At 44.8% G+C, this 143,070-nt stretch overlaps 3 protein-coding genes across 4 annotated transcripts; 1 reads left to right on the top strand and 2 right to left on the bottom strand.

Annotated features, from left to right (window-relative positions):
- Window positions 1–32,271: 32,271 nt before the first annotated feature.
- ERGIC3 (ERGIC and golgi 3) lies at window positions 32,272–57,704 on the top strand. 2 transcript variants are annotated; one of them, XR_009278894.1, is made up of 14 exons: window positions 32,272–32,427; window positions 32,544–32,614; window positions 33,071–33,158; window positions 33,277–33,396; window positions 34,649–34,742; window positions 35,900–36,065; window positions 37,733–37,790; window positions 49,885–49,916; window positions 50,580–50,676; window positions 52,355–52,419; window positions 53,221–53,357; window positions 54,207–54,262; window positions 56,645–56,758; window positions 56,836–57,704. XR_009278894.1 is itself a non-coding variant. In XM_058850984.1 (13 exons), the coding sequence occupies exons 1-13, from the start codon at window positions 32,340–32,342 to the stop codon at window positions 56,913–56,915; spliced, it is 1,152 nt and encodes a 383-aa protein (XP_058706967.1). In that variant the 5' UTR covers window positions 32,273–32,339; the 3' UTR covers window positions 56,916–57,704. The 2 variants fall into 2 exon arrangements, 1 of the variants encoding a protein (XP_058706967.1); XM_058850984.1 differs by lacking the exon at window positions 56,645–56,758 and having other exon boundaries at window positions 32,273–32,427.
- A 23,020-nt stretch (window positions 57,705–80,724) lies between these two features.
- On the bottom strand, window positions 80,725–89,198 carry LOC131584842 (CMP-N-acetylneuraminate-beta-galactosamide-alpha-2,3-sialyltransferase 1-like). The gene is given in 10 exon segments (XM_058850348.1): window positions 80,725–80,826; window positions 80,828–80,893; window positions 80,999–81,123; window positions 81,239–81,290; window positions 81,712–81,777; window positions 81,975–81,978; window positions 82,876–82,941; window positions 83,230–83,420; window positions 83,705–83,989; window positions 89,103–89,198. Coding segments are annotated over 10 exon segments (1,053 nt in total).
- A 3,174-nt stretch (window positions 89,199–92,372) lies between these two features.
- LOC131584841 (fer-1-like protein 4) lies at window positions 92,373–133,730 on the bottom strand. Its single transcript, XM_058850347.1, has 44 exons — window positions 133,503–133,730; window positions 132,182–132,270; window positions 129,630–129,729; window positions 127,364–127,455; window positions 126,724–126,765; window positions 126,453–126,626; window positions 126,119–126,179; window positions 124,875–125,006; window positions 124,694–124,756; window positions 123,590–123,674; window positions 123,157–123,316; window positions 122,740–122,923; window positions 121,776–121,962; window positions 121,204–121,568; window positions 120,771–120,879; window positions 119,805–120,003; window positions 118,575–118,695; window positions 117,846–117,946; window positions 117,210–117,297; window positions 115,795–115,911; window positions 114,512–114,664; window positions 114,096–114,273; window positions 113,263–113,387; window positions 112,745–112,879; window positions 111,468–111,641; window positions 111,111–111,227; window positions 110,651–110,812; window positions 110,171–110,330; window positions 108,499–108,602; window positions 107,979–108,110; window positions 107,334–107,382; window positions 105,764–105,870; window positions 105,290–105,421; window positions 104,469–104,579; window positions 103,923–104,050; window positions 103,281–103,451; window positions 102,241–102,395; window positions 100,137–100,315; window positions 99,047–99,132; window positions 96,820–96,918; window positions 96,300–96,541; window positions 94,101–94,378; window positions 93,255–93,355; window positions 92,373–92,736 (listed from the first exon to the last, which is right to left on the bottom strand). The coding sequence occupies exons 1-44, from the start codon at window positions 133,728–133,730 to the stop codon at window positions 92,556–92,558; spliced, it is 6,156 nt and encodes a 2,051-aa protein (XP_058706330.1). The 3' UTR covers window positions 92,373–92,555.
- Window positions 133,731–143,070: the final 9,340 nt, after the last annotated feature.

The following is a 143,070-nucleotide window of genomic DNA, read 5'->3' as shown; positions in this document are numbered from 1 at the left end:
TCCATTGCAATATCTAATAAAAGAAACCACTTGTGCCGTGTTTGTTTTCCCTCCTGCAGGGCCCAGCAGGATGTTACAAACACTGTACATTTTTTATTATTTTTTTCCTAAACCAAAAGGGTGAATTATGGAGGCTAGCTTTGGAGCAGGCTGTAGGCCCATGGCCTGCCAGCCCTGCCTGAGAAGCTAGCCTGGGAATTTCATGGGAGGATTCAAAACAATCCTCAAAGACAGAAAACAGCCTGCAGGTGCTGTTTGTCTGTTCCCGTGTTTTCCTTGCAGGAGAAAGTCAGGGGGTGGTGAACCCCACTGACCAATGATGGTAATGTAGCCCTTTACTAACCAATAAGAGTTTCCTTTCTGTACTTTCGACGAACTAGTCTATATAACATAGCTGTAACAATAAACTAGAGATTCTCTCCTGTTCTGACTCCCTTGAGAGTCCGTGTCGTTCTTCCTGCCGTTCCCAATTAGAACAACAATGGGGATAACAGGAAGATGCTGCAAGGGCTGGAGTACCTGTGTCAAGGGAAAAGGAGGCAAGAGTTGGGGTTGTCCAGGTGGGAGAAGGTTCCAGGGTGATCTTAGAGCCCCTATCAATGCATGAAGGAGGGCTCTGCAAGAGAGCTGGACAGCGACTTAAGCCAGGGGCCTGCAAGTACAGGATGAGGGACAACGGTTTCCCACTGAGACAGGGCAGGGATGGATAGGATATTTGCAGGGAATTCTGCCCTGTCAGGGTGCTGGGGCCCTGGCATAGGTTGCCCAGAGAAGCTGTGGCTGCCACTGGATCCCTGAGAGTGTTCAAGGCCAAGTTGGATGGGTCTCTGGGCAACACCCATTTTGGTGTCCTTAGAAATTATGAGACACATTCCAGCATGTTTGTTTGTGCTGCTGTCAAACTAGTGGGCTGAAAATTTCCCAAGGAGGGGAGGAAGAGCTCAGCTGGAATTGCTGTGCTCTGGGACAGGCTGGGAAGCATTTAGAGGCGACTGCCTTGGGGGCAGGCATGCAGTCTGAGTGTGCTCTTCCCTGTGCTCTTCCAGGGAACCCGAGGTCTTTCTCACCAGGGACATTCCTCCAGAGCCCCTGAGGTGAGTAAACTGTGCTGAGCTGGCTGGGATTTTGAAACTGAATGGACACTGGTTCTTGTGGGATGAGAAGAGGCATCTCAGTGGTACTTTGGAATAGGAAGAGAATGCCTGACTACCAGCTGGATGTGGGCTTTCAGGGGCTGATAGACAATGGTGACAGCATGGCCAATTCCATCATCTGCACTGACAGCCCTGGCAGCAGCCTCTCAACTCTGACATCTATTGACAAACAGCATCCCTCTGAATTGCTTCAGGAAGTCTCAGGGAATTGTGGGTGCATGCAGCAACATATTGATCAAATGGACGAGAAATGCCAGACAGTCAGAAGCCGCTATCAGCAGATGGAGAATCTGATAGACGAAATCATAGGGTGAGCATTTTCTCCTCCTCCTCCTCCTGCATTCCAGAGGCAATCTGCTTCTAGGTCTGGGAGTTCAGAGGTTCCTGGGTAAAGAAATCACCTGCCCTACCATGTGTGGCTCTTGAGCATTGTCCTGCCAGGGTTTTTCATGCTCTACTGTGACTCCTAAGGCTGTGTGGGAGATGCACAGCCATGTTGGAATAGAAGACTCCTTCTTCTCACCATACCACTTCCCTGAATTCTGTTCTTTGTGTGCCCCTGCCCAGCCACTGCTTCTCACTGAAGGAAGGCAAAGTCCTGTCTTCCTTTCCCTTTGCCTCTGGAGGATTTCCTTGGGAGGGAAAGAGCAAGGTCTTCCTTAGCCCACTGCCCCCTACTCCAGTCTGGAGTGCTGAAAATGGGATCAGTGACTCTTGAGGCCTTTTCGTTCTTCTGACTGAGCCTTGTCTCTGCAGATGGTGCAAAAACTTTGAGAAATCCAGGGAAATGCTGCAGCAATGCACTGGAATCCCAGAGCCAGGAGCCTTGTGGCTGCATCAGAAGAACACGGAGCAGCAGAAGGAAACGTCAGCCCAGGTGGAAAAGGCACAGCAGCAGGACAGGATGGAGGTTGGTTTAGGAAATGAGACTGGTTTTCCCTTGAAAACTTGTCTTGTCCCTTCTTGTACAGTGGAGGTCTTGGCTGCACTGGAGGGAGAAGACCCCTCATTGCAGAGCGAGCTGGAAGTCAAGAGGCAGATACTGGAGGAATTGCAGCTTCAGAGGAATCTGCTACAGCAAAGGAGGGATGATGTTACCATGGCTGTGGACACCTCATTGCTAGGCAGCACCTGTGGGAGTGGGAGTAGTGCCAGCCATATCAGTACAGTTGCTGTTTCTGGCAGAAGAAGACAGGGACACTGCTGTGCACACCTGCCTCAAGATGGCACACACGATGATTGAGGAAGGGCTCAAGCTGTACCTTGTCCTGTTTCCAGGTTTCCCAGGAGCAGGAGTCATCGAGCAGGGCTCTGGAGCAGCTGCACCAGCAATCCTCTGGCCAAGGGCATGCACTGGCCCAGGTGTGCAGAGAGAAGGAGCTGCTGGGCCAGGAGAAAGCTGCCCTTGAGGGACGACTGGCAGCTATGGAGCAGCAGGGACAAGAGCTTTGCAAGCAGCTGGCAGAGACCAGGTAAAGGCAGGGAGCAGACCCTTTCAGATGTTCTTGCATTCCATGGACATAAAATGGAAGTATCTCAAAAAAAAAAAAAATGTCACGATATGAAGATTATTTTTCTGACATCTAAAACCAGCAAAGCTCTCATCAGCCTTGGGCTCCTGTTTGTGCTGCCAAGCACACTCCTGGGGGAAGTCAAAAGCAAGCCACCCAGCTCTGAAATGAGTAGTAGTTAAAGCATGCAGATGTTGAGTGAAACCTCAAGTTTCTCCTAGGTTTGGTTCCTTATTCTGGGCATTGAACATCCCTCATTCCTTATCAAGTAGCTTGACATGATCCTGATCTTCAGAACTGAAGCTCCATCTTGAGCATTCAGGCTCTTACCTGGAGACGTTGGGAGTGTTTTGTTCGAGAAGGGGAAGTCCTGTATGTTTTCCCTTGTTGCTTGCTGCCATTCTGGGTGAAGCCAGAGGCTCCTGCAGAAAGTCTTGAGGCTTTCTGCTTCCCAGCCCACTCTTGAGAAATGTGGGCCAGGTGCTAGAGCTGGTTAGAGAGCAGCAGGGAAAGCTCTTTGGAATCCTCAACGACCTCTGGGGATTCTTGCTAATTGTTGAGGAACACCCACCTGCCAAACCCACCAAGGTCCCTTTGCATGGTCCCTCTCACTCTGTAAGGGACGAGTCACTTAGGCTACTGCCTGCTTAGCCAACAACACTAAAATAAAGGTGGCAGGTCTAGTTGTTGACCTTGCAAGAGTTTAAACTGCAGCCTCTGCGTTCAGGGTGTTGGGATTTTTTACAAGTGCTGCCATGACCTTGAGATTTTTCTGCATCATGCCAAGTAGTTCTGAAGTCTCTTAAATACATGGTGTCTGGAAGATGATGTACCTTTATGTCCATTTTCAAGTGCATTAAAAAGTCAGGAGTCAGACAGAACAAGAGTCTGTTCTGTCCCCCTGCAGCTTGCAAGTGCTGACGAGAGAAGGGCTGTGAGCAGAGTCTGAGCCTTTGCTCGTCAGCCCATCCTGTTTGGGCACAGCTCCCCAGTGTCATAGGTCAGGAACAGCAAGTGAAGCTTTGGCTGTTGAGGTCAAGTTGGGCTGGGCTGTGTGTGCTGTGCCAGGCCATAAGGAAGGCCTGGGCACTCCCTCAGAGGATCCTGCTTTGATATGAAAATGGCACAAATGTGCCTTCTCTGGATGAGTTTCCATGTGACCCATTTTCCCTACTCACATGTAGAGATCTTGAGCCTTGTTGTCGTGGAATAACCACCTGTGGCTGTCAGGAGCAAGCAACTCACGTCTCTCTGTATTTGCAACTTGTAGGTCAGCAAAGGAGAGCCTGGAATCCAGCCTGTCTGCTGCTCAGCAGCAGATATCTCAGCTGGAGATGAGCAGGAACCATCTGGAGGCTCAAGTGCTCACAGTCACACAGGCCAAGGCAGTGGTAGAAGGTGAGGACCTCATATGCTTTGTTTGAGGTGCCGCCCCTGCTGAGAAAAGCTAAACACCCTGAAAAGCCACCTCTGTCCACAGGGCTTCTGAGGAGTGGTGGGGCTGGAGGCACTGAAAGGGCCTGAGGTCAGTAAAGTCAGTAAAGACTCTGACTCCTTCTGTTGGTGATGTTTGCAGGACAAGTGAAATTCCTGCAATGTGAGCTGGAAGCAGTGAGAGCGCTCAGGAGGAAGGAAAAGGAAAACACAGCTCAGCAGCTCTTGCAGGCAGAGCAGCAGCATAAGGAAAACCTCAGGCTTCAGGGAACAGCAAAGCAACTGGAAATAAACAAGCTCCTGCAAGACCTGGTAGGGGACAATATGCTTCTGAATTGTCCAAGCCGGCCCTGTGGGAAGGTTTAGCACAAGCAGAACCTGAGGGTGAGAAAGGGCGGAAATCCTCTGCCAGAGGCCTCTTGCTGCTGGGCTGGGCAGCAGAGCCAGCAGCTCAGACTTGGATGTGTGTGAAGTCCCCCAGGATGGTGCTGGGACAGTAAATGCAGCCACAGCTTCAGTGAGGGCGTAAGACGAGTTCCAGAGCAGGTTGGGCACCCAAAGCGTGTCAGCCCAAGGCAGGATCATCCTTGAGTCCCTCATGCCACAGAGCAGATGCCAATGTGGAGCAGATGTCACTGTGTAGCAGATGCCAACATGGAGCAGTTGCCATCAGTGCTCCTGCCTGCAGGAGCGGGAAAACAGGTCCTTTCTTGCTGTGCTTCCATGATTGACACAGGGATTAGGTTTGGGCTGGAAGCAAATGGAACAGGCCCCTTGTCCTTCAGTCCTTGTGGCTGGGGCATCAGCAGGGGAAGATGACACCTCCTTTTGCGAGTGCTTGGGCCCAATGCTTGTGAAGGTTTTTCCCAACAGAAATGATTCCATGAGGCTGTGATTTTTGCACCTGCTGAGCCTCCTTTTGAATTCCTTGTCAGGACATGGTTTCTGGAGTGCAGAAAGCCAGTGCTGTTGTCTTTTCAGGTTGGGGTTTGTGGAATGGATGAAGCTTCACATTTTTCAGCAAGGAGCTTGCCTGCGACTTCATCTTGAAAATTTTTCTCCCCTCTTCAGAAAAATGAGCAAGAAAGACACTGTGTAGAGTTGCAGGAGATGCTGGAGGAATGGAGAGAAGAGAAGAGAAGGCAAAGAGAGAGAAGGAGCAAAAGAAGGTGCTGTTTAAGATGAGGCGGAAATTTTCTACCCTGCAGGCCCAACAAGAAGACAAACAAATTAGATTTGAAAGTGCCAAGCGACAGGTAATGGTTCTGAAGGGAGAACTGGTGTGATTTTTTTGCAAGGCTGGAGCTGTGGAGATGGCAGGCTATGGGCGCTGTGTGGAGCATATCCTCCATGTCTTCTCCATTGAATTTGGGCAGATGAAAGGTGAACGGGTCTGTATTTGGGACCAGGAATGAGCCCTCTCATTGGAAGCCATGCAGAAACATCAGCTTTAAGCTGAGATTTTTGTGCTGCTCTTGTGTTCTGTTTGTCTAAGACATACCTCATAGTTTCTTCACTGTCCTCTTACCACTCCCCTTTTGATGTGTGCAGGTAGGTGTTCTGTGCCAAAGTGAGTTTTTAGGATTTTTCTTTTGTGGGCAGAGGGAGGGTGTAGCAGAATCATTGACAAAGATGAGAAAAATCTGTTTAACGACTTGTTTGGAGTATTTCTGAAGAGTAACCCAGAGATGTCTTCTGGGCTGTTTTAAGTTACTTCCTGGTCAGCTGTGGCCCAGGGAAGCAGCAGCCAAGTGCTCTGAGGGTGCATGAGCCCATCCGTCTTTGCCTCTTGCCACACAGATGTTGCAGGGAAGTGTGAAACCCTCTGCTCTTTGCTTCTGTGCAGGTGCTGCAGGAAGAGCAGAATGAGAAGAGGGCTTTATCAGAGGCATTGGTCCAAACTCGGGAAGAGCTTAGCCAAGCGTGCCAGCAGGTCCAGCAGCTCAGGCAGGAGGTGAAAGAGCAGCAAGAGAAGGGACAGGTAAGTCTGAGTAGGCAGGGAACGGAGTGCAGGGCAGGGACAAGGGCACAAAAGGCAGCTCCTGGGACTGAGGGGGAAAGGGCTGCTTCAGGCTCTGGGAGCACAGAGCCTGGTAAGCTCCAGAGCTCAGCCCCAGGAAGGAGGGCTTGCAGTGCAAACCGAGCTGGGTAGAGATGCCACAAAAAGTAGCTGAAGGAATGGGATTTTGAGACAGCAAGTGCAAAAATCTGAGCCTGAGGGCAGGTCCCAGGAAGTTGTTCCGCATTTTGTTGCCAGACCATCGAGGCAAAGCTGCAAGCTGAGCTGCAGGAAGCTGCCACTGAAATCCAGGCAGCGCAGAGGAGGCACAAGGAAGAACTTCAAGGTATCAGAGAAGAGATGAATGTCCTCCTTGAGCAGAGGGATGCTCTACAAAAACAGGTGAGTGAAACAGCAGTGGCACTGCAGTCACCCAGGGAGGACTCTGTGGCCTTCTTGCTTTTCCATGGCAGAGCAGCAGCTGATGGGGTGATCCCTGGGGCTGCCTCATGCTGTGGGGGCTCCATGACAGCTGCCCTGAAGGACACTCAGTGCTCTGCTGAATCTCAGCTGCTGCTGCCCTGGACAGCTGGGCCAGTCCTCTGGGCTGTTGGCCAGCAACCATCAGCATGGACTCCTGCTGGACTCTTCTTGCTAGCCTTGGTTTGGGAGGTGCTTTTTCAGGTGCCCTTGCGGGGCCAATTAGAGACTTAACCAAGATGTCCATATCCATTGTGAATCTGGTGCTTTCAGGACAGGGAGAAATGGAAAGTTGTCCTTTCCCTTTCCTCACGGCCTCTGCTGTGGCTGACAGTGGCAGGCTGTGGCTGTCGCCTCTGACTGCTTTGTTCTGTTTGACTGGAGGTGGAAGACTTGACATCTCAGCTGGCAGCCTCCCGAGAGTTCCAGGAAAGCACAGTCCAGAAAGCCCAGCAAGTTATGGGTGAGGCCCAGGAACAGTTACAGCAGAAGATGCTGGAGGCTGAAAACATCCAGAAGAGGCTGGAGGAGGCAGAACATCAGAAGAAGGAGCTCCAAGTACAGCTACAGATAATGGAGAGGGAATCGAAACAATGGGAAGAAGTGGCAAGGCAGAATTTTGAATTGCAAGCTATAGTGAATCTCCTAGATGGGGAAAATTACAGGTAAATTAAAGCCTGTGGGACTCTGCATTGTGGTGAATGCATTCCCTCTTTGCCATCTTTGCACCTACCTGGGGCTCTGGCAGCATTTCCTGAGTGGAAGATTCTGAACTCTCCATGAAGACACGTCTCATTATCTGTATGTTGTGTTCATTGTCTTTTCTTTTAAGGCTTCAGTTAGAGTTTTTCTGAAGACAAAGGCTTTTGGGGTAGCTCTTTCCCTCTAGGGAGTGTTGTGCTCTTAGGTTAGGTTAGGTGGGTGTGTTAACAGTGCTGGAGCTGCAGTGTAAGGAGCTGGATACATCCATCAGCTCCACCTTGGCTGCTGTAACTTGAAGCCTTTGGGATCTGATCAGCCTGGCATCTGATGCCTCTGCTGGGCAGAACCTTCTTAAGGCCCTGAGTGCTGATCAAGCCCAGATTGCCCTGGGAGGCACCCGAGAAACAAGAATGTCTCTGGTGCATTGTTCCTGATAAAATGCCCCCCGGTGCCTGGAGGGGGTCAAGCAGGGTCCCTGCCACCCTCCACACTCACAGGTGTTACTGACTGTGCAAAGAATGCAAGAAACCAGAGCAAGGTTAGGGGGGGCTCCTCCAGCTGATCAAGTCAAGCCAGTCTTCAGTGCCACAGGATTCTTCTTCCAAGAAGAAGACAAAGGAAAGGCAGAGCACTCTTGCTTGCCTGGAGGTTTCTGCATCTTCCATCAGGTTGAGCTCCAAGCCTCTGTTGCCACTTCTGCCTTGGGCCTTTGTTCCTCCAGCTGCAAGTAGGATGGGTGCTGGTAAATCTTCGGGAACTTTCCAGACATCCCCTGGCTGTAGGGCGCTGCTCCTCCTACCTGGACATACAAGATGGGGGAAGGAAATGTCTCTTCCATGTTGACCAAACCTCTTTCCCTTGGAGCCTGGTTAGTCAGAAGAACATTCTTCCTCTCCCCTAATGTCTTCATTGCAGGATTTTGTTAGGTTTGTGTTCACATTCCCATCTCAAATAGAAGGTAGGCCATGTAGGCAGGAACTCCCTGTTCTTTCAGGAATAAGAGCAGAGTGAGCACATGCTGGGCTGTGACTGCAGGGGGAACAAACAGTTAAGTTGTTTGGACAAACCTCATCGGACAGAGTAGTTTTCTCTGATGTGGTGCAAATCCTAAGAGTTTATAAAATGTGATAGCATGTGGTAATGAGTTGCATGCTTCCCTTCTAGGCTGATTCTGTCTCTGGAGGAAAGGAACGTGGACCTCAGAATGATGGAAGAAAAGAACCTGGCACTGAAGGATCAGGTGTCTCAGTTTCATTCTGCTCTTCAGCAGGCCAAACACCTCTCTTCAAGCCAAGCAGGACAACTGAAAGAGCTCAACACCCAGGTAAGATGTGCACTCCATCCTCTTCTCCAGGGACACACAACACCACCTTTGGCATGGTAGTCCCAACCTCTTTCCCCTCCCAGCAGCATCCACTGCTGCCATGTTCTGCCCAGGGCTGCTGCTGCACCCTCAGGCCAAGGTGTCTGCCACCGATGTTTTCCCCCATTCTCTCCTGGGTCCCAGCAGGAAATCTGGGAGGAGAAGCAGCAGCACACTCCTCTGGTGCTTCTCTGTCCCTCTGTTAGCAGAGCTGTCCCTGACAGGATTGGTGCCTGTGCCAGGCACTGAGCAATGTGGGGACACAGACATGGCTACGGCAGGTTGGGCAGGGCACTTCCACCACAGCCAGTTCAGCTCATGTTCGGAGCTGCAGCCTCAAGGTTGCCCCTTGCCTCCCTTTCCCTGTTTTCTCTACCTTTGTCTCCACTGGAATCCTTGGTTCTGCACCTTCTGTTTCTGGTGTATTTCTGTCTGAAGTCATTTCTCCTTCAATGCTCTCCCTACTGCCTGCTCTGCTGCCTCAGGAGCAGCCCTGTCCCTGAGGCTCTCTGCATCCATCTTCCAGATCCAGGCCCTGCAGGACGCAGTGACAGAGAAGGCAGCTGAGCAGGACACTCGAGAGAAGGAGCTGCTGCAGGAGCTGGAAAAGTCCCGAGCAGGAGAACAGAGCTTGAGGGACACTGTGCATGTGCTGGAGGCTGAGGTGTCTGAGCTGCGTCTGAGGCTCCAGAGCTAGGAGGAAAGAGCAGAGGCCATGGCCAAACACTGTGAGGCCATGGAGATGGAGCTGAGGATGGCTCAGGCTGACAACAACCAAATCAAGGCCTGCAATCAGGAGCTGCAGACACTGTTGGAGGAAACTCAGCAAGGTACAACTTCTCTCCCATCCATTGTCCCATCCTGTTCCACCAGCGGGGATCGCTGATCCCATGCAGAGGTAAAGGCCTGTGGCCTGAGATGGCAGACAGGAAAAACAACCAGCATGAGATTTATCCATCCAAGTGCCTGTGAAAGCTTTTTCTTGAGAACGATGCTGTGGCTGGCAGTGCCATCTGGCTCTGCTGTGGCTGACCCCATACACAGCTGGTGCCTTTCAGGTGCTGTGTCTGTGCTAAGGAGCTGGAGCTGGATGCCTGAGGCAAATTCTCCCAAGCTCCAGGCCCTGCCAGAGCCTCCAGGCTATTGGCCCCTCTGGAGCAGGGCTGCACAGGCATCCCAGCTGCTTTGTCTCTCTTGGATTGCTCACTCTGCACAAGGCCAAGAGCAAACACACTTTCTTGTTCCTCTGGATCTTGCCCCTGCCATTCCTGCTTTTTTTTTCTCTGCCTGGAAGTTTCCTTCACTTCTGTCAGCTTTGGAAGTTTTTGTGGGCTTAAACCATTCATGCAGAGAAGACAGTGCTGTTGTCTCTGCTGGATGCATATCAGTTTACTTTACTTTGCTTTCCCCCTTCTCTTTCCCTTTCCCTCTTGCAGCAATATGGAGGGCAGAACACCAGAAAATCTTTCTAAGAACGGGCCTGAAGGAAGAGGCCACTGCCCTGAAGAAAGAGGCTGTGACTATTCGTCAGGAGATGGAATATCTGCGGAGGAAATTGGAGAGCCAGCAGAAGGAAAGGGAGGATCTATTGGTGAGAATGGCAGATGCCACAAAGGGCCATTTCCTAGCTATGTTTGCACCTTGTGTTACCAGTTCTAAGGAGCACCTTTTTCCCAGTTTAACTTTCCTAATTGCATTCTTCTGAATAAGGAGGAAAAGATATTGTAGTCATGTCAAAGCCAGTTAGCACTGAGGCTGCTGATTTTCTTCTATGCTGGAATTCTGTGCCCTAGAAGCTTTAGTTCTCAATGTCCACACTGTCTCTATTGACATTGCATGGCTTGGGCAATTCCTTGCGTCCAAATCCATGTTCAGATTTCTAAATATCTGGAGCTGACTGGAGGGGTGAGAAGACCAAGTTTGCTGTCATTTGAAAGATGCTTGGCCTTGGCCATGTGAGAGCAGGCAGTGGGGAGAGAAGAGAGGAAAGCCAAGTGCTGATGCAGATAAGGACGTGTGCCTGCAAGGGGACAACTCGTCCTGAGTGGCAGCAGGGAATGACAGACTGATCTGGCCATTGGTGCTGCAAGAGAGGGCAGTGGGGCTCTCGGGGATGCTGCCATGGAAACTCTACACAGGAGTGTTGGAAAACGACTCCTGTTGCCCCAACCCCAGGGAATGAAATGCAGAGGGTGTTTGCTCTTCCCTTCCTCCCTGATGGAGAGCACATCCTCATGGCACTGCCTAAATCCTGCTTAGCGCGGAGTTGAAATCCTGGCTGCAGTTCTGGCAGCTCCTGCCCAAAGGAACACAGGAGTGGAGCTGTCAGAGGTCGGGGAAGGGCAGAAAGGAAGCTGGGATGGGCTGAGTGAGCTGGGAAAGAGGCAGCGTCAAGGAGGGCCCAGCCAAGGTCTGCAGCAGCCCGAGAGGCAGAGAGAGAGGGGCAGCATGTGCCTGTCCCTGCAGCAGGAGTCCAGATCTGGTATGAGAAGCAAACCAGGAGAAGCAATGAGTCAGCCTTCTTCTCTCTCTTTTGGCAGCATGAACAGGAATTGTACCAACAGCAGCTGAGAGACCTGGAAAAGAAGAAGGAAATGGGTGCACCTGACATCCAAAATCGGAAGAAGATAACCCAGGAATTAGAAGTGGAGAGGGAAGACACGCAAGAAGAGTTGGACCATGGGACTGCTGCTGCCTTGAAGCAGAGAGGAAGAGAAGAAATCAAAGGGACAGAGAATGGACAACTCCTGAGTGCTACACTGAGGAAGAGCGAACTGGCCAAAGGGACTCTGAAGAAAAACTTCGTAATGCTGCAAAGAAAATCTCCTGACAACTGCATGGGCCAGTCTCATCTCCAGGTAGGCAGAGGCATTGACCTTCAGTCCACTCCAATGTCCCTGAAGAATTCCAGTGATATTTCCCATAAAGAAGTGGGACTCTATATGCCTGTCAGTCCAGGCCTGCTTGGGCAAAGCAGCCCAGGCTGCAGCAGGCAGCCTTGTCTGTCTGCCTGGCCCCAGCCAGAGACCATTGACTGCCAGATTGTTTCCTGGCACGCCCGGAATGACTGCTACAGCTCTGGAGTTTGCTGTTCAAATCAGCTGCAGGCCAAATGCTGGGCATGGGGAGCTGCTTCTCCTGTGCTCACACAAGGGGAGGCAACACATGGGGATTTGGATTTGGTGTGGGAAGGAATGGAGCAGGTGAGCAGGGTGATGGACTAAACCCAGCAGAGTTTTGTACCAAGAGATCTGAACAGCAGCTGCACTGCTGGTGCCTCGAGGATGCTTCCCAAGATGGAGATTTCTGAGGGACAGCTCTTGTGGTGTTTGAAGTAAGGCAATCATCTCCCCTCTGAATCCCCAGCAGGTTGTTGGAGCACAAGAGGAGCAGCTGTTACGTGTCTCACAGACCAGGCTGGAACCTCAGCAGCCTGTTCTATCAGCAGAAGAAAAGACAGAGATGCCTGAATTAACCACTCAGCCCAGGAGAACTTTTGAGCAGGTAAAATGGGCTTTCTGTGCCTCCACAGAGCCTCAGGGTCCTCTGGAACTCAGCATGTTTTCCCAGGCAGTGCTTTGCAGTCCCCTGCTTGTTTCCTTGCCTCTCCCTGTCCCTGCTGTGGGCACACCCTTTGGTTTGTTCTGTCTCTTGTGGCAGCCCATGGCTTTCTCAAAGGCGCCTTCACTGCGCTGTCTCCCTCCCTGGCCCCGTGTCCCTGGACACACACTGGCCTCTCTTGTGCAGCCCCCAGCAAGAGCTTTTTGCCCCCAGTGTTGTCTGGTGCAATTCAGGGTCTCAGAGCAGAGATCTTGCATTGATGTCCAGAGGTTCTTTTGCTCCATGTTTGCTGATGGATTTCTGTGACCCTTTCTCCCATCCAATGTGCAGGTGGAACCTGAAGGGAGAAGAATCAGAATTTTTAGGAGAATGTTCCCCCCACACTCTCTTACGTCACGTGTCCCCAAGTCTGACCAGCAAAATACGTTGACTTCTCAAAGAGAAGAGTTCTCCAGCAGCTCAGGGAAGCAGTAGCCCTCCTACTGATTCACAGCCTGTGGAGCAAGGGGTCAGTGGCCCAAATATGTCCTTTGGAAATCAGAGTTGGGTTCCTCACTGCTGTCGGAACTCTCTCTGCTAGACCTGTGGGGGCTGAGGGATGTACTGGGAAGGGTTTGGCAGCCTTGGACTGGACTTGTTGATCATCTGAGCTCTGTTCAGGGCCAGTCTGGGAGCCTGTTCCTTTCCCCTTCCCCAAGGGCAGAGTGTTGGTGAGGGCTGCAGTTGGAGGCTGTGTCTGCCCTGACAGCCGGTACCGTGGGGCTGTGGATGCTGCTGCCAGCGTGGGCTTGTCTGAGCCGGGCCTTGTGCCTCTTTCAGGTGTCCCTGCTGCAGTCACAGCTGGCCCGAGACCGACAGCACCACCTGGAGAGCTGTGCAGGGAGCAGGCACGAGACACTCCTGTTCAGTCACAGGGAGCAGAAGGGATCTCCTTGCTTCCTAAACTTCGCAGAGAGGAGCCAGAGTGCAGTTGGATGTAGTCTTAGCCTTAGATTTTGTCAATAGTTTATGTTTAAAGGATAGTTATAGGTGTAAGTGAACCTTTATACAACTGTGTTCCATAGGATGTAGGATGTAGGATGTATTTATAGACAAATAAAGAATTTGTTATGATCACAATTAAACTAAAAGATCTTTATCAGAATTACTTACTACCCAGTACAGGGTATATAACTATAACTTCCAGTATAATGCATTATATTTGAAGCAACTTTGAAGCAATTCTATTCCAACCAGGAAAACCAATTCTTAATTAGTGATTGATCACCCAAACCAATGATCATGGGCAAAGATTTCTCTCAGCCTCAAGGAGTGACACTGAGGAACATGATCACTCCAGGGAGGAATCTGCAGAAGGGAGGCATGTGACATGAGCCACTTTGGTGAGGGCAGGAGACTCCTGCCATGTGTGGAGATTTTCATTTGTCCTTATGAAACTGCAACCTGTTTTTTTCTGAGAGTCACAGAATCTCAGGCTAGGTGAGCTTGGAGGCACTTCTGGAGGTCACCTTGTGTCATTGTAGAGCCGGACACATAACACACACCCACACACACACACACACTTGAGCAGAGACAACAATGGCTCCTCTTTATTACATGATGTTCTCAAGTTTACACCCTTAACAAAGCGTGATCTGAAGTCATTAGTTACATCAAAACAGCTCATTTTATTCATTGGACAAAGCAATAGCTCCTGGTATTTTATTGGTACAAAGCAATTAATGTCAATAATTAATTGGCAAGAGCTTACAACAGATTATTAAGGCACATATGCTCTCCTAAGGCATAACTCTTCCCTAACTGCAAATATCCCTTTATGTATCTATTTTATTGGTTACCATGCTAAAGGACTTGCTTTCTTCCTTGCTATGGATAAACTTGTATTTTATCGATTTCTTCTTCTGCTAACCCAATTGATGAGCCTGCAGACCAGCTGCTAAGCCCAGCCACACTTCCCCCTTTTTGTATTTGAGCTACAAACACAGCTGTCAAGGATTTTTGCAGGGCCCTTTGCTAAAATCCAAACAGGCAGGGGAGACACAAAGCAATAATTACAATCACTAAGATTAGCAATCCAGTCTTCAACAAAGATCCAAGCCACCCAGTGATGGCCCAGCCCTTGAAAAGATCATCTATCCGTCCTTCATTCACATGTAATTGATTCTCTTTCAAGTTTGCAGTGCTTTTGTAGATTGATTCACTGTGATCTGATAAATTCATACAACACATTCCTTCAAAATCCTGACATCCATGACCATGTGCCAATAACAGAAAATCATAGTGGCTCCATTCTGCAAAGTGGCATGTCTAATGCTATCTACATCCTTTAATAACCCACTTAAAGCTACAGATGTGTCATTGCTTTGTTTGGCTAGCCAACAACCAAGTCTTTGAGCATTGAGGTTAAAGTGTGAGCTGCAGCCACTCCAGGTGCCAAAGCAGATGCAGAAATAACAGAACCAGGTCCCCAAAAGGCCACATCATCCTGACACTGAGAAGTAAATGTGTGTGTCAAAGTGATCATGTTCTTCTTACCTCTTGATCTATCATTGTTCTCTTGGGTGTCAATAAGGTCAATCGCCCCAACCTGCAGGGACCTCCTGTTATTTTACTTGGAATACCAAACCAGGCACGATCACCACAGATTAAAAACACACCCTTTGGCAGCTGCAAAGGCACATTAGAGGCACGTGATTTACGGCATGAGGTAGAGTTACACCATCAGCTTGCATTTCTAGATACGTCTAAGGTTGCATTTACATTCTGAGGTAACCCCCTTGTGGCCTTGTCTTTGTCCCTATAACTAAACATTACACAAGCATCCATTTGCAATGATCCTAGCAATTCTAGTTCTTGTGGCTCAGCTGTAACCTGAGGCAAGAGGGCATAAATGCTATCCCAGGAGTCTACATTATGTACATGATTTCTTGATTTATAATTAAAGGCTTGTGAGGGACAAGGCCAGTTGTTAGGAGTAACACCAACAATACACAAATGGATTTTCAGGATTGGCGATTGCTAAACACAGCGTATCCTGATGTACGTCTTTAGCCAGTGTCACTCACACGTTCTGTTTTAGCTGCGGAACCATCCATCCTGTTCCTTCCTGCGTGCTCCAAAGAAGGCTTGACACAATGAGCAGGAATCCAGCGTGGTCCATTTTCTGTACAAACACAAGCATAACCCTTTCCCCAGGTTATTAAATCTACAGCACCACTCCACTGGCCACTTACTAAATCCCTCACCTGCACCCAAGCAGGCTTTTGCAACTCAGATTTTGAAATCAAAGAAGAGAAATGAGAAAATAAAGGAGGTCAAGAAGTTTTCTCCCTATAGGATAAAAAGTTTAACACATAAACTGCTTTGTGCAGTCGTGCCTGGGGGGTTTCTCCTTGCATTCCCCTTTTTTCTTTTTGAAGGTGATGCTTCAGAGTGCCATAGGCATGTTCAACAATAGCTTGTCCAGTAGAAGAATAAGGAATACCTGTATCATATACAATTCCCCATGCAGCCAAAAAATTTTATGTTTTCTGAGATAAATAACAAGATCCATTATCAGTTTTTATTTTTTGAGGTACTCTTAGAATAGCAAACGCTCTTTGAAAATGACGAATAACATCCAAAGCTTTTTCTCCTGCATGTGCAGTTGCTACAACAGCAAAGTGAGAAAAATATCAATAGACATGTACATGCTTTAGTCTCCCAAACTCATCAATCTGAGTGTCACGATCCGCAAGGTGAGATTCGTGATGTGGTTCTTTTATTTGATCTTAGTGTACAAAAGATTATCAGGGACTTAAACCAAGGACTTAAACAGCAAAACACACTTTATTGAGTGCTCATCAGCACTAATATGCGATAGAGGGAACAGAGGGGAAAGCAAAGCATAAGAAAAAGAGAGTAAGGGGATTATAGCTACCACATCAAAGTCCACTCAGCTGTCCAAAGACACAGAATCTTCTGTCTGTTGGGGAGATCTCAAAGGAAGGTAAGTTTGGGGTGTGATTTTATAGTCTTTTACAAAGCGAGAGGCACAGGGCCAAAGCCAGAGAAGACTGATGATCATTGTGATTAATTGCATTGTGCAGGGGGCGGGTGTAGGGTACAGAGAAAACCATGTCTTGCAAGTCTTTGCTCACCAGCAGGAACGAGGGCAATGTGTCGTGGAAATCCCATTGCGCAGGGTACCACGCACAAGCCTCTGCTCACCAGCAGGAACGAGGGCAGTGTACCGTGCAACCACCTGCAAACAATCACTTAGCAAACATCCACCTCAGCTAGGCCCAAACCCCTAAACCAAGTCCCTTGTGATATTCGGGGTCTCAGTCTCTGTCCTTGAGACAGTTGTGAGACAGATGAGAGACTCTTCGGACCGTCTCTTACACTGACTTATGTCTGTCTGCCAAAGTTGCAATGCTTGTAACCCTCTGGGCTTGGTCCATAATACAGAGGAACACGTGAACTGTGACTGTCAGGGCATACACCAATCATTGAACGAGCATCATTGTTACTAAGACCAAATTGTTGTGGTAATGCTTGACAACCTTGATGGTAAAATGGATAAGATAGTTTGTTGCCTGTGGTCAGGAACCATTAAGGCAACATTGGCAATGAGAGCATCAGCATTTCCTTCAGTGAAAAATCCCGGGAGAGAAGTGTGACTGTGAATATGCATCACAAAATATGATTCAGTGCATTGCTGAATTGTATTCCACAATTCCACCAACCCATCTAATAAAGGTCAGTGATCAATTTCAGATAAAACAACTTTATCTAATTTTCCAGTCAAATTTGCTCCATAGGCAGAATCTGTCACAATCTTTACAGCTTGAGGGAACAACTGAAATGCAGTGGCCATGGCTCTCAGTTCAACAATTTGCAGTGAACCAGTTTGATATTTTATCACAGGATGCCAATTACCATTGATTTTCAATGCAACTGCAGCTTTTTCTGTGTTTCCAGAGCCATCTGTAAAAGCATTGGGTCCATCTACAGGGCTTTCCATACTTAACTGCTTTTGACCAACTGGTACTTGCTGGAAAAAATTCAATAAAGGGTGACTTGGTAAATGGTAAGACACTTGCCCTGTAAAAGCAGCCATAGCTCTTGGAGTCTGAGACACAGAGTGCGTCCCCTTGTTTCTGATGCCTAGCTCTGAGATCCAAAAGAACACTGAATTTCATATAACATGAAATTTATGGGCATGTTTTCATGGTGTTACATGAAAACAACTGTTAAAGTTAGATAGAAATGCTAAAAGTGTGAGTGTGTAGATTAGAAAGTTTTCTTAAGTCACTGGGTGAAAAAGTTTGTTTAGAGTTGGAACTAGTTTAGAAAGCAGTTTTGGGTAGATTGGATAGAAAGTGATTGATATCCAAGTGATTGGATAGAAAATATCACAGTGCAGCACACAGGTGAAGGGCCATTAAGAAAAATAATATACGTCTCTGTTGTTATTTGGATAAGAATAAGTATAAAGATAAAAAGGCTGCACAGTTCAAGGCCATTTTGTGCCTGCAAGGCCAAAGGGAGACAAAAGAGCAAGATGAATTGAACTTGTGCAGAAAGTCTGGAAAAGTCTACCAAGTTTTGTGATAACACCCTAATAAACACAAGAAACAAGATCCTAACCAGCTTTGGAGTTTTCTTCGGACATGGAGAACTGAGATAAGTGGAACTCCCCATGAGGGGCTATCCCGAAGGAGCTCAGCTCCGAGAAGCTGAGAAATCCAGGAGTGAGGAGGAGTACAGAAGCAGAATCAAGAGAGAAAAAATGGAATAAAAAAGTTACAAGTGGTGCTCTGTGAGCGTCAGAGAAAAGTCAAAAAACTCTTGATCAACACCTGCCTGGATCAGTGCAGCCAGTTACTGAAAGAAATCCGTCCGGAGAAAAACATCTGCTATCCAATTCGAGTTCCAAGGGCCCGGGACTCGGCGAACATCGGATTCTGCTGGTCAGTAATCTGAAGATAGCCAACAGGTCTGGTAAACTCTGTCTGACCTAGGTGATGGGATTGAGTATCTCTAAGGAGGAATTGTTTGAACTCTGGATATGGGAAAAGGTAAATATGAGGTTTAAAGAGTTAGGAACCCCGGGAATGTGAGTGCAGGAACTGCCCTTTCTGAAAGCAGGGGAAACCCAAAAATTCCGCAGCGGCGTGGCTCTCCCCGACCCCATCCCTTCAGAGGACACGGGGGAGAGCGGAGGAATGCAGGGGAAGGCTGAACACCGGGAAACTTTCCGGCTTGCTTCAGAAAGCAGAGTGAGCAGCTGGCTACGGTATCTGGGGATGAAAAACTGCACGGGGAAACATGAGCACTTGGGTAGAGTCTTTTTGGAATTTTTATATTCCGAGCAAATCGTGGGGTGGGTGGAGAAAAAGCCAGAAAAAGCCCACGCTGTTTCTGAAACTACGCCTTTAGAACAGCTCCGTCCCCCGCCCTCTCCGTGCAGGTCAGAGGAACCAGAGCGAGGGACGGAGCCTCCCCCGCCCTCCGACGAAATTGACTCCCTAAAGGTGAGGTCCGAAAAGGCTGGTGAAGGAGATCCCGCCCAGCAGGCGAGCTCAGAGATCCCCGCCCAGCAGGCGGGCTCAGAAGCTCTCCAAGGGGCAGACCCAGAGGCTGCCCAAGAGGAGGTGCCACAAGGAGGGGTGGAATGCAGCAGGATGGCCGAGCCGCAGTGAGCCCGGGCAAAAGGGGTGAAGTTAAGAGCCATATTGAAGCACCGCTGCAAACAGGCAGCGAAAGTTAAGGGGCTGAGCAAAGCTGCAAAGGCAAGCCCCGCATGGAGAGCCGTGACGCGATCCATGACGAGCAGGGCCCGGCCCACCGGGCGGGAGGTTGGCGAGGCCCCACTTCAAGCCGCGCAAGCGTGTTCCGCAGCTGAAGCCGAGCCTGCGCAGCTCATGAGGGAAGACGGCCCGGGAATGGGGCGAGGAGTTGCGATTCTTGTTTGGGGTCCGGTTTCTGGCACAAGCAGCAATCATCCTAAAAGGCATTTATCTCCTGGAGAGGAGTTTCTCCCTAAATGTAAGTTTTTAGGGTTTTTTTCCCAGATTCAAAAGCAGCCCGACGCGGGCGGGCAGACGGGGCTGGCCGCCGGGACGCGGCCAGAGCCGGTGGCAGCGATACTGTCGCCATGGCAAACACCGTTGAAGCAAGTAACGGTAGCAACGGAACAGCAACTTCAGCGAAACAAGCGAAAGGCAGAAAGCAAGCAACAAAAGAGAAAGAGAAAAATAAGAGAGACAATGGAAAGCTTAATACAAAAATTAGAAGCATTGTGAATTGCACTGCTAGCTAATCTGCTAATTGTTGTAGTCATGATTAAGCTTTAAAAAGAAGTCCCTATTGAATGAAGTGCCTTCAAACATGGATCAAAATGTTTATAGATATTGTGTAGTGAATGGATATTACATTTCTAATGATATCTGCTGGTTTTGTTTTTACAAATAACATGAAAAATTATGATGGTCATGCATCCCAAGAATTTTAAAAGATTTTTGCTTTGTTTCAGCATTGTCAATACATGAAGGTTTTGAAAATGTTGTCTTCTCTATACATCTACTATTAATGTAGCATTGTACGATATAAGGTGATCATCAGGTCTTACTACTGTAATTACAGTCAATTTCTGCAAAATGCATTTCTTTAAAATTGAATTGAATGATTATATGGTTAACCATGCACAAAAAGGGTTGGATGACAGGTTTCTTTTATTCTTTAACCTTTTCTTTCATTTCAGCAGGTTTACTGTGGATTTGGTTCAAGACAGTTTTCAGCAATCTCAAAGTTAAGATGAAAAAGATCCAAATAATAGAGAGCTGATTAAATTCTAATTGTTAAGAATTTTGTTTAAGGGGAGTAAGCTAAGGGCATCCCTCCAGTTTAAAGCTGAGGCCTTGGCCATGACTTGACTTTATCTGGATGGAGAATTTACCGATAAACCCAGATATTTTCTGCATCAAAACAATATTCAGGTCAGTTTGACTTGGCAATTTGTGTATTAATATAGCAGCTGGGTCTTTAGAGTGAGCTTGGAAAACTGTTCTCCAGACATGATTTTCCAGTCTGTCACTGATTCATCTGCTGTGGCAGACTCTGGGATGTTAGCACATTCAGTAATCCATACTACAGATTATTTAGATCATTTTAATATAGCATAATATCAATTATGCATCTTCTTAAGTTCTTGATTGCTGTAAAAGTGTTACTTACTGTATGTATACATGTGCATGTGTTTCACTTTGATGGTTTTTCATTGTCATAACAAGAAAACAGATATCTTACCTTTGGCTTATAAGAGACGGGGAGAAAATAGAGGCTGTAGATCAGAAGCATGGAAACCCTATGTATTTTGGAGTTTTGAAAAAAAAAAGCATAAAAATCTTGTATCTGTTGCAAATTTTCTGAACAGTCCTTTTTAAACAGTACTTTTACAAAACCAATTCCATCAATTATCAGGTATTCTTCTAACGGTACTCAAGCAAAGTTGAGAGAGAATTCTTTGGTTCTGGTCAAAGGTTCAGAAGCAGGACAGATTAAAAGTCCATTTCAATTAATAGCCTGGAGGAAAGGATATGCTTGTGTATTCACAGGTTCAAAGCAGAAGTAACTTCCTAATGAAGAACATGGAAACTTATCAGCTGCAGAAACAAGGAAACACTCTGAGTCTCAGACTCCAACAACAGCAGCTTGTAACGTAAGCATAGCAGCTTGTAAGTTATCACAGCTTGCCGATAACTGTTGGCACAACACCACTCAAAATACCAATTCTGAAGAGGCAAAACAATTCTTTCAGGAGCTTGACCAGTCAATCCAACACACTGTTTAGGAGACTTAATAGGTTCAGCAATTAATTCAGAAAGACCAGGAGCAGTTTTTATAGATCGAAAAGGTAAAAATAACCATTCTAACATATGTAAAGGATCTTCCCACTGATCACTCCATTGCACAAGATTTGCAAATGCAGTCATCTTATCAATCAAAACAAATAATCGTACTATTTGTACCAGGTCAATGCGAGAGAAAAATTTCTCAAGCAAAGCTTTGACAACCAATTCAAGAACAAAAAGGGCTTCTAGGGTCAACTCACGGGTATCAGTAGGGTTTTCTGACCCCTTTAATGTTTCTAAACGTGGTTGCAATTGTGAATTGGTAAGTTCCAAATAAGGTCTTACCCAATTAATTGATTGCCGGGGCTTTTGTTTCTTCATGCGGGAACAGGAATGACACAGCACCAATATGATGATTGGATTGTTCATTTCTTCTCTAAGTTTGGGTACATTTATACTGTACACAAATCTATACACACGAGTATTTCTTCTACAATTGACTGCATGTGTTGTTTGTGGACACTTAATTGCAAAAAGCAAGCCGGGAACAGAGCCTGTGTGAAACTAAGTCACAGCAGCTTCCCACTCTGGCCTGAGAAAACATGAGAAAGAATCCAAACAGTGCTTGGTAAAGGACAACAATCTACAGGTGTTGTTTAGGCAAGGGGTGGTGTTCCACATAACCAGTGATGGTGGACATGTTGCTTTAATGGCCAAGGAGAGTTTTACCTCTCAGACCTTCTCGAACATGTGTATAAAAGAAGATTAAGAATAATAAACTTTGCTCTTTTGGAAAATGCAGCTGAGAGAGTCATATACTGCTTCGCCGTTCCTAATACAATGTGACAGCTATTCACACACCCTTAAAGCATTCTTATTGGATAATTACATTTGCATATATCGGATCACAACTTCTTCAATTTCTCTATTTCTCATCCTGTTTCTTTGTGTTCTCTTGCTGACCACGACTGTCCCTTCCCTATCTGATAACCCTGCTCTTGTTCTTAAGTGTTCCTCTTTATGGTCAAATTTGTTCTAACGCACCCCAGACTCTTACATCTCCCCTTCTTTTCTTAAAAATTTGAGTAACTAAATTGTGCAACATTTGTTGAAGGCCTTGTAACAAACAAGGAAGAATCAGCATAAAACCTGGAAATACAAGCAGTAACATTATTGCCCCCTTGATCAAGGTCTGCCACCAACCCTTTAAACCTAACCTAGCAAGCCAGTCGGAAAAAGGATCATGTCTTTCTGTAATGTGCTTCATGTCTTCATGCAGTTGTGATAATTGTTTATAAATACTTTGGGAGTGGTCAGATAAATTAAAATAACACATTCCTTCAAAATCTTCACACCCGCGTCTGTGTGCTAACAACAAAAAATCTATAGCTGCGTGATTTTGCAAGGTAGCATGCCTAATACTATCAACATCAGTTAGTAACTCACTCAACATTTTCAAAATCAAATTAAGCTGCTTTTCTCCCCAACAGGCAAGATGAGCTATATTTTTCGCATTTATGGCAGCCATTCTCCCTGGTAAAAGGAAAGATGTTGCAGTGACAGTTGCCAATGATGGTGATTGCACATTATCATTTTAAGTCTCATCAAAATTCCGAACGGATCGCCACCATCTTTGATGACAACTTTGACTGGCATTCAATAAATCCCTCATGTGGGGGGCAAATAATGTTAGTCAACGAAGATAGCATGGTCCACCAAAAGGTCGTCTTGGAATACCAGGCCATGCTCAATTCCCACAAATCAAAAACATTCCTGGTGGGAGTTCCCACCCTCCTGAAGTGTTTACTGTCAAACCCCCTGTTTTTAATCTGTTTCATGGAGATTGTCGTGTAACATTTTGATAACCTTCAAATAATGTTTTTTCTCCTTACTTTTGTAACCAACTAAACCAAGGATCTCCAAACCAAACTACTCCTGTACCATTACCTGGTTGCCACGGTGGGGTCATACTGCCACAATTAGGCAGAACAGTAACATTAACATCCAAGGCTGGGAAAACACTGGCTAACAAATCCAATTCTTGAAATAGAACAGGATATGATCGGTTCAAATTTTCAATTACTGTTTTCTGCCAGGCTGCATTACACATAGATGGCCAAGTATACTGTCCCTTTGGACTTAGGCAGTCATCACTTTTGCCGCTTGTTGAATTTACTTTCTTAGGGTTCCACCAAGCAGAAAAGTCTGCTTTGTTCTCCTGAAGTGGAATGCCATTAAGCAAGTTCAGAAAGGGTCATCGGCCTGCTGTAAACTGAGACAAAAATCCTGAATACCAGACTCATTAGCCCAGGCTACCTAAATATTCATTTGTGGTTTGTCAAGAAACACCCCTTCACTATACAAACACAATCACCAGAAAATCAATATTAACATTGCCATGGGCATGCACATCACCATCATCTTTCTGCAGAAGCCCTCGAGGCTGGGCCTCAGCAGGATGGTGGGGACAGGCCTGAGGTGCCCAGGCTGGGCTGGCTGGGGACAAGAAGGGCAAGGAGGCCTTGGCAGGGCACAGCCACTGGGTGCTGCCAGGGCAGTGGGCAGAGGCAGGGCTGGCAGCCAGCCCAGGACCCCGTGCCTGCCCAGGCCATGGTGCTGAGACTGAGGCTCCCCTGACACAGAGCTCTGTGTCTGCACAGCTTCTGCCTCCATGGGGGGGTGGTGATGTCTCCTCAAGCAGCGCTGCTGAGTTGCTGCTGCTGAAGCAGCTCTGGACACTGCAGAAATGCACCAGAGCGTGCATAGGAACAAGCAGCACCGTGAATGTCAGCACCTGCTCAACGAGGTGTCTGCACCAGCCATGATGCCAAAAGGAGAGATACTGTGGCACCATTGCACATGGTTTGGCAAAAGGCTTCAGCAGAATTGGCCACAATGGCTTTCTCTTGACTTGCCAGCCTCATAGCAACATTGGCAGCTGCAGCTGCAGCCTGTGCCCCTGACTGGCTTCAATGGCTGGGCTTGAGGGCAGACTCACCTTCCACAGGCAAGTGTCCCAAGGCAGCAGCATTGGTGCCATCGTGAGAGGGGCACAAGCCCTGCACTGCAGCTGCTGTCCCTCTCAACCATGCAGGCACCTTAAAGACATGTGCTTGAGCTTCCAAACTAAATCCTGGACTGGCTTGGAACAAAGGAAGAAGCAGCAGGCAATGAAGAAAAGCAGCTGACATTCAGGGCTGGAGGGAGGCACTTTGGTGTCTGCTGAGGTGATGGCCTGCTTCACAAGCTCAGGCTTTGCCGCTAGAAGATCCTGCTTTGTTCTTGCTGGAGGCCATTCCCTACCAATGCATGGCCCTCCATTGTTCCTGGATCAGGTCTGGTGGACCTGTGACAAGTCTGTCCCGTGTGCATGTGACAGCAAAAAAGGGCAGGACATGTCAGCTTCCAGCACTTGTCTTGGCTGGCAGCATCTTCAGAGAGAGACACAGAACAGCTTCTCCTCCCAGAGTTATCCCTATCCTCTGCACTTCCCCAGGTGTCTGCCTTGATGTTCACTGGGGACCTCCCTGTTTGTGGCCGTCCATTGCCGTGCTCAGCAGGCACCCAGTTGTGTTGGCACATGAGCTGCCACAGGCAGACACACAGCAATGCAGCATTGAATAGCAGAGGCTAGGCCAATTCTTTTTTTTTCCAGACGGGAAGCACCATCCCCAGCCTGCCCTGCACTTGCTTTGGCCCATGCAAGCCCCATCCCAGTGCCTGAGGCTCGGCTCCCAGCCCCAGCTGGGCTCAGTGCTAGCGGCAGAGTCCTGCTGTGCCAGTGTGTGCCAGCCTGGGGGCACAGGGAACAGCCCTCAGGACCACACTGGAGTGACCCTGCTGCTTCTTTATCTTCCAGTACTGAACAATATGATGGACATCTATAGATGTTTTATTAATTGTTGATATAATTTTGTAGTGGTTTAGATTTGTCAATTTCGTTTCCCGGCCAATGCACCAAATAAATGTTGTGGTTTTAAAGCAGTAACTAAAAATTACTAGAAAACTTACTTATTTCTTGCTGTGAGATATGGAATAGAACAAGAGCAAAACAGGCTTAAAACTTAAAAGGAATAAAGAAAGTTTATTAACAAAAACAACAAGAATAAGAAAACCAGAATAAAACTTCCAGAAAACCCTTTTATCCCCCACTACCCAACCATTCCCTTATTCACATGACAACACAGAGACAAAAAAACTTTGGTGTTTAAAACAGTCTCAGTTCTTGCTAGAGTCTTTCCATCAGTCTTTGTAGAGAAACAGAAGTCTTCTTCTGCTAATCTAGGGAGTTTCTCACAAGAAAACTATTTCTGTTATAGCTTTCTATTTCTCTGATGCCAGCTGCCCGAAAATCTGCCATCAGTTGTCTCCTCCCATTTCACATCACTCTGAGGTGTGTTATGGGTCAAATGAGTCTAGGGATGTCATTTTTAAGGATGAGTTATTCAAAGGCAAAAGTTCTCTTCATCTGTCTCTGTGAGCCTCCCTGGAAACAGAAGTTTGCTCTTTGCCTCTAAAAAGCTACAAATCTTCAACTATTACTTCTCTCCCTCTGTTCCAGCACCCCACTGTATCACAACCACTTCACTTTTTGCTCAAAATCCACACTTTGAACTACTCCATTCCTCCCAATATACTCTGTCATGAATTAAAGGAATTTTTTCAGAACACTATTGTCCATCTCCATAGCTTTAACAGAAAAATATTTCAGCTTATTAAAGCATCTCCTTATTCTCTACCTCTTCTAAAGCTTAATTCTTTTCTTTACTGTCTCTGATAGTTTATAAAGTCTCTTTACATGTTGATTACTCTCTCTTTTTCTCTCTGGAAAAAAAGATTAATCTGCAAGTCTCATCTGGGTAATGAAAGGGTTAAAATCTTGCCCAGGCTTTGTAGCTGGCTCTGTGATCTCTGCCGGAGCAGTGGCTGTGTTAGTGTTCAGGAACACACATAATCACGGAATGATTATATGAAGGTGCTTTATTGAAGAGCTCTGGGTGTCAGGGGTACACATACCCAAATCTGACCCGATTTAGTTTTGAGTTGAACATGTTTTATACTCTATCGTTATACAACTTACATATTAATTATTAAACTTACATTGTTCTATTGTATGCATTGTTTTTACCCAAGCATGGATTTCTCGTGATCCCCCCTAGCCCCCTAACATTGTTCTTCATGTTCTCTAAACAATAATTATATCTAATCACATCTAACAATTGTATCATTTATCATATACTGACTACACAGGTGCAGTTTCACATGATCTTAGCAAGCACAAGGCCTAACATTTCCCAGGGCCTACTTTTCCCAGGGCTTTCCAAACCTAACTTTCTTTCTAAGTCCCTGAATTTTCTAAGATTTTAAGACCTTTTACTATCAGCTGGAACTGTCTGTGATGGAAGATTCTTCATGGCTGCTCTGGAGAGTGTGGTCACTGCCTCAGCACGCTGCAGGTCAAGAGCTTTTTTCTTTCTTTACTCGGCAGTCTCTGGTGAATTCAGTCACAGCAAAAAAAACCTGCAGCTGAGCCAGGGACTGGCCTGGCCCGGCCAGAGCCCGGGGCAAGCCCTGCAGGCCCCAAATCCCGGCCGGAGCCGCGGCAGGCCCAGCCCAGCCCCCGCCCGGGCCGCATGGGCTGGGCAGGGAATGGGAGCCAGGTGGAGCTCTGTTACCTTTCACAGCCAGGAAACAAAGAGACAAAGAAATTCCCAGGCTTAGGTCTTAAAGTGGTGTTCACAGGTTGATCTCACTTTTCAATGGTCAAAACTGCTGTCAATTCTTAGAAATGGCCAGTCGTTGGCCAGGAGAGAAACTCCCATCAGCCTCCAGCAGGTTTAACTTCTTTAGGTGTTTCTCTTTGTTTTCTTAAATGCCAATCTATCACAAATTTCAAGTACATTTACTATGTTACTGCTTTTAGATAGGTTCTTCTACTGTAAATATCTTCCATAGGTTGTTCTTCTTATAAGGACTCTCATAATGTTTGGAAGAGAGATATATAGTATTTAGCTAAGAAACTTAATAACTTTAATTATAATTAAATAATTAACTAAATGTATAATTAAATAATTAAAAAATTAACTTTATAAGGAGTCGTATTGAAATTATTTAAGAAATATGTCTTTCTGTGATTTTGCTTTATTCATTTTTTTTAATCTTCCTATTTTAGCTGCTCTTCATTCTAATTACGGGTTGTCTTCTTTCTAATATAGTAAGATAGGTATTATGGTGAAGAACAGGGAGTAACTCAGGCTTAGACTTGGATGAATGTGTTACTGCTGTGGGAAGGAAAGTAGCTAAACCCATGAAGTTTATGTCAAAAGAGTATTGTTTTATTGAAAGGAGCCTTGGAAGTATTTTTTAATGAGACATTAATTAGATGTCTAAGTAAGAAATCAGAACAATCAAATAATAAATGGAATATCATAAGCAGAAAAAGCACATCTGTGAGGCTTGAAATGTCATCTGGAGGAGGACAGCATGAAAAAGATGATGATGATGATGATGATGAAGTAAGAGGAGATATACCCCCTGATCTCACCTCAAGATTACCATACAAGAACATTGCATGGCAATATTGCTTGACAGAAAAACTGCAAGAAGAAACATGATACACCTGTATCTGAGGAAAGCATAGGCTGAACTCAGCAGAAAGGGGATAAAAGTTTACAGAAACTCCTGAAAGTCCTTGTTTCACAGGCATCCTTGGCAAATAAATGACTGTTTGTCTCTGATACTGACCAGCATTGCAGTTAGGAATGTTACTTCAACAGCACCCAAGGTGTTGAAGCCTGAACCTTTTGGGTCTCTCCTTTGATTCCGTTAATATGTTCTGTAGTTTGTTGTTGTTGCTCTTCTAGAAATAAATTGCCCTGGTTTGTCACACCCCAGCTCTCTTTGAAATTCTTTTGGGCACAGGCAGCGTTTGCAGAGTTTGCAGAGAGCCTGGGCCAGGGTTGCTTCCCCCTGTTCCAGACAAGCATTTGAGATCACTTAAAAAAATCCCCTGGCAAGGGGATCAGTAAAACCCAGAAGTGATATAAAGCACCAGCACTACAAAGTTCATTGGCAGGGTTCACTTTGCTACTGATGAGATGGTTAAGACACACCAAGGGATAAAAAGCAACAATAAACTAAATCCATCCAAACAGAAATGAAGTGAGAACTTTCCGTGTGTGTTGATGTTATGGGGTGATTTTACTTTTAAGATAGTTTTGAGAGGAAGTTGAAGCTGTTGGTGACTGATGGGAGTATTTTTTTTGACTAATTATCAGCCATTTCTAAGAATTGACAGCAGTTTTGATTACTGAAAAGTGAGATTAACTTGTGAACACTACTTTAAGATGTAAAGCTAGAGCTCTCTTGTTCTCTTTGGGTTTCTGGCTTTTGATAATGTAACAAGGCTCTGTCTCAGCTTCTTTTCTCCTCTTCAGGCCAGACAAGGCCACAGAGGGCGGGGGACGAGAAACAGAGCCAGCTATCTTAGCTTAGTTTTCAGTTTTTGTTGCTGGACTGAAACTTGACACTATGAACACTTGCAGCTTTTTCAAGACTTTAATTTTTTTTTATTATTTGGATAAAACGTACAGATTACTTTTTTTTAAAAGGAAGAGTAATTTTTAAAGGAAGAGTGATACAGTGAGGTGCTGGAACAGAGTGAAGCGAAGATTTGAGACCTTGAGGGCAATGAGAAAACTGTTTTCCAGAGAAGCTCACAGAGACAGATGAGGAGAACTTTTGCCTTTGAATAACTCATCCTTAAAAAATGACATCCCTAGACTCATTGACCCATACACACCTCAGAGTGATGTGAAATGGGAGGAGACAACTGATGGCAGATTTTCTGGGCAGCTGGCATCAGAGAAATGGAAAACTATAACAGAAATAGTTTTCTTGTGAGAAACTCCATAGATTAGAAGAAGATTTCTGTTTCTCTACAAAGACTGATGGAAAGACTCTAGCAAGAATTGGGACTGTTTTAAACACCAAAGTTCCAAAGGTTTTTGTCTCTATGTTGTCATGTGAACAAGGGAATGGTAGGTAGTGGGGGATAAAAGGGTTTTCTGGAGGTTTATTCTGGTGTTCTTATTCTTGTAGTTTTGTTAATAAACTTTCTTTATTCCCTTTAAGTTTTAAGCCTGTTTTGCTCTTGTTCTAATCCATATTTCACAGCAAGAAATAAGTAAGTTTTCTAGTAATTTTTAGTTACTGCCTTAAAACCACGACAGTTGAGTACATGTGTGTGTTCAGATGTCTATGACAAAGGCAATATGGCCAAAAAAGCTTAATAGCACTGAAACTGAACAGGACTTAGACTTCACTTTTACCTTACAATTTAACCAAGGAACAACATTTAACAGCAGTTAGCTTATAATAGAACTGACTGAGATATCCAAGGTACTTAAACATCCAAGAGAGCAGCATTTCTCCCCTCCTTGCCAGAACACAGACACAGGTGTGTGCATGTCATGAATAGAATCTCTCAAGAAATCCACCCCGGTTAAAATACTGTGTTTAGTTATGTACAGTTGATGTTCTTATCCCATTTGTAAACCTTGTTTGTTGTACCCCTTGTTTACTCTGATGGTTATTAGTAATGTTAATTACTTACCAGTTTTTGAAGTGTTCTAAAGGTTCTTATGAGACATTGTTCTACCCCTTTCCCTTATTTCCCTGCTACTCCCATGGGGAGTAACAAGGCTACTCCCATGGGGGCTGGGCCACACTAACAAAAGCAACCCGTTAGAAAGATATGCCACAGAAGCTGCTCCCATGGAAGCTGTGCCACACTAGAACAAAGAAACTCCCAGGAAGCTGTGCAACCAAGTAATATGCAAACTAAGGCATGCAAGACACCAAAACAATGAGCTAACAGAGGAATAAAAGGACAAGGAAACACATTCTATCAAGCTACGATAAAAGATCATCTCCCTGCATCACCTAAGCCTGCTTAGAAACCATCTTCCTGCATCACCATGACCTCAAGAGGACTTGAAAGGACTGACCCCCCTAGACAATGAGCCAGAACAACAGGCCTCCTGGCTACTCTCATGAGGACTGAAGCCCCAGCTCTGCAGTGTGTGCTGCAAAGCTGAATTGTGCCTCCTCCTTAGAGCTGCCAGTGTGGGAACAGCCATGGTGCAAGCAACCCCTCGGGCCCCCCACCCCAAGAGCTGAATCCTAATAAAGGCATAAGACAGAAGTCTTGTCTCCTGGCCAATTTCTTTCACTCATTAAGTACTGTCAAGAGCTTTATAAATACATTCAGACACACATGAGATTTTTTTTTTTACAGTAAACCCAAGAATTTAATGAATTTTTAGAGTTACTAGAAAAGGACTGATTAAAGTGGCATTAGATTCCCCATAAAAAATCCAACCCAACCCAACCTACAATTCTGGGAGAATGTGACATTAACTGGCTTTTGCCTGGGACCGTAACCCCCAAGGATGCTGTTTCCCAGTCTGCCCTCAGAGGCAGCCACATTTGTTCTCCCAACGGGGGTTCTTCTATTACCACTCTTTTAGGAAAAGAACAGAACATCTGCCAAATTTTATCAATTATAAATGTTATTTTAAGTACACTGAATTTATTTAAGTTACATTGAAAATTGAAGGGGTGGATTTTTTTTCTTTTCCTGTGAGTTACTGTGGCATTCAGTGATGTAATGCCATAGGCAAAGGATAAGCTCTTACCCTGATATTTTTAAGTGTGTCAAGGCCATATGAGTAAAGAATTTAAAGATATTTCTACTATTCTGGAAGTGAATTGTTTGGGACAGCCTCAGATTTGTAACTAAAGGAATTACTGTTAATTAAAGTTATGTTTATTGCAAACTTGAACCTAGGTGCTGGTAAACTGCCCCAAAAGTCTGTAAAACAATGTAATCTGGAATTAATACATAAATCTCTTGACTCTCAGCTGCATTATCTTTTTCAAAACCAAGATGATCACAGTTGCACTTCCTTGTGAAATTAGGCATTGCACAGCTGAAAATTCTTTTCTTATAAAAGAAATCAAGTTTTATATTTAAAAAAAGGTTTAAAATCCTAACTTAGAACTGATGACATCGGAATTACTTTTAACAGCTCTCTGTATCTGCTTCTGTTCTACAGGTGCTCAAGTGGGCGAGGCCAGGGCTTGAGCAAAGCTGTGTGCTGCAGTTATGTCACACAGCCTCACTTCTGAATATGTTCAAGGAGAAAGTCTCTGAGTTTCCATCACTCTGGAAATAAGTTCTTATGGTATATTTCAGTATAATTTGAATATTTATATCTCAACTATTGAGTTGCTTGTCTGACAGTTGCTGGTATAAAACTAAGAGTAAGATTGGAAAATAAATCCATTCACTTATTGATAATATGATTTATTCTAAAAACATCCTTCTATTCTTGCCATTGTAAGTGATTTGAATATAGGAAAACCCAGCATATTTAGATATATTACATATAGGGTAGTGTTCATAAGAAAAAAGAATGATGAATATCTTTTATAGACAAATGATGTCATCCTAGTATTCAGTGCAGACCTGTTTCAGATACAATTATTTTCTTGTTTTTATCTTAAACAGAACACCCTATCTGTTTGGTCAGAGGAAGAAAACTATGATTTAGCATAGCTCTCTTGAGTTTTCAAGAAAAAGCTGTCTGTGCTGAAATTTGGGGAAGAATTTGCCAGGTACACTTAACCTCATACATTCTGCTTCTTCCAGACGTTTTGGTATTTTCTGTGACTTTTTGTATTTGTGCATCCTTCTTAAACCTGCTTGTAAAATAAACAAATATTCACTGTTATTTTCTGTGGCTTTTCTGTGATGAGCTACTGGTGGTGCCGGTGGCATTTTTTGGTGTTGAAGACATAAAAAGGCAGACTTGGCTTACCCTCTTCAAAGACATATCTGTCCCTTTGAAATAAGACCGGACAGATAAGCTGCTAAACTGACCTGGAAACATGAGTGGTAGTCAGCTTCTTTATGCCATAAAAGTCCAGCATACTTTCCATACAACTATATTCTTTGCTTCCCTTTCCCCTTTCCTCCCCTTTTTCTTCCAAAGCACTGGCACTCTGCCGAGACGCTTTGCTTTCCGCATTGTCCTCACAGCCGGCCCAGGGGACAGCTCGACTGCTCTCCAAAGGTTGTCAGTGCCCAGCTCTAGCCCTCCTGCAGCTGGAGACCACAGATGAGATGCGGACGCTGCCCCGGGTAGGGAGAGCCGCTCTCCGCCGGGGGAGGACCCGGGAGCGGGGGCGAGGCCGGCGCCGGAAGGACGGTTCGGTTCCGGGCCGCGCAGTGTCATGGAGTCGCTGTGGCGGCTGAAGCGGTTCGACGCTTTTCCTAAGACCCTGGAAGATTTTCGGGTCAAGACATGCGGAGGAGCGCTGGGTGAGCGGAGGGGCTGCGGATGGCCGGGGGACCTTAGCGGGCCGCCTCTGGTCAGCGGCTCGGGGCAGCGGCGGGCGCGTTGAGGCGGGGCTCACTGGTTTTCGTCTCCCCGGCAGTGACGGCTGTTAGCGGGCTCATCATGGTGCTGCTTTTCTTCTCGGAGCTGCAGTACTACCTCACCAAGGAGGTAAGTACCGCCGATGGCCCTTCAGGGCGGCCGGTGGGCCCTCGCCTCTGCCCCTGCCGGGGCTACCCAGGCAGCAGCTTCGTCCCTCATAGACCCAAGGTTCGCGGTATTTTTCTGTGCCCTGGCCGGTCGCCACGGCGGTGGGAGTGGGCTGCCCTACCCCGCGTGTAGGGTCCCGCCGGGTCGGCGCGAAGTCTCGCCGCCTGCGTGCAGCCATGCCATGCCAAGAAGGGAACGCAAGCGCTGAACCCCCTGTTCCCTTCCCCCGTTCAGAGACCTCCCAGTTATTTAACAGCAATGCAAATGGCACGTGCTGGGCTGTGCACGGCAGTGGCTCAGCGGTCTGACAAATCTCTTCTGTCTTAAAAATCAGCCCCTGGTCCACAGCACCAAGGGAAAGGGGCCTTTTGATTTGCTTCAAAGTAAATTTGGACTCTGTTTTTCCTTTGTTCCCAGGTTCATCCAGAATTGTACGTTGACAAATCAAGGGGCGATAAGCTGAAGATCAATCTAGATGTTATTTTTCCACATATGCCTTGTGCTTGTGAGTAAGACTTCTGAATGGTGATAATAATTTTCGTCCTTGCCAGGGACTCAGGAGGCTCAGTGTGCCCATTACAAATGTATGTTTATAAAGCACTTTCCTTGCACACTGATTTCAGATTTGAGCATTGATGCAATGGATGTAGCAGGAGAGCAGCAGCTGGATGTAGAGCACAATCTGTTTAAACAGCGTTTGGATAAAGCTGGCAATCGTGTAACTCCTGAGGCTGAGAGACATGGTAAGATGCTATTCTCCCTGTCCTGGGTGGATGCTCTGTTAGTCTTTCCATTGTATGCCTGTTTTGAAATTTGTGGGGACAAGTGACAGTTGTAGAGTGTTTAAATGCCACGAAGTCTTGAAGACCTTGTAGCATGCAGATCTATTAAACTACTCTTATACTCAGTACTTTTGCAAGGAAAGGTTGCCCAGTCCCTCTGAAATTATGACAGACTCATGGATGCATTTGAAGAATAAAGTCGTACAGTTGGTGGTCTTTTGGGATTAGAAATCAAGCAGCTGTTCTTGCAAAATTTGGATTTGGTTGTATCTTTAAGTCATAGTGGGTGAATGAATGGGACTATGTGGTTCAAGGAAAGAGCCTTTCTCCAGGGAAGGCTCCGGTGATTTAAGTCTAAACTTGCTCCTTACTCCATTAACTTTGTGTGTGTTAATGCACACCTGATAAATATATGTGAGTCGATCTATTATTTGCAAGCTGTAATAAGTGATCCTTGGCTACATAAACCTCTACTCTAGATTTTTTACATGTTATTACTCATCCTTGTTCTTTGATGTAAACCAGAAAGGATTCTGAAAAAGCATTTCAGTCGCACAGTAATACTGTTCTGGTTTTTCCTTTCCAAAACATTAATTACTTATACTCTTTTCTGGGAGTCTAGTTCTGCATATCAACATGACTGAATTTTTAGCTTTGTATCACTTTAGATTTAACATTTCTGTTGTTGACATTGAAAGGCTGAACTAAGCCAAGAGTTGTTTGCAATTGGCAGGCACAAGGGTTTCTCCAGTTGTCATTAGAATGTGGTGATAGTGTTCTTACTACTGTGTCACTTAGCAGCCACCACAGGTTATGACTTTACAAATTATTATTATTATTTTCTAGGGAATAAAATTATTCTACATGTTGTGAAGCAAGTCCTTTGTCACTCATAATGTCTCACTGGTCTACTCACTGGTCTACTTAAGACATGTTTTAACAAAGCCTTTATGCAAGTAATGTCTGATGCCCTAGCAAGGCTTACAGATAACCAGTTCTTTCTTTGGAGGCTGTTATTGAGAGAACAGATACTGTACTCCTTGGACTTACTTCACACCTCAGCAGGCTACATACATACCTTTTCAGGCGGGCATTGCGTATAGGATGTGCAACGGCATGTTGTGTGTGGAACAGTCATTATGCATAGAGCAGAACAAGGGTATGAGACAGTTTCTAGATGTGTCTCATCATTTTGAATCCTCTTTTGTCTTAGAGCTGGGAAAAGAAGAAGAAAAAGTGTTTGATCCAAATTTTTTGGATGCTGATCGCTGCGAGAGCTGTTATGGGGCAGAGTCAGAGGACATTCGGTAACCTTTACACCTTTTTCCTATCTTCTTAGCACTTGAATCCAGGTATGTTATATGCATATTTTTTTTCCAAATGTCTGTGAAGGTCTGTGCAATTAAACCCTGCTCTTAGGCATGTGTTCAGTGAGAAAAGCTGTTGTGGTTTGGCTATGCCTTTGGAAGCTGCATTCAAGAATATGTTGAGAAGATGCATCTGTACTTTGTTTGGATTGTCTACATGCCTGTTTAAGCAGTACAAAAATTGTATCTCAGCAGACAAGAGATTTTCTGGACTTGTTTGGTGTCCAGATCAGAGGTGTTTAAATTATTTTACTGTTATGTGAGCTATCTTGATGTAAAACTTGGTTATGCCCTAGCCTTGCCTTCTCACTTCTGCTGCTGGCATTGTGTCCTTACTGGAGCAAAGACCACACATCTATGGCTCACACAAACAACAGACATCTCTTTGTATTTCTCATTCTGCCTGACAGGAAATCACTGCAGGATGGGATCCATGATAGTCCATATAGGTTCTGGACTAATCTTGCCTGTTTTTGGCTCGGTGGTAACTAGGCATGTCCCATCTGTCAAATTGTGTCCTTTCCCAGAGATGTTTTCATCTCGAGGGATTCATAATTGCTGCCAACAACAGCAGGAATTTGTTCAACATGTTCAGCAAAACATGAAACCAAGGAAGAAACCTGGGGTTTTTTCTGGTAGCCAAGGTATTATCCACAGGTAGAAAAGTACAAAGAAAGTTTGCAGTTAAAACCCCCTTTAGCCCAATGTCTTCACCTGAAAACAGAGGAAAGGAGCAATAGAAACAGGTAGATGCTTTGTTCACATGAGGAAGTTCCAAACTGCTCTTAACTGTGGGACACTGATGTTTTTGTGGCAAATTTTTTTGCCAAGGGCTGCCTTGCCAAAAATGGCCAGGCAGACCCCTCTTCAGACTCCAGTCCTGCATTCAAACAGCATGCATCCTCACCTCCAAACCTCAAAAGGCACATCAAGAAGCTCACGCTCACTCAGGAGTATTACGCCACTTTTCAAGGTCCAGTCCCCAACATTTGTGGTTTTGCTTTGTTAAAGAAGGATTTGTCAAGGATTCAAGTCCTGAGCTGGAGCATTTCTTCTTAATGATAAAGATGGTAAGATGGTGCTTGTGCTTTTTGCAGGTGTTGTAATACTTGTGACGATGTCAGAGAAGCATACAGGCGGCGAGGCTGGGCCTTCAAGAACCCAGATAGCATAGAGCAGTGCAAGAGGGAAGGGTTTAGCCAGAAAATGCAAGAGCAGAAGAATGAGGGCTGCCAAGTGTATGGTTTCCTAGAGGTCAACAAGGTGAGAGAGAGCTTTTGATGTGAACCTACTGCATGATGGTGAGGACTGTGAAAAGGCAGAGTTGGGGCATTCCTCTCCTTTTCCAGCTTTAGGTGCTTACAAGACTGTCATAGAGTAACCTCTGGGATCAGCAATGTCTTTGTGCTTGTTATGGGGTTCAGGAGGACAGTCAGGAAGAGCCATTGGAAAGAGGCTAATCCTAATTTGTGTTTTGTGGGCTGATAGGAAGTCATGGCAGCTGGAATAGTTTGCCTTTTCCTCCCACCTGGGTACCAAGTCTTTTTACTGAGATTTCTGGAGGAGGAGAAACACTTCTTTGAGCTTGAAGTTCCACCTGCCCTTCTGGTCTTAAGTCAGAGGCCAGAGTGGATGCTGGAGATAGCAGTAACCAACAACTCACCTGCAGAGATCTTGGAGAGAGTGAAATGTTATCTTCTTCAGAAAAACAGTGGAAGCAAGGCTATTGGAGTTGGTTGTCAAGGCTGAAAATGCTCAGAGCTGGTTTATGCAAGTGATGGATGTATGAAAATACACAAGATGCACCAGGTTACTATGTAACCATTTTGTGGGTTACCCCCAGAAAGACAACAGGTTACATACCCAAATACCTTCTAGGAGGAGTCAGACCCAGGTGGGTTGTTTGTTTTGTTTTGTTTTTTTTTTGGAACTTCAAACTCTGTTTTGTTCTTTTTGGGGTTTTTTAAATACTTGTATATTCTCCCTGGAGGCTGCAGTCTTTATTTCTAGAAGGTAGACCTTGTACTCACAAATCCAGACATTGTGATTTGAGCATCATCATAGGTATCAAACTGCTATGGAACTCTCACACACAATATATGATGAGTAGGTAGATTCCAAGGGTCACACACAATAGATGATGAGTAGGTAGATTCCAAGGGGAATTCTGGATGTAGGAATGATCCAAGTGTGAGTGTCACTGAGGAAGTTTTTGGGGCCTTTTTTTAGGCAGTTGGAATTTTGCCCATCTTCATTCTCAACAGGTCTGCAGTTAACATAAGGCATAGGTTTGCCCAGATATCGAAGATGTAATATAGTATGTGAGCTTGGAACATTCATGTCTTCCAGGGCAGAGTGGATGTGATTTCTAGTAAGTGTCAGGGAGGATTGGCACCTAATACCCATATCCCTTTCAGAGTCCAGGATGAAATGTTACCAGTTTGTCTTTTGCAGATTTTTTGGGGGTTGGGTTGTTTTTGGAGGAGGGTTTGGTAGGTTAAGTGCGTATTTTTGCATGCTCTTATTTTAATGGATGTATTCATTGGATCACTGCTAATTATTGTTATAAGTGTTTTCTTACCCTGTTTACGCTCACTTTCTTCTTTTCTTTGATACTGTTTTGTATTTTCAAGTCAGTTGCCTACTTGAAGTTAATTCCTCCTTCTCATTTTTACGTCCACTAAATAATATGCAAAGAACAGCTGTTATCCACATCATTACTTAATTACGGCTTTCAGCGTCACTGCCTGTAATGAACATGGGAAATTCATACCTCTCTTAGGATAATGGCTGCTGCTACTGTCACCTGTGAAAATGAGTTGGTTGGTCTATGTTTTGTGTAAACAAAATCTTAAAAATCCAAACACTAGAACAACTGCTTTACTTACATAGATTCAGATCATTTAATGAAAGGTTACTCTCTCCTGCAGGTAGCTGGAAATTTCCACTTTGCACCAGGAAAAAGTTTTCAACAGTCTCATGTACATGGTAAAGTATTCTCTTTTCCTGCCTGTTGGACCTTTTGATTTCAAGTGTCTCTGACCATTTTCTTATAATATCTTTGCATTACTGTCTGTAGTAACAACATCAGTGCTTCAGTGGAGAGGATGTTGTTGAAGTTCTGTTACAGAGGTTTAGAGCTATAATGGACAAACAGAAAAGTGGTTTCTAGGTGTACTACCACGTAAGTGTGGAAGGACTTGGCAGAGCATGTTTTTGGGCAGTCTCTCAGTTCTGCAAAACATTGCTGCTTTGCAGTAAAACAACCTCAAATAAAGTTTTCAGTCCAGGACCTGACTACCAGTACCGCTGGAAGGTATGTTTTCCTCTATTCATGAATTTCAGAGTAAAATTTAAGTTGTGAAGGACTTCCTTGAGTGTAATCAATATTAATCAATAATAAATAAGTAAGAAAAAAAACCGGTCACTTACTGTGGCAAAACCTGCTTTGTGTGCTTAAACTATCATGACAACAGCAACCTTAATACAATCAGAATCAATTAAGTCATGGCATATATGTTAACGAGAAGCATCTCTGTATTGCATGTCTCTAACAGTCAGGAATACAGGCTGGTTGCCTCAGAGCAAGTACTTTGTGTGCAGAGAGGAGGGGATGAGGTCAGGGTAGCTCTCTTAATTCCATGTCCTCCAGAAGTGCTGCACAGCTGAATTAAAAATGTAGTCAGAAAGTACAGATAAAACCCAAAAAGGCTGTGTAGTTACTGCCAACCTCATCCACTAACTTGCTTGTTCCCACTGACTGTATCTGATGGCCTTCCCTTTGTCTGTGGAAAAAGAGTGTGGTTTCTTCCTGGTCTCTCCTTGCCCCTCAGCATGTCATAGGCCTTTCCTGTGCAGGGCTCAGGGCATATATTTCCGTGCTGAAGAGTCACAGCTTACGAAGCTGATCATTTGTGGAAGTCATTCGACTTCTGAGCTTCCTTGCAGGATTTCTCTGAGCCTCTTTCAGTTCACCTCTGTCTGAAGGTACCAGACTGCATCCAGAGTTAAGGTCCAGGCTAAGCATGAGATGCAGTGGCCTAACAATTTTTTCCATTTGTTCTCTCTTGCTTTCCTAGTTATTTTTAATGTGTGATTTTCCTTTTTACCCAGCCTTTTCCTTGGCAGTGTTTTCATGGCACTAGCCAACAAACAAGGAATTTTTCCAGACGCATAAGGAAAATGGACTGCTCAGAGCATGGTTGTTTACTTGTACATGACTCACTGTAACCTTTCTTTGTAATCCTTTGGTTTTTTCTCCCTTTAATTACAGATAAAGAATTTGACTAGTATTAGAGGACAGAATTCTGTGAGGTATTTCCAGAGCTATTATCTCATTTGAATCATACTTCCAGACAAGAACTTAAGTGCTTGCGGTGTTTGTTTCCTTCAGTAAGGTCTGCACTAACATGCAGTCCTGTTAATACACTTAACAGAATGTCACACAGATTGAATGTGTAAGAGAAGTCTGAATATTCCAAACTGTTGTTCTTCAAAGTCAAAATAACAGTTCACTAAATAATTTTACTAGACCTACTTGATGCGGAACCCTAATGACTGACAGTATTTTTGCTTTTCCTTCTATTCCCTACTGATATGAATCAGTAGAGAATATGGGGGTGAAAAATACCAGTACTGTGGCAAGTTCATTCTACTGCACCATTCTTCTTGCCTCCAGTTGGAGTCTCTACCACGTTTGTACAGCTAATGGTTGGATTTTTATTTTGTGGTGGCATTGAAATACTGAAGCTTGCATATCAGCTTTTCAATTTCTTTGCATTGTTCCTCTCTTCTTATGCTGAGGGTTCCTGTTGTATCATAGATCTCCAGCCAGGAAATGGGCATGGGCATCTCTGTGACAGTGCTAGGGGTCCTATTAAGCAGCGCTTTGCAGATCTGACTGCAAATGTAATCCTGATCTAAGCTTCTGAACTCTTGTAGTGTGCTTGGTGTTAACGTCTTGAAACTGTAACTTCTTTCCTGGGGAGAAGCAGGTTGAAATGGCTTTATTTCAGAAAGTAGAATAAGAGGAGCTGACACACAAGACAACACTGAGTAAGGTGCTATTTTATTTCTGTTTAGTTGTTTAACTTCAATTACATATACCTTTATTTGTATAAGGTCTGTGTTCTCAGCTCTCCATTAGAGGCTGAGCACTTTACTACTAGAGGTAGTATTTTATCTTAGTTTTCACCATTACTATAAGTTTTAGATTATATTGCTACTCATTCCTAATTTCAGGTCATCAGAATTGTCCTGTCTAGGATGATTCACATGGCTGATCTTATGCTTTGTTAATTACCTATTAGCTAGTGCATAAATACAGTGCTAGAACTTCTTGGATATGTACACCATCTCTATTCTTCTCATTCTGTGTTCCCTGAGAATCCAAGCTGAACATTTGGAAGTGTGTTGCTCTTGAAGCAAGCAATGATGCTGCTTGTCATGGCAAATTATTGGAAGCATTTAAAATTGATCACTTTAGACTTGCACCATGATGTGGCATCATGTGGCATCATCAGTGTCAGAGAAGACCCCCAGCTCTGGAATGTCATACTGGCTGCAAATGGTCATTTGTTGTTCAGTTGCACTGAAGAATCCAGATCACTAGGAAGAGGATTGAAAGAGATTGTGAGGAGGACTGAAGCACTTCCAATCAGAATTCTTAACACTGGAACAAGTAGTTTTGGCTCTCCTGCATTAAGGGAGGTCAGAGTCAAACATTACTGATACTTAGAATCTTCTGTTTTAAGTAACCCAGCCTCAAATCCTGCTTATTAATTTGGTTCTTGCTTCACTGTTGTCTGTTTGGGCTTTTTCTTGCTTTGAAAAGACAGGTGTCTGCTAAGGAAGGCAGAAACTTCCCTTGAAATGGAAAATTATAAACCACCCCTCCCCACCGAATTATTATAATCTTGAAATAAAGGGCCTGTCAGGCAAAGATACGGGAATAGGAACAACAGTTCTTTACTAGGAAAATTAAAATAAAAATGCAGTAGTACAAAAAAGAAAACCAAGGGAAAAAAAAACAACCCACTGACAGAGTGAGAATACAACCTGACACTCTGTTAGTCCGTGTGTTGGTAGCAGTCCAATTAAATGATGACTGCAGTCCTCCGGGAGCGACAGATTGGTTCTATTGAAGTAATGATCCTGTAGAAGGGCATAGTTTTCCTCTGGTCTGGTCTCTCTCCTCTGGGAATTTTGGGGAGAAAGGCTGCTATGGTGTTCTGAGTCTCCAAAGATATCCATGTTTAGATGCTTGGCTCCTCCATCCAGAGGAAGCACATCACAATGGGATGATGTAATTTTATCAGTCATGTAATGAGACTCAATGGTCCATTAACAGACGATATCCCCCTGGAGGGAGGATGGGTCATGGAAGAGATAAAGAACACTGCCCCACCTGGTTCCAACAGATAGTAATAGAATACATACTTTTGGTTACATCTTGCAATACAACCCAATTAGGCTTTGAATCCTAAACTGAGATTTTATGTTTGAGTTATGCAATGTGCTGCAGGTTTTGGTGAACTCTCTTTCACTTTTCCATTTGCACAGACAGCCTCCAGCATCAGCTATGCTTATTTATGACTCTGAATATTGTATCTGTTTTCTTTTGCAGAAGTTGACACCTTCTGTCTTTCCTTCCTGTATCAAAGGAAAGAGGATTAATGGGGTGATTTAGCTGTTGAACCTCTGAAGTTTGTGTTTCAGGGGCTGCTGCCATGTCTGTCCGTGCCTGTACAGTAGCAGCCATCTCCTGCTTCATTTGCAGTATCTGAGAGTGTTCCTGCATGTAGAAACTTCACCTACCTAGTGGTAGGCTCCTAAGGAGAGTGAGGTTATCTATATCACTTCCATCTTCTTGCTCTATGTCTTACAGTCAAGGAAAGCTGAGGGTTCTCATTCCTACTTTAGATTGTCTTTGTTGCTTAGGTGCCATCATCAGTATTTTTTAGAGAAGACATTGGCCATTATGCTTTTTTGACAGCCAGAGAGCATTTCAGTATTGTTTAAAGTGTCTTATTAGATTCTCTCAATTCCTTAAGAAGAGGATAGCGTTGAAGGTATCATTCAGGACATTCTATCCTGAAGACACACTCTAAATAACTGTGACAGTTTCTGTGGATGATGCAGTCTGTATGTGGTCCAAATTTTGTGGTTTTCTTACACCCTGCATGTCAGCTGGAGGAACAGTTATATTTGAAGATGCTGTTTTTGAGAGATTACTGTTTGTTTTCATCCTCTTTTGTGGTGATGACTGTGGAAGGAAAACACACAGGTAAGCTGCTCTTTGAGATAACGATGGTCATGGAAAAGAGGCTGCCTACTTGGAGCTACCGAGCTTTGCCTAGAAAGGTGTGAAGCTTCGTTAGCTCTCTAGGAGTCAGATCCACTGGTCAGTTGTACATCTTCATTAGTGTTCTGCTTATCTATTTAAAATTGTTTCTTTCTCTGCTAGAGATTGTTTGACAGACAGATCCTATTTTGACTCATCCTTGGACACTGTGGATGACCCCAAAAAGCCTCTTATTTTACCTGCTTTTTAATGTTTTGATTACTGAATTGTGAAAAGATACCAAGTCTTTGACTGCAGTCTGGTTGTCATTTTTCAAGTCCCTTGCCACCTTCTCAATGTCAGCAATTGACACTAACTCCTTTTTCTGCAGAGACTGCAGCCTCCTTCTCTGTTCCTTTCCTATAGCCCAACTAGTTGTCGGCCTGTTACTACTGCACAGGTCTGTACAAGTAGCAGTTACTTATCTGACTTCTTGGCCTTGTACAACAGAGTTGTACTGAGTTCTTGTACAACATACTTGAAAAAAAAATTATGTGGGACTCAGTCTCTATCAAGACACCAATTCAGTGTGGAGGAGATCCAAATTCTCTGATCACCTGTACACTGTTCCTTCCATAGAGGAGGTGTGTATGAGCTCATTCTAACCTTTGTCACAAAAGTGTCTGTTAAGGACCTGTTTTTATCCCCATATTGAGTACTGAACACTGAGAGTCTTACTTCATCCTCAGCATTGCTGAGGACTTTTCTTTTTACACTAGTGACCTCTATCAGAGTTTGGTTGTCTTGGTGCTGAAAGGTACAAGGTCTCATCCATTTATGGTGGACAAACTATTTTCGAGTTAGATCAGGTCTGTTTTGGAGACAAAAATGGCATTTTCATTTGTCACTTCACTATCATCCATCAGAGCTCAAGTTGTACTAGTTGTTGGGAATATTTATATGCTTAATATTGGTCAAGTAGCCCTCTGGAGCAGCCTTTCCTTCTCCATACCAAAAATCATGCTGTTATAGAAGCACCAGCAGAGATGGGGCAGAGGGGATCAGAATTGCTGTGGGAAGGATTCAGAGACACATAAGACTATAAGGCCCTGTAAGTCTCCATGACAGTTACTGATTAGTGTTAAATGTATATTGCACAGTGTTGAATACAAATGAACAGCTTTTGAAACAAACAAAAAAGGAGTTTACTTAGGCTCGTTTGAGATATACTATTCAAACATACATTTTCCCTGCCCCCAATCCTTCAAAGGTATTCACTTCTGTGAGGATCTTGCAACAGAATGAAAAAAACCAGCCTCATGGTTTGTTATTTTCTCTGTGCATCAGGTGGGATGAAAATAGCACAGGATTGATTAAGACTAAAAAATGTGTCACCCAGCTTTGAATGTTAATATGTTGTAAATATAAACCTTGAGTGTATTTCTGAATAGCTTTGCTCCTAAAATAATCTCTCCTACCTTATGACTGAAAAAGAATCTAAATATAACCAGTATTGTTGTTTGGCGTTCTGCTTTGGAGCTCGCTTAACATACATGCACATCCCTCCATGTTTTTCCTTTCAATGATTAATTACTGCATTTTGAATTCTCTATTACACTTTAAATCATTGCTTTACCATATATCAGTCCTTTAGCTATCTAGGGGGTCACACTAGCACAGATGTTACTCTTCCCCTTTTTGGTATGAACTTTAAATGCTACTCTACCTGAATATCTTTCCTTTGTAAGGATATTAGCATTTCTCTTTTCTCTCCTACTCTCCTTGTTTTCCCAGTGCATGCTGTTGAGATTAGATGTTGCACTATCCTTATTTTTCCTTAGAACTACAGAACTAACATAATTTTTTGCTGAGCCCTTAAATTATTTGCTGAGCCCATAAATCTCCTTTGGAAGGAGCTGTTGATCTTGGCTGGGATTTGAGAAGATTTCCAGGAAGCTAAAAAGAGAGCTATGCCAGGTCATTCTTCTGTGGTTAACGAGGTGGAAAAGGTTGAGGATCCTTGTCTTAAACGATTTTAATATGTCCATGTTGGAGATAATGTTTTGGCAAATGTTTAGCTGCACTGTGCAGCTAATGTACTTGAGGGAAACGTGCTGACATGTTAGAGCAACTTCTGCCTTTTCAAGTTAGTGGAGAGAATTATCTCACTTAATCTCATTTGTACAATACGTTAGAGAATATCTCCTGAAAATTCATGTTCTGAGTAAGCTGATCTGTGAGTAGTTTGTAGGAACTTTCACAAGGACTAGTAAACAATTGGATTTTTCTAAGGGTAATCATGACAGTTGCAGGTTGAGATGTGGTTTCAAGTCAGTAACATCTGGCAGAGGGCTCAGACTCAGCTTTGCTCATTCCTTCTCTTAGCTGCAACATTTTCTGTGTTGCTCCCTGTCTCATTCCCCTCTTCACGTCTTTATGCCACTTCCATATTCCTGTTACTTTGCTCCTGTAAGATATTTTCCTCCATAAAACTCCTCCCCAGTTTGAAAGGTGGTGTCCTATCTCACCTTGGAGCAATGTGTTTGGGTGTCAGTCTTCAGTTTCTTGGAACCTTCGCATGTTTATTGAGAGAGTCCTGAACGGCTGTAAGTGCTGTTAATCCTCTTTTAGGGGTAAAGGACTGATTTTTGAAGTCCAAGGAGGCCCTGTGATTGTTCAGGTCAGAAATGCGGGATGGGAAGAATTCTTCAGATAGACAGCAGTTGTTAAAACTATGTTACTAAAACCATGAAGAAATCTTGGTTCTATAAAGCAGAGTTCTTGGCAAACTTAAGATGTTTAACAGGTATCTTTATTTTGCCTATTAGGAGTGGTTAAGGAAACAACAAAATGTGTTTGTTTCTTCAGAAATAAGAGTCTTTGGTCTTAGCAGACAGTCTTGTAAAGGTCGTCTGTTCTTTTTCCTTGTCCTGTTCCTTATCTTAGCAGACTAAATAGCCTGCTGGTTTATGTTAAACTAAATATGTATCTGCAACATAGAGTATGTACATATGTGCTTACCATAATCATCAGTGATCAAGGAGAACTAAACCTGTGGACTGGTGGAAGACTGTTTTAGACACTGAACTGCTCTACTGCAGTAAATCACTTACTGGAGAGGAGTTTTATAAAAATTACTTAGTTGTGGAAAGCATAGCAGAGCACTCTGGGGACATTTTGTTTTCAATAGCTATAACTATTAATAGGGGTCACACACGATGTAAATCTAGTGCAGCATGTTAGTTAATGTCTGCTCCTTCTCAAGTGGTGCCCTAGTATTTCTCTGGTAGTGTGCTATTCCTGTAAGTTTTGTCATGCTTGCTAGTACTCAGTACAACTTGACATGTTCCAAGACGTGTGGCCACACAGATGATAAAGCTGATAAACACCATAATCCCGCAAAGGGTTCTAGGAGCACAGCTGCCAGGAGGATCATCCCTCTGCCTTTCTGCATCACTGTGCCGGTGCAGCTGTGGGATGAACCTTACTTTGGAGTTGTTCTGACTGGAAGAATAACCTCATATAAAGCAAGACTTGCACTTCAGCCTTTTACAGAATCTGAGCTGGCTCATGACTGAAAGGTGGGTGAGGTAGGAATGAGCTGTGGGACCAAAAGCTAGTGGGACAAAGAAAGTTTTATTCCTTTGGTGGTATGAAATCATAGAATATCCTGAGTTAGAAGGGACCCATGAGGATAATCACGTAGGTCCAGTTTAAATGTAGACCCACCAGAGCCAGGATCTCTGTGGCATTTTGTTATAACTGAAGGTTAGCCTGCTAGAGTCTGTACAAAAGGCAGCAAGACTTGGCACTTGACTGGTAGGTAAGCCATGGAACTCTTGACTTAGGTGAAAATAATAGTGCAGCATGAAACAGCCTGGTGTTGCTGGTAACTGTTAAGAAAAATAGCATAGCATAATGCTAAGGCCATTTCTCCTTTCCTTGCCCACTATCACATATACTTCCAGATTTTTATTAGGAATTTTTTTTTTAAAGTTCATTGATACAGTTGTCAGCACAGGCACACAAACCTGTGTGGTGTCACTGTGCTAGTGGCAGTGACAAGTCTGTGTTTCAGACAGAGACATCAAAAGGAATATCTGAAGCCAGTGCAGCTCTGAGAACACAGAATCATTGCCTTAATTGCAAGTATTGCAGCCTTAGTCTCTGCAAAATGGAATGACTTCTCCCTACATGAGAGCCTTAAGAGGAGTGTAACTTTTCTCTAAAAAATCCTTTTTCTCTTTCTCTGATTCTGCTGCTTTTCTTCTGTATTTTTCTTTCTCTTCATGGATTCCTCAGCCTTCTTTGGACTGAATTCTTTTGGGATCCTCCCTCATGGGGAGCTCTGCTTATCTCAGTTCTTATGATTTGAAGAAAACTCCCAAGCTTGTTAGAATCTCATTTCTCGTATTTATTAGAAGGTCATCACAAAACTTGGCAGGTCTCTCCAGACTAACTGCACAAGCTTAATCTTTGCAATCTGGTACATTTCTTTCTTCTGATGGTACAACAAGGCCTTGTGGCTCACCCTGTGCTTGAAAGCACAAAATGGCCCCGAATTATGCAGTGCTTTTATCTTTATACTTATTCTTACTCAATTAACAATAGACACGTATATTATTTTTCTTAATGACCCAATGACCCATCACCTGTGTGCTGCCCTGCAGCATTTTCTGTCCACTTACTATTACCCAAAAACCTCTAGAAGAAGAATATGAAGAAGAAGGACAAGAGACAGCACCCTAAATCCTCCATCTTGTCTCCTGTTCTCTAAACTCTTTCACCCAGTGACTTAAGAAAACTTTCTAATCTACACACTTACACTTTTAGCTATTTCTGTCTAACTTTAACAGTTGTTTTCATGTATCACCATGAAAACATGCTCATGAATTTCATATTATATGAAATTCAGTGTTTTTCTGGATCTTAGAACTAAGTATCAGAAACAAGGGCACACACTCTGTATCCCAGACTCCAACAGAGGAGTGCACTTTAGGGTTAGCATTTCCTTTTCTAACTGTACATTCTCTGTTTTGCATGCATATCTCTGGGTTTTGTAAGGGTTTTATATAAATACAAGTCCAGTTTCTAGTGGTTTGCTGAAAAATATTAATTGAAAAAAGAAAAGCTCACAGCACATTCAAGTAAATATTTTAAAGGAGAGGCTAGTTCAAATCAGATCTTCAGCTTCACAGCTGTCATGGTTTGCTACTGGCCAAATACCAGGCACCCAGGAAAGTTGTTTGAATATACTCTCTTGCTCTCAGCTGGGCAGATAGGGAAAAAAATTAACAAAGGGCTCATGAGTTGAGATGAGGACTGAGAAAAAACACTCTTAAGGGCAAAACATATTAAAATTTAAAGGTATAAAGTTAATTTATTGTTAACAGAGTCAGAGAAGTAAAATAAGCCTTTTTAAACACCTCTTTCTGCACCCAGATGCTCCCTCCTTCCCACTGACAGTGCAAGGACACAGGTTGTATGTGTTTTGGTCAGTTCATTGCCTGAGATCTCTGCTCAGGAAAAGGAGTCTTTCCTCTGCTATGACGTGAATTCCTCCCACAGACAGTCTTCCCAGAACTATTGTGGCATGTCACTCATCCACAGGGTGCAGTCTTTTAAGGACAGGCTGTTCTAATCTGGAAGCAAGGGCTCTCTCTCTCAATTTGGGACTCCCAATGGATCACAGCTTTCTCTGGCATGAGCATTTTTCCCATGGGCTGCAAGTGGATCTCTGCATCCCACATGGATTTCATGCATCACAGGGTGACAGTTTGTTTCACCATAGTCCTCACCATGGCTTGCAGAGGAATCTTGCTTTTGACACTTGAAACACCTCCTCCCCCTCTTTTTCCATTGGCCTTGTTGTTCTCTCTCACATACTCTCACTTCTTCCTCGTCTCTGACTAGAAGAAAAACCACTGCTCGTAGGTGCTTTTGATAACAAGTTCTGCTAATTCAAAGATTCCTACAGGATCCCACAGCTCCAAGAGGTCAATCATGTCTAGGTTCCGGACTGGAGAGTCTCTCACCATATTTCTGCTGCCAGCTGTGCGGCTCCGCCACCACCGAGCAGGCAGTGGTGGCCACCATGGCACTGGTGCTATTTAACACCTCTCTTCATGGAGGGCACTGGGAAGGAGAAGCTGCTGCCACTGCCCCTGCCCTTCTTCCTGTGGCACAGCTGGCTAGAGGCAGCCAGGCAGGCAAGGCTCTCCACAGGCTGCACTGAGATGGCAGCAGATGTGGCACCTTGCAACCCCTGGAAAAAGCTGCGTGCATGCTGTTGCCCTGGAAATTAAAGCCTTCTGATAATGTTTTCATAGTTTTAGTTACTTTCCCATGAAAGTTCTATAAACGTAAGTTATCACATTCCTTCTAAGAAACATCTTTTGATTGATGTTTCTCATGACCAGTGTGCTTGGGAAGGTGGTAACTTAATTATCCAATCCCTGGTCATTGTCAAGAATCTATAAATACTGGAGTCAGAGAATAAAGGCATTGTTTTTTTCTGTTCTGACACTGAGAGGTGTTCATGTGAATCATTTCATGTCCTCTAGCGACACACATGCTGTTTTGATTTTCTTCTGAAGTATGTCATCCAGAGGCATTACCAACCTCTCTAATTGGGCCAGCACCGTGTCCATCTTCAGAGCCATTAGAGATTGGCTCTGTTGGACATAGTGGAAGCTTCTAACAGCCTCTCACAGAAGCTACTCCTGTGGCCCTCCCTCACTACCAAAAACCAGGCCGTACCAAATCAACACATCAGCTTGTCTTGTGCTAGGCTCTCAAGGGAGCAGCATTTCTAATATTGGTTAATAATGTAGCAACACTTGGTGATCTGACTCCATCACTCCTTAAGTAATAGCCCATGATTGTTGAACTGTGTTTTACCTTGCTGAAGTGGAAGGTGAGCTCATGAATCTACCTGTTAAAATGGCCACAGCCTCTGGCTTCTTTGAGATGACTGTGTGACTTTGGATAAATGTGGTAGGAGTGATGCTGAAATGGAGTTGCAACTTATAATTTCATCTTGAGACTGATGCTTCTGGTATTACATAAAGTCATTTAAGTAGCAAACTAAAAGATATCCCTTGCCTCCCACTGCCCGTATCTCTGCCAGATCCCTTCCAGGGGTGTGTAGTGCTGCCAGCATTTTCACATTGCTGTATGTGGGAAGACTAAATTCCCCAAATCCCAGTGCTGGTGACAGTCACTGCAGCCCTACCAGTGGTTTGTAAATACTCTGCTCAGGCCATCCCTGCAAAAACTTCTTCTTTGCTGGTATGTTCTCTGGGCAGCAGTAGCAAGGCTGGTAGGCAGACTGCTAAGAGTTACTAAGATGATGATGATTTTTAAGGGCACTTGCATGTGATAGTAAAGCATGTGCTCTGCTCAGTTGTTAGTTTAGATCTGCCATGCCTCTGTGTTTTACAGTAGTGAGAAGAATTATGTGTAGCTAACAGCAAAGCTTTCCTTTCTGGCTTCTAGGGTCTTGTTTTTGCCCTAGATGAAGAATACATGCAGGTGAGGACTGAATACCTGACCTGAAGTAACCCCCAAATTAAATTTACTTTCCTTTGTTCTAGCAGTGGCTCTGTGTCAGGAGCGGTGTTACAGGAATTTTATCTATCACACACCCTACTATGCAAGCAAGAGAGAAACCCAGGCAATTTTCTTGCTGTTTTAGATTGTGATGGAAATGAAAGGAGCTCCCTTATTGCTAGAATATGGTAGACAGACATTATTGTTATGACAATGTGAGCTATATTGTTAACTATTCTTTTATTACAGTTCACGATCTGCAGAGCTTCGGACTTGATAATGTAAGTGTTCCTAAGGCAGTGTTCTAGTTCTCTTAGTCTATTTTCCTTCTGGATTTCCCTCCCATTGCCACGTTGAGATCCTAGATTGCTGCAGATTTGGCTTCTTGAGTCTAAGCAGAACCTGGGTCCTGCTTTCACAGAGGGCTCTGAAATACATTCTGTGACATTTCCATGCTGTTTGGCAAGCCTGTCACTTGGCAAGCCTCTATTGCTGAGCCTGCCTTTCTCCTTAATCTATGCTTCATAGTTTCTTAAGGTTGATATTGTCACAACTGCTTCTGCATCTGTTGGAGTTTATCTTGTGCTGGGAGGAAAGCAGATGATGTTCAATACCTATTCCTCCAGCAGGAGGAGGCAGCTGATAGCATGTGCTCCTATGGCAGGGAGAGTAGTGGGTGGGAGAGCCTGCTCTGTAGATGGGAGGAAAAGGCACCGAGATCGGAGGATTTCCAGCAGAAGGAGAAATTCCTCATCTTGAAATCTCCTAAGAATAAAAAAGAGCAAATGTTTTGGAGTTTACTGTCAGGATACACAGAGAAGGGGAGCACCTGTCTATATTCTAGAGCCATGCTCAGAAAAATATACAAATCATGAACTTCAGGCCCCTTACCTTGCCCCTCATGTGCTGTGCAGCTGTTTGAGTTATTAGCATTTTCATTTCAGATCAATGTGACGCACTATATCAAACATCTCTCATTTGGAATGGATTATCCAGGCATTGTGAACCCTCTGGATGGGACAGCCGTCATTGCACAGCAAGGTAAAAGCCAGCTGAAAGAAGTCTCTTTTTAAGTGTCTGTATTGATAAGTGTTGGAAGAGAACAGGAGAACAAAAAAGTTTCCAGTTTTAACAAAAACCCTGACAGTGTTATGCGAAATGTGACTCCTCCACCTTGTGCTCTTTCTGGAGCAGCTGTCTCCATTAACCTGGAAGAAATCTGCCAACATGTTTGGATTCTGTGACCTTTCTGAAAGATATCTCTGTTCAGTGTTCATGGATGTACAACAGCAGGTACAGCACGTCATTATTAAAGTCCTACCTCAGATATAGTTCAAGGAGAGTCCTGTCTAACTACTACGTGCAGTGAGAGAGAACCAGAAGCTGCAGGGTCGAGAAAAAAGGCCTAATTGGTAGTTTCTGGAGAGCTGTGGTGTCTGCCTGACCTTGACATACCCAACAGTAAGAACTGGAAAAGCTACAGTGAAGTTGATATGTTACTGATCTTTTCTAGATAGCTCCAGATTTGCTGGCTTGAGAATGAAAAACAGTTTTTTCCTCATGGTGCTGCTGTTCACGAGTTTATTTCCACAAGCCTGCTTTTCTATGAAAGGTCCTTTACATGTCACTGCAGAGTTTTTTTTTTAGATCCACTGAAGTCTGAAAAGTTTGTCTTTGAAAGTAATTGGAGCTGTGTGTAGTAATGCTTGGAGAAAGAAGTCATTTCCTTTGAAGTGATAGCATTGTTAGTCCTATGTGAATCTCTTCTTTTAAGAGTTTTCTCTTAAAAGTTTTCTACCATTGATTTTGATCCTTTTACCCAAATCAAAGGATGGCATTTAAAAACAAGTACAGAAAAATTAAAAGGCGTCATAATGTTCAATACCATTATGATGCTGCAGTTATTCTGTGGAGTAACAAACTATCTGAGAGGGAAGACCTATAGCTGACTGGTAAATTTCTGCATAAGCTGAAGCTTTTCATCCTGAGCCTTAGGAAACCAGTTGGTAAGTTCTTGAAGAATTCATTCTGAAGACATGCTTCAGTAAAGAAGTAGGAGCAGTAGATTGCAGGTCAAATTTATGTTTATTGCAGCTAAAGATACCATATGCAAGAATTACTTCTGCTGTAGAAATGGAAGAATAATCTTCTCTAGGGAATTTCATAGAAAGTAGTTTTTTTCTTGCATTGTGTTATCCTTAAGAGAACTGAAGGAACAGGCTGGTCTGAGACAACAGAAGGGATTCTTCTGTTTTTTTCTTCATTAGTCCAGATCTTGCTTTTCATCTGCTGATACAATAAATACCATGCTTCTACATGAATAAACTGGAATGTTAATTGAAGTTGATATGAGATACTCATTTAGATGGGTATGTTGTCTTAGGGCTATGTTGTTAAAAATAAGAAATTTTCCTGGTCTAGAATTGAATTTGCGAGAAGTTTTACTGGGAAAGTTATAGCAAGTTTGTAGAAGATTTTCCATTTAGTCAAGGCCAAAATGAGTTTTGGTTGGAGCAGAAATGAGATTCACTTTGGCAAAAGGATGACACATTTCAGACATTTAACTTTACTGTCCTTGAAAGCCTGCAGCAGCTGTTGTACAGAAAGATGTTCCCTGACAAGCTGAACAAAACTAATTTGTGTCTACTTGGCCCATCAGTGAAAATCTTCCAGCTTATTGATGGATATTAATTTTGTCTCTCCCTGTCTTTGCTTATAGCTTCCATGATGTTTCAATATTTTGTCAAAGTGGTCCCCACTGTGTATAGGAAAGTAGATGGTGAAGTAAGTACCTTTTTGCCTGTTACTTTGACAAATGAAAGGCTTCACTTTCTCTCATACTCTTGCTGCTGACAGTAATGGTGGATCCACATGTGTTGCCAGATGTATACCAGGGGCTGTATTGTACATTCAGTACTTGGAGCCCCCAAGTGTGGAATTTAGTAACTAAACTGGGATAATATCTTTCTCAGCTTGGATTGTAATTTGTGTCAGATAACTTAGTAGGGATGATAGAACATAATTTCATTTTACAGAAACCCAATTTAATTGCTCTAAGAATAGGACGAGTATGAACAATGTGTATAATGGCAGGGCACAGAAGAATGCTGGAGGGTGATCTTCATTTATGTGAAAATAGGCTATCTCTGTTTTCTCCACACTAATGCCTCTATGTATTGTTTTCATTTTTCTCACTCTTGATTATTTATGGCTTTCTGCCATCAGTGTTGTCTCCTGAAGCATGCTTAGCAGGACTGCATTTTGGTAGATGATAACACATACTCGGAGTTGAGAGGGACAACTTACGCCATTGTGTTCCAGCAGAGACCAAATAGTCCAGCCTGGGTGTGACGCTTCCCTCATGCTATGGGCTAGCTGCAGCTTTAAATGGCAGCCTATAGTAAAAAGTAACCTGATAGCAAATACCTGATCCTGATAGAACTCCTCATGACTCTTTCTAACCACTAACCAGGCTGCCCACATGGGCAGGGCTACACTGATGTGGTTCCCTGAACTCATGTTTTAGTAGCCTATTTCCTATTCCCTGTTAGCAAAACAATGTTTGCTGTGTTTGTTTCCTGGTAGGTGGTAAGAACTAATCAGTTCTCAGTTACACGACATGAGAAAATAGCGAATGGGCTGCTGGGAGACCAGGGTCTGCCTGGTGTCTTTGTGCTGTATGAGCTTTCCCCCATGATGGTGAAGTTGACAGAGAAACACAGGTAAGAGACATTTCATTCTATTTCATTCATCCTTCATTGATTTTGTCATTTTGCATAGTTTGAAACTTCATCCTCACTTAGACATGACAAAGCAAATGCCTGAAATTTATCCAAGCCCCTTCCTAGCCAGTGGAGAGGAAAAGGTGCTCACTGATGCTCTTCCTCTGCATGTGAACCCTGGTTAGGGATTGAGTTTTTTCTGTTACTATGTTAAGTGTTGTAATCCAGTATCAAGATGGAAAAGGAAAGTGCTGCAAGGAGAAGTGTGATATAATGGTTCTTGGTTCAGACTTCTAATGGAAAGACTGGATTTACAGAGCAGACCCATTTTACCAGCAGCACCCCCACAGTCCAACCGGTTCCATACTCTGCATTTGCTATAGCTTTTCTACATCTTGCAGCCAATGTAGAACCTCTTCTCTCTGGGTTAATGGCTGGCATGCAGGGGAAGGGAAGGGGTTGTAGCTGTCCAGTCTTTGAGGTTCATAATGGGAGACAGAAAATGTCTTAAAATGTATTAACGCGTGCTTAGGAATTTAGTTACTGTGTTACATGACCCTGCTCTGCATTCTCACTGGGTAGTAATGAATAATGTTTTAGGGATTAAAAGCCCATCTTTTAAATTTACAAATTCAGTACTTTTCTTAGTGCTACTGACTAAAAGTAGCAGTGACAAACTTAATTCTGTAGCCAATAGAGGTTAATTAATTCTTTCATCTGAGAATTGTCAGCTATGAATATTTAGGTAATGCATACTTATATGGTATGATGAACATTATTATAATTATCAGTTAATTGTTATGTACCTGACATTGGTATCTGAGCTCATGCTGGTTGTTCAAATTCTAGGTCCTTTACTCACTTTCTCACTGGAGTTTGTGCCATTGTTGGAGGCATATTTACAGGTATTGCACCTTTCAATCATTTTGCTTTCTAAAGTGTAAACATTTACTATCTTACGCTTTTCCAAAGTTTGCATATCTAGTAATAAATCCCTGTTCGATGAAGAGAGGTGATTTCAGCCTTCAGGAAGCGATGCAGTATGTTCTGCAGAGCCACAGGAATGGCATCAGACTGTAGTTAGCACTGGAGGCTTACCAGATGTTATAGATGAAGTAGACCTATTACAGCATTTCATTTCATTAGACCTGTAGACCTGTCATAATATTTCATTTTGGTGCTCTACGGGACATTTTATTTTCAAACAAAGATGTTCTTCACAGACCATATCAAAGTGTTTGTACTTTCATTCTTAGCCAGCTTGGGTCTGTAACCAAATAGTTGTTTTCTTGTGGAACCAAAGCCGGTAAAATCTGTGAACCCAGGTTGCCATGGGCATATATCAAACTGCTCCTAGACATAGGAGCTCCAGCCAGTGTTTTGCAAGGACTAGATGGGATCCTGTGAGGAGAAGCTGTTCCTGCAGATCCATCTAAGTATCTGCACTTCATTCTCATTGGTGGCATCTGGAATAGTTCAGCTCTGTGTATGGGAACAGCCTTGGTCCAGCCATGCTCTCCAGGTAATAATCCAGGGTGCTCATAGTCAAAGATGTGGGTGTTAAGGGCCAGCCTGAAGATGTGGTCAAGGACCTGAGAAGCCAGTTTCTGTGTCACGTAACATCTGTGTCACATACCTATAACATCATACCTTTATCTGCAAGGTTTTCCCATCATCTGAGGTGTCATAGTGCTCAATTAACCTGATACTGTTAAACACAATTTCTCTCTGTAATAAATTTTATCCTATTCATCTCCCTGATTTTAAAAGTCATTCAAAAATTACTTTCATGACAAATTCAAGTGCTCTTTAGCACTGACTGGGTTTTACAGCCGATTCGTGTTTGCTGCCATACACCATGCTCAGACTCTCTCTATTCTAGGGATCAAATCAACTGGTGGCCAGTAAGGCAAATTACTTGTACAGAAATAGTGTGGCCAAGAGGACCAGAGCAGTGATGTCCCCTACTGCACACTGGTGATGTGCCTTGAATCCTAGGTTCAGTTCTGGACCTTCATGGCGAGCAAGACATTGAGGTGCTGCAGTGAATCCAGAGAAGGGGAAGGAGCTGGAATCTAGATCTGATGAGGAGTAGGCAGAACCTAGGTCTGATGAGGAGTATGCAGGGATGCTCAGCCTGGAGAAAAAGAAGCTCAGGAGAGACCTTCTCACTCTCTACAATTACGTGAAAGGAGGTTGTGAAGCCAAGTGTGGGTCAGTCTCTTCTTCTAACAGGGACAAGACAAAAGCAAATGGCCTCAAGTTGCACGAGGGAAGGTTTGGAGGTTTTAGGATATTAGGGAAAAAATGTCATCAAGGAAAGTGTTGTCCAGCTGTGGCACAGGCTGCCCAGGCAGTGGTAGAGTCACCCTCCCTTGAGGAATCTAAAAGACATGTAGATGTGGTTTAGCGGCGGGTTTGGCAGTGCTGGGGACAGTTGGACACTAAGACCTTACAAATCTTTCCCAGCCTAGATTATTCTATGCTATTCTGAAGTCACCTCTGTAACAGTGTTCACGTAATAGTATCAAATTGATTCCACAAGTAGAGATAATTTCAGGGTAAAACAACCACACAAGAGTCATCTGAAGTATTACTCAAAGACCAAATATTAAGTCAAATAATTCCATATTATATAGTAATAAACATAGGGTTCAATTCCCATTTTAGCTGTAATGCTTTGTATCATATTGAAATGTATGTCTTTGTAGAGAGCCAAGTAATCATTTACTTATTCCTTTGGTTGAGGTTTTGAATAAAAGAAAGAATACAAAGCTTTATAAAATCAAATAATTGAAAAAAGGCTCTCTAGCAGCCTTTGTGTTCCCTCCCTGGCAGGAGCTCAAGGTTCTTGTCCTGTGAAAACCTTGGTTATCTGGGGTTTGTGGTAGAGTAGACCCATTCTGAGTTTTTCTGAGGTCACAAACAGGCACTGAATTAATAGGCTTCTTCAGGGCTGGAGAGTTTTGGGCAAAATCCTGCAGAAAGCATTAAAGGCGGTGGTTTGTATTGTTTTGTGTCTGGTGGGTGTACGTTGCCATCTCCAATAAAAGGCATCTGTCAAGGGCAGCATATGGTACATTAAAGGTTGTTGTGAAATGAGCAAGAAATGGGAAACATGCCCTTTGCAAGCTGAGTCAAGACAACAATGTGGCATAAAGCTCTCCACATCAGCTTCCTCTCCAAACTCCTCTCAGTCATCAGTAAACACACATGACTCAGCCTGTCTCTTTTACTTCTGAAAAAGGGATCTTTTCTAGAGAAGCATGATCACCTTTGTCCTGCAGGCTGGGTCTTGTCTGTCCTGAGGAGATGAGGACTTTATTCTGAGCAGCAGCAGCAGCAGCAGCAGAACCTTTTTCTGTGTGGTGGACCTGGGATTCCTTTCCTCTGACAACAGGGTTTGTGTTTTCTTTCCTTGGGAGTTGTTCTCTCTTTGAGGCATGTCTGACTCATCTGTTTGGTTTTTTCCTTTTAGTTGCAGGTTTCATTGACTCCTTGATCTATCATTCAGCACGTGCCATCCAGAAGAAAATTGAACTTGGGAAGACAACATAAATAAGCAATGGCATTGACCCATTTAAAAACAAACAAACACAATCAAAACAAAAACCAAACCAACCAACCAAACAAACAAAAAAAACCAAACAAAGAAACAAAAAAACCCCCAAGCCTCCAAGGAGAACTAAATAGGCTCTTTGAAACACAAGTCATCTGCTGAGAGTGCACAGGAGAAGGGGTTTTGAATTTCCAGATGGCCCTAACCACTCATATGTTACTGTGCCCTCATTCTTTGGCCTTAGTCTGTGGATAGAACAACTTGAACCTTGCTGTTATAAAGATTAGTTATCATCTGGCTCTGCAGAGCTTACTGTCAAATTCCTTTTGTGTCAGTCCATGTTTGTCCAGTTTTGTTCCCCTTCCCAACAGAAGTGCTGGAGATACTGCATTCTGTTTGCCTCTACAAATAATGCACTGTATTGTCAAGAGACCTGTAATGGATTGAAGTTGCTATCAAATAAGCTTTCTAGCAATACCATCAGGGATTTTCAATTTTTCTTTAAAAAGTTTCTGGGTGTGCTAATGCTGTATGTCAGACCTCCATGAGAATGTGCTGAATCCTATCTGTTGCCTTCCAGCCATCCTGGGCTGCACAAGGAGCCTAAGCATTTGGGATGTGCGTTCTGTGCTGAGGGATCTCCCAGTAGTTCTTCTTATGAAATATGCAAGTTGATGTTTCCAGGGGAAAAAAAAAGTGTCTGGAATTTTAATTGATTTTTTAATTGGACTTTCTTAATTTCCTCTTGTTGTATGTTTTCAAATAAAGTCCATCCTCTGTTCTGGTAAGGCGTATGGAAGAATAAATTATTTGAATTAATCCTGATACTGAATTGGAAATAAGAATTAAAAGACACATTGCATTGTGGCAACGTGTGAGGTGCCCCCCACCCAGGGAGGCAAAGATTTAGTTTCAGATAAGCATTGTTAAAGTGAGAGGCATGGCTTTAAAGCCCAGCTAGTGGGCTTTTTCTAAACCTCTGCCTCAGAGTATGTGCCCTGTGGGCCCAAGAAGAGTTGCCCCACCCCAGACCCCTTGTGGGATGTCAGTCCTGGAGTTCTGATTGGGTTTGAGCCCCTGGGGTTTCTCCCTTGATGTGTTCCTAGTGGTCCCTGACCTTGAACTCCACCCTGATTCAAAACCCATCACCCTGCCTCTGTTCAGGGCTCTCTGTCTCTGTCTCTGAATTTGTTCCTGTGCTGAATAAATGGTTTCCTGAGCAGAAGCCTGTCCCATTCCACTCACTGGTAACTGTAGCTTCTGTGGACATGACCCTGCAGCTGCTAAACGCAACAGCAAAGTACCTAGAGATTGTGATGATGATGGGGCTTTTTTCTGTTAAATCATCTACACAACTGAGTAAAGTGCTTGGTATGTGAAACTATATTGGAAGAAATTTTAAAATAATGAGGAAAAAAAATTGTGAATTCTTGGCTTATTTGATGTAAACCAGATTGATTACTCTTAAATCTCAGATCTGGATTTGCTTTGGTATGACTCTAATCTTGGTCCAAGCAATTGGACAGGCACAGGATCAGATACTGCAGAGAGGAAGCTGTTTTGTAATTCATTTTAAAGCAGGTTTTGCTTGGTGGTTGGTTCTTTTAATTGTTGAACTTACCTATAAACCAGAGAGTCTCAAAACTGCTGTTTTTTCAGCTGGGGAGAGAAGCAATTTGTGGTGTGGGTAAGAACGATTATCTTGAAGCAAGAATGTTGAAAAGCAGGTTTGTTTTAAATGTATTTTTTATAAGAACATTTAATTAATCCAGTGGGTCATGATCACAGAGTATACAGAATGAGGAAGGGAACATAGTATCTGTATGCTTCATCAGAAAAAAAAGTGACCTGAACAGTGCACTCAGTTTTGTAACTAAATTTATAAGAATATTAAAAGAAAGAAGATGAAAGTAAATAATGCAGCAAGAGTTTAACCCACAGTGACACTTAGCATTGTTTCCTATAAAGGACTGGCTTGTCCTTGATAGGGAATTGCTTGTAAACTGGAAAAGCATTGGCGATCATTGCCAAGAGCAGACCTGAGCACTTAAAGGTGAAAGGAAGGTGAAGGTGCAATACTTGGAAACTGGAAACTGGATCATGGGAAACTGGAAATAGTGGAGAGAAGAAATCAAAGACAGTGGAGATTCTACCTGGAGAGGCAGAAAATTAATGAAATTAATAGTTAAGTGCCGCGGCAACGGAAAGCCCGGAGCACCGCGACTTCTCTAGAGACAGCCGTGAGAAGGGCTGGGTCGAAGCGTGTGAGCAGCTTTGAGCAGTCGAGTGATTTCAGCTCAGCGGCGGCGGCGGGCAGGCAACACAGGAAGCAGGGACGAGAAAGCTGGTTCAGCGTTCCGCAAAGCACAAACCTTTATTCAGGCAGAGCTTCGGCGAAGGGTGCTGGCAACAGCAAATCTCCCGAACAGGGGAAAACCCGGGATATTTATAGGAGGGGAGAGGGGTGGGGGGAGCCCAAGATACCTGTATCGGGGTGGGACAGCAGGGAGGAACACCAATGGGGGACAACAGTTTAACATATCTAACGCAAAGATCCCTGGGAGCAACACATTGTGTCTCTCTTACAGAGAAGTATCTTGTCTCCAGGGCAGAGCCAGGATCTTGGGCTGGGCGGGCTCCTCTGTACCCACAGTTACGTAGTACAGGCTTCTGCTATCAGTAGGAAGGATATGAGTACAAGAGTTCTGGTGATTTTAATAGACTGAAAGCCCAAGTGACTAAGAGCCATGTTAAAGCTGAATCTGAATCAAGGATGTTAGTGATTGAAAGCGATAAAAGATACCCTGCTAACCCTGCTCTTGTTAGCGTTCAGGAACACATAATCATGGAATGATTATATGAAGGTGCTTTATTAAGAGCTCTGGGTGTCAGGGGTACACATACCCAAATCTGACCCAACTTGGTTTTGAGCTGAACATGTTTTATACTGTCATTATATAACTTACATATTAATTATTAAACTTACATTGTTCTATTGTATACATTGATTTTACCCAAGCATGGATTTCTCATGATCCCTTTCAAACCTCTAACATAGTTTCTCATGATTCTTTAAACAATAATTATATCTAATCACATCTAACAATTGGATCATTTATTATATACTAACTACACAGGTGCAGTTTCACATGATCTTAGCAAGCATAAGGCCTAACATTTCCCAGGGCCTACTTTTCCCAGGGCCTACTTTTTCCAGGGCTTGCCAAGCCTAATTTTCTTTCTAACTCTCAAAATTTTCTATGATTTTAAGATCTTTTACTATCATTCCCCACTTTGAAAGCATTTTCGCTTCACTATAAGTGCAAATCTTTTCACTTGATACAGTCCTTTGTTTTTGAGTTTTTACTTGATGTTCTTCGAATCCATGATTGATGTAAATGTTGTCCTGGGTACTGTCACAAACTGGAGAACCAGAAGATGGTGGGTGTGGATCTCATGTCAGTGCTTTTATTATTTTCTGGTTCCATGACGTTTTCTTCTGTATTTCTCCCTTTAAGATGCTGTAAACTGACTAAATTGCTAAGAATTCAATTGGTAAGATTATCACACTCTCAATTATAGATTTAATCCATGAATTCATATTCCACCCTAACCCTTTGAAGATTTTGCCTAACCAACTTGTAGTCAAATCCTTTTGCTCTTCCCGTGCTTCGTGTTCTATTTGTTGTAACTGATTGATGTCATATTCTACATCTGCAGTTACATTTGGGATGTGGATGCAGCAATGATCAGTCCATCCTTTTAAAAACCCACACACTCCATGCTCTTTCAGGAGTAGTAAGTCTAAGGCAAATCGATTTTGTCAAGTCATTTTTGTGGTGGCTTGTAATCGTATGTTCAGTTCTTTAAATCTTTCCTGGGTGACTCTTGCCAGTCTATCTACCTGACCTGTAAGTTTGTACAACATTTCTCTGTTCTGATAGTTTGCTATAGGACTGAGCAAAGACTCTAGGTCTCACCCAAATTTCACTCCACTAGAGGGTTCTTGCTAAGTGTCATGCTGATTCTATTCCTATCCTAATCTTTCCTAGCTATGCCTGTGTCTAGCTATTGAGTTGATTTTGCCATTGTTGGCATCTGTACCGAGACTGATTTTTGCTTTACCAATTTTACCAATGCCTCTGCACCCCAATGACGTTTGTTATGTTTAATTTGTAGAACTTCTCTCATTATCAGGGGGGTTAACACTATTTGTCTTTGTGCAGTTACATTTCACTCTTCTGAATTCCTTTTTGCATTTAGCAAATGTACCAATTTCTTGTCTTCTACTGAATATTTTGGTATTGGAGGCAAATGAAATTAAGATATTAAGGTCTTTAAAGGTATCAATGCCATTGTTGTTTGCACTTCTTGAGCAATCTGTCGAGCTGTCCAGTCTGCTTTTCGATTTTCTTCACAAATGTTGGAGTTTCTTGATTGGTGTGCTTTACAGTGTATAATTGCCACTTGTTCAGGTTTTGTACTGCTTTTATTAATTGCAGGACTGCATCTTGATGTTTAATGTGTGTACCTTGAGAAGACAGTAGTCTTCTTTCTTTCTACAGTGCTCCGTGTACATGTACTACTCCAAAAGCATACTTTGAGCCAGTCCATATGTTTACCATTTTCCCTTAATTCTAGTGCTCTGGTTAAGGCAACCAATTCTGCCCTCTGGGCAGATGTATTTGGTGATAATGCTTTTGTCTCCACTACTGTACTGACTGTTACCGCATATCCAGCGTATCTGGTCCCATTCTCCATGAAGCTGCTGTGAATAGCATCTGTGAATAGCTCTCATTCTGGTTCCTCCAGTGGGATGTCTTTCAGGTCTTCTCTTGATGAATAGGTGTAGTCTATTACTTCTACACAGTCATGCTCTAGTGGGCCTTCTTCGGTTGTGGTAGCTAGGAACAAAGCTGGATTCAAAAGGTTAGTTGTCTTCAGTGTGACATCATCCTGCTCAGTCAGGATTACCTGGAATTTCATCCTCCTGCTTGGAGGTAGCCAATGGCTGCCCTTTTGTTCTAAAACAGTGGTTACCATATGTGGCATGTAGACATTTACGTGTCTACCCATAGTGAGGTTTTTTTTTTAGCTTCTTGTATCAGCATCACGGTGGCTCCAAGTGCCTGCAGGCATGAAGGCCATCCAGCAGTCTCGTTGTCAAGTTGTTTGGAAAAGCAGCCTACCAGCCTTTTCCAGATTCCCAAAGGTTGGGTCAGTACTCCCAGTGCTAGACGTGGTCATTCATGCACAAACAGGTGAAAATCTTTGGACAAATCTGGCAATCCTAACGCCGGAGCAGTTGTCAATGCCTCCTTCAGTTCCGTGGTTTGCCCCAGGTAAACGGCTGCGTCTTCTGGGCTTCATACAGGGGTTTTGCAATTAGTCCATAGTCCATGATCCACAGGCGGCACCACCCTGTCATCCCAAGGAAAACTTGCAGCTCATGTAGGTTCTGAAATAGCACAAATAGCTTGAATATGATTAGTACCCAGCTTACGTTGCCCTTGTGAGATTTCACATCCCATGTAAATCACAGTTTGCCAGGCAATTTGTGCCTTTTCTTTAGACACCTTATATCCTCCTATTCACAGATGATTTAAAATTTCAATTGTTACTTTTATGCAGGTTGTTTTCTGTAGTTGTCAGTGTATCATCAGCATACTGTAACAGCAGGTATTATTCTCTCGGTACTTGCCCATTCTCAGTCCAAATCTCCAGCTCCTTCGCCAGCTGACTTCCAAATAGGGTTGGACTGTTCTTGTATCCTTGTGGGAGTTGTATCCAGGTGAGCTGAGTTTTCCTTCCACTTTCTGTTTTTTCCCACTCAAAGGCAAACAGTTTCCTACTTTCTTTGTCAAGGGCTATGCAGAGAAAGACATCTTTTAAATCAATTACAGTAAACCATTTATATTTCTCTTTTACGGTTTTTAACAACGTGTGAGGATTAGCTACCACTGGGTAAATGTCTTTAGTTATTCCATTTATTGCTCTCAAATCCTGTACTCGTCTGTATTGGTCAACACAGAAATTTGGGCTCCAGTGTTAACTACAAAAGTAGCAAGTGCACGTTTAGGACCCACTATTGCTGTAATCAGTATGTCTCCAGTTTAGTTATTTCTAGTGAGCATTTTAAATACAACCAACCTCCAACTCTCTGCTCACCCCTGAGAGGCAGAGTTACCAGTTTCACTGATTCTAAAGCTGTTTGGGCTCCACTCCCAGAAGTTGAGAAGGAGATTGCTTTGGCTCACAGCCCAGAGCCCGTGGAGGTGTGCTGGGTTGTACAGTGGGAGAATTCAATACAATGAACCTGGGACAGTGCCAATTAGAAACTACTCAACTTTTTAAGTGATAAGCCCCACATTATGTCTCTGGAGACCCCCTTCTTTATCCCTAGTGACCACCAATACTGGCGGTTAGAGATTTGTTTTTCTCTTTCCTGGGTTTTCATTAAGAGAACCAATGTATCTAACACCCTTTGCTTTCTCTGATTTTTCTTCTGGGATTTTTTACAGGTCGAAAATTTCTACTGTAATTAATTAGCTCTTTTGCAACTACACTCCATGTCCAAATTTTATGGTCCCTAGCAGGAGAATGCAATTGTGAACCTGTCGGCTGAGAGGGGGGCAGTGAAGGGAGTAAACCCAGGATCTATGGAAGCAGGTTGATTGGTCGGGTTCCCAAAAAATCTGTCTAGTTTATCCACAGGGTTTATAGCTGTTACGGTTGTTTTTGGAGGAGAATTGCTGTAGACTTAAGTGATTCTGGAAGGCCTCAAATTAAAGGAGTCATAATTTCAGGCTTCACAAGTAACTGTATTGGCAATTCATGGCCAGCAGTTAATTTTCTGTCATGTATCATTTGCAAGCAGGCAGCTTTGTGAATGTTTTCCAGTAGTTGGTTGGGGGTACTCACTATAGCAATGGAGTCCCCCCTTTCCAAGGGGTTAAGTCCCTCTGCCCAATAAGCTGTGTGCTGAGTTAGGGACCATGGGTTACGTCTGTCTCCTGTTGTTCAGAAGACTCCATGTCCCCAGTACCCATTGGCTTCCCGTTCTCTCAATTGAATTTGTTCTCCTCCAGTGAGAGACACTTGGAATACGTATTCTGTCTCTGACTCATGAGGGAGATGCCCGTACTCCTTTTTTAAATTAGCCAATTCAGTAGCAGTGTATGGGAGTTTTGTGGGGTTTTTTTAGTGGTTATATGCCGATCAAGATCTTCATCATTGATATAATTATATTCTGTTTTAATTAGAGGTTTCAAACTAGGACAGCAGTGTTCCCCACAATTTTATCCAAGTTAGCTCCTTTTGAGGGTAAATTTGATTAATGAGAGGGATTTCCCTCTTCTGTTTCTTTTAGCAAGTCAGCATTTTTTGAATTTTTATCATGGAGGGCTGCTCGCAACAGACTGATCTTACTCCTTTCTTCATCTAATTGTTTTTGCAAAGTTTTAACTAGGTTTTGGAGGCAGTCTATTATAGTTCTTTCCTCACTTCTTCACTTAAAGCTAGTTTCTATAGCTGCTGTAAGACAAGCTCCCAAAACTGAGCAGAGTATATTTTTGCCCAGTTTTAATTTTGTTTCATGTTGTAAAGAACATACTCTATCAACCACATTTTACAAATTAAACCAGTTACTAAGCACCCACTCTTCCCCTCTTGGAGAAGGTCTGGCATTGTGTTTTGCTGACAGAGCATTGCCATTTTCAGTCATTTTTATGAAGGGAAACCACTACAGGGAGGTATAAACTTAAATTATGCACACACACACAGCTTTTCATTTCCCTGTATGGGTGAAAAGACCAAATCTGCTTGGGAGGCACTCCTTCAGTTTAAAATTCTGGTTGTTTCTCCACTACACTAAGCAGTCAAAATTCATACACACATACACAGTCCCCCACTTTTGCACTGAGATCTTTTGGAAAATTCTGCAGACAGAGACCTTAAGTGAGTGTGGAGTGCCTTTCACCTCAGTGTGTGCACTTCGTGGGAAATTCGAGTTGCCCCCCTTGCTTTCTAGATACTGCTCACTCTTTTGGGAGTGTCGGGCTGGGTGCGGCTGGAGAAAAACGTCTTTCCCCTAATACAGACTGCACAACAAACCTGCAGCCCCTTCTGTCTGTCAGAAATCCTGTCCGTGACTCCAGTTTAAATGTCACGATTTGCTAATGTGAGTGGAAGTTGTGAGAGGTTTGTTTGATCTCAGAGAGCAAAAAGGACACAAAGGGATTTCAATTTAAATCACAACAGCAATAATGTACTATTGAGAGACCGCCAGCTATTCACAACCCTTCACAGAAGTAAACGTTTATTTCTATCTTTAGCACACCTTTTATAGGGTTCTACAGGGTCCGCGGGCTAAGCAAGTTACTATTGGCTAATGCACACAGGTTTACATTTTTTCCCTCATACACAAGGATATTGTTTTGCTTTACTCTCTCTTCTGCAGGAAAGTTTCAAGGACTTTAGCCTTTAATATCACGACTTATTCCAAAAGCTGGTTTGTGCAGACAGGCCTTTACTAATATATAAAATATATCAACAATTCCCCCTTTCTCTTTTTGCACAAACCAGGCTTTGGATGTGACTCATTCTATACTTTTATGAAGACAAGATAACATACAACTTAAAAATGTCATCCCAATTAACACTATAAGTCCATCCCCCTTCTAGCACAAGAGACCTCAGCCATCTAGTGGTGTCCCAGCTGGCGAACCATCTTCCAAGTCACTATCTTCTTTCAGGGCATGTAGCCCATCCTGTAGCTGTTGTAGTTGCTTATGGATGGAAACTGAATCATAAGCAAGATTTAAGCGGCACATGCTTTCAAACTCCTCACAACCATGTCCTTGTGCTAACAGCAAAACGTCAATTGCAGCTCGATTTTGTAATACTGCATGACGTACACTGCTTACATCAGCTGAAAGTTTACTTAACATTGTGGATGTTAAGTTCAATTCTTTCTTAGTCTAACAAGCAAGCCTTTTTAGAGTTGCTAAGCCTTAATTCATTCAGGCTTCGCTTTGACTGTTTGATTTTTTTTTATTTTATCAGCTACATTCAGCAATTGGTGTAAGCTTGGGTGGAACAAAGTATGTTTCTTAAGATAACAGGGTCCTCTATGTGGATTAGCAGGAATCCCATTCCATGCTCTATCTCCACAGATTAGGAATATGGAACTAAGTAATCGTTTTGGTAATTGTCCTGTGAAATTGCACTGCAAATAAAAGGCTTTACTTTCAGTGTGAGTAACGAGATCAGCTATAGGGTTGACTCTAGTCCAGTGCTGCATTACTTTGTTGGAATGGCTTTTTGTCGGGGGCTCAAACATTATCCATCCACCTGAGGTATTGGTGGAACTTAACAAATCTAATTCTTCTGGGGGCCCTATGGTAACATTAAGAACTTTGATAATTTTTGCTTGCCAGCAGGCTTCAAGTTGTCTTGATGTGAGACCAATGGTGCGACTGCACTCTTGCAACATTGCCAATTGATTCAGTCAAGTCTCGTTACTAATTAAACCTTTAAATGCTTGAGGATCCCATTCAGGGACTCCTACAAGACAGCTACGAGAAGGATCTCCAGGTGTGGCTAGGCTCAGACACATTGACCTTTGGCCAGTTTAGTGTGTCAGAGTGACCCATATGTTCTGTCACTTTTGGATGTTAGTTAGCAGACAGTTGGTCATGATTATACACAACACAATTACCATAAGCAGTTTGTTCCATGCAAATGGCACCATACTTGCAAACTCACAGCTAAAACTTTAACGTTAAATGAACTTTCAAAGATGCTTACACTAGCTCTTGAACGGGGGAATGCTTATACTTTATACTAATATAACAATTACTGCACAAACTAAACTCTTTTTCTTAAACTATTATCTAACTAATTTTAACACACATGCTCTGTGTTCTTCACATCCTTTTAAATCTTAAAACAGAAGATAACTGAAAAAAATTGGTAGAGACACAACATCATAATAACAACATAAAATTTCTGTTGGTAAAATGTCTCTGTAGTGATCAGACACAACTGTGTCCTGCACAGGTCCACTTCTGATCCATGTCTGGAGTACTAAGGCTGTGTGATGACTTCTCTGTTCACTGGGTGTTGTAGTTAAGGCCTTGCGCTGCGGAAGAACTCGGAATGTAATGGAAAGTTAGCTAACCCCCCTCTCTGTTAGGATAGTAAAACCTTCTGCGATTAGCCAATAGCACCTAAGTGTGATGTAAGCAAATGGGAGTAACACAGTGACCCCAGACTATAAAATGTTAAGTTTCCCTGCAATAAATTGCCATATTGCCATCCATCACATCGATGCAGTGGGATGTGGACCGCGTGGCTGAGGATAGCCGCCCGTGCTGGTTCCAGCCAGGGTACCAGCCTTGCTTGACCCCAACATATGGTGCCAGAAACCCGGGAGGAAGAAAAGTGGGACAAGAAGAAAGCAAGGATACCCTGAGTCAAGGAACAGCGGTCAAGATAGTGAGTCTATTCTTGACGGGAGAGCCTGGGCCCAGAAGGATGATGGAATCATCGAAAAAGGTTAGATTGTAAGTTGTAAATTAATTAAGTTGTAAACCTAATTCACTTGTTATTACAAGGCTTTGGGTTGTCAAAGTCGTAAATGAGTTTGTAAGGTTTATCCACCCTAAGATGTGGGACAGATGTACTAAAACACTTGCCAAAGAGATCTGGGGAACAACAAGGAACTGTATGCTGGCTACCCTGAAATTTAGGGTTAGACCTTTACAGCCCCCAGACGGGAGAAGCTCAACTGAGCCGGGAGGGGGGCCAGGAGTCCCCTCAGTCCCTAAATTCTTATCTGCTCTCAGAGAAACAGCGAAGAGCAGAAGATTTTTGGAAAAAGTTAACAGAAATAGCCAGAGGTGTGGCAGAAAAAAATAAGAAGAAAGCATCCCCCCAAAGACATAAAGATGGCGCAGAGAAAGAAGTTGTAGCGCGGGAAAAATATGTCTCTAACAAAGAACTAAAGCTGGCCTTGGAAGGTGGGCACAGTTGGGGGGATGGGAGAGAAAAGGAATGTGAAGAAGAAAGAGAAGCTGAAGTGAGAGAGATAAGACGCGGCGAATGGGAACGGAGACACAGAGATCGGAATGCAAAGGGAGGAGGGGGCAGCAGAAGGCGGAGGGAAAGGTGGGATGGAAGGTGGAGTAGAGGGTGGAACGAAAGGCGTGGAGAACCAAGAGGGAAGGAACGGCCGGCCCACAGGGGTGGCCAAGGGGCCGAGAAAAGGCACGGCAAACAGGAAGTAACCAGCCACTTTTGACTCTGACGGAGACAAGAGCGGTTCATCTTTCCCCCCTCCCCCCCCCCACCCCCCCCCCCACTCCCTCCCTGGGAAGAAGCGCTGGGATAACACTGAGTTTGTTACAAAGTCATAATTTACTGAGTTTTTAAAAGGTGTTTATGTACCCTTTTGGAGTTAATTTTGTGTTTTAAGTAATTATGAGTTTATGCAGTTGGAGTTTTCAGAGTTTTTCTCAGATTTAAAAAGTAGCCCGGCACAGCCGAGTTCAGGAAAACACACACGGCAGAACGCTGTTGCCACGGCAACCGCCGGTGAAACAAGTAACAGTTACTTCAATGGAACCCCAGAAAGTAAAGCAATAAAACAACAAAAAACAACAGAAAGCTGGACATTTTTGAGAGGGATAAAAAAAAAAAAAAGGAGAGTTTTAATTAGACAATTCAAAAATTAGAAGCTTTGTAAATTGTATTGTTTATAAATTAGCTAATTGTTGTAATTAAAATTGAGATTTAAAAATAAGTTTCTATTGAATGAAGTGCCTTTAAAAATAGATTAAAAGGTTTAAATGTTGTATTTTTGCATCCCAAGAAACTTAAAAGATTCTTGTTTTGTTTCAGTAATTTCAAAGTTATGTTAATCATATATTACCCATTTGCTGAGTTTTTGACAATTTTAATACGGAAATTTTAATGTGAATATTTTTGTTATATAAAACACATATAACTGCATATATATTAATTTGGATTTTGGATTTTGGATTTAGTTTAAAAATTGGACTTGATATTTTTGAGAAGTGCTGCAAAAGCTAAATGACAACTTGCCCAATCCTGTGTTGTGGCTTTTTTTTGGAGAGGCTGCAATTTGGAATCTTAGCTAATTTGAGCATATACTAGGCAAATTCTTGTTGTAAATGAGTGTTTCTAGTAACATTTGCAGTTATTGTGGGTTATTTTCAAAGCTAGATAACATGGAATTGTGATGTATTTGTTACATTTTTATAATTTTTATAGTGAATCCATGTTACCGTTAGCTTGAATGTTTTTAAGTTAAGCTGTATAACTTGGATATTCTCTTAAAGTTAAGTTTTGTTATTTCCTTTTGTTATAAATAATTATTTTTAAGTTTAAGTTTTGTTTAATTTGAATTGTTTTATGTTTCATTGAAAACACTTGTTTAAATTGCAAAGTATCGTTATTTTTTTTAGAAATATGAAGACAGCTACAACTGAAGCAACTGTGATAAACCACTGATGAACACCTGCTTGTAGACAGAAATGAATGCAGACTGTGACATCCTAGACTTCATTGAGAGTTTTATTCAGTTGTTGTAATTTTTGCAGTTTCGTTTGCTATAACTTTTTATTTTTTAGTGTTTCCAGAATTTTAAAAAGATGTACCATTGCTGAAGATCAGCTGCCATAGAAGAAGCTTCAAATTAAACCAACTGCTGAATAATTTAATTAGTTTGGTACCTAAGGTTTTTAATTATTTGCTTTGTATAAATGCATTTTAACAGTTTTCTGTGCTGTAAGCATCTCATAGCTGCTACTATTGAGAACCTTGTTTTAGAAATGAGTTAAGAGGCATCTTTCCAGTTTAAAGCCAGGCCCTGGCCAAGCCTTGACTTTACCTGGATGGAATGTTTGCCAACAGATCCAGATGTTTTCTGTCCCAAATCAGTATTTGAGTCACTTTTTGACTTTGCAATTTGACCCTATTAATATGACAGCTGGATCAATTTTAAAGTGGGCTTGGAGAATCATTTCCGGAGATGATGATCCAATCCTTCACTGATGATTTTTGGTTTTGTTTGTTTATTAACTATGGGATGCTGGTACAGTGTTTTAATAATTAACAATACCTTCATATTAATTGATTTTTAACTGTTATAGGTTTTTACTAATTGTATATAAGGTTTTGTGTTAATGTTGAACAGAAATACATCTCATTTTCATTTTTAGAAAACGGGGGAAATTGATACCCTAAAAGCAATTTGATTAGTGTAATTCATTAACTTCAAGGAGAGAAGTGCCTGTGTTTTGTTGGCAGATTCAGAAAAGTCACCTGTCCATCTGACCAGACTGTCTGCCTCTGAACACATGAGATCCAGTGAACAGAAATTTTATACTGTTATTATGATGTGGTGTCTCTATCAATTTTTCAGGTGTCCTTTGTTTTAAGATTTAGAAGGGTCTGAAGAACAACTTGAACATCAAAGCCCTCAGTCACCGATCAGCTGCCAGCTGACATCACAGGAGCAGTGAACATTCCAGGACTGAATCGTGTTGGAGAAATTCTGTAGAAGATTTGGGAGGTGTAGAGACTCCATCTAACGATATATAAAGTAAATTGTAATTGTGTGTTTATCCTTTTAGCAAATTGTTTTTACGTTTAGACTACATATATATAGAGCACGTGTGTTAAAAGTAGTTAGATAATAGTTTAAGATAAAGTGTTTAGCCTGTGTAGTAATTGTTATGTTAGTATAAAATATAAGCATTTTCCTTTAAGAGATAGTGTAAGCATCTTTAAAGGTTCATTTAACGTTAAAGTTTTAGCTGTGAGTTTGCAAGTATGGTGTCATTTACATGGTAAGCTGCTTATAGTAATTGCGCTGTTTATAGTCATAACACCTGAAGCAGTGAGCCCCAACCTTGTGGTACAAGCTGAGAACCCATGATCTAATAGTCAAGCCCTTGCATTTACACCCAAAGCTTTAACTCCTCTGTTGACTTTTGTGTATTAGTTGTTATCATCCCCAGAGTCCTATACCACCTGGATGAAGAGTTGAGCCTGCAAGTAGAGAGACTCACCCGACTTCAGAAAAGAGAAGTGGTGACAGGTGTAACCATAGCGATGCTGCTTAACCTGAAAGCAACTGGTGCTGCCACAGGTGTCTCTGTCATCGTGACCCAACAACAGAGACTTTTTTAGCTACAGATGACTGTAGATTAAGATCTACAGAGAATTGAGAAATCCATATCCTTTCTAGAAAAATCAGTCTCTTCACTCTCTGAAGTTGTTTTGCAAAACAAGTGAGGTCTCGACCACCTTCTGTTCATGCAGCAAGGAGGCCTCTGCATCGCCCTGAAAGAAGAATGCTGCTTCTACGCTGACCACACCGGGGTAGTGAGAGACACCATGGCAGAGCTACGAAATAGGCTGTCTCAGCAGAAAGCAGAAAGAGAAGCTCAGCAAAACTGGTTCCAGTCCTGGTTCGATCAATCTCCATGGCTAACCACCTGGTGTCTATCCTGATTAGACCAGTTGTTATGATGTTACTTGTGTTAATCTTTGGACTTAATTTTATATTATCCATTTTTTAAAACTAATATACCTTATATTTTAGCGAATTAGTTATTCATGGAGAGAGGGGATATGTTGTAGTTAAGGCCTTGCGCTGCGGCAGAACTCGGAATGTAACGGAAAGTTAGCTAGCCCCCCTCTCTGTTAGGATAGTAAAACCTTCTGCAATTAGCCAATAGCACCTAAGTGTGATGTAAGCAAATGGGAGTAACACAGTGACCCCAGACTATAAAATGTTAAGTTTCCCTGCAATAAATTGCCATATTGCCATCCATCACATCGATGCAGTGGGATGTGGACCGCGTGGCTGAGGATAGCCGCCCGTGCTGGTTCCAGCCAGGGTACCAGCCTTGCTTGACCCTGACAACTGGGTCTCATGTATTCAGAGGCACACAGTCTGGTCAGATGAACAGGTGACCTTTTTGAACCTGCCAACAAAACACAGACACTTCTCCCCTTGAAGTTCATTAATTAACTAATCAAATGCTTTTAGTGCATCAATTTCCCCCATTTTTTTAAAAAATAAAAATTAAAATTAAAAATAAAAATAAAAATAAAAATAAAAATAAAAATAAAAATAAAAATAAAAATGAGATGTACTTCTGTCATACACATCAACATCAACACAAAACCATATACACAATGAATAAGAACTTATAGCAGTTAAAAATCAATCAAATCATAAACATTATTAATAACATATGTAATATAAAACTACCACTAACTACTAAAACACTGCACCAGCATCTTATAGTCTGCAAACAAACAGAAACAAAAAAAATCAGTGAAGGATTGGATAACCAACTCCGGAAATGATTCTCCAAGCCCACTTCAAAATTGATCCAGCTGTCATATTAATAGGGTCAAATTGCTGAATCAAAAAGTGACTCAAATACTGATTTGGGACAGAAAACATCTGGATCTGCTGGCAAACATTCCATCCAGGTAAAGTCAAGGCTTGGCTAGGGCCTAGGCTTTAAACTGGAAAGATGCCTCTTAACTCATTTTTAAAACAAGGTTCTCAATAGTAGCAGCTATGAGATGCTTACAGCACAGCAAACTGTTGAAATGCATTTGTACAAAGCAAATGATCAGATAACAGACCAATTAAACCATGCGTCAGTTGGTTTAATCTGAAGCCTCTCCCATGTCAGCTGACCCTTAGCAATGGTACATTTTCTTGAAATTCTGGAAACACTGAAAAATAATAAAGCTATAAAAAGAAAAAACTGCAGAGATTGCAACAACCAATAGAACTTCCAATGAAGTCAAGGGTGTCACAGACTGCATTCACTTCTATTCATAAGCAGGTGTTCATCAGTGTTCTATCACAGCTGTTTTAGTTGTAGTTATCTTCATTTCTCTAGGAAAATAACTATACTTTGCAGTTTAAACAAGTGTCTCCAATAAAACGTAAAGCAATTTAAATTAAATAATATTTAAACCTAATAAAAATTATTTATGACAAAAGGAAATAACCAAACTTAACCTTAAAAGAATATCCAGGTTATAAAACTTAACTTAAAAACATTCAAGTCTAAACATAATAAACTTGACTATTCTTAATTCTATTAACACTTAATCTATATTAAATAAAAACATAAGTTAATCTTATTCCGTTACTACAAAAAGGCAAGTTTGACATATACCTTTTAAACACAATATAACAATAACATGGATTCACTATAAGGATTATAAAAATGTAACAAACACATCACAATTCTATGTCATCTAGCTTTGAGAATAACTCACAATAACCGCAAATGTTACTAAAAATACTTTTTCATAACAGGAATTTGCCTAGTGTATGCTTAAATTGGTTAGGATTTTAAAGTGCAGATTTTCTAGAGAAAAACTGCAACAACACAGGATTTGGCAAGTTGCCATTCAGCTTTTGTAGCACTTTTCAGGAACATCAAGTCCAATTTTTAAACTAAAATCCAACATCCAAATTGGTATATATGCAGTTATATGTGTTTTATATAACAAAAGGACTGTCATAGGGTGACTTTACCTTTAAGATAGTTTTGAGAGCTGGGAGGAAGTTGAAGCTGCGAGAGGCTGATGGGAGTCTTTTCTTGTGATCAATTATTGGTCATTTCTAAGAATTGACAGCGGTTTTAACCATTGAAAAGTGAGATCAACCTGTGAACACCACCTTAAGACCTAAGCCTGGGAATTTCTTTGTCTCTTTGGTTCCTGGCTGTGAAAGGTAACAGAGCTCCACCTGGCTCCCATTCCCTGCCCAGGCCATGCGGCCTGGGCGGGGGCTGGGCTGGGCCTGCCGCGGCTCCCGGCTGGGATCTGGGGCCTGCAGGGCTTGCCCCAGGCTCTGGCTGGGCCAGGCCAGTCCCTGGCTCAGCTGCAGTTTTTTTTTGCTGTGACTGAATTCACCAGAGACTGTCAAGTAAAAGAAAAAAACTCTTGACCTGCAGCAGGCTGGGACAGTGACCACACTCTCCAGAGCAGCCATGAAGAATCTTCCATCGCAGACAGCTCCAGCCGCTGCTCCGGCAGAGATCGCAGAACCATCTACAAAGCCTGGGCAAGATTTTAACCCTTTCATTACCCAGATGAGACTTGCAGATTAATCCTTTTTTCCAGAGAAAGAAAAAGAGAGTAATCAACATGTAAAGAGACTTTATAAACTATCAGAGACAGTAAAGAAAAGAATTAAGCTTCAGAAGAGGTAGAGAATAAGGAGATGCTTTAATTAAGTGTCATGGAGTGGCTTTACCTTTAAGATAGCTTTGAGAGCTAAGGAAGTTAAAACTGCTGGTAGCTGATGGGAGTCTTTCTTCCTGACCAATTATCAGTCATTTCTGAGAATTAGCAGCAGTTTTGACCATTAGAAAGTAGGATAAACTTGTGAACACTTCCTTAAGATGTAAAGTCAGAACACTCTAGTCCTCTTTTGTTTCCGGCTTTTGAGAAGGTAACAAGGCTCTGTCGTGGCCTCCTCCTCCCCACCCCCCTCCCCCCCTGCCCCCAGGCCAGATAAGGCCGCAGAAGACGAGGGGCGGGGGGGGAGGAAAAGAAAAGCAGAGCTGCTCAGCCTGGTTTAGTTTTCAGTTTCTGCTGCTGTTGGACTGAAACCTGACACCATGAACTCTTGCAGCTTTTCTAAAACTTTTAATTCTTTTACTACCTGAATAAAACGTACAGATTACTCCTTTTTCCCAGAAAGACAGAGAAAGAGAGAGACAATCAACATGAAGAAGACATCATAAAACCACCAGAAACAGTGAGGAAAAGAGTTAAGTTTTAAATAGGAAAGAGAGAATAAAGAGATGCTTTACAGCTGAAATACCTTTCTGTTAAAGCTATGGAGATGGACAATAGTAGTTTAAAAAGACTCCTTTAATTCATGACAAAGTATTGAAAGGAATAGAGTGTTCAAAGTGTGGATTTTGAGCAAAAGAGAGAGTACTTGTGATACAGTGAGTTGCTAGAACTGAGTAGAGCGAAGATTTTGAAGCCTTGGGGGCAATGAGAAAACTGTTTTCCAGGAAAGCTCACAGAGACAGATGAAGAAGACTTTTGCCTTTGAATAACTTATCCTTAAAATGACATCCCTAAACTCATAGCCCATACCTCAGAGTGATGTGAAATGGGAGGAGAAGAGCTGATGACAGATTTCCGGGCAGCTGACATCAGAGCAATAGAAAACTATAACAGAAATAGTTTTCTTGTGAGAAACTCCATAGGTTAGCAGAAAGAGACTTCTGTTTCTCTACAAAGACTGATAAAGAGACTGTAGCAAGAATTGAGACTGTTTTTAACCACCAAAGTTTTAAAATTTTTTTGTCTCTATGTTGTCATGTGTACAAAAAAATAGTCAAGTAGTGAGAGATAAAAAGGTTTTCTAGAAGTTTATTCTGGTGTTCTTATTCTTGTAGTTTGTTAATAAACTGTCTTTATTCCTTTTAAGTTTTAAGCCTGTTTTGCTCTTGTTCTAATCCATATCTCACAGCAAGAAATAATTTTTTTAATTACTAGTTTAAAACTATGACATTAAGCTGAATTTTTTTTCTGTTAAAGCTATGGAGATGGACAATAGTGTTCTGAAAAAACTCCTTTAATTCATGACAGAGTATATTGGGAGGAATAGAGTGGTTCAAAGTGTGGATTTTGAGCAAAAGGTAGAGCAATTGTGATACAGTGAGGTGCTGGAACAGAGGGAGAGAAGTAATAGCTAAAGATTTGAGGCCTTGAGAAGCAAAGAAAAAACTTCTGTTTCCAGAAAAGCTCACAGAGACAGATGAAGAGAACTTTTGCCTTTGAATAACTCATCCTTAAAAATGACATCCCTAGACTCATTGACCCATACACACCTCAGAGTGATGTGAAATGGGAGGAGAAAATCTGATGGCAGGATTTCCAGGCAGCTGGCATCAGAAAAATAGAAAGCTATAACAGAAATAGTTTTCTTGTGAGAAACTCCCTAGATTAGCAGAAGAAGACTTCTGTTTATCTACAAAGACTGATAAAAAGACTATAGCAAGAATTGAGACTGTTTTAAACACCAAAATTCCAAAGTTTTTTGTCTCCATGTTGTCATGTAAACAAGAGAATGGTTGGGTAGTGGGGGATAAAAGGGTTTTCTGGAGGTTTTATTTTGGTTTTCTTATTCTTGTAATTTTGTTAATAAACTTTCTTTATTCCTTTTAAGTTTTAAGCTTGTTTTGCTCTTGTTCTAATCCATATCTCACAGCAAGAAATAAGTAAGTTTTCTAGTGATTTTTTTTAGTTACTGCTTTAAAACCACAACATTTATTTGGTGCATTGGCCAGAAAAACAAAATTAGCAAATCTAAACCACTACAAGGACTCACATTGAAATTACCTTATTAAAATTGTGGAAAAAACAACCAAATAGGTAATATATGCTTTAACTTAACTTTGTCTTGTACAGTAAAGTTCTCTTAACTAATTATTTTTTAAACCACAAATCTCTTTTGTAGATAACATTAATTGGAAAGTTTTCTCAGTAGTTGTAAATCATACCATATTTTAACCTTAGGTTTTGAAACTGATTATTGCAAAGTAACTTCTGTTAATATTCACCTTAAGCACCTTTTTTTTTGAAAAGGGGCCTTTTTAAACTTTCAAAGAATCACAATAATTTCTCTAGTAAAACTCTAAAAACTGCAACTGCATAAACTCATAATTACTTAAAACACAAAATTAACTCTAAAAGGGTATATAAAATCATTTTGAAAAACCAATAAATCATGACTTTTTAACAAACTGGGTACTATCCCGGTGCTTTTTCTTAAAGAGGGAGAGGGGGGGTGGACTGCCAGCCCTGCTGCTGCTCTCTGCTGCTGTTATCTTTCTTCACATCCCCCATATACTCTCGCAGAGAGGAAAAACAGAGAGAAAAGAAAAAAAAAAAACCCTCACAAAGTTAACTTTAACACAGTTCTTTCTCTCAGTTTCTCTCTTGTTGTTCGCTGATAGAGGGGAAAAGGGCACGATTTTACAAAAGCAGGCGATGTTACACGAAAAGCCTCTCAGGGCCAGATGGTAACAACGGTGACCATTGCAGCTTATCAACTTTTAATTACAGTCATGAATTTCAAACTAGGTACCATATAGTTCGTGATATTTTGGCTATTTCATCTCTCTTTGAAGCTATCTGAGCCACCTGTTTCTGCTCAACTGCTTCTGTAATTGTTCAGGGTGGCCTTGGAACCTTTTCTGCAGTGCCTCTGCCCCGGGGGTGCCTTTGTTCTCTGTGCACACCTCAGTGCTCCCCCATGTCCCCCTGGTTTGGGTAGAAACCAATCGAAATTTGGGTTCTTTTCTTCCAGGGTAGTAAAGATGGAACTTAAGTAAGATTGTAGTGTTAAAAGTGTCTCCAAAAGCAAAGCAAATAGTTCAGGACCTATCACATCCTGCTGTTGCTGAATGGATTCTGTTTGTTGTTTCAGCGTTTGCTGTGGAATTTCTTATTTTCTTCTTTCTGACTCTCCCTCCCTCTCTCCAAGGGCAGCATAGACAGGAATGTTTGCCCAGCAGTGGGAGGTAAAGGCGTCTGCTGCTGTGATGCAGGTAGAATTACGGGGCTCACAGCCTCAGCATATCTTGCTTTTCTGTTTTTTAAGGTATTAATTACAATCTGCCAAGTTGGACCGAGAGACAGAGTGTCCTTGCTCCTTTCCGTGATTGCCATTTCCCTCATCAGATCCCTTATATCCGTCCATTTCTTAACTGCAAAATGCATTGGGGCCCTGCTAAATGCCTATGGTTTTTAGCCTAGACAACGAGCTTTTCCAGGTCCTTTTCCCCGACTGCTTCGCTCCGTTTAACAATTATGCTAAGAAGCAGTGTTTTAGCTGCCACAGACTCCACATCCATTTTTCATGCGGCCATGGCGGGGGGAGGGTTGTGACCCCTCACTTACTCCTCCGCCTTCAGACTCCCCCAGTGACTCATCCCCCTTTATCCACAGGCCGCCTATCCGGTACCGATCTGAGGTAGCGTCCATCTGCGCTCAGATCTGCTCCACCAACCTCAGTCCAAGGCTTCGTCCCACCATGCGTGGACCCATCGAAGCCCCCCTGCCCGCAGGGTCCCTGTTCGGGCACCAGATATTGAGAGACCACTAGCTATTCACCACTCTTCACAGAAGTAAACGTGAACGCTGTTTATTTCTATCTTTAGCACACCTTTTATAGGGTTCTACAGGGTCCGCGGGCTAAGCAAGTTACTATTGGCTAATGCACACAGGTTTACATTTTTTCCCTCATACACAAGGATATTGTTTTGCTTTACTCTTTCTTCTGCAGGAAAGTTTCAAGGACTTTAGCCTTTAATATCACTACTTATTCCAAAGGCTAGTTTGTGCAAACAGGCCTTTACTAATATATAAAATATTATCAACAATATACCTTTATTTTAGTGCCAACAAGGGCTACGCGATAGAGGAGAGGGAGAGAGAGAGGGAGAAATAAAACAAAGTAAAGAGAGAGAGAAGAGGGGGGTTATAGCTATCAACAGATGAGACGGGGTCGCTGCGGTCTTTTTCCGTGGGGAGGTCTCGCCAAAATTAACTTAGCCTTATGTATTCTTCCTCAAAGTTACCTTGTTTCCAATGTGCTAATAAGTACCCCAAAGGAGAAGTACCTGGTGTGGGAGCATTGCTGCTCAAAATCCCTTTAATCTTCTCCATATTACAACTACAATACACCACAAATGCCGAACCTGTGACGCTTTTGCAGTCGTCTGACGGATGGCGCCTAGGCAATACCAGGAATTCCCTTAGCCCAACCAAGCGCAGCTTTTGCTGTGTCTTATTGGCAGGCACCCAAACCAAAGTAAAGCACCTTATCTCTTCTCCTGGGGACGCTGTGAGCAGCGGAGACGGTCGCAGCCGGATGGGCTCCCCGAGAATCCCTCAGTGCCGGCTGGAGTGTGATCGGGTCGCAAGCTCGCTCAGCAGCACTCACAAGGTCCCATCTGTGTCGCCAAAATGTTAGAGTTCAGGAACACACATAATCACAGAACGATTATATGAAGGTGCTTTATTGAAGAGCTCTGGGTGTCAGGGGTACACATACCCAAATCTGACCCAACTTGGTTTTGAGCTGAACATGTTTTTATACTCTATCATTATACAACTTACATATTAATTATTAAACTTACATTGTTCTATTGTATACATTGATTTTACCCAAGCATGGATTTCTCGTGATCTCCCCTCAAACCCCTAACATACTTTCTCATGATTCATTAAACAATAATTATATCTAATCACATCTAACAATTGGATCATTTATTATATACTAACTACACAGGTGCAGTTTCACATGATCTTGGCAAGCACAAGGCCTAACATTTCCCAGGGCCTACTTTTCCCAGGGCTTTCCAAGCCTAACTTTCTTTCTAACTCTCCAAATTTTCTATGATTTTAAAATATTTTACTATCACTGGAGGAGAAAAACCTGCTTTGGGGAGCTCAGTCCCCAGGGTCTGCAGTCATGTTCTGCAGGGGTGCCCTTTTCAAAGCTGTAAGGGATCAAAAAGCAAAGGAAATGGTGGTTCACATGTGTTTTCAAAGTTTATTCAACATAAGATCATTTCAAATTTATTCAATTTTGTTGTCTTCTGTCACCATTTTTCCCTTCTACTCTTCCTAGATAGAATTTTAAAAAATATTCCCCTAGTTAAAGATTGGAAGTGTCAAGATGAAAAATGAGGGATGGGACCACCGTGCTATTTAAGATGCTTTATTGCTTAAGTTAGCCAGGTATCAGTCTTGAGAGCGTGAGATTTGGAGAGAAGCAACAAGTGAGCCATAGCTTAAAGGTAGTCACAGGTTTCTTCTTCACATCACAATATATAACATTTTGGTCCAAGACACAGTTAACATGAAACTTGTTTCTACTTAATAATCTATCAACTTTGCCTACTTTTGCTATACTGTGACTGTCTTTCAGCCAATAAACTGGTAGGTCGCATACCCACACACACACCTCTATTATAGCTTCTAGATCCTTAGCCTACCCTAAAAGTCACATTATTACAGCTCAACCTTCTCACTATTTTACCTAATATAATTTCTTACTTACTCAAGGCACATTCTTACAATTATAGGAACACAACTTTAGCATTTTTCTACTTAATGACTGTGTACCTTTATCATTACATTAACCCAAGCTCTTTCTAAGGCTGCAGATTGAACCCTTCAACATCTGTAGAAGTTTCTGTTTTTCCATTTCCCACATGGAAGAATAGAAGACTTAGTAAAAGACTGCACAGGGTAAGAGGGACATCTTTCCTAAGAACAACTACAAACCTCCCTCAGAAGCCATCCGTGGGTGGAAATACCAGATGTCATGTGGACAGCCACATTTGAACAGCTGCTGTCCACCACTGGCTTCACAGTCCTGCAGGGCCACACACAGCAACTCACAGGTTCCATGCCCATCTCCAGCCCCAACATCTCCCCTTTGTCCCTCCCAACCAGCATGGGCAGAACTGTGCCCACCCTATGTCCAGCTAAATGCGACATCGCTGCTGCCAAGGAAAAATGGCACCCACAGTACCTAGCTGGTAGGACCAGCACAAATAGTACCAAAACCCTCTGAATTGCAGGGTCTGTGAGCTCAGGTGGTGGGGTGGAGCAGCAAGGTAAAGACCCAGGACAGCTGCTGGCAATGCCCTTTGGCCCATTCCTGGCCAAACAGCCTGGCTCCAGTTTCTTGGAAATGCATCACTTGTAGAATAAAATCCTGCCTTCATGTGCCCATCTCTTGATGCAGCTGAATTCAACATCAGCATCATGGACTCTAGTCCTGTGAAAGGCTCTGGACCAGCAAGTTTTTTTCCCAGGAGTGGTGCCAGTTCCCTTCACTGTCTGCTCTGAAGCCAAACATGGAGACCTGTGCACATGCCAGCAAGAGCCAATGCTGTGTGGGCACTGGGGCGTCCTACAAGCATATGGACAAGCAGTGTAGGGGAGGTACAGTGGCAGCATCTAGTACCACTGACTGGTTGTACCACAGGCAGGTGTGCAAGGCAAAGAGCAGGGCTGTGAAGTCAGTGGAAGGGTATCGCCCATGATCCTGTGTCCAATTGTCATGGATGTACTTGAGGAAAGCTGGGCTCAGGATCCACACTTGAGTGGAGAGTAGAGTGATCAAGTACTCTCCATGCTGGAACAGGACAGCCAGCCCAACACAGTGCAGCCATTGGTTCTCTGCTCTGAGGAGCTGGAGTCCACAGAGCAATTACCTTGTTCCTGTCAGCTTTGATGAACTGTTTAACTCTCACATATGTGCCACAAAAGCAGAGGTGAGCAGTGATTATGTAGTACACCTGTTGCTGAGGGGGGTCCATTTCTTTGCATAGGGTATCTGTTGTCTGCCAGCACCCAGCCCAGTGGCATCCCCCACCCCTTGGCCTGGCCCAGCAGCATCCCCTGGCCTGGTTGTAGGAAGGGACGCATCAAGCCCATTTGGCCCCACTGTGGGGACAGCTGACATCCCACTCATAGGGGTATGGTACTGCAGTTGCCTGAGCCCTGTGGGGACAGATCAATGCTCAACTACCTCAAAATGCAGGGCAGAAGGATACCCAGTACCCTTTGTGCCATCACTACTAGTGCCAGCTCTCCAGTGAGGCACCAGAACCCCCAGACCGCACTGTTCCATCCACAGTGTTTCCAGCACAAGAGACACTATCCCCCAAAGCTGACACGCCTTGTGAGTTCTCTGGTGGAGAAAGCACTAGTCACCCACTGTAAGTCCAGAAGTTTGAAGGTGTCCTGGTTTAGGGCAAATTTGGGAGAAAACCTCCTATGGGGCCCTCCCCAGGAAGCAAACCCACGTGGCCCCTTTCTCCCACCCCCCAACCGGTTCGAGAAGAGATTTCTCTGAGAGAAGTGGAAAAAATCTGTTTATTTAACAGGCACAGCACTACCCAGCACAAGAATGAACAATATCAAATTACAAAACCCCTCACCGCTCTGAAGAGATTACAAAATTCAGAGGGTCTCTTTCCTGTGGGTGTTCGCTCTGTTATCAGTCCCTCTGGCGCTGGAAAATGCCGCTGCCCAGGTTGGGCTCCCGGTAGTCCACGGGTGCAAGCTCCCGGTGCTCCCCCGAGTCCCCAGTCCAGAGCAGGTTCGATTCGTTTCAGAAAAAGGGAAAGAAAACAGTCCAAGAAGACCTCTCTGCTCTGGCTAGTTGGAAAGCCAAGGCAATCTGTCCCTTGTTGTCTGTCTGTGCTGTAGTCAAAACCCCGTCCAGGATGTGAGGGGAGCAAGTACAGTCCCTGATAACAGACTCAATGCTTCTTTTCCACTCATTTTTACTCTTAGATGAAATTTTAAGAATACAAAACCTATGTCTGGGCTAGGTGGATGAATGGGGATACAATTTAACATCATAATCAACCCAGGACAGAAGGGTACAAGGACATGGTGGACATCGGGCCTAAAGATCATTGCACTCTCTTGGCATATGAATGTCACTGTAGAGATGGACAATACACTTCTCCATACACAATAGTCCAATCTTTGTTGTTCACAGCTCATATTTATATGGTTTTCTAAAGGCATCTAAAGCTGTTTAATTCAAATTGATTAGTAACTTATTGCAACTCAGTTCATTGGCTAATAGTTGCTAGTGTATGTGTCTGCCAAAAACTTTCCTCTCTAACGATGTTTACATTCTTGTTTCATGGGTACATGAACATCTATCTATCACGGTTAGAGCCTCTATTTTCACAGGTGCAATTCCTTTCTCACGGGAACTTGCTAGACTAGCTGTTAGCTGCACCCAGCTGATTCATCAGGCCCAATCTATGATTTTACAAGTGTAAGAAGGCTCTTATTCCATAAGGTTTTACCTATATGCAACACATGAAGTGATGGGTTGTACTCATGCCAACATCCAGCTCAAAGCCAGGCATCTCTGCTCTGTTTGTCCTAAAGGAGAGCAGGATGGTGTGTTCCAAAACAAAGGTGCATGGCCTGCTGGTCCCAGGATCTTGGTCCCAACAGGCAGGGACAGGAGGTCTCCAGCCAGCAGCAAAGAGTGGACATGGATGACACAAGGTCTGTGTGACCCAGGATGGAGGGCTCCAGAGAGCAGGGTCAGCTAGCTACCTCCATCACAGGATTTGTACTGGCAGATTTCAACAGCATTACCAGGAGCTGGGGCATGCCAGGGTTATGGGAAGACAGGGAGAGACCAAGTCAGTTTAGGTCACTCACCTCAGCATGCAGTCATGAGCATCAATTAGAAGCCCATGGCGGGACCCTTTCAGCCACCCTGAGTTCCCCACCACTGCACAAGTCCTGCAGTGAGATGGGTCCCACACATCAGCTGTCAGGGCCCGGAGGACATTGAAGAGCTGCTGAATTATGGCCTGGAGCTAGACTCCACTTGGGGAACCCTGCAGGGTCTAGAGGAGCAAGCACAGTGACATGCAGCATTAGCACCTCCACCAGTAACCCAAAGGGACACAGAGTCCCATTTCTCCTAACAGAGACCTGGGAAAAGACAGAAAAAACAGATGGGATATTAGAGAAAGGGTGCAAAACAGTCCAGCGGGCAGGGTACAAGGTGGAGGAAAGGCTGAGCTGGGATCTCTGCATCCTTTTATCCCCAGAATATCTGTTCTTGGCCCTGTCCCACTGCAAACAGATTCAGGGAGCCTGGGAAGACCCACAAGCTCCTGCCCATTGCTTCACTTAGCAGCCACCACTGAAAAACATCTGAGGAGAGCTTGTGGTCTGCATCCATCAGCAAAGGCCCTATGACTGCCTTGTAGCAGGCATTGAACCATGCAGGGCTGTTGGTACAGGCGATGCAGTGGGCAGTAGGGGTGTGGAGGAGGAAGGGAACCCAACAGATGGGACCATTGACATCTGTGAGGGCTCGAAAACATTGCCACATGACCAACAGCAGGCACAGGGCCAGCACCTGTTGTACCACCTTTGTGTACCTCTGGAACAGCATCCCATGTGTCACCTGCAGTGATATGTTACAAAGACCATTAACAGTGACACCACAGGATGCCTTCTCACCCACCCTCTCTGCCCAGCCTCCCAGGACACCCCTTGGATGCTCATTCACCCTGAGAGAACTGGAATAGCCCAGTATCAATTTCCTTTTCTAACTGTTCAGTGACATTATTGCTGTGTTCTGCTGTTGCCACTGCCACCAGTTACTTCAGGCCAGACAGGGTTGGCTGGCAGTATGTGCTGTACAAGAAACTGTTCTCTGCCTGCAGTGTTTTTAGAGTCTGCAAACTGACCTGTAAAGCAGCAAAGCATCATCACCCTGGCCATGAGTCAAACACCAGCTTCCCCATCCAAAGTGGTGTACATTCACCTACCAAGTGCACAATGCTAGCAGTGAGCCCTCCTCCCCATGCATGAAGAGAAGCTGGGGCAGAGGAGCCCCACAGCCTCTCTGCCCTGGCTGAGTCCATGCAGGCACCATGCAGCTCCCACCCTAGTGGTCCTGAGGTTCTGCAGCTTCAAGGACACTAAATCATTGTCAGGAAGTACATTTCTGTTCTCTATGAAAAAGCTCTCACACAGCCCAGGGTCAGAGGGAAAAGGGTTTTCCATTCGTCAGGGAATTAATGACATGCTCAGTGACTTTGGACTCGGCTTCTGTGGGCCAAGGCAAGAGCAAAGATCAGAGATTCATGGGCAGCCTGCATCCCAGGGTCAGAAGAAAGCACAGCTGGTTTGTGGAGGTGTCCCCTCGGTACTAGAAAATCCCTCATGTTCTCACAGTAGCACCCTGTGCAACACCTCAGTTGCTATGTGTCAGCACTAGTTACATTTCTACATAGAAACCATTTTCTGCAGCTTCTGGAGAACAGAGCCCTAATGGACATCCCTGCTCACAATGGTGTCTGACCTACTGCACTCAGATCTGACTCCCAGAACATGTCCCAGACAGCAAAACTGCTGCCCCAGGGGTCCAGGCAACCAGCAAAGATGGGAGACTGAACAGGACAGAAGAATCTGTATGATTCCAAGTGGCTGCAGCAGGTTGTACTCTTTGTGCCTGTCCTTTCTAAAAGCCAATGAGCCGTCACCTCATATTAAAGGGGAAGCACAAACAAGCCATCACCAGTCCACTGGAAGCCCAGATGTTGGTTGTCCTAAGCAGAAAGCCGACATGAAATGCCAGCTCTTCTACCCCACAGGGTCAGGATGAATACCAGAGCCCCAACGCTTTCCCTGTTGGCAGTCACAAGTCCCTGTGTCTTATTCTTTTGTCCTCCTGCAAGCACCCACAAGCACTTGCCACATGATGGAAGCAAAGAGCATCCATCTGCTGTGCTTGTCAGGCCAGTGCCAGCAGTCCCTTGGTCTGGTTCAGACACTCATGGAGCCTCAGGGGTTTTTAAGCCACAGCTCATGGAGAGGTAGGAGCAGGCTAAGCATGGTCAGTATGGTCAGCATCAACTGCTTCAGTAAGCCCAGAAGGAGGGTATTCAACACAGGGAATATTTCATGTGGCTTGTTGCAATCACCTGTGGCTGGAATGGGCAGGGCTCTGGCCAGGCAGAATTGAGTGGCGCCATATCCGTCTCTGTGCCACATGCAGCCCCTGCTCCATGGATGGTACCTTTCCACATGCACCCACACAACACATGGCAGCTCAAGGAATTCTGCTGTCCCTGTGTCCAGAGGTGCCCCAGTCCAGAGATACTGGCCACAAACCACCATGCCACAACCATTAAGCCCCTGCATTGGGCTGCATTCAGTGCCATAGACCTGTCTGTCCTCACTCAGCCCCAAGGAAAACTGTCAGGAGATCCACAGCCTCACAACTGGGAAAGACCTTTTCCTGGTGTCATGACTGTCTGGTCCACAGCCAGTTCTCCAGGTCCCCTTACCTCCTTGGAGGAAGCTCCACTGAGCACAAATGGGCAAAGGTGATGCTTCCAAGCTCAGTAGCCTCTCCAATGCTTGTTGCAAGTGCACCAACTGCCATGGGAAGAAGTAATGTTGCATCATGCTGTAGGGGAGAACTGTGGGTGGTACAGTGAGGTCAGAGCTGTTGTCCCTTCTTCAAGAGTACCTACCACTCTGGCATTCCAGCACAGCCTCTCCATGCATCCCAGAAGCTGAACACTCCAGTCAGGTTCCAAAGGCCAAACCAGGAATTAAATGATTAAGAAGTTGCTCTGGGTGGGAAAAGCTGCCTGGAGTAGAGCTGCCCTCCTGCCCCTGTGTGTTCTGCTGGGATGGCTCACTGACACCAGCAACAGTTCTCAACAGCCTCACACATCCAGCACCTCATGAGGACTCTTGCACACCTGAATGTGATTTTGGCTCAGAGAGGACAGAGGACAGTGAAATGTGCTCAAAAATTATAAAAGCACAACCAGTGAAAAAGCAGTGCAAGCTGAACTGTGAGTAATTTTATCTGAGGGGAGGTCAACACTTTGCTTTGCAAAGTTTTGTGCAAAGAGAAAAGATCTGGAAACTCAGACTAGAATAGCACTGGAAAATAGAGAGTCTATATTTACTGGTGACAGACTCAAAGGGCCTCTGCACCACTGCTGGGAAGCCAGGCAGGGGCTGTGCTCTGAGCTGTCATGAAGCACATTTTCTAGATCACACAGAGCATGAAACATGGGTGGGAGAAATTAGGAATAGCACAGGCTCTGTGGTGCTGGCTCCACTTGTGTGCTTTCTCAAGCTCCAGTCTGCTCAATCCTCACCACAGTCATAAAGACTGTGAACCCTGCAGAGCATCAGCTGATTTTGCAAGAAGCAAAGAACAGCTTAATCCAATACAAACCAAAACTAGTTCCACTGTCCTGATACCTACACCACTAGCAACAGTGTGAAGAACAAGAATGGGAGAGTGGAGGGTTTTATGTGAAGAGAAAGTGCAGAGGTAGCATCTCCTGGGAGTTTGGGAGGGATCCAGAAGATGCCTCCTTCTGCTGGAGCAACCTTACAGAGGCAGCTGATTCTTTGCACCAGGCCCCAGGCATGTGCAGGTGCACTGTATGGGGTCCCAGTTTCCCAGGGCAGGTCTGCACAGGGAGCTGGCAGAACTGCTCACCATGATCTCCACCCAGTTCTCCATGTGCAGGTTCATTGCCACTACTACTGATGGTCATGGCCTATTATTGCACCAGGTCTTTAACTGCAGATCTTATGGAGAGAGCCAGACAATGGCAAAACAATTCATCCTTTCAACAGTTCTCTACAGTCCCCCACCACCCTCTGTTGTTGGAACATGTTCTGAAACTGAAGGGGTAGTGAAACAGTGCCTTACCACCTTTTCATATAGGGAATGTCTCATCCTCCTGACAACATTAAGGATTGTTTCTCCTGCTTTGTTAGCTGTGAGGGGAAGCAGTAGCCTTGAAGCCCATGAGCCTGTTCTGTGCTCAGTGAAGTGAAGAGCAATTTGCATTTGAGGTGTCTGGCATCAAATAAGCCTAAAAGAAGGGACAGCCCATACCCAGACCAGAAAAAGGCTCAGATCATTAAAGGATTGTGGTGGGAAGATGAAGAAGCTGATACAGAAAGAGAAGGAGAGCAAGGAGGAGTAAATCCAGATGACTCACAGAGATGGGTCATGATAGAGAGGGGGACAGAAGAGCACTGTCACTGCCAGAGCATCAAGGCTATAAAACCAGGAGGTGACATCCCTTGTCCTCTCTGTAACTGCAGAGACGTTTGGGCTGACCTGTATGTATGTCCTGATGCTTGGTGGACACCCAGACCACCTGGACACCCTGGTCCCTGTGTTTGTAAGCAGGGGTGTGAGTGCAAGGGCAAACAAGTGAAAACCATTTTATTTCAGTTAGACCTCCAGAGTGAAAGGTGTTGTAGTTTAAAGTCAGAGGGTGGAACCTGTGATGGTGTTGCTGTAACATCTCCTTGTTAAAAAATCCCTCCTTGAAGAGCTGCAGCATGAGTCTGGTTGGGGTCACATGAGCTGGGAAGGAGAAGGGAACAGCAAGAGGTCTTCACCTGAAGGGACTGCAGAGTATCCCCAGACCAGTGGTGGGACCTTCACTGTGGACTCAGGATCCTTGAAGTACCTTGAGGTATTCTTGAGGTATTCTAAGTAGTCAGTAAAGGCAGGTCAAACATAACTGTGCCCAGTGTGGCCAAGGCAGTGAGAAATTTGGCTGCCAAATCACTCTGTGACAGGGGGACACACACCTAGCTCCTGCCACCCCACTGCAGTCTCCCTGTCATCCAAGGGGCTGTCACTGCGCTGCCTAGAATGGGAAAGGGGAGCATCACAGGAAGATGCAAGGCAGAGATACTTACCATGTTGGAAATTATATAACCCTTAAAATTTGAAGTAACTTTAGTCATAAGTTTGTTCACCTCTGCCAAAAGTGAGGGAATATTTGAGGATTTTCTTCAAAAGACCCTGTTTTCTGAGGGTTTGAGTTTTGCTGAGTGAGGCTTGATGAGCCTCAGTCAACAAAGGGAAGATTCTGAGAGTTTAACATTGTCTTGGTTCTAGAAGACAGGTGTCTGCTAGGGAGAGCAGGAGCTTCTCTTGGGATGAAAGAATGTAGACCCCCTCCCTCCGAATTATTATGATTTTGAAATCAAGGGGCTTTCAGGCAGAGATCTGGGGATAGGAATAACAGTTCTTTACTAGTATAACCAGGCAAACAAACAAACAATAACTACAGCAATAACAAGAACACAGAACCAGGGACCCTGTGACAGCTTTTCTCGGCTGAGACGGGATGGAGGAGAGGTTTGTTTTCAAACAAACAAATCACCCGGTGATTTAAAAAAACTTTCTAATCTATACACCTACACTTTTAGCTTTTTTCATCTAACTGTGACATTTCTTTTCATGTATCACCATGAAAACATGCTCATGAATTTCATATTATATGAAATTCAGTGTTTTTCTAGATCTTATAACTAAGTATCAGAAACAAGGGCACACACTCTGTATTCCAGACTCCAACAGAAGGATGTCTATTTAGCACAGTTCCATTGCCTCTTAGTACTGGGTATACTTCAAGTGTCCCAGCTCCAGGTTCCCAACCACCCGACAAGAGCACGTCAGTTTTGTCCACTCCCTCGAAATCCCTGCTTGTGACCACGGTTTGCTTTACCTGTTGCCAGACGCTGATCGTAATAGATGTAGCCATCAGCAGTGCAACAGCATTCTCGGGGTTCTGCAGAGGGGTGATGGCACCAGTTCTCTCCATGAGTGTCTTTCAAATCCCTAGTCGATATACATCCCAGGGCTGTTCCGACCCTGGTTGTAGAGGCAACAACACTTGTGGCGCTACAACTTGGGGATCCTCTGTCCCACCGCTACTTCCAGGTGCGACATTGGCTTGGCACCCAGGCATTCACAATGACCGGTCTCCAAGGTCTACCCACAAACCACAGCAGCAAGTGGGCGCACCCAACAGAGGCTGGGTTGTAGGCGCGGTCTCAGAGCCCAGACAATCAGCTCTAGGAGGAGGCTGTCAAGCATGACCATGGAGACAAGGGGCATGTGCAGCTCTGGCACACAGAGTTCGAGTGGCCGTGCAGGCACAGTCGGTGTAGCTACAGGGCACTCCGCTTCTTCAGGAGCTGCACGCTGCTGCAGTGTGGCTGCAGGACTGGCTTGATCCAGCACGGATCAAAAGTGCTCACCTAACACAGCAGCATGGCATGGCTCAGCAGCATACGTGGCTCCACGGCTTGCCGTAGCTTCGCAGAGGCTATGTGTGACATCACAGTGGCTTGGCTCAGCTGCAGCACAATTAGCCGCTCCACTGGAAATGCATCCCAGCACAGGCCACCAGCACATCTCCATGCAGCTACATCGGCAGGATGTAACACAGTTGTCTCGCCCGTCCTCCCAGTTTGGCATCCACACCTCCCACTGCCCTTCCCGGTGCCCTGGCCTCGCTGCTCGCCTTGGTGTGCAGTGCCTGCGGCATCCCCTCCATCATCCTCACATCATACTTAGTCTTTAACTGCCTCAATAAGTTCAGAATGAGCCTCCAGGTCTTTATTACATTAATGGCAGTCTCATCACCTATGGAGGCTGCTTCAATTATAAATCTGCCAGCACACTTGTATGTTTTTAAGTCCAGGGCAGCTCACTCCTTCAGTCATATCCAGTCCGTGGCTCTCAGACCATGTTAGCAATGCTATCAAAGCCTGCTCGTCATATTTTATCCCCCATTTCTTTAAAAAAAGAGTTCGTACCTTGGCAGCAGGGACTTCCTGCACAGAAGCCTGTGCTCCCATATTTCCCAGTGGAGTCTTCTATTCACAAAAGGTCCGGACGAACATGGCTCTCCCCCACCACTCTTAGCAGCTCTCTACTGCTCACAGCTATAACTGTTGCTTCGCCGGGACTACCACAGCTTTCCCTGCCTCTCTCCGCAGCCCTACAGGCTTCAGGAAGCCATCCCCACTGTCATGAATAGAATCTCTCAAGAAATCCACCCCGGTTAAAATACTGTGTTTAGTTATGTACAGTTAATGTTCTTATCCCATTTGTAAACCTTGTACCCCTCGTTTACTCAGATGGTTATTAGTAATGTTAATTACTTACCAGTTTCTGAAGTGTTTTAAAGGTTCTGTAATAAATGTAGTTATGAATAAAAATTCGTAAAGACCTAAATAAATATATCTGTAGTTATAATAACATGAGAAAATATAAAATATAGTGTGGCCAAGGATTCCTCCCTAGGTCCAGCCACAAACATCCATTCTAGAGATAACAATTCTAGCCGGCACCTGGATAACGATCCTAGCCGGCGCCCATCAACCTAAAAGAATAAGCAGGACACGAACCATCAGGCTGGACAAAGAAACAAGCCCAGACAAGATACTCATCACCAGACCTGAACACCCCACCTTGCAGGCTACAGTTGGGGAGCAATCAAACTAGACAAAGAAAGAAGCCCAGCCGAGATATTCATCGGCTCCAACACCGGAGCCAACCACTCCGTCCTGATGGCCCAAACCAGGATGAAATCAAGGAACACCCAGGACCTTTTTACATATGAGGAGACTCTGCCCCACTGTCTATTGATTCAGTTCGCTGGTTCCAGGAAATCCATTCAACCAACCATCAAGACACTTTGTTGAACAGTGACTGCTCGGAGTTTTGGCCTCAGGGCACAAAACCCCTATAAAAACCCCGGACTGCAGCACATACAGTGTGGATTTGGGAACACCTATACCTTTGGGTATAGATCCCTGTCCACCCAGCACTGCGCTGATCTATTTATTGTGGTTTTTCTCTTTCGTTGCAGGTGCTTAAATTGTTTTATAATAAATTGCTTTTTATTGACCTTATTTTGCCATTGCATTTATAACAGTTCTTAAGAGACAGCCCTGTACCCTTTCCCTTACTTCCCTGCTACTATGTAACTACGCTGCTCCCATGGGGGCTGAGTCAGACTAACAAAAGCAACCCATTAGAAAGGTATGCCACAGAACGAGACTACTCCCATGGACTAGAACAAAGCAGCTCCCGTAGAAGCTGTGCCACACTAGAACAAAGAAACTCCCAGGAAGCTGTGCAACCAAGTAATATGCAAACTAAGGCATGCAGGACACCAAAACAACGAGCTAACAGGAATAAAATAACAAGGAAACACATTCTATCAAGCTATGATAAAAGATCATCTCCCTGCATCACCTAAGCCTGCTTAGAAACCATCTTCCTGCATCACCATGACCTCAAGAGGACTTGAAAGGACTGACCCCCTAGACAACGAGCCAGAACAACAGGCCTCCTGGCTACTCTCATGAGGACTGAAGCCCCAGCTCTGCAGTGTGTGCTGCAAAGCTGAATTGTGCCTCCTCCTTAGAGCTGCCAGTGTGGGAATGGTCGTGGTGCAAGCAACCCCTCGGGCCCCCCACCCTAAGAGCTGAATCCTAATAAAGGCATAAGACAGAAGTCTTGTCTCCTGGCCAATTTCTTTAACCCACTACCCTCTGTCTTCCCACAGTATCCATGTCAGCATGTTGTGTCACATTGGTGGTCACCACTTGTCACTGATGTTGGAGACAGGCATGCAACAGAACACACCGAGGTTCATGTGACAGCAGCCAACTTTAGTAAGTGCTATTCTCCTTATATAGTTTTGAAGGTCTGCACAGTGAGTCCTGACTGGCTGAACCAGTTGCCATCTGGCCAACGGGCCAATAACTGCCTGTGTTCCCAACAGCTTTACCTGCTCCCCAACGGTCCATACTGGTCGAGTTAGGTAATTAAGGTAGTTATATTATTAAGGTAGTTATAGAATTAGTTATATTTCAGTTATAAAATTGGGATTATTATAACAGTGAGGCCTTCAGGCCAGCTGTTACCCATCACACTGTATTGCACAAAGAAACAGGTTGTTCCCCAGCTCCAAAAAGCAGCTAAAAAACACAAGCATCAGAGAGAGAGACAGCTTTTATTCATGAGGAAAACAAAGCTCACTTCTGCAGGTCTCTGTCTCTTTAGGCTGTCTCTGCACCAGCAGGATTTCATTAAATTTTCTGATGCTATTTTGATTCCTGCCACAATCACCCCTGTCTTTGAGTCCTCTGCTGGAGAGCATTTATCCACTGATGATCTTCTCACTGATGTATCCAGGCATGGTGTAAACCAAAAGAACCAGGAAGATGGTCACAACAGTGACAACAAACAGCATAATTATGTATTTTTTGTACCGTTTCCAGATAAAAAAAACAAAGGTCTTCATAGGATTCACAAACCAGTTGAAAGTGGTTTTGGGCCGACTAGAACAGGAAAAGAAGAACAGATAAGCACAGGCTCAATCCACAGAGCATCACATTGGCCCTTCTGTTTTGGTGCTTTGCTACCCTCATGAATCACCAGCTTTTCCTGCTGCTTCCAGGCGGGATCAGCCCAGGGGTTACAGTAAATGCACTGCCTGTGGAAACACTAGAGACAACAGAAAGGGACTCTTGGAATAGTGCCCCAATGTCCCCAGAGCTGTCCTTCACCCTTGTACACAAGGGATCCCTTCACACCTGACAATTGTACAAGCAATGTTATGGCACAGCTGCCTTGAGTTTCTTCCTGAGATCAACCCAGGTGCTGCAGTCTCAAGTCCTGTGGGCCCACTTGAGCTCTGGGAAACCCTGGCAGTCTTGGTCCTGCAGAGCCCACTGCCCAGGGCCTTAGCAATTGCTCTTGGCTTCCTGGCAAGCCAATACTCCCATTTTCCACACGAACAGGTGCTGAGAACACAGCACTGTCTGTCCATCCTAGAGGTGATAATACAGATACTCACCTGGGCTTTTCCAGGGGTTCAGGCCCTTTTCGGCCTAAGCCAACAGGACTTTTGTCAGCCTCTTCCACAGTCAGCAGTTGGAACTCCGCTTCCACCTTACCCTGGAGAGACAATATGTACGAGCCACTGTTGAATGTGTTGCTTCACAGACCAGCCCACTGACCACACATCCTGCCACAATTTGGTATTTTTGTCCCAGCTCCACTTACAGATGTCTCAGTGCTTTTTCTCCATTGCCTATAGAGCCTTCCTTCACAGATAGTGGAAACTGTGGCCTGGTAAGAAACTATTTTGCAGACAAAGAACTATATCTTAATGAACCCCCCAACCACCCAATTTGTCTGTACCCTCCCACAGTGGTACTGAGCAAAATTCACCCTTGGGGACGCACAGTGGTCCAGTAGCAGGGGTATCAGAAGCGAGTCTGTCCCTGATCAGTTGGCATCTGCCTGCCTTGGGCAGAGACCCCAGGACAGGCTTCTGCTGCTGTCCTGACTGGCTGATGTGGAGCCATATTCCTCTTGCTTTGAAGTAGGAGTGAGCAAGGAGAACATCATCTGGGGTATTTCAGGGGGACACTAAATTCCTAAACAACAACAGCTCCCCTCATGGTGCACTGCTCTATGGGAAGCTCAGAGGAATACATGAAGTCAGACAACCCTCCATGCCACAGCAACTAGTTCTTCAGGGTAGACAAAGTGCTGGATCAGCAGTAGATGGAAGAAGTCTTTAGGATCCTGCAAAAGCTGGGTCACTGCTGCCTTTGCAGATTGTGTGCGTGTAGGACCGGCTGCCATATCAAGGCAGAGGCAAAACACTGTCTGTGCTCACCAGTGCCAGCCTTACCGTCAGGAAGTACTTGTTCCCACTGGGGTCTGTGAATTCCATGTCCTCTGGTTTGACTGAGTTGCTCCACTTATTTTTCTTTTTCTTCCAGTACTCCCTTTCCTCTCTCTTGTCATCTTCTTGATGTCTGAGTTTGATGAAGGGCCACCAGCCCCTCATGCGCTTATTTCGGAAGATGGAGAATCGAGGCGTTGCATTCTCCTTGGCCATTTTGATGGTGCAATGCTGAGAGCTCTTGGCTGCCCACACCATGTCATGCAGCTTCAGCTCGATGGAGCCTGCAGGCACAGGGAAGATGAAATCACATGATAAAACGCTGAGGTCTGCCTATACGACATTTGGCTGTCTCTGCCACACTCCCAACTGCCATGAGTAGGTCTCAGCTGCTGTAATGATCTAGCAGAATCCTGCACATTTACAGATGGACAACCTGAAATTCTGCATAAGAAAGGACTAGCTCAGGAGTTAGAGACTAAGAGGCAGAAGCCCCAGGTCTCCTTTTTGATAAGAGCTGTTTGGTGAGTTCATATGGTGAGTTATTTTCAGCCCTTTATCATGTCCCATCCTGCTCTCCTCACATGCCCAAGTTCATCTTCTTCTCTAATTCCTGGAAATGTCAATTAAAATTATAAAATGATAATGTTTTTAAATTATAAATTCTTTAAAGGTTTCAAGTTTGTCTTACATCTGCAAAAGCCTCAGTTCACCTCCCTGTTTGGCCTGTTTGGCCTTGTGCCTTGGTTCTGCTTGGAATGAGCTTCTGTCCCACTTTGGCAGTGAGCCCTTGCAACAAAACAATCTTACCACATCCTGGTCTGTACTGGAAAAAGCAGACAGGGGATGTGAGCATTCTTTGCTCAGTTCCAAGTGAGACTGCATCTGGATACAGTGCCCCGTTTTGGACTCCCCAATACAATAAAGATGTCAACTAAGTAGTGTTTAGTGGCTGAGATATTCAAGTCTATAGTAGGTGTCACAGCAAGAGGGGTGAGAAACACATATGTGTTCAGCCCACAGAAAAGATGCCAAGAGGGAGATCTTACTGCATCCCTCACGAAGCTACAGATTAGATGGAGCTTGACTCTTCTCAGAAATGGATAACAAAAGCACATAAATCAACTGACAAAAAGTTCTGCAAGTAAAAATACCTGAGAACTGTGAAAAAGGTGCATCCAGGAAAAAGGTCCCAGAAGGGTGCTAGGAATCCATCCCTGGAAATAATCAAAACCCACCCAGAAAATGTCTTGAGCAACCTGACCTACAGTTCATCCAGCCCTGCTTGGGGCTGGAGATTGCAATTAACCCTGAAAAAGCCCCTTATTATCAAGAAGTTCCTGAGATACATGCCAGAAATCATTGGAATTGTTAATGCTTTCTTCAGTGCCTCAGTTCTTCATGGCTGAACCACTAGAAGTGCCTCATGCAGTAAAGCCACTTAAATACACTATGAAAAGTTTAAGTTTAAACATGCCCAGGAGATAGTAGGGGAAAGGGGCTGCTTTTTAATAGGGAGGTTATATTTGAAGAAGGGAGGAACAACTGAATAGAGTGCTATAAGCTTGGGGATGATAGCAGAAATGGGAGAGAATCAGCAGTACTTGTGTTGATAATGTGCTAGCATAATGAGTGGGGAATCACTGCTAGCTCTGTTTTGGCACCAGGCCTTGCTGCATGCCCAGCTTAGTAGGTCTGATTAACAGGAAGTACCAGAGCATCCAGGGAGCTCTGAGCCCCCAGCAATGGGATGCTGCAACACAAGTGCCAATAGTCTCACAAAGGTTGTCAATAGTCTGACACAGGTTGTCCCTGTGTCCACAACGTAAGGTCCTGGGAAAAATGCTCTTAGGCCCAGACTTTGAGATCTGCATATCTAAGTAAGAGCATAGACAACAAGCTAGTTTATTGGAAAGGTTGTGAGGGAAGCAGAACCCGGAAGTCCTATGGTGTGACAGGCCCTGAAAAAATACACCAAGGCCCTGGAACAAGCATGCAAGCACAGGTCTGTGTAGGGGAGGCGCCCATCTTCACACTCTGTCTATAGGTCAGGTGTGAAAAACCAGCCCAGGTGACAGCTGAGCTGAAGAGTTTGATCTGATGGTCCTAGTGCCCCCTCTCAGAGAGTTGAACCCCAGGGAAATGCTGTAATGCTCCAGCAAGGCAAGGGACAGGTCACCCCACTTCCAGCAGATAACACCATACCTAGAAAGTCATTAGCTGAAATCCTGTCATAATCCCAGACCTGGAGGACCAGAACAGCTGGTTCCCGAAACTCTGATTCCTCCATGGAGAAGACAAAGTCCTTTTTCTTGTAGGTGATCTCCTTCTCAGTCGGGAGATAATTGAAGCGGAAGATGAACCTCCAGTTGAAATTGCCTTCCCCAGTCAAGGAGTTAAAGTGAACATCTGTCTCCTGCTTGTCATGGTCAAGACCTTTTATCCAGCTGCAGAAGAAACTCAGTTACCCTCTACCCTTGTCAGTCAGCTTCAAAGGCAGAGCAGAAGGATGGAAGCACTGAACCCCATGGGGTAGCACAAAAGGGTCAAACCAGTGCGACACCTGGACAATCTCTGGGGCTACAGCAGCCCAAGCAGAGGACTGGAGTGGGCACCTCACACTGAGGCAATGAGGAACAGAGGTTTAGAGGAGGCAAGTGAGTGTGTGGGCCAGGGCAGGGAGCAGGGCAGCCAGGCTCTGGCCTCCCACTCATTCCCACCAGACCTTTTCACATAGATGTCGCTTGAAGGCTCTCCTGTTACTGGGTTGACATCATCAAGGATCACATCATCCGTGTTCCAGATAATCACACGGAGCTCATAGCTGTGGGAAGGACACAGAGGTGAGACACATGCCTTTGTTTCTGGTGCCTGGGAGTGCAGATCAAGCCCTGAGTACAATGCCAGAACAGCAGGACTTGAACCTTCCCAGAAGTGTGGTTCCACCTGCCCCTCCCACCAAGCACAGCCCAGCAGTCAGGACATAAAACCCTTTCTGGACGCTACAGCCTTAGAAAAAACACCCACAGTCAGTACAGGTAGCTTTTGCAAACCAAATCCCTGGTGCATGGGAAACCCACCCAGCTCTACTAAGCCATAGGAGCACAGAAAAGCTTAGGCAGGAAGGGATCTCCACAGTCTCTGCTCCAAGCTCTTGCTCTAGCTTCATAGTACATCAATTACTCATGGCCTTGTCTGCATTAGTTTTTAATATCACCAAGTATAGATGTACAAAACACTCACTCGTGGTGAGAGACTTCTCCAGGGTCAAACTGTTCAGATACAACCAACTTACTTTATGGGTAGAGAGAGGCAGACATGTATCTGCTGCCAGCCATGGCATACACATGGTCAAGGAGGGAAGAGAGACAGTGTGGAGCAGAAACAAAGACAGTTTAAGAGCCAGGGGAGAGAGCTTAAAGAGCAAAGTGTGGAGGCCGGGGAGCTGGTCAGTTTAGAGACCCTGGCTCTCCCCTGGAGAGCTTCTCCCTAGGCAAGACACTTTTATGTCATGCAGAGAAAAAGTGTCACTCCCAGAGGCCCTAGAGTTGAACATGTTAATTTGTTGCACCCCATTGATTTCCCTCCTTATCAATCCACCCCAATACATGTATCCAAGTTTCCCCCTCCCCGTCCTTCCCTATAAATACCCCAGTTTTTTCCCCTGTTCGAGGAGCTGCTGTCACTGGCTCCCTTCACTGAGGGCCCTGTTATAATAAAGGCTGTTTCTCAGTGGAATACCATACAGCGCTCTAGTCTCTCTCTCCGCGTCGCCTGCACGCTGCCGCTGAGCTGAGATCACTCGCCGGGCAGAGGACGTGCCTGTGCCCCTGGGCAGTCCTTTTCAGGACAGCTTCTTCAGGGTAGTCGCGGCACCCCTGCCATCAACACCACCGCAGCACGGAGAAAAAGAGTAAGAGAGGAAGAGTGGGGAGAACAAGAGTAAGAGAGCTTAAGAGAGAGGGGGCAACAAGAGAGACAAGCTTAAAGAGAGAGAAGTTCTTGCTACATTATATCTTTTTCTATAGTGAATGTTCTAATTTCCAGTAACCCATCACTACAAGACATGCCCACTAAAGAATTTACATATAGCCTATAAGAACTACTACATTACCATACAGTGTTACATTTTAAACTCTAAAAGCTTTACAAATTCTTCTCTTGCTGCTTGACCTTGGGATTCTCTATCTGCAGAAGGAAGGACATTGTTTCACCATCAGGGATTCTCCTTTAAGCTGGCTAAGCTATTGTTCTTTGGTTATACAGTAACTAGTGCTCAGTATCCCATGACTCAAAGCTAGCTCTCATTTCTATTTCAATTCTAGGCTTCATATTTTCAGAATCTTTTGCTAAACAATCATATTCATAAGGTTTCCCTGTTTCATCCTCCCCAACAACCAAGGATGGACATCCCAGTACGTCTGAGTCAATCTGTCCCTATTCCAGGGTAGCTTCACTCTCACTGGGAAAATGTTTTCCCTACATTCATTCCCTATTATCCCTCATTGAAGTTTCCCTTACTGCAATTTGTGCAATCTCTTGTCCTTTCAGGTGCAGGTCTGAGAATAATTTAGACTCTCCATCTCAAAAGTACCATTAGATCCTTGTAAATAGCAGATTTCCTCCTTAAACTGCACTGCTCCAGGCTCCCAAGGACATCTGTTCACTAGCCAGAACAGAGTTAGATGACTAGCCCTGGCCTGGGTTTCTGTTACCTTTATGTCCAGCCATAGAGACATTAACCTGGCCTTCTTCAAACCTTTCTGCAGCTGAAACTCCTATGGCCCACGATCAGAGAACATCCCTGTGGTCAGAGCTGGAGCAAAGAAGGCTACATGCCACACTACCACTGACCCTCAGCCTGTGCCATGGGCACATCCCACGAGCCATGGCAAGGGACATTGACCCTTCCTGCAGTCCACCAGCCCCAGGCCTACTCCCACAGGTGCTACCTGACAGGCAGTCGTGGCTTGATGTTGATGGGTGGTGGTGCAGGGACATCATTTGGAAACATGTCAATCCACATGTGCAAGGAGCCCTGAGGAGAGAAGACAGCAAAGACACTTCAAAAGACAGACCACCCTCCAGCTCTTCAAGGGTCACTGGCTTGGTCTTGCAAAGAAAGTTCTCATCAGAAAGTCCCTGTCTGGTTCTCTCAATTCCCAGCACTTAAGAGTGACATGAGATTGGATTTTACACAGGGAAAAAAATTAAGGCTATGAAAGATTGCTTATTTCTGCTCCCAAGAAAAACCACTTCACCTACAATGAATCCATTTCAAACAGAGGTAAACAAGTCCCTCTGTCTTAATAAGAAGCATATGGTGATACAATCCTTGAGCAAAACCAACAAAACTAAGAAGTGATGGGTCTGACACTGCTCTCCCCACGTGCATTTCCAATGCCAAACAAAGCCAGCATGACTGCAGAACTCTGCTTTGTTCAAACCCCCAGTGCCCAAGGGAACAGGAGATTTCAGTGCAAGACATTAAAACGGTGAGTTCAGGTGACTGCATTGCACAAAACTAAGAATGGGTGTTCCTTCTCCAGCCAGGGAGAAGACAGGGGTGTGGAACAAGGTTCTTGCAAAACAGCAGTGATAAGGGACAATGCAGAGGAGGCAGGTGTAGGCAAGGATACCATCACCCATAGGGGTGCATGGTGGTAGGGCTCAAAAGCAGAGCAGGTCTATTGCCACCCTCACAGCATTGTCATCAGAGCAGTGCTAAATGGCCTGGGGAGACAGGAAGGACTCTGGGTCACCAGCACTGCAAACACAACATCAATGGACAAAAGTTCCTTGAGGAAAGGGTGTTCAGAAGCATCATGAGAGGTCAGAGGGTAGATGCGAGCAAAGGACAACCCCAGCCAATGTCCTTACTTCATAGCTGGGCCAGCCATCCACAGACATAACTCCAGTCACAACCCAGGAAAGGGACAATGTGTAAGATTCACAGGAAACCAGAGAGGGGGCTGGAAACCAGGTGTCCAGAAGGTCTTTCCCTGAAACAATGTTGAGGTTTGGCACAGAAACACATCTCACCTGCACTAGCCCAGGGTTCTCTGGGTTGTACAAAGACCGGATTTCCACGTGCTCTGGTACTAGCTTGTATCCATATCCTGGCATCTCTTCCCAGTGCTTCAGGACATACAAAGCCTTACGTTCAACATCCACCAGCAAGTTCTCATCTGCCACTCCTCTCTTGTTCCTCACAGAGACCTCTGCAGCAGGACACAGCGAGGGAGAAGTTGAAGGCTTCTGGCCAGCAAGAGTCATGTCAGGATATCAGTCACTAGCACAAGTAACAGGAGATGATGGACTGGGCAAACAAGCACCTCTTCAGAAAAACAAATGGCAAGAGGCAGGAGGGCAAAGATGAGGGGAGTGAGTTCAATATGTTGCAGTGATGAGAGAAATGGCAGGCAGGAAGAAAACAAGCCAAGAGAAATGCAGTGGAAAGGGCAAAAAAGAATTTACTATGGCCCTCGGGGAAATATCCAAGGGACATTGAGTAGGACGTGACCTCTGGGGCAGTTTAAGTCCCCACATCTCTGTGGTAGTGCCAACAGATCCATGGATGAATTTTTGCCAGAGAAGTGCTACTGGAAAGCATTACTTGCTATTCTTAAGACATGCATCTGTGCTCTCTGTTAATGAACACAATTAGTAACTGACTCCTTTGGCACAGGGAAGCCAAATGGCAGCTTAAGACCAAATCATACTGCTGGGAGAAAAGCCACAGCCAACAGATGAGGGCATAATGACCCACCCACTCCTGGGTTTATAGCATCTGCCCCTTGGATACCAGACTGAGATCTAAACCATTCCAAGCAGTACTCAAGCACAGAAGAGCTTCAAAGGGCACCAGCTGCAGCTGTGTTGGAACCAGAGCCAGCTGTCAGGGAACATCAGGAAAGGCCCTTGTTTCTCCCTCCCCAGCTGTCCAGTGACCTGAAAAGAGGGGGAAAAGGGGTTCTGGAGGCTCCTTGCCCTCCCCCTGACCTGAGTAGAATTTCTTTTTGCTTCTTTGCATAAGCCATAGAGACCACTCTATGAAAAAAACTGAGGAACAGTTACACTGAAACAAGGAAAAAGTAGAGTTGGCCATACACACAGTTGTCCTCACACTGAGCAGGTAAGGCCATGGATCATCCTTCCTACAGGACACATAACATTGCTTTTCAGTACTCAGCCATCCACAAGTGGGCCACAACTGCTCTAGCCTTTGCTCGAGGTTGGATTCAATTGCACAGGTGTTGGCTGCAGCAGGGCCTGGCCTTTGCTGAGGGAAGTTGTCCATCACTGCTGGTGAAGACGATGAAAGGTTGGAGTGTTCGTGGACATCTGTGACACTGGCTCAGGGTTTGTAATGCCAGTTAGAAGGAAAGAAAAAAGCAAATGTGAAGCAGAAGCTGCTCATAAGGTGGAGATCAACAGTAGAGAGGAGCAGTGTGGAATCACCCAAGGCACCTGAAGCCACTGGAAGCACAGAAGATTCCTGGAAAAAGTCAGCTAAAAACAGGAAAGAAGACTGAAAAAGCACTCCCTTCCCCCTCCCCTTCCTCCAAAATACACCCAAAACAAAACAACACCTGCAGAAAAAAAAACAAAACACAAAAACATTAAAGAAAACCAAACAAAAAAAATCACCACATAAAAACCCCAACCAACCAACCAAAAAAAGAAAATAAACCCCACAAAAAACCTCCAAAACACCAATAACCCCTAACAGGACTTCATTATCTTGCTGATACTCATCATAAACAGATGAAGGTTCAGCTTTGATAGTGATCATGAGCAGATGAAGGTGACAGTGCCAGCCACCAGAATAAGCTGGCGTACAACAAACCTCCATGACCAACACCGCCATGCAAGTGGGTTTATTTTGTTCCACCCACTGCCTGGGAAGCCACTTTGGTACCTAATGGCCTGGATCACATCTTCTTCCAGGGCAACAGTGTCCACTGAAACAAGGGCACTGAACCAAGGAGGGACCTCACAGTGACCCAAAAAACTGGGCCATGCAGGGCACAGTGTGGGATACTTCAGGGAAGATAGGATTGTAGGCTCCCAGACCATCCACCAGCATGTGCATTGCTGAGCACAGGCAGTTGTTTAAGGGACCAGTTCAACAAGCCATCTGTACCTTCAGGAAAAGCTTCTGGAGGGACTTTGAATATTTTATTGTCCACTTTGACCTCCTCCCATCTGTACTCTGCAGCAGGGATTGAGTTTTTCTTGCATAAACTATCCAAGATCTGTGTGGGTTTAAAAGCATCTCGCCACGTGTTGTAGCCATTTCTGCATGGATAAAGAAAACATCAAGAACTTCTTCATCTTAAGTTTCTTTTCTAGGTTGTGAAATAGCCTTCCTTCCCAAAGCATAAGCTATGTCACTAGAACCCTGCTCAGATTTTCACTGGGAAAACCGTGGGCTTAGAAAGGTTACAAAAAATCTTTAATGAACGAAAAGCTAAACAAACTCTGTCCTGACAGAAACAATCTAGACTTGCACTCCATAGAACTATTAGCTTCTGAGCAGCAGAAGCAATGCTAGCAGCAGGAGCAATTCTAGATACATTTCCTAAGTGAGAAAGAGGTTTTAGCTGTGCAGGGTACTCAACCCCATTCCTACAGCTAATTTTCTAATAGCATGGTAAGAGAAGAGAAGTTTGCAGAAAACTGGCCAAAGACACTGGAGAATCCATATGGAAGGAGGCCAAAGGAAATCAGGTGTCCTGAGTGTTGCTGCTTACAAAATGCTGCCAGAGAAACTGCTGTACTTTCTGAAAGAGCTCAGAGTCGATCAAGCACTTTTCTCACAGAACACCAAAATGTAAACAATAAAGTGTCACTCTATTTGAAACGGCAAGAAGAACGACACAGGGTCTCCTGTTCAATGCACAAGAGAATATGTGTTGTTCTTCTCGCCGTTTGCAATAGAGCAACAATAAAGAATTTTTTTTGTTGTATTAAGCAAGGTGTATTAGTTCTCAGTAGGAATTAGAGCTATCACAGGAAGCTGGTAGGTGTCTAAAGAGATAAAGTTATCCATGTAAATTGTAGTGAATCTGTGGAGCACCTTCAAATGCATATTCTGTTTTGCAGAACAGGAGAAGCTCTGTTACCCACATGTGACAGGTGAGAAGAATGTCTATGGCCCTAATGTGTCACGTTGGTACCTACAAGTCATACTGTGAAGCCAGTCCACAGTTGGCCCTGTGCTTGCTGTAGAATCGATTCTCCAAGTCAATCTTGGTCTCCCCAATCAGATCATCAGATCCAACCAAATCATGGTCAAATATTGCCACAGTGAGTTCTGATTCCGTGGGAAAGGAGACTGTCAGCTCCACAACTCTAGAGAGAACAAACAGGGAAAGTGCAATTAGCAAAAAGGACAGAAACAAAACACATGCTCTGCTTCAATAATCCTACACATTTAAGAGCTATATTTGACAAATTAAAGGCCTCTTATAAACTTTGGTTCTCTCAAAATTCAGTATGTGCAATTTTCAGTGTGCACATTCAAACAAAGGAATTACTTCTCCAGGAATGTGTGGCTCAGATAGAGGGCCTGGAGTTAGGGAAAAAGTTCTTCAATGCTTGGCTTCCAATTTTAAATCAAGTCCTTGGCTGTGCTCGCCTCCTAACCCAAAACACAATGGCTCCTGAATTAGCTGGAGGCAAGTGACATGCCCAAGGGCTTTGTGTTAAAGCACAAGATTCTCCATCAGAAAGGAACAGAAGACCTTAAATGCTGAGCCACATTGCAAGCCCCAGATTTGCACTGTTCCTATTAAACCTGCTAGATGAAACCTTTCTGCATACTCTCCAAACACAGGATTGAGCTGCTTTGGGATGTATCGCTCCTTTGTGTCCTTCTGCTGATGCCCCACAGTCACCACCACATAGGGGTCTGCTTTGCCATTGGGATCTGCTGGAGACAGATTTGTAGCCTGGAATATACAAGAGATACTGCTGTACACATCTGTGGAGAGAAACCTGCACAAGGAACACTGCACAGGCCTGACACCACCCAAGCCCACTTGGTCAGGTCCCTCCAGCCAATTGTTCCCACACAAATCCTCCCTCTACAAGCCATTGATGTCTTCAGCTGTGTACCCACCTTCTTGCTCATGATCTCAAGGCAGATATGAGGAGCCAAGAAATGTCCATCTGCCCATCCTCAAGCTATAAAGCATGGAAGACACTCCATGGACAGGATGTAGGTGTCTTCCACTGGCAGAGGCTTCAAGCCAGCACCACATTTTTCACAAGTGCCACTGCCCACATTTAGTGAGAAGAGAATGGCAGAAGGTCCACAGGGAGGGGAGAGACCACCAAGCATTACTGCCACCTCCACCAGAGACTTACCTTAACAATGTAAACTCTTACAAGAACCTTGATGGGTCTGTTCCTTGGAATGCCCCAGGAGACCCTGGGCTCTGTAACAGCTTCCTCAGTGGGGCAGACATAGAAGGAGCCCTGCAGAAAACATTTTTCAAAGAACAGCTGGATTTACATGGGAATATCTCAGAAAGGATTGGAGCCACCAGCTTCACCTGCCAACTAGAAAATCAGAGCCATTTCCCCATGCAGACCGCAGACACCCTGTGCTCATGGGGACAGTCCTTCCCAAAGGTCCAATCATGTCCACATGGCCCAGGCAATCCCTGCTTGCAATTTAGGCTGCAGGTGTCATACCACTGCCAATGTCAGATCTGAGCACCTCTAGGTACTTTGGACTGCCAAAGTCAGAGGACACCAAAGCTTTCCTAGAGACAGCTACAGCTTCTGTAGTTGATATTTCAGAGTCTTCAAGAGCTCCTGTATGGGAGGATGATGCCTCTTTTAACTAAGTTTTGCTAATTTTAAAACCAGTGAATCTTACTTATATAATACTTATATGCATACTGAATACACCCAGAGGCCACAACAAGAATGAGTCCTTTATGCTTCATGCTTTCTCCTTGTAGCAGCTAAAAAATCTAAGTCACATGGATTTATAAGGTAACAATAGTAGGACCATAGTACAATTGTTTCAACAGGCACTAACAGTACCCTGGCGATGCTGCAGCCCAACAAGCACACCCATGCACTCTGGAAGGTTTTGCTGGTGTTGGCTTGCTCTAAAATACAGGTCATAAGGATCTTCTTCCACAAGAAGCACAAATGTCATCCAAATGAAGCAGTACCTTGTACTTCCCCACATAATGTTCATCCTCATTTCCATCTTCATCTTCATTTGCTTTGCCACGATGAAGGGGGAAAATACACAACCAATCTTCAAAATTACCAAACTCATTTTCCAGCTCAGAGTCGTAGATCTGAAATAAGTACAAAGTAATTTTGGGCCTTTTCCTGACATCTTAAAGGGAAGGAGAGTCAGAAAGACCATCCTTTCTCTGTTACAATCATTTCACCTTGTCCTGCCTTACTACTGTATTACTGCAGGATGTTTTCCTGCATGCCCCTGGGGCCAGCCTTGGATGTAGATGCACATCTCTGCTTGGCTCCAAGGTCTTACTAGTTGCATCAAAGTCCAGAAATGATGGGGCCTCAGCACACACTGCAGGTTCTCCTCTCAGCATTACTTACACCACAGGAAGGTAAGGAAAATATGGATAAAGGGCCAGGCCTGAAAGAGACTAGGTCACCCCAATTATCACCTGAAGGGTGGCAATGAGCTTCCTCTTGGGTTGAGTGGGTTCACCTTCAGTCACTGCCTCATCTTCTGCTCCCATGTCAATGGAAGATGCATTTAAATTCCCTCCATCTAGAAATGACAGTAAGGGATTAGGAAACACTCTGACTTTGCCCATCATGACAAGTGTCTCTACCTGAAATTACCCCAGCCAGAGCTTCTGCTTTGACCCAAGGCTTTGGCCTCTGTCATGGCAACTGGAGCTATTGCTGTTTGTAACAGGTGTCCTTCCGGCATCTCAGGTTTCCCAGCACAGCATAGCTGGATGGGTGGGAGGACAAAAATTGGCACAGACCTACCTGCCTGTCTGCCTGCATGGCTGCTATTCAGACAGGAATTGAGCAGAAACCAAATGAAGGAAGGTGGTTGGGCCAGTTCACAGGCGCTGTCATGTCGCTAAAGGACATGGAATGATTCACACGAACATGTCTCAGTGGCGTGACAGGAAAAAGAAGTAACTTCATTTTCTGACTCCAGTATTCATAGATGCTTGACAGTGACCAGGGATTGGATAATTAAGTTACCACCTTCCCAATCACACTGGTCATGTGAAACATCCATTGAAAGACATTTCTTAGAAGGAATGTGTAAACAACTTATATTTACAGTTACTTTCCTGGGAAAGTAACTAAAACTATGAAAACAAGATCAAAAGGCTTAGTTTTCAGGGTGACACTGTTGGGGAAGGCACAGAAGAGAGCCCACCCTCCTCTTCGTATGAGTGCTTATTTGCTGGCCTGCTGGTTTGGGTGGTTAACTGAAGCATCACTGCCACTTTCGGCACAGCCAGCTGAACCTGGAGAGACCATATCTAGACCATCAAGCCAAGGACACAGTGGGTGTATCCTTGTCCCATTTCCCAAGGCTCCAGATCTGTTGAGCACTAATGGCATGCAGGTACCCTCAAGGCCTCTCTTTAAATTCTATTTACATCATCTTTATACTTCACACTTTCCCAGACCAGAGCTATGAGTCACTGCTTACAACTCTGCAAACCTGAACCTACAGCTGTAGCACTGTTCTCAGATCATAAAAAGATTGTTATTACTGTCTGTTATCTCTGTTACCTTCTGTTACCTGATTCACCTGTACCCCAGGTGAGTACCCCAAGAGGACAGAATGATGCCCAGCTCCTGGACAGGTTTTTCTGTCCATCATCCTCTCTCCGTCACACCACTGCTTCCTGGTCTCACACAGACAATCCCATGATCCCTGCAGATGATTTTTATGCATTTTTTTTCACACAGGAAAGCACTTGCTTTAACACCATTTTACAAGACTCCTCTATTTTCCAGGACTTTTCTGACTATTTCTCAAATTTTTTTCAGGAAAGTTTGGTGGTTTCAATTTGAAATAGCCTGTTAGCCCTTGTCAGTGTCTTCAGCCTCTCTGTTCACTTTAATGTTGTCGCTGTTGCTGAATGTTGCAAGGTTGTTGTCTGTACAGCCACCATTCCCACAAGCCTAGTACCCTCTGGGATGGTATAAAATCTTGGTTCTCCCCACTAAAGAGTGGGGTATTGCTAGAGAACTCACCTCCATCATTCAGATCATCATTCTCAGCATCTTCCTCATCACTGCATGCCTGAAACACACATAAACAGTCACCTCAGGGCCCTCACAGAAATAGCTTCTCCTTCCAAGCACAGAGCACTGACATTTTCCTGCAAGAAGAGTAAGTAACACAGGGCATGAAGTCATTCAGCAATAACATCATTGCAGGATGATATCCAACAAGTGTCTTAATGACTTTTTCTTCTCCCAGATCCTCCTGCTAGCTTCTTTTGTTTGGAATTTAAGTTGACAGTGCAAAGAAAGAAATTTGGAACACACCCGCTCAACACATACAAGGACATAACCAGGACAGAGTAAGCAGCATGAAAGTCCCTGTTAAAATCAGCAACATCACATTTTCAGGAATCCCTCAACAGAAGCTGCCTCATTCTCACACCACTTGAGCATCAAGCCTCAGGCATGTTTCAATACCTGAATGCTGAAATCAGCCCACTGGTAGAAGCATGATATCTGGCTACCTTAAGTATGCTTGATACACTGAAATCCACATCTTCCTGCAGATCTATTCCAGGAGAGCTCCTCTGACTCTCAGTATGGTTGAAAACATCTGCCTCAGGCCAATGCAGCCTATTTTCCCTTCTGTTGGCAACTATCACAAAATATTACCTGGTTATACAGCTCTTTCAGGGATGCATAGTACTTGGACCACCAATCCAGCTCTTCCAGTTCTGTTTTTCCCTCTTCATAATCATCTTCCTTCTTTACAGCCTTATTGATAGGGATTTTCTTCAACGGAGCCTTAAGAGAGCAGACCAAAGGGTTTAGAGGGAAGAAACCACTCACGACACTTATGCACCCTCCTCCAGTTCCCTGGGAGTCTCTGGCAAAGGCTCAGCATTTAGGCAGAGCAGAGGATGTGCAAAGCTGCCTGTGGCCCCAGGTTTGTTCTTTGCTACAAAAGAAGCCATTCTCAAGGCACAGGGCAGGTCTCCTTAGTGTCCCTGTGCCAGAGCCCCAGCAAACAGCACTGCCAATGAGCAGGCAGGAGAAAGGAATGTTTCAGTCCAGAGAAAAACCTGGTGGGTGAAACATAACACTGAACTTCTGAACATTTTTTTTGTTTGTTTGTAATCTACAGTTTGGCTTTACAAAATTCAAAATTTGTTGGGCCAAACACGTCACTCACCTTCACAAAACTAAGCGGGTGAGTGCTGGAACCTGGGTCACCAGCTGCCAGTCCAATGTTTACCACAGTCTGAGATGGAAGACGGTGAGATGAGACATTGCAAGCTGAGATGAAAATAAAGAGCTTCATGTTTCCATGCATTTATTTCTGCCCACTACTTACTTTCAACCGCAGGAAAATCCTCCCTGTTGAAACACTGTAGTCTGATTGATTTTAAAGCTTTTCATAGCAGACCCTGCAAAAAGGCTGCTGGAAATCCAGCTACAGTATTAAGATTGGCCACCATCATCAATATGTTTGTTGCTGACTTCCAGGAATTCAGAATTATGAGATATACCTTCCCTACTCAGAAATAACCACAGATGGATCAACCTTTGGCTTCTTCTTCATGCCTCCAGATCAGGAGTGCTGGCTGTTGCTATCATAGAGCTATTTAGCTGAACTATTTCACAGTGAACAGATTGTGACCTGACAATGTGAGAGAACTGAAAACTTTTCAATCCTCGGTTCTAGTGGACCAGCTCCCTAAAGATGGATGTTGGAGTCTGAAACACAGAGTGTGTGCCCTTGTTTCTGATACCTAGTTCTGAGATCCAAAAGAACACTAAATTTCATATAACATTAAATTTATGAGAATATTTTCATAGTGATACATGAAAACAACAGTTAAAGTTAGATAGAAAAGCTAAAAGAGCGAGTGTGTAGATTAGAGAGTTCTTAAGTCACTGGGTGAAAAAGTTAGAGTTTAAAAAAGTTTAAAAAGCAGAAGGCAAGATGGAGGATTTAGAATGTTGTTTCTTTTCCTTGTTCTTTCTTCTTCCTGTTCTTCTTCTAGAGGTTTTTGGGTAATAGTAGGTGTCTGGATAGAAACTGTCGCAGTGCAGCGCACAGGTGATGGGTCATTGGGTCATTAAGAAACATAATATATGTGTCTATTGTTAATTGGGTAAGAATAAGTATAAAGATAAAAGAACTGTAGTTCAGGGTGATTTTTGTGCCTTCAAAGCCCAAAGTGAGCCACAAGGCCATTTTGTACCATCAGAACAAAATGAGCCAGGTTGCAGTAACTTAAACGTGCAGAAAGTCTGGAGGGACCTGCCAAGTTTTGTGATAACATCCTAATAAACACGAGAAACAAAATCCTAACAGACTTTGGAGTTTTTGTCCCGACCCAAAGAACTGAAATAAGCGGGACTCCCCATGAGGGAATATCCCCAAGGAGCTCAGATCAGAGGAGACTGAGAAATCCAGGAGTGAAGAGAAGTGCAGAAGAAGCACAGCAGAATCAAGAGGAGAGAAAAAATGAAGAAAGAATTAAAAAAAAGTTATAGATGGAGGTCTCATTGAGCAAATTCTCTGTGAGGGTGGTGAGGCCCTAGTACAGGTTGCCCAGAGAAGCTATAGCTGCTCCTTCCCCAGAAATGTTCAAGACCAGGTTGGACAGGGCTTGGAGCAATCTGGTCTAGTGGAAGGTGTCCCTACTCATGGCAGAAGGTGGAGCAAGATGATCTTTAAGCTCCCTTCCAACCCAAACCATTCTGTGTTTCTATGACCTTATGATTCCAGGGAGAGGATTTTACTGACTGGCTAAGAGGGAGTAGAAGAGACAGGGATCTTTTCCACTGGCAAAACCTGCCTGTTGTCTCCATGAGAACCTCTCCAAGCAGCTCACCTTTGGACATATCCTCTGGTTCCTCCTCCAGCTCTCTGGGAGAGAATTTCATCACCTTGGACACAACATGACTACCCACCAGCACAGTGCGCCCAAATGCACGCTTTTCCACCACAAAGATGCTGAGGGGAGGGTGCAGGTATACCTGCTCTGGGAGCTCCTGCAAAAGAATTATGCATGGGCTTCATAGGAGTAAGGAGTTGTGTTGAGCTATCAAACTATGGCAGCCCCACCACATAAGAAGAAGCCTGCCAGCACCTTACAGCTATGCCCAAAATTCAAAGCCTTGCAATGACAGGCCATGGCTAAGATGTCTCTAAGTGGACAATTTCACAAAGGTTTTGTTCTGCAGCTGAATCCATGGTCATGGGAGAGCAAAATCCTGGAGGCAGTTCCCCTCCTTCTATGTTGCCACATGCAGTGAGGCAGTTCACAGGTGCAGGGTAGCCATGGCATGGCGGAATCCACATTCCCACTCACCACATCCATGTATTTGACCAGCTCAGTGAAGTTGGGGTTCTCTTTATAGGACACAATCACCTCTGACTCCACCTTCTTGCCAGCACATTCAATGATCACCTGGGGCTCATCCACCTCAAACAAGTTTACTCTCTTCAGGTCCCTCAGGCCCCAGAACAGGATCTGAAGCACAACATGAAGCTGCTGTCTGAGACGTGCCAGGCATGGCACTGCCCATGCTGCCACCCCCCACCCACAGGACACAGTCCCCAGAAGAGACACAGGCCTGCTCTCCCAGCTCAGCAGCTCTGCCTGTTGAACTATTCAGATGGTTTACCATTCATGTAAAGCATCTCCATTTCTGGAATCTGCCCAGGCCTTACAGGCACATTTGAACTCCAAAGTGGACTCCCTCACCCAGCCCTGCCCTCCGCCCAGGGGCAGCTTGAGGGGAAAGCCAGTGCTGCAGAAGGTGGTGCACCTCTATGCGAAACTCCTTCAGTACTGGGCGTATGCCCTCAGGGATGATGAACCGTCCAACACAGGAGTCTTCCATGTAGTTGGGCTCCTTGGGCTCCACGTCCCCAGGCACTGATGGCTGAACAGGTGGAACCAGGACACAGTAGGTGATGAAAGCCACTTCTATTCCATGCCAAGCCCCCTCTCTCCCTCCTTCTAGTTCTGCACTCATAGGCTGTCACTGCAGCATCCTCTCATTGGAAAGCCAAATATAGCCTCCAACTTGGAATCTTCTGGTGGACCCCATGCAACCAGCTCCTCACCCACAAAGCTCTCCTCAGAGTTGGCAACCATGTGCAGCTTCCTACAAGCCTGTTACCTCCAAACAGCCACTATATTTGAGCTCGATCAGCTCAAAAGTGGCAATGAGCTCTCCCGCTGCTTTGGTGCCTCTGTAGAAGTCAAAGAACTGCAGGGCAGGTTTGATGTATGGCTCGTTGACCAGCTTCACCTGTGGGACAGCAAAGGCCTGCCCAAGAAACTCAGGGGAGCCCTGCAGGAAAGAGAGGAATGAGTCAAATAATCCCTGTCGTATCTCACCACCTCAAAGACCATCACTAATTCCAGCCAGTCTGAGACAGTATAAGACTACTCTTCCACCCATGTCATCCTCTGCTTTGATATTTCTCTGCTCCATCCAGATCTAGGAACAGATAAAGGCATGTCTGCAGCAACTCCACTTAACTCCCCGTTCATCTCCATGCAGAACTCAGCAAACAGCCTGGTACCATGCACCTGAGGACATCAAAGATAGATCAGGTTTTTCAGAGTCTCTTCCAGACAGGGTTTGAGTATCTCCAAGGATGGATACACTAGAAGCTCTCTGAGCTACAGGCCTAGCATGTCATCTAGCTCTGTGTAAAAATTGCTATCTTATATCAAGATGGATTTTCTTCTTTGCTAGTTTGTGCCCATTGCTTGCTATTGGGCCCCTTGGTACCTTCCATGACAAGTCTGAACTGAGCTTTTCTACCCTTTCCCACCAGGTAGCTGCAGACAGCAAAAAGACATTGGCTTTCTCTCCACTTCTATAGGCTGAATACACTCAGGTCTCCTCCTCTGTCCTGTGCTCCACCTTGGTGGCCTCTTCTGGACTCACCCCAATATGACAGGGCTTGTCTTGTACTGGAACCCCAGGAAAGCTGATGAGTTACACAAGAAAAACCTGGTGCAAGTTATGTCATTAGCCTTAGGATAACAAAGGGACTGAGAACAGTGTGACTTTAAAGCACTAAAAAAGAGAAAAAAGGGAGGACTGAGGAGGGATGATCGATGACACCTGGAGACACAGGGGAAGGAACAGCCCTAAAAGCAATATTAGTTCCTCCAGGCTATTAGCCCTCTGCAATGTAAACAGGCAAAGTGTTTCTTCAAAAATAAGAGATCCTGGATCCAATGAGCACTCATCAGCCCTTGATGAGTTTAGAGTATCTCTGAGTCAGAAAGTCTCAACCTCAGCCACAGTCCCCACAACTCACTGTCACCAGTGGACCAAGCTGAATCATGGAAACCAAACAGAGAAGTGGCAGCAGTCAGAGCTCCTCTGCATTCACTTTTCTGGAAACAACAGGATGAGGGCAGCATGGCCATACTTACAAATTTATTGTGGCTGAAAAGGTTGATTATAATGATGGGGGTCTCTGTTTTCAACTCTTCTTTCTTCCCATCAATAATGAGCTGATCAAACAAAAGTAGCTCATTCCACATAGGGCTCAGTGTCTCCTCCAGCATCTGCAGATGGAGACAGAAGGCCCAAGTATTCCACAGTCAGTGGAAATAAACATGCAGGAAAGTGAGGAACTCTGGGATCATTCCATCTCACACAGCTCCATGCAGCTGGTGGCTGGCAGGAGGGTATGTGGTAGAAGTGTGGGATCAGCACTCAAGGTCAACTAGCATGTGCCACTCAGCCTCTGAGATTATGCTCAATGACTGTCAAATATTCCCCGAACATAACAACACTGCTCAGAGCATAGATGCCTGAATACTTAGAGATTCAAAAGTCCTAGGAGGACTGCCATAGCACTGGCCTTAAACATGTCAGTTGAGGACATGGTCATTTTTCTCTCCCCAAGTTCCCAAGATGACAGAGGCAAGAGTTTAAATGGTCTCACCCTGGTGGTCTGGCAGTGAATTGAAAACACCACTCTTGCAAATGGGTTTGAAAGGCCATTATCATCTGCAGGGAGGATCCCTCGAGCCTGATACAGATGGGCTCGGAGCTGGAAATAGCTGAAGTCTGGTAAGAAAAGGAGAGAGGAGGTCCCCAACCAAGTCCTGTATGAGGCCAAAAAAATGCCTGAAGGAAAATGCCAACCAGATAGGAGTGGGCATATCCTGTGAGGAATATGTATATTATATATACATATACATATGTATATACAATACATATTTATATATGAATATTTACTATATTTATATATGAATATTTACTATATTTATATATGGTAGTGAATCCCTACCACTTCTAGGGACTGTGGTTCTCGGTCAGTACATCTCAAAATGTTTATCCAAGACAGACAAGATCAGTGGGCTCCTCAGACACCTCTGGGAAGTACAACATGACGTGAAATGCACAGTGTTCTGTTATGAGCATCTGCTGCACAGGAGCATCACCAAGCCTCATCAGAGGGGCAGAACTCATGCCCATTGCCAATTTGGAAGCATGTTTGATGCCTAAAAAGCACCCATGCTGTCTGCTGCTTTAGCTGTGAATGTGCAAATACATCCTCATGAGATCAAACTGGATGTGCCTGTCCCAGTCATGCCTTGAAGATGACATTAGATCGGGTCCTAAATCTCAGACATATTATAATTCTCAGATCAGTGTGGCCTGGAGGTGAAGGGCTGTGGGGGGATAGTGTACCACCGCAGACACTAATCCATGGATGGGACCTTTCAACTCCCTATTCTACTGCTTACGTGAAGACCTGGCATCTCCACTCACCATCCCTGCTGAGCCAACTGGGAGGGCTGTATGCTGAGAGCTGGGCTATCTCCTGCTCACTCTCAGAAAGGAACTCCTTAGGCAGCTCTGCCAAACAGTTTTTAGCATATTTGGTTATGCCAAGCCACATGTAGATTTCCAGTTTGGCAAAGATCTCACCAGTGTGTAAGCCAGGGACCTGAAAGTACAGAAGGTTTAGCAGGTTTCACATCTCAGACCAAGATAATCACCATCAGCCTGGGACCGACAAAAGAGCACAGGTGAGAGAGCACGACATCAGTAGAGGCAAAAGGCAGTGGTGGAGTGAGAGCTGTGTTTCCTTGTGAACTCCAGGTTTTCAGGAAGGAAGGCTGAAAGCAAGGAGGGGGAAACAACATGAAGCAAGCAAGAGTACACTGTTTTGGTATAAACCCTACCTTCATAAAGACAGTCTGTATCTTTGCACAGTCTTTGCCTTTCTCCTCTTCAACTGCTGAGTAGAGGATGTTTTGTGCAGGAATTCTGGCATATGCCACACGCCTATTGTTGCTGAGCATCCAGATGAGTACATCAGGGAGAGTACACTGGGGCTGGAGGGAGGGAAGGGAGGAACATCACAGCAGAGGAACAGCATGCGTCATCCTCCTTCCATTGGAGACATTTCAGACATGGTGAAAGCTTCATCTCCTTACAGGAGGGACTACAGAGCAATGGCGGTTTAGATCCAGAAATAAAGGACCTAACATCGGCCACATGCTTCCAAAAGTCATCCCTGCAATATGACTCTGGAGGTGTTGTGGTTTAACCCCAGCTGGCAACTCAGCCCCATTCAGTCCCTCACTCACTGTCTCTCAGTGTGATGGGAAAGAGGATTCAAAAAGTAAAAGTGAAAGAAGTCATAGATTGAGATAAAACCAGTTTAATAGGAAAAGAAAACATTGCACACACAAGCAAAGCAAACCAAAGAATTAATTCCCCTCTTCATGTAGACAGGTAGGTCTTCAACTGTCCCTAGAACAGCAGGGCTCCATCACAGAAACAGTGACTTGGGAAGACAAGCACCATCACTACATTGTACATCACTCTATCCTCACATAGCTAAAGATGTGAAAATTATTTGACTTCACTTGGTGAAAGACTTCTCCAAACTTAACAGCGTCTGTACACCTTATGTCAGCAAACATGGCATTCTGGTTGACACTACAGCATCACACCAATTTTTTTCAGTTAATTAAAATACAAACTATGAAGCTCTGAATGTGGAGAGTGTCTGCTATGGATGAGAAACTTATTCCAATGCAAGTCTGAATCTGCAGAAAGTATCTAGGGTCAGTCCCTGGTGGAAGTACAGGCAGCATAGGCAAGGCTGTTTTCCCAAGCAAAACTATCTGCTGCAGACATGGCCTTGGGCTGGTGGGGCAGGGAGGCCCAAGAGTCCTGCAGCTGGCCCAGCTCTGCCTCCTAACCCCTGCAGAGTTGCTTGGACCCCTGCTCCACCAACAACAGCCTTGCAAAGCTGCCTGGCCTCATGTCTCATTAGAGATATCACAGGAAACATGGTGACTTCCAACAGATGGAACTTGGAATTTTATGTAGTGAGGAAAGACAGCAGAGGAAAAGCTTCAGCTTGGGCTGGTGAGAGCCCCAGCAGCCAACTCAGTATCCTCTCCTTGCCTACTCTCTCCAGCTCAGAAGAGGGGTTCCCTAGGAGCCACTGTACCTCTTTAGCCATGAAGCGTATCTTAGCCAGGATCTTCCTTGTCTCCTTAACCTTCTCCTTGACATTGTCTCGAGTCAGGCGCCGCCTCACACGGAGCCCCTGCTTTGCATACAGGATCTGAACAGAAAGCACAGTTGTCACACAACAAGCTATGCCCCACTGCCACCCCACATGGGGGGTCTGCAGGGAGCCTACTATGTGATGACCACATCCAGCCTACCCCATTGTGCCCTGACCTCCACCATGGCTCTCTGCCCAGTTGCTGAGAGCAAACCTCAATGAATCTGTCACAAGCCATTTAGCAAAGGGTGCCAAGAACTGGAGACTCTGGTAACTCATCAGCCCAGCCAATATCATCTGGTAACAGAAGCCCATGAACTTTAAAATCATTTTGAGCAGAAAGATGTCTAAGGAGTAAATGTTTCAGAAGCTAGTGGTCTAAGGCTCCAGATAGTGCCTGTGGGAGACTTTGGCCAAGGAGCAACTTGGGGCCACAGTAGTGTGGGAATATGAAGATGTAAGAAACTGCAACACAGGGCTTGGCTTTCACCACCATCAGTACATATCAGAGATAGTGTACACATCTGAGGAGAGACTTCAGGATTAATCAAAACTAATAATGAAATCCAGAAGAAATTCAGGTTGTACACCCACTATAGGCTGGCAAGGCCAGAAAACTCATCTCTTGGGTGGGCTCTCTCTTCCAGAGTGTCTCAGGCATAGTAGAGTACTTTCACCATAGCTCAGGTGATGACATGCAAGGAAGCAGACGGAACTGGGACCCAGATGTGCCTAAATTTTATTTCCTGATGCTGTCATTGCATTTAGGTCAGCCTTTCAAAGCTTTGTAGTCTGAAGGGGGCTATGACTCTACAGTTGTGCTCTGCTGTGCTGTGATGGAGGGTATGTAATTGTGCTCTGATTCAGCTAGCTGGTCTTGTGTGCAAGGTGATAAGTGCCCAACTGTTGCCCTTTCTAAGGACAGGCTGTTGTAGACCTGCTGGATATGTACCCAGCCAAGGGGCTGAGTTTTCAGGAGTAGCAGATCTCAGTGAGCCACCACAAAACTGCCTGTGGGAATATGATGCATCAAAAGGCCTCCAGCAACCTACCGGGCAGGAATATGCATGTGTTCAACCACATATGCCCCAGTGGAGATGAAGTAAGTCATCAGGGCACAGCATCTGCACAAAATGGGGGCAGCCATAGCCAGACCCTGTCTCTGTTCCCTGTGCCAGAAATTCCCTTCTCCTCTGAGCAGAAGTTGGGAGATTCTGTAAAAGCCTATGAGTGATACAGTGAGTCTTAGCTCCAGATTGCCTTCTTAGCACCAGTTCTTGCTGATCGTCCAGAAGTTTCCCCAGAGCAGGGATTGTGTAGGCTCCCACCAACCACCACCAAGCCCCACAACCTACAATGTTGCGCATCAGGTATTTTGTCCGACATCTGTCCAGGTTATTTGGATGTGCCATTGTTTTTCTCTCTGCGCTGAGTGAATATTGCCTGTAATAAGAAAAGTAGCATAGACTCTGTATCTTCTGCACCCAGCATGTTGAGCACAGCTCACAGCAGGGACTCAAGCTCCAAATCCCTGGTACCAGCCCAGATGTGTCAGGAGGCTCCCTTTCTGCAATGCCCTCTCTTCTGCAAGCTTGTTGATTCAGAAGGTACACTGGGGATTCTCAGTATCTGAGGCTGCCTTTCTACTGTTGCACTATGGACTGAAGTGCATATCGGCCCCCACAGGTTAGTCATGGGAATTGAAACACTGGTCTTTTGACTGCATGATTGAAAAGAGTGAAGGAAATGTCCTTCATATTTAGGAAACATATGGGAGCCCAGTAACACTGAGGCTGCCATTTATGACCCCCCCTGATTCTTAGAACAGGACTGGGGTCTCCTCTTCAAGCTTGAAGAGCTACAGGGAGGGTCCTTTTCCCAAGTCATCCTCATTTCCTTCTGCACATCCACCTCAAAAAGACAAGAGAGAAGCATACACACAGCCCAGGCCTCCTAACCTGAAAACATCAGGAAATCAGGGACATGCTAACCTGCATCCAGCTACAAATTCCTCCAGCACCTCTCTGAGCCGCTCTTCTTGTTTAACCTTTGGTCTTCTCAAGAGCTTCTCCACATCATCCAACCCCTGCTCCTGTAGTGAAATCACAATATGCATGAAGCTCACACCTGGCTGAGGGGTCAGAGTAAAACCTTGCAAGGATGCATTTGCCACAAATGGCTTATGCCTTTCTGTAGAGCTGGGATTCATGAGTGCGTAGATCAGTGCTATGCTGAAAGGGACTCTCCAGAGACTGAGAATAACCTTAACATTTATTGTTACAACACCTTGTGTCTCAGTCCTCAAGCCACTAACATACACTGTGGCAACCTCTGCTTTCATATTTTCAAGTCCAAAAGGGAAAGGCAAGGTCCTGGAGAAAGACTGCATCCCCTTCATGGTAACCTGAGGCTGTGAGTCTGCTTGTCGAATCATCTGCCCAGGGCTCACACAGCTCAGGACTGGCAGCAGAGGAAGTTGTTGCCAAAGACGTCCTATCACATCACTCACTCCTCCAGGAGCCACCACCAGGCAGTTGCACAGCATGGGTCCATGTGGCCTACCTGACCTGTCTAAAGGGGAGGTGGGACTAAGCCCTGTGAGAGACATGGACTTGCATGATTGGAAAGGACATCAAACATCTTGCACAGCAACTGCACATGCAACAAGGAAAGCACACCAGGAAGGAGCATGCCACAGACAAACACCCTGAACATGTTACCAGGCGCTCTGCCAGTTTGACAATCCGGTTGGAAATGCAGAGCCTCCAGGCATGATCCTCCCAGTAGCTCCATATGTGTACACAGGGTTTTTCATGTGTCATGGGCAGGCAGCTGTATGACCTAAGGGCAACAGGCAGAGGAGGTTACGGCTACTTCTACAGAAACATATGCCATATTGTAACACATGTGCTTGCACACCCATCAAGGGAGCAGAGGCTGAACTCTGTCTCCCTCACAGGGAATTAATTGGCTGTTTTGGGCTCTGCACCATGAACATGGGTGCAAGCTGCTGGATATGCCCTTTGCCATCCCAAACTAGTACACAGCATTTCTAGTAGAGACAGCAGCACATGCTCAGCTGAATGAGGCTGACAGGAGCATGGGATGCTGCCAGGATTTCTCACTGCAATGAGACTAAGTAGTAGCAGGCACACACCACACAACACAAAGACCAAGACATTGCCAGGCCTGTGGGACAAGCTAAGCAGCATTCCCAGAGCAAGCATATCATCAGAAGAGCTTGTGTATGTGTCTTGCCTGCTCAACATAGGATAGCATATGTCAAGAGTACTCCTCTCTTTTTTCCTTACTGGAAACAAGCCCTTAGGATGCTGCTTATGAAGCAGAAAAAGGATGGCTGTTATTGACTGGTCTCAGTTTCCTTGGGACTCTGTCCTTGGCCATCTGCACCCATCAAACAGACACCATAGGGCTTGTAGAGCTAGTGGGAAACCCCAGCCAGCTAGGCCATGGCAAGCTGCAGGGTTGCAAGGAAGAAAAACCTATGATGCATCGCTGAGCAGACTTCTAATAATGTCTGGAACAACCAACCTGGGAAGCTGTGACAGCTCCAGTGTGGATGCTAAATGCAAAAAGCAAGCAGGGAACAGAGCCTGTGTGAAACTAAGTCACACAGACTTCTCACTCTGGCCTGAGAAAGCATAAGAAAGAATCCAAACAGTCCTTGGTAAAGGACAACAATCTTTGCAGGTGGTGTTTAGGCAAGGAGTGGTGTTCCACTTAACCAATGATGGTGATGTGTTGCCTTAATGACCAATGAGAGTTTTATCTCTTGGACTTTCTTGAGCATGTCTATAAAAGAAGATCAAGAATAATAAATTTTGCCCTCTTGGACAACGCAGTTAAGAGAGTCATATCATGCTTCTTGCCATTCCTAATATAGTGCAACACTCCAGGAAAGGTGGGGTAGAAAGATATAGAAAACTTACTTGTCATATTCCATGGGCTCTGGTTTCTGGCTCTTTGTAACTGATTTGTTCAGTGCTGCTAAAGCTGGAGTCAGGATTTCAGCATCCAGCTCACCACCTGAACCAGCATCCAGTAAAGGCTGCCTTTCTTCTTTCACTTCTCCCTTTTCCACTTTTTGCCATCCTTTGGTCACAAGCTCTTCAGATTTGCCATAGTTTCCTTAAAGGTGAGCATTGAATTATAACCAGGTAAGTGGGATCAAACAGGTTTTTTTAGAAAATAAGTTTTCTAGCTGGCAAAACCAGACTCTTGGCAGTCTTTCTGCCAAGAAAAACACAGGGGTATTTACTGCTTTGGGAACTAGCAGTTGTGTCCAACCATTGGCTCATCCCATGGACAGCCAAAAGGTCTGAGAGGGAGCTGGGAAATTGCAAGGAGGTCCTTGTGTATGCCTTCTCCAGTTCTGCCAGCTCCACCAAGTACCTGCTGACTACTATCTACATCCCTACACAGGGACCAGCATCAGCTTCTCAAGTAGTATCTCAGCATCAAGCATCTCCAACCTTCCAGCTTAGCAGATGGGGGCTTTGACCCACTCTCAGGCCATTGTTTCCGCATCATTTGTCACATCCCCTCCGTGCCACATGGCCAACCCCAGTATCCCAGCTTTCCCTCCTTTGTTTCCCTTTCTTGCTACCAAATCCTTCTACTTCTTTGTACCCCCACTTACTAGAAGAGTTTCCCTAAACTTTCCCAAAACAAGTAATTCACAGAAATGGTGAAATCTCCAATCCCATAGAAGAGTTACAGGATTTTCAGGTAAGTAAAGCACTAAAGCACTGTGCACACTCCCTGGACGTATTCCTCATCTTTCCCAAGTTCCCAAGCTGATTTGATAGGGCAGTGCCAAGAATTGACTTGCCTGTCAGAGGGAGATTCACACTGTTACCATGGTTTCTGGACATGGGGCCCTGAGGAATACCCACCTATAGAGACTTCAAAGCTGACAGGTTTCAAGCTGAGAGAAGAGTCCATCATAGTGGCTTCAAAGAAGGCAGCAAAGAGAAGAAATTCATCCTTTCTCCCCAACACATTCTGAGCAAGGAGACAGAAATCAGCCTGAGAGCCTCGTATACTAAACACTGCCCGAGCACCAGGGCATAACTGATGCCTGCCAGCCCTTCCACAGGATGTCAGCAGGATGCTGCTGAGATCACCAGTGGGCTGCCAGAAGCAGGATAAGTTTTCTTGGAAATCCTGAGGTGTTGGTGAAGAGCCATGGATTGGCTGATGCTTGTGTGAAGCCACTGAGCAGGCTACTACACCAACACAGCTGCCTCTAACCTTGCCTCTTTCCTTTCACAACTGTGCATGTCAAAGACTGGCAAGGATCAGCCATGTCAGCACAGGAGAACTCACCTCAGGGAGTGGATGAAGCTCTTCTACCTCCACAGTGACCTCCCTGGGCTGCTCAGCCTCCTGAGAGCTCCCAGCCTCCCCCTCTCCATGCAGCTGGCTTAGTTCTTTAGTTTTCTCCTTGGATTTTTTACTTTTCTTCTTCAGCTTTGGTTTTCTCAGGGCACCTCTCATCCTGTCCCCAGGCTTCCTCTCTGCTACACTGGGGCTGCTGAAGATCTCCACTGTAATGGCCATGAGGATGCGCCCACGGTAGAAGATGCCCTCACCTATGCCTTCATTGAGGTCTTTGTGGACGTCCCAAAGAGCTGAGTTACAGGGGGAACCATATAGGTTCACCCAAGCTGGGCCAAATGTGGGGTTAAAGCCTGCAGAGACAGGGACAGGGTTTCATCATGCTCCAGAGTGCTGCTGCAGAGACACCTCCCCCAAGAGGACTTCTCAAGACACCAGGATGTCAGTGTGCTTCAGCCACTCTTGCTCCCACCCCCAGGAGACCAGCATGCCAAGCAGAAAGTGCGTGGCATGGGGCTGCCCAGGACATCCTGCCCCAAGGCAGGCATGTAAAGCCTCACCATTCCTGTCAGGGTCTGAGATCTCCTGCAGGTCAATGTAGTGTGTAGCAATGACCACATCACCAACATTGGCATCATCCAGCACCTGGACTTTTATCTTCCTGGACAGAGGCGGAAACATCTCAGTGAAACTGATCTGCTCATTCCACTCAGGCTCAGTGGTGTTGGTCTCCACTGATGTTTTCCCCTGGGAAGGAGAAGATGTGAAAGCCACACAGTCCCAACTGGTGCCCAGAGAAAGGGATGCCTCAGAACTTGTCTGAGAATGGCAATGTGTTCTTGTACCATCTGCAGACAGTGCTGGGCAGGCTCTAGGGTTGGCAGCATCCCTGCTCCCATCCCCATTCCTGCAATTCCTCTCTGTTTCATTAATGAGGGGCTGTCCCAAGACCCTGGCATGACCTGCACAATCAAAAAAATGCAAGCGGGCAGCAGACTCAGAGGTATCTAAGCGTTGCCTGGAGCACTACAGGCCCACAAGACTGCCCAGAGATTGATTCTCATATTCATGGATATTACAGGACCAGAAACCCTGACCTTGTGTACAAAAACTGGGCCATTATCTCAGTAAAATCTCTCAAAGTTCTCAGGCTGAGCCCAGCTTGACAAAGAAAAAGGACTTCTGCTACAGGATTTATTTGACCTAGTCACTATGTTTACAGATATGAATCTCTGCCTGCAAAGCCAGTAGCTCAGCCAGTAGTTGTGCCCAGGGCTGGAGCTGTGCTATGAGCAACTCTCTGTAGAGACAAAAGTAGAGAAGAGCCTTCTCATCCAGACATTGCACAACATGGCCACACAGCTCAGGCCATTGCTAATGACAGCAACACCTGGCCCCTCCCAGCCTATTTTCAGTGGGATTTCTGTGCCCTATGGAGGCTCCTGGCATCATGAGCCCACCAAATGCTGCCACTCAGCCAAGGGAGAATCAGCCTGTCCCAACACAGATTCCTCTCAGACTCACCTGCTGTCCACAGAATGAGACCTGCACATATGGGTCAATAAAGACTTTTCTCTCCCCTATGATCTTGGAGATACCACTCATGATGCCTGTTCTCATGCTAGGCAGGCCCTCAGCACGATACAGTTTGATGCAGACCCTAGCCCAGGGTCTCTCTGCAGGGACTCTCTTAGGCAGCAGCAGGTTTCTGAAAGACAAATTCATGTTCTGCCTCTCTCCTGGAGGCACTCTCCTGGTGCCTCTCACCAAACACAATGATGGGAAATTCACCGACTGACAGGAAGATTGGTTCCTGCCTCACCACAAGTCTTTTTCACTGTGTCTTTACCCATCAGAAGAGGGGAAAATGGGGCAAAAAAGGTAGGTGAATAGAGACATGGCAGTGTTCCCCAGGGCCATGCAAGATCCCCATGCACCTACCTTTCAATGTCCTCATCCGGGTTCCCAGAATTGGTGGAAAGGAAGCCCACAGTATCCCCACGTGCAGAGACAGAGATGTTGCACTTCACAAAGCCTTTCACTCCTGCCTGTGTGTCCGTGGGGTCACTGATAACTGCCCACTTCTGGAAAAATCTGTGATCTGAGAGGGAAGAGGAGGAGTTCCCTAGAGAGCAGCCAGGTTACCATTTCACATCCAACCCCACCTGCACAAAGACTGCCCTGACCCTGATCCTGCCTCTGAAGGTGCAGGAGATGTCACCTGCCTTCAGACAGCTGGGTGGAGAAGCAAACTCAGGTCTTCATGCAAACTAAGTGCTTTAAAGCCAGGACCCTGACCAGACACATCACAGCATGAAGGCAACACCAGTTTCAGACAGGGTCAGGCACAGGTATGCAGTACAGTCCCTCATACCTGGCTGGCTGTACACTGTCTCAACATCCATCTTGAATGTTCCTATGCAAGTTCCCAGAAATGGTATCTTCTTTGAGTGAAAAACCTGCAGACAGCACAAGTCCTCCTGAGCACCATGAGGTGTGGGCAGCCAGGTGACACATCCAGATATCTCTGAATAACACAGGGCTGCCAAGAGGTGCTCATTCCAAAACACAGCTGAGGCAGTGTTTGCAAGCTCCTCATGCAGACTGGTCCATCTGTGCTAGCCCTAGCACTAACCCATTCCTACCCAATCACTCCCACAAAGCCCACCAGCCCTCAGTCAAACCTAGACCAAGGCAGTCATGTACAGCCAATTCAGGTTCTGCAGACTCAGGTAAGCCACATCCCAACAATGGGGCTAGGACAGATCTGCTTCCCCACAGGAAATCCTTGTGTCCATATGTAGTGGTTTAGATTTGCATTTGTCACCCCATGACACCATTCCCTGCTGGGTTAGGGCAGAGCCATGATCCCACAAGGCTAGTGTCTCTCCCAAAACCCTAGTCTTGCTCAGTACTTGCTGAACTCTCACCGGCAGAAGAGAAACTCACAGGAAAAGTGCTGGAGACCATTTGGCAAAGGAAGTGCTGGCTGGGTTTAGCTATCTTCAGAACATCCCTGTGTCTTGGGGAAGCCTTTGTGCTTTGGGCCATGGGATTTTCAACCTCTCTGCCTGCCTGGGCTTTTCTACAGCACAAATAATTTCTGAGCTCCCCTCACATCAGTCACTTACCTTCAAGACCTGCAGAGTGAGGCTCCAGGGTAAGGAGCAGCAGGGAATTGCTGCCAAAACAGCAGGGCAACAAGGCAGAAGGCAAGAAAGTGCTTGCACTCCAGTCACAGAAAAACCCTTACCTCGAGGATGTGGGCAGGCAGCACTGCCCAGCACTGGCTCAGAGCATGGCTAAGTCTCTGCCCCAGTCCAGCCACAGGAGGACCCTGTGGCTCTCTGTGGGCAGGTGCTTCTGTCTGGAACACCTCAGTGATATTGGTACCCTTGTTCTGTCCATTGCTCCCAGTGTCTACACACAGAAGCATCAGGCTGTACCACTAACCAGTGAAAGATGAAGACATACATACCGAGATCTCTATGAGTCTGTGGAATAAAATGTCCCTTGGCTCATAGAAGTCAAACAAAAAATACTGAAAGAGAAGAGCAAGACAGCTGAGCCCCAGGCTTCCAGGCATCCCTTGCAAGGATGGTCCCAGGCACTTGGGACACTGGTGGGGCAAGGACAGAGCCTCTGTCCATGTCACATACTTCGTTGAAGAAAGGGCAGTTTGTTGACTTCTGTGTCGCCGTGTACCTCTTTTCCTCTCCTACCTTGACTACAACAAAGGGGTTGATGTTCACCCCCACCAGCTTCTGTGCTTCAATTACATTAATCCCAACCTGAGAAAAGATGGGAGAAAATCAGCACTCTCCTTGTTTGAATCAGCACTCTCCTTGTTTACATCTCCATCCTGAGATTGTTTCAACAACACCAGTATGCACAGGTACAGGGCACTCTCAATGCAGAGGTAGACACCTAGGGTGGGCAAAAGCATGGCTGCTGAAATCTGCTACAGCCAGGACAGACCAAAGTAGTATTTGAGATACTTGTTTCTTTCAGATAAGCAAGGAAATAAAGTATAAGACCCCCAGTACTTTTGAAAAGAGCACACCTTCCCAGCAGCACTCGTACCCTCAGATTCTGATCCCAAAGGGTTGCTTGTATCTTATAGAAGATGCTCTTTGTATCTTCTGTTAATACTCTTTTTTGAGTCCTACTGAGATGGACACCATGGGAAGACTGGAATACGTCTGTCTCATTTACTGCAATTGCTCACAAGTCTAAGATAAGCAAGAAATCTTCTCACATTTGCTGTCAGTACAAGAAATTAGGCCATTGCTTCAAGAGAATGATGGTAGGAAATATACCCCCCACAAAAACTTCCTGCTTGGTTGATAGAACCACATGTGAGTCCATGTTTACTTAGAACCAGGAGAGGACTTAAATCCATAGCCAGGCTGGGAGGCCTGCCCTGAAATCAATTTAACTTGATGTCAGATAATCAGCCAGAGCCACAGCTTCCTAACAGACTCCTGGCATGTCCAAACAAGGCCCCACGTAGCCCGCCAGCCCAGGTTGTGTCCCACAGCTGTCCCTACGGAAGACAGACAAAGCCCTGGGAAAGCTGGCAGGCACCAGCCCTGCCCGGGTACTCTCTGAAGCTCCTCTCAGGCAGTGTTTTGCAATGGCACATGTAGCTGATTCCCTTCTCTTGTTTGTCCATAACTAACTACGTGGGCTTACTGATACTGAGGCTGTCACACATGGATGCAGTTCATTCAGGGAATATTATATCTTGTCCAGGGAAGTCACACAAAGCATGATGGTCTTCATGTTAGAGACCTTGACAGAGTAAGTGGCAATTGGAGAAGCCTAGGCCTGCAGCAAGGCAGTAAGGAACTGGCTGTAGGGACAGAGACAGCTACGGGACATGCACCCAATGCTGCAGTACCTGGAAACTCTGCGGTGTTGGGATGGCAAAGAGGTCCTGTGCAGAGCAGAGTCTGGAGCGGCTGCACAGAAAAAAAAGCCGAGGTGAGCACGTGTCCTTGTCAACATGGACCTGAGTAAGTCCCCACCAAGGGAAGAACAGAAAACCTGGCAAATAATGGCCCATTGCCATGGAAATGAACAAATCCTCAACACACCCTGTCTAGGGCCACTAGAGATGGAAGTTTTCTAACATTTTCCAAAGCAGACTGCCATGAGCTGCAGGAATTCCCCAGGATGTGGCACTTTCTACGTCAGGACCCAAGCAAGGGCAAGAAAGAGCATGCCATGGATACCTCTTCACAGGGCTGAAGATGATGCTTGAGGCCTCAGTCTCAGATGTATTATAGAAATCTTCCTCCTCTTCCTCTTCTTCATCAGCCTCCAGACCTTTTCCCAGCTTCCTGCCTAGAGCAGCAGCCTTCTTGTCCAGTTCCTTCGCTCTCAGACACTGGGCAGTCCTGCAAGCCCTGCCCCATGCCATGAGCCATACATCAGGCCTGACAAGTAGGCTGTGTACTGCCCTCCACCCAGGAGGGTGAGCCAAGACATTCAAGGGCTACTTACTCCAGCTGCTCAAATCCAGGATTGTGGATGATTAACTCTGAACTGTAAAAACAAAAGAAGTTTTTCTGCAAAGACCAGTGTGCCATGGCTGTTCCCTGATGTGTTTAAGTAGCAGTGCCCCAGCCACGCTCCTGCTTATTTCTTGGCAGGAACATCAGCAATTTTCTCCTAAGCTTATCCACTGTCCACTCCATGTATCTACTGTTTTCCCCCTAGTTTCACAAGTGACATTCTGCAGGCCTTGCTGCTGCCTGTCAACCTGTTTTCCCAGAAACTCAAAACTCCTCTGGCTTTGGGCACCATCAGTGTACAGGGTCCATGGAGTTGCTGGAGACCAAAGCCATGCACTCTGCAACTTTGCAACCACAAGTCAGGAAGGCTGTAGAAATGCTCTCAAGGCTCTCCTAGGGAGTCCTAGGACTCCCAGCACCTACAATGGATCATTGCAGTCAAAGGCTCATTGTGATCATAAAGTATTTTTATCCAAGAGCCCTGCTCTCTTATTGCTGCTGTAGAGTTGAGATGCATCAGCCTGGCCAGAAGTGATGCAAATGAGACTGGATTGCATCCCAAAGTCTGCCACTGACAAAGGCAGCTGCACAAACTGCCTGGAAATTTGATCTTCCTAGGATTTCCATACCTGTCTTTCATAGGATAGACAAAATCCTCTTCTACCCAGCTCCCCGCTGAGCCGTTTGGAGGCTGGTAGCGCAAATCCAACTCAATGTAGATCTATAAGCAGAAAGTGAAATGGCCTGAGAGTTTGGCAGCCACAAAACGATGGCAGAAATGTCATCAAAAGAGAAAGGGGGTAATGGAAGCAAAAAAGAAGTGAGATGCTGGTGCAAAGAAGCAGAAGAAAGGTGATCACATCCCCACAAGAAGCATATTTATACCAGACTCCTGTTGTCTGCCTCCATCAACAAGCTAAACATAACAAAACTCCCTCTGCCACAGCTTCTCAAACTCCATGCTCCATTGAATAAAAGCTGGCTCAAGTTTACAAATCTTAAAAGGCCATAAAAAGGCCCTGAGAGTTGCCTCAAGGCATTTTTGACAAGGGAATTGGGGAGAGCCCTGCACAGTAACATGCAGGATTTGGAGCAGTCTCTTTGGAGGAGGCACAAGACAGCTGGCAGATCATCCCCAGGCAGGACAGCTTGGATTAAAATGCTGGAGAAGCCATCAGCACATCAAAAGCCTGGATCACAAGAGACAAGGAAGAGCAGACAGAGAAATACAGAGCAAGCTGGGTATTGACACAGACAGCACAGGTCTGAACACCCTTCGTCAGTAGGTGGCCACCTTGCTCTCAAACCAACACAAACACAAATGATTTCCCAGCAGAGGTCAAAAACATTAGCATGGAGGAGATCACTCCTTAGTAGCCTGAAGGGGACGGACATACACTGGGTTCAGAGCTCAATCCCTGGAAAACACACATTTCTGGGAAAAGAAATGCAGCTGAAGAAAGCAGCAGTACGGTGATCAGGAAAAGCAGCAGCAAAGACTAGAGGGTGAAGAAGCCTGAGATGAAGCTGCATAAAAAGCTAAGGCTCTAAAAACATTCCTTCAAACCACCAGAATTATAAGGGGTGCAAATAACTCAAGTCCCAGAGGAGAACAGGACTTGGACTAGCAGGAAGTCTAACAACTTTCTTCTTTGCTAAAGGAGCAGCCTTTCTCTTGGGGTCATGTCTCTTCCAAGTTGAGCTGAGAGGGTCCCAAGCTCTTCTTGGATAAGGCAGTCTTGCCTGCGCTATTTCTGTCCCCTGTAGCTGTTGTGCAGCCAGGGTTGCACAATCCAAAACTAACCTGGCAAAACTGAGTGTGCTTGGGTTTTGGTTGGAACAGCTCACCAGCACGTGTTGCTGTTAGCACAAGGGAAGAGGCACCCAGGGGCAAAAGACTGGGCACAGGGTAGCTCTGACCTTACACAGTGGAGTCCTTACAAACCATCACCAGCACCAAGGGGTGAGTCTAATCCCTGTCTCTTTGCTGGCATGAACATTTTTCCAGTGAGCTGCATGGGCTAAAAATCATCCTGGAAACACTCAATTTCTACCTGCACTTGCTCTGTGATCCAGGAGTCCAGCAACACCAGCAGCCTGTGCCTGTGCGACTCAGACTGGTGGCCACAGAGCTGCATACCATGTGCCGCCATGTGGTTTAGTCATACTGCCCACATGAAGAGCAAGCAGAGATGTTGCACCTTGCAGGACTCCTGCCTCTGCCTCTGCTCTTCCTGCCCTGCCAGCTGCTCCGTCACACAGGTCTGGCAGTCCAGAACCCACTGAGCTGTGGAAACAGCAGGAAACAGCTCATTTTAGGGTAGTGTTCATCTTCTACAAGTGCAAAGGACTGACTGAGCCCAATGCCAAGGCAGGAGGAGAGCAGGATCTGCTGCAGAGCAGAGGGGCAGTTAGGTGTCAGAGACACTCATGCTGTCCCAGACACTCATTAAGCCATCCAGTTAGTTCTAGTGTTTAACCCAAAAGCTGGCTGAGAGTCCCAAGGCACCCTACCACCTTCCACCTCACTCCACCACTGCAACAGCCCATACACATGCACTTCATAGTGCATGAAGCAGATGAAGTACCACTTCCTACATCCATTGCCCAGACTTGAAAAGGTTTTACAAAGCCTCCCTCTTCTCATTCAGGCCCTTGGCAGGTCTCCAGGGGTCCCAACCCATCCCATGCATTTGTAGATGCTCCTAGAAACCTCTTGATGGATGCAAAGTGTCTGCATCCCTGTGCAGAGATGGCACAAATGCCACAGTGCTTCCAGCTCAAACAGCACTTTGGATTCCCCCTCAGTCCCCAGTCCACCTGGGATGTACCACATGAGGTTTCCCACAAGGCTTTACTGACTGCTGATAGCCAGGCTGTCCACAGAGGACTTACACCAGTGACTCTGTTGTTCTTGTCCACAAGGGACTCCCGCAGGATTAGCCTTCCAGATGTCATCAGGTGCTGAAGGCTGAGGACAAGGGTACCGAGCAGCCTGGTGAAAGGAATGAGGAATTTGTCTTTACAAACAAACTTTGCATCTGCTGATAAAGTTAGATACAGAGAGATTAAAGAAACAATGGGAAGAACCATGCATTCCATAGAAATTCTATTGATTGACACAGAGAAAAGAAAAAAATACGTGAGGTATATACATTAGAAGGGAGTCTTAGGTATTAGGCATTTGGGGCAGTCTGTACCTCTCAAGTACCTCAGCCAATGGGAGAGAGGGAAATGCAGCCAAGAAATTAGGATAACAAGGAGGCTGCATCCTCTGACAATTTGAGAGACCCCATGGAAAATGCCCATGACCTCTCCCTTTATTTGAATAAAGTTACAGGACTCCTCTGTCTCCTTTTTGGACATAAACCTCTTGTGTTCGTGGATTAAATTTCCTAACACTGGAATAAAAAGAGACACTTCAACAACACTGTACATCAGTGTCTACAGCCTGAGGAGTACTGTGGCCTCCACTCTCTCTCGCTCATAACCCCTCTGAGCTGCCCCGAAGTGCTTCCCACAGGGAGTCTGGCAGCTGAATACCTGAGACTGACTCTGCAGCAGGGCCTGCCTTCACCCCAGTCATGCTCAGGCAGCTACTTGCAACTGAGCTGCCACTCATGGTTAAAGGCTTGCGCAGATCCAGACTCATGGAGGGCAAAGGACATCTCCCCTTCAGCAGAGCTGGGCATCACAGGAGCCTGTGTCTGGACAACCAGCAGAGCTGGAGTGACTCTTCCCAGATAAAACTGGGAAACAGAGGCTTCACACAAGAAAATACAGACACAGGACATAAAGCTATGATGACAAGAATGTCTGCAGCAAGTCAGGCCAGAATTTACCTACTCCAAAGTGGCTTCTCCCTGGAGAAGGGACATCTGGCTCCCTGAAAGTGGCAGTAAGGCATGCAGGATGGCGTTTGCCACTCCTAACCCTGGCTTGTGCGTCACTATCTGCACCCACATGTACATGGACCTCCATCCCCTCATAGCATCTCTGCTGGCAGCCAAGCTAAGCCCTGCATGAAGCAGAACTTCCCAGTGCCAGCTGGGAACTGCTACTGAAAGAGTTCACTGCCCACCTAGGACTCAGACAAGAGGAATTGCTCCCCACACATCTCAATTTCAGCTGTGAGTTGTTGATCTCTGGTACCCCTTCTCACCTCCATTTTCTCTGAGATATAGAGCCTGTCCAACTTCCTACCCCCAAGGAAGGAGTCTCTTTGCTCATCCTCCTCCTTTCCAGCTTTGTCAGCTTGATGCTGCTGCTACAGAAAGGATGCACACACAGAAGTCCAGAGACCACAAACAGATACAGCAATGTACAAATTTTCCCCTTCCGTCCTTCCACACTCTCTTTCTATTTAATTTTTATCATCCCAGTGTACAGACCAACTGCTTTTGAACTGTACTGTCTGTCACCTGCCATTATTCTGCTCCCCAGGAGTGGAGATGTGTGGATACAGTGTCAATCCACTCATTTCCCACTGGACTCCTTTGCTCCAGGCTGTCAGGTCCTACTGTTTTGTTACTATTTGTGTTATCTCTTTGTCCTTTATCAGTTTCTATTGATATTTCAGTCAGACACAATTCCTCTGATCCAGCTCCCATAAGAAAATCATCCAGGAAACAGTGACACAACATTCTGCCACACTTTCTGCTCTGTCTCCATCTGTGTCTTGTATGTGTTGTGCTCATCTGTTCTCTTATGCCCTCTCTGGCTCCTTTGAAAAGGTTTGCATTATTAGCTCGTGCATTTTCCTTCAGTTCTTAAAAATTGCTTATCAGAGTTGGCACCTTTCCCTGCATCTTCATGTTTCACACATCCTGAAGGACATGCCTCTGCTGCCTTTCTTGCTCCACTACTCAATCTGTCATCAATATTCCTGGGTTTCCCTGCAGTGTTTTGTAACTGTTGGAATAGCCACTGAGTTCACAGTGTTGTGGCTGTGCCACCTAGAAGCATTTTAAATTCTGGCTGACCTTTTAAATTGAATTTGCTGTCTTATTAAAGGTTGAACCATAACATGATGCATTCAGGGCTTTTCTGCTCCAACAGATACGTTGAATTTGTGTGCAGCATGGTCATGGTCACCACAAGGATGTTCAGGGTGACAGCAGGTCCTCAGTCTGCAGCAAGACCTGCCTTTGTAGCTGTTTTTTAGGGCCTTGTTTAACCTTTGTCCCAGCTGAGGGTCTGATCTGGATCCTTATATAGTCCCTGTTACGGCTGGCACAACTAAATCATTCCCCTTATATAACTTAATATATACAGCATTGCTGCCACAACTGAACAACTAGTTCCATCCTTCCTCTATAACTAGCATTCTGCTCATCTTCCTTCCATCAAATTTTCAATAGACATTTTCTATTGCCAGTAGACAATGTAAAGATCAACATGTTTTCTCCCTTACCTCTACTGGTCACTCCAACAATCAAAGGACCCACCTGTTACTGAAAACCTTGCTGCAGTTGTAAACCTTAATGGACAGCATTTCACCCATGACAAGCTTTCCATAGTGAGGCCAACGAAAAAGCTGCAAACAAATGGAGCAGGAAGAGATGACAAATCATTCTCAGCCACACTTTCCCATGTCTCATGGCTGGTTGTCTCCCTTGTGAGGTGACTAAGTCCATGGATGTGATAAAAAGCAGCTATGATGGGAAGTTACTTTCCTGCTGGCCAGACAGATCATAGAGCCCCTCCAGCAGCACAAAGCCACAGGTCAGCTGCTAAAGAAGTCAGAACAGCACGACCCTGGAAAAAGAAGGAAGCTTGTGCCTGCTGGGGTCCCTGAGCTGGCAGGTTGTGAAGTGAGACAGAACATGGGAACACACAGAGGTGCTTGGGGAGAAGAGATCACCTGGGAAGGGAGTCATCTGGCTCATAGGAAAGCTGCACCCTGAGGCTTCAACTCACCACACACCCAAAAGAGTGGCTGTGCCCTCACCTTCACTGCCTTTCCCCAGGCAGCACATTGGTATTGGGACCTGAGCAAGGGACAGGTGGGAACCACCCACTGGCACAGAGCAGGTGGGTTGTCACAGGCTTCAGTGTGTTATAAATACATAGTATAATATTGGTTTTTCTCAAATATTAAAATGGATGCTATATGTATAATGTTAAAGTAAAATTGTTATATAAGATACAGTTTTTATTTTTGTTATTAACTAAACTTAATTAGACTTAGACATAAACTTAGACTTTTTTGTCTCCTACTGTTCTATTGTCCTTTATTAAACTTTTAAACTTTTCCAGGAGAGTGAACCTTGTTTTTCACAAGGGGGGGAGGGGGGGTGGCACTGGAGAGGAAGACATGCTTCTCAGGCCAGCCCCATCCCTGCCCTGCACACACACATATATGCACTCAAACACACAAGTCCCACTCCTGCCCCACAAGGCATCAACTGCAGCGATGTATCAATCTGGCTTCCTGAGGGCAGGGGGAGCTTTGCCTTCAGCTTTGATGTTCCCAAGTTTCCAGGCAGCGTCACTCAGTTGAATTTCATTTCCTGCAGCTTGTATGCATAGGTCACATACACAATGTGAGGGACCCATCTGCCCCTCTGAGCAGAGGGGAAGAAGGAGACAGCAGAGACATTCCCAGAAAACAGTCTAGTGGAAGGTGTCCCTGCCCATGGTGTGGGGGTTGGAACTAGATGATATTCCAGGTCGCTTCCAAAGCAAACTAATCTATGATTTTCTGACCAAAACACTGACCTGTCCCATCCCTGTCCCCTATGTTCCACATGATCCCAGTTTCCTCACCTCCTTGAAGACGGCCTCTGGGCCACAGCAGACCTTCCTCGTCTTCTGGGTGAAGCCTTGTGAAGTAGAGGCATAAGGTGCTGTCAGGGGAAGGCATCCTCCAGACTTAAACCCCCAAACTCCCACCCTCCTAGCCATCTGGAGCTCACCTCGGAAGCTGAGATGGACCTGCCGTTCACCATGGCCCGGCAGCTGGGAGAGCCGCTGGACACCAACACTGAGCGCCATGGAGCCAGTGGCAGTCCCTACTGCCCCTCAGCAGTGCACCGCCCAGACTGACTCAACTCCAACTCATCCAGCCGGTCCGGCCAGACACTCCACACCCCGGTGCCCCACTGGGCAGGCACTGTCCCTGCTGAGGGACACAGGGAGGAGGGGGAAGCCCTGGCTGTACTGCCTACCTCCCTCAACCTAGGGGCACTGGGCTGAGCCCCCCAGAATGTGCCTCTGGGCTGCGGGGAACCCTGGGGGAGCACTGCAGTAAACAGCAGGAGAAGTGAACATCACATGGCCACACTTCAGCTGATGCTTCAAGGGGCATGGGCTGCTGAATTCAGAACTGAGAGACACCAGCTTCAAATACAGAGCCTGTGTAAGAGACAGTCTGAAGATTCCCTCATCTGTCTCACAACCATCTCAAGGACAGAGACTGACACCCTGAATATCACAAGGGACTTGGTTTAGGGGCTTGGGCCTAGCTGAGGTGGATGTTTGCTAAGTGATTGTTTGCAGGTGGTTGCACGGTACACTGCCCTCGCTCCTGCTGGTGAGCAAAGGCTTGTGCGTGGTACCCTGTGCAATGGGATTTCCACGACACATTGCCCTCGTTCCTGCTGGTGAGCAAAGACTTGCAAGATGTGGTGTGCTCTGGACCCTACACCTGCCCCCTGCGCAATGGAATTGATCACAATGATCATCAATTTCCTCTGGTTTTGACCCTGTGCCCCTCACTTTGTAAAAGACTAAAAAATCACACCCCAAATTTACCTTCCTTTGAGATCTCCCCAACAGACAGAAGATTCTGTGTCATTGGATGGCTGAGTGGACTTTGACATGGTAGCTATAATCCCTTTACTCTCTTTTTCTTATGCTTTGCTTTCCCCTCTTTTCCCTCTATCGCATATTAGTGCTGATGAACACTCAGTAAAGTGTGTTTTGCTGTTTAAGTCCTTGGTTTGCTGATAATCTTTTGTACTCTAAGACCAATTAAAAGAACCACATCACGAATCCCACCTTGTGGATCGTGACAGCCTGGCTCTGCTTTCAGCCCCAGCCCTGTGCCTTCCCCAGCACAAAATCACAAGTCCTGTGGCTGAAACCTTCCAAAACAAACAGAGGGAGGGTGGAAAAGGGCAGCTCAGATTGTGAGGGTTGGGCTGTTGTGACTTGAAGAAACAGCACATGCTCAGCAGCCTCCTGAACAGGGGCCTGAGTGGCTACTCAGTGGAGGTAGGATGCCAGAGCACTTTGGGACAGTGGCTGCACCCCAGCTGCCAGATCTCTGCAGGGCAGAGACAAACATCAAAATCCACAGGCAGCGCAACCGGAACTTCAGCTGCTCTGCAGGGTGTTGGCAACCTCACAAGGAGTGGGAGGAGGCACCTGGGGCATATGGTGCCAGAAGCCAGCTGAGCTCCCTGCTGCAGCTCCCAGGCCTAATTCAGCTCATCCTATCTACACGAAAGTTCATAGAGATACCAGAGCTCTTCCAAAGCACAAATTCAGGCCAGATTAAAGCAATGGAACAATCACGAGCTGAGTAGATTTTGGAGAGCATTTCTTTCTCCTGAGGGTCTGGTTCTCACTCTTAGCACCCAGCACCAAACACTTCTGATAGGAAAGATGTGTGCTAATATGTCTTTGGAATTTGATGGGTAAAGGTATGGGTGTTAACATCTTTGAAATTAGTCTTAATGTCTCTACTAACTTTGGGCAGTAGGTTTGCTGCAGACCTCAGTTTGGCTCCTGAAACTCACAAGTGGATCTACACAAGCCTGAACTTCTGAACTTTGGGGTAAAATGACAGGTTCAAGGGGGGGATATGTAGTAGGAGGTACTATCTGTAGTAGTACTGTAGTATATGTAGTGAGGTAGTACTGTCCTAGTATCTCAGACAGTGGGCAAAAGAGGAGGGAAATGTGCGACCAGGAGTTTAGGATAAAAGGGGCTACCCTTCCGAAACCTCGAGAGAGAAAGCCCCGGTGAACTCCCTTTATTTGAATGAAGTTTCAGGACTCTTCTGTCTCCTCTGTGGACATTGGCTTTTCATAGTGTGATTTTCCATACACCTGCATCCATATATGCTGTTCAGAGTGCCTTGCAGCAGGCAAGGGTGGCTCATTCAGCTCCACAATTACAGTGAATCATATCATATAAGTGAATCATACTTGCGTAATGCCAGTTGCTTCCAAGCAAGCCCTGTGGATATTCCCTTTATTCCCCTTTTGCACAAGGACTTCCTGGAGCACCTGAAAAGTAGTGCTGGGGGTGGTGGAAGCATGTTTTGGCGGGCAGACAAAACTTCACCACTGTCCTAGCTACAGGAGTATTCTACCCCCCCCTGTATCATTTCTGATGAACTGTTGATGATGGATCATTTGCAGGAGCTGCCCAGTGCACACACAACTCCCCAGACTAAGACCTGGGTGTTAAATAAGATAAGGAGAGGCAAACCCTGCAAGACAGGGCAGAGTTTCTTTTTCTTCACACCAATGACTCAGCTGTGATAACTCCCTCCAAGGAAGCACCAGCACAGTCACACCCAGCCTGAGGGGTCATCTATGTTAATGGGCCATAAAAGACTCAATGGGACCACAGAATGGGTGGCGGCAACTTAAACTATCAAGGAATCTCAAAATAGCCCATGACTCACAGTGTTACCTCATGAATTGTGAAACTCCCTGCCCTGAGGGAGGTACTGAGCATTCCCACCTAAACCTGAAAGGAATGAGAGGGATCTGTCTTTACAAACTGTGGGCCTATTTGTAGATAAGGCCAGATACTGATAGGTAAAAAAAATCAATGGGAAGAAGCATAAATTCCAGAAGAATTCCACCAATTGACACTGTTGCTCACCCAAGGCCATGCTAAATTATTGGACTAAGAGAAACAGAACAGAGATACAAAGAAAAGAGGGGTGGGGGCGTGGAGGGTGGGGGTGTGCACATTAGAATGGGATCTATATTAGGCGATTTGAGAAGTCTATATCTCTGAAGTACCTCAGCCAATGGGGAAAAAGAGATGGAAATGTGGCCAGGAAATTAAGATAAAAAGGAAGCTGCATCCTCCATAATTTTGAGAGACCTTATGGAAAGTGTCCCATGGTCTCTCCCTTCATTGATGAATAAACGAATGCTTCCTTTTTGGTCATAGTATTACAGATGAAAATATGGGCTTTTGCATTCATAGATTAACCTTTTTTATCACAAGTATCTTGATATAGTACAATTTTCACTTACTTTTAACTGCTTTTGTATAGTACAATCTGTCAGTTTATGTATACACTGTATAGTTTATATGAATGGTAATATAATAAATACATTGTATCATAGACTTTAGCAAAGTGTTCAAAATAGAGACTAAAAATACCTCTATGTAACCAACTTAAAGAATGGTGTAAAACCAATCATTTTCCTTACATCTGTGGACTGATGTCTCGAAGTGATAAGAATGATGGAAACCAGAACATAAGCAACCAGGAAGGTTTTATCGATAATCATATCAGGGAAGTGTGAAACAACAGTGAGAAGAATGACAGGTTTGTCTTTACAAACAAGCTGTGGGTCAGTTGATAAGATGCAGCTATCAGTGAGAGACACAGAAACAATGGGATGGATTCCAGTAGAAGATCAAAGGGGCACTAAAAGAACACTATGAATTCCATAAAAGTTAAGAAGGGATTATGCATGGGGGGGGGGGGAGGGGGGGGGGAAGGTATCACCGCCGGTATCAGGCGTTCCAGGAAGCCTGTACCTCTCACGTACCTCAGCCTATGGGGAAAGAGAGAAGGGACAAGCAGCCGGGAATTAGGATAAAAAGGAGGCTGCGCCCTCCAAGAATTTGAGAGACCCCAGGGGAATGCCCCATGGCCTCTCCCTTTATTCGAATAAAGAAAAAGGACTCCTCTGTCTCCTTTTTGGACATAAACCTCTAGTGTTTGTGGATTAATTTTCCTGACAACAGGAAGGGAAAACAGGAAGACCTAATCTATAGAATATCCTGCAGGCAGGTCAGAGGTTAAAAACTGAAGGAGAAGGGAGCCTGAAATATCAAGAGTTCCCAAGAAAGTTTGAATAAGAAAATATGTTATAGATACATAGTATAATATCAGATTTTCTCAAGTATTAAGATGAATGCTGTATGTATCGTGTTAAAATGGCTTTGCTGTAATAGTCAGTATAGGATGTTTGAACTGTCTGCTTCGTTAGGATAACATTCAGTGAACAAATGTTGAGGACCCTGCTGATTATCAACACCATCTGTGGAAAGAAGGAGCCAAGGCCCAAATTAAAAGGTGATAAGAGGATTAAAACCACAAGCCAAGAAACACACATGCTCTAAAAAGGTGGACCCAAGGAGAGGCCATGCTAAACAGTTCCTGGAAAATGTAAACTAGTTAATAAAAAAGTTTGAATATGCATAAAGTCTATTAATATGCATCAGGTTGATGCAATAGAAATGGTATGTAAGGAATGTTTCCAAAACAACCAGGTGTGCTCTTGGCAGAGAGCAAAGCACTCGGCCGTTTTAACCCTTTGCTTTAATGTCTTTGTCTCCTATTGTCTTTTTTATTAAACCTTTTAAAATTTATCAGGAAAGTGAATGCCATTTTCCACAAATACATGAATATGCATGAGCCTCAAGAAATCTACAGCATGCTCTCTGACTAACTGGCCAGAGACACCCCAGTACCTCAGTGATATTTTTGTCCTTTCTTTTATTGGTTATTAAACTTTTTAAAAATTCTAAAGCATGAACTTTGTTCTTCATATAAGCCTCTGGCGTTGTGGATTAATTTTCCTAACAAACCTGAGTATATAAAATCTTTAGGCCTGGGGACTTCTAGCACCACCACTTGATGGATTTGGAGGAGGACCAGCACTTCAACAGGACTGGTACCATCACCCTGACCAAATCGGTGCCAGGCTGTACTCAGTCTTTGTGGGTTAAAACCAGTTTTCTCTGTACTATTGTATTTATCGTAATCTCTCTAATAAATTGTAACTCTGACCTGTAATCTCTCTTAAGGTCATTGAGTGGGGTTCATTTCTAACACCAGTTTACTTTCAAACCAACACAAGTATGCAACAACAAAACATAGCAGACTTGACAGCATTTGGCACCACTTTTGTGAACCCAAGTCAGTGAGCCCATCAGTTTAGAACAGACAGAAAGCTCAATGCGCTGACCCCACATCCAGTCATGGGTAGAGTGGAACAAGGAGTGCAACTTTGGTGGTCTCATTAAACTGCCTAAGTATGCTGCTGCTGAGTGGATCCAGTACTTGCTCAAAGCTGGTCAGAAGACAGCCCCTCTCTGTGGAGTTTTTGTGGCCTCCTCAGACACCTGGAGCACTCTCATCACTGCACCCACCTGAAGACAGTGCCTCATTTTTAGCAAAACAGTCTCCTCTGTATTTTAGACCTCAAAGAGGGCCGTTAACCCAATCAGTTATCCATGCAAAAAAGGCATTATCTCCCACTACCTGCTGAGTAGTGTGGCATAGCCTGGTATGAAATGTCACCAGTATTTACTGTCACATGTTCAAGAAGCAAGAGGAACACTTCCCATTGAGCTCCCACATGCAAAAGCTTTTGATTTTTTCAAAGCCCTGAGGCTGAAATGCCTTTGGGGATCACAAGTAAAAAGGTTCTTGTTTAATCTTGGCAAGGGTAAAAAACTTCTGGAGTGTTCCCTGTGCTCACTGGGAAGAAAAATCAAGCCAGTGACTGGGGGACACAGAGAGCATGCACAACACATTGTCCTGAGGAAAATAACCTGACCTCTCTTAACTCAACAGCCATGCCATCAATCTGCATTCCAGCTACACCATTCCTGCCACATGTGTCAAGAAACAGACCTGCCAGCCTTCCACCAAAGTGCCCAGCAGCTGTCTGCACTTCCTCTAAAATCTGGAGCCCTGGAGAGAATAAAAGACAGAAAGCAGGCAAAATTCTGCCATCCCAGGTCAGTAGCTTCCAAATTTAGCTTCTCATGGCTTTTCACATGGGCCCATACCCACGCAGCTCTTGCTTCTAATTGACAACTACAGGACTTGTGTCCCTTTCTTGCGCACATTTCAGCCACTTACCTGTGGGTAAAGAGCATCTTCAAATTCTGGTCTGCTCCCACAGGGGGAAGAACTTTCTCAGACCTGCCTTTACAACTTCTTGGGCTCCTCCTCCCCACCCAGACCTGCCTCCACCATTTCCTGGTCTCTTCCTCCCCAGGTCAGGAAAGGTCTCTTCTACCATACATGAGTCCTATACCTGGAGATAGCTCACTGCAGAACAGTGACTTCACTCCTTACAGGGCAGACACAGAGGATTCACTCCCTTTTGCATGGGATCAGGCAGAGGTTTAAAAAGGAGAGGAAAAAATTGGCTTCAAAAAACACACACAAAACTAACAGCCTTAGATTTACTGTATGCATAACAGAGGAGAGCTGTCTATAGGCTGTAAGCAGTTGAAAACACAAGTGAAGGATGTCTCAACCACAAGACCAGTTTCTCAGAGATAATTTGGCAGTTTTCCTCCCTCTTCCACACCTGTAATACATTTCAGTTTAGACAGCCACTCAAGAAGAGACATTGCTTGGTTTCCTTCAAGTCTTTACGTGCAAGACAGTGCAGGAAGTGCAAGAAAAGGGGGTGCTGTAGGCTAGGTGTGGAAAATGGAAAAATAGAAACCTCCACAGATGCTGAAGGGTTTTGAATTGTAACAGTGTGATTTATGAAGTAAGCTACTGTGGTAGTTTGACATAAATTGACATTTAGGGAAAGAAGTAAGAACCATCCATGGAAGTGATTTCTTTGAGAGAAGCCGCTGGGAGCTTCCTCTGTGACTGAGACAGGCCAATGGCTGGCTAGTTCTGAGAACTGACAGCATTTTCCACCACTGAAAATCAGATCTGCCTCTATGACTACTACCTTCTAAAAACCCAAGCCAGGAAACTTCTTTCTGTTTTTTGCTTCCAGCCTTGAAAGGTAGCAGAGCTCTGATGAGGCTCGCCCTGCTCCCCCGTAGCCTGTGCGGCCTGGGGGGGCCGGGCCGGACCCCAACAGCTCCCGGGTGGGGGATGGAGGCTGGGGGGTCCCAGCCCAGGCTGGGCCGGACCACGGCTGCTGACATCTCACCAACACTAAACCCACCCCAGCCTGCACTGACGGCTCCAGGCTGAGCCAAGAGCGCCTGCCGGGCTGAGGGAGGCACCAGCATGGTCTGAAATCAATCATCCTGACTGCCCTGGCTATTGCCTACAACCATCTGCAGGCCTGGCAAGATTTAACCCTTTCAGTGCACAGATGAGGCCTGCCAACCTTGTTCCTCTCTCCAGGGAGAGAAAAAGACAGAGTGACAACATGTAGAAAGACAACATGAAAACATCAAGGTCAGTAAAAGAAGGAGTCAAGCCTCAGATGGAAGAGAGGTGAGGAGATGCCGAATGGGGCTGAAATACTCTTTTGGTAGGGCCATGGAGATGGACAATAATGTTCCAAAAATAACTCCTTTAATTAATGAGAAAAGTATGGGGGGTGAAGTATTCAAACTGTAGATGTGAGCAGAAGCATCCATTGATAAAACCAAGCAGATGTTGAAGTAGCTGTGATCCCATGAGAAGCTTGAACAAAGAGAGAGAGATGAGAGTGAGGAAGACACTTTGTACCCAGGGAGAGAAGAAGAAAACCTCTGTTCCCAGAGATGATCACAGAAACAGATGAAGAGAACCTTTAACTTTGAACATCTCACCCTTAAAACAATACCCCATGAGTTCATGGCCCATGGACACACCTCTAGGAGGGCTGTGGAAATGTGAGGAATTTCACAATGCAGATTTTTTGTCTGGACAGCTGCTATCCGTGGAAATGAAAAGCCACAGGAAAACTGTTTCTTGTGGAGAAGTCTCCATGGCATGACAAGAGAAAACTCCTCTCCCTACAAGGATTGATGAAAGACTATTGTATAGTTGATACTGCTTTAATATCCCAGGTTTTGTCTCTGCATGTTCAGTTGGGAAAAGAAAAAGCTGGGCAGGGAGAAGAAAGGTTTCTGGAGGTTTTATTCTGGTTTCTTATTCTTGTAGTGTCTTGGTTCTAGAAGACAGGTGTCTGCTAGGGAGAGCAGGAGCCTCTCTTGGGATGAAAGAATGTAGACCCCCTCTCTCCGAATTATTATAATTTTGAAATCAGGGGCTTTCAGGCAGAGATCTGGGGATAGGAATAACAGTTCTTTACTAGTATAACCAGGTAAACAAACAAACAATAACTACAGCAATAACAAGAAAACAGAACCAGGGACCCCGGGACAGCTTTCTCGGCTGAGACGGGATGGAGGAGAGGCTTTGTTTTCACAAACCCCTCGGGCAGTTAGTCCCGGTGCTCCTGCAGGGCTCCGAGGAAACAGTCAGCTGGGACAGCAGGGACGAGCTGCGATCCTGGGCTGGTGGATGAGGTGGATCAGCAGCTCCACGGCGATGCCTGGCAGGACAGCGGGTGCGAGGCCACCAACCAAGAGGAGAAGGAGAAGAAGCAGCTCCGCGACCCAGCGCACGAACGTCCTTCTTCCCCGAAGCCGAGGAAAAAGCCAGCCAAAAACTGTCCCCACCCTCCTTTTTCTGCCCCCTTCCCCGCCACCCTGGGCCCGGCTACTCTTTGTCCTTCATGAGCACCCTTAAGTACCGGTAGTTAGGTTTCCCAGCACATAATGGGTAAAAATTCCCACCTAACCCTCAACATGTAGTCATGTTAATAAAGTTTCTTTATTCCTTTTAAGTTCTAAGCCTGTTTTTCCCTTCTCCTAATCCATACCTCACAGACAGAAATGAGTAAGTGCCCTAGTGGTTTTAGCAAGTGCTGAAACCCCCCACATTATTTAGTGAATTGGCTGGGAAACTCAAATTGGCAAATCTAAACCACTACAGCTACAAATTTAGAAGTTATGATAAAGGCGCATGGGTGTATGTGACCTAATAATCTATTGGCTGAAAGACAGATGCAGTGTGACAGAATTTAGCAAAGGTGATATGTTATAAAGTCAACTGTCTATTGGACCAAAATGTTATATACTGCTGTCTGAAGAAGAAATTTGTGACTACCTTTGAGCTATTGCTGACTTATTGCTTCTCTCCAAATCTCATGCCTTCGAGACTGATATCTTATCTGACTTATTTGGGCAATAAATAATCTAAATAGCACAGTGGTCCCATCCACTGTTATTTACAGCCCGACACCAGGTGTCAGGAAAGACAGTCCAGCTATCTCTAGAGGAATGTATAAATTTATGTAACCTGAGAGAACATATCATGGTCAAAATAGTTTCGAATAAAAAACTAGAACAGATTCATCTTGGC

The sequence above is a fragment of the Poecile atricapillus genome, chromosome 15, assembly GCF_030490865.1.
Source record: "Poecile atricapillus isolate bPoeAtr1 chromosome 15, bPoeAtr1.hap1, whole genome shotgun sequence".
Taxonomy (NCBI): Eukaryota; Metazoa; Chordata; class Aves; order Passeriformes; family Paridae; genus Poecile; species Poecile atricapillus.
Note: the sequence above shows the minus strand (reverse complement) of the source record. Positions and strands in the feature narration are given on the sequence as shown.

What these genes read in the sequence shown, in the direction of transcription:
- ERGIC3 (XM_058850984.1), top strand. Translation starts at nt 32,340, where the DNA reads ATGGAGTCGCTGTGGCGGCTGAAGCGGTTCGACGCTTTTCCTAAGACC. An exon ending in TCCACATATGCCTTGTGCTT is followed by an intron (nt 33,159 to 33,276) that starts GTGAGTAAGACT and finishes CACTGATTTCAG; the next exon opens with ATTTGAGCATTGATGCAATG. An exon ending in ATAGGAAAGTAGATGGTGAA is followed by an intron (nt 52,420 to 53,220) that starts GTAAGTACCTTT and finishes GTTTCCTGGTAG; the next exon opens with GTGGTAAGAACTAATCAGTT.
- LOC131584841 (XM_058850347.1), bottom strand. Translation starts at nt 133,730, where the DNA reads ATGGCGCTCAGTGTTGGTGTCCAGCGGCTCTCCCAGCTGCCGGGCCAT. An exon ending in CAGAGGCCGTCTTCAAGGAG is followed by an intron (nt 132,271 to 133,502) that starts GTGAGGAAACTG and finishes ATTTGTTTGCAG; the next exon opens with CTTTTTCGTTGGCCTCACTA. An exon ending in TACGCTTCATGGCTAAAGAG is followed by an intron (nt 114,665 to 115,794) that starts GTACAGTGGCTC and finishes CCCTCCCTCCAG; the next exon opens with CCCCAGTGTACTCTCCCTGA.